The sequence below is a fragment of the Epinephelus lanceolatus genome, chromosome 5 (genome assembly GCF_041903045.1).
Source record: "Epinephelus lanceolatus isolate andai-2023 chromosome 5, ASM4190304v1, whole genome shotgun sequence".
In the NCBI taxonomy this organism is placed as follows: domain Eukaryota; kingdom Metazoa; phylum Chordata; class Actinopteri; order Perciformes; family Serranidae; genus Epinephelus; species Epinephelus lanceolatus.
Window position 1 is genome coordinate 43,888,155 of NC_135738.1, and position 132,035 is coordinate 44,020,189.

The 132,035-nt window shown below is 40.2% G+C and overlaps 6 protein-coding genes across 11 annotated transcripts in view; 3 read left to right on the forward strand and 3 right to left on the reverse strand.

Moving 5' to 3' along the window:
* The first annotated feature begins 6,031 nt into the window (after positions 1-6,031).
* cetp (cholesteryl ester transfer protein, plasma) lies at positions 6,032-21,796 on the forward strand. The gene is made up of 17 exons (XM_033634154.2): positions 6,032-6,346; positions 9,554-9,668; positions 9,753-9,884; positions 10,401-10,471; positions 11,139-11,226; positions 11,336-11,405; positions 11,549-11,609; positions 11,859-11,950; positions 13,554-13,653; positions 15,091-15,170; positions 15,421-15,471; positions 15,568-15,720; positions 16,880-16,947; positions 17,948-17,990; positions 18,780-18,852; positions 21,328-21,413; positions 21,518-21,796. The coding sequence occupies exons 1-17, from the start codon at positions 6,199-6,201 to the stop codon at positions 21,593-21,595; spliced, it is 1,509 nt and encodes a 502-aa protein (XP_033490045.2). The 5' UTR covers positions 6,032-6,198; the 3' UTR covers positions 21,596-21,796.
* Positions 21,797-32,052: 10,256 nt separating this feature from the next.
* LOC144463625 (E3 ISG15--protein ligase HERC5-like) lies at positions 32,053-32,877 on the forward strand. Its single transcript, XM_078168391.1, has 4 exons — positions 32,053-32,185; positions 32,336-32,505; positions 32,622-32,688; positions 32,817-32,877. The coding sequence occupies exons 1-3, from the start codon at positions 32,084-32,086 to the stop codon at positions 32,647-32,649; spliced, it is 300 nt and encodes a 99-aa protein (XP_078024517.1). The 5' UTR covers positions 32,053-32,083; the 3' UTR covers positions 32,650-32,688; positions 32,817-32,877.
* Positions 32,878-55,987: 23,110 nt separating this feature from the next.
* LOC117261923 (transmembrane protein 263-A) lies at positions 55,988-73,472 on the forward strand. 2 transcript variants are annotated; one of them, XM_078168259.1, is made up of 7 exons: positions 55,989-56,248; positions 56,383-56,500; positions 56,622-56,698; positions 58,689-59,207; positions 60,396-60,609; positions 64,931-65,057; positions 67,759-73,472. In XM_078168259.1, the coding sequence occupies exons 5-7, from the start codon at positions 60,604-60,606 to the stop codon at positions 68,037-68,039; spliced, it is 414 nt and encodes a 137-aa protein (XP_078024385.1). In that variant the 5' UTR covers positions 55,989-56,248; positions 56,383-56,500; positions 56,622-56,698; positions 58,689-59,207; positions 60,396-60,603; the 3' UTR covers positions 68,040-73,472. The 2 variants fall into 2 exon arrangements, with proteins under 2 accessions (XP_033490418.2, XP_078024385.1); XM_033634527.2 differs by lacking the exons at positions 60,396-60,609; positions 64,931-65,057; positions 67,759-73,472 and having other exon boundaries at positions 55,988-56,248; positions 58,689-60,374.
* Positions 73,473-80,285: 6,813 nt separating this feature from the next.
* LOC117261828 (carbohydrate sulfotransferase 1-like) lies at positions 80,286-99,743 on the reverse strand. 3 transcript variants are annotated; one of them, XM_078168260.1, is made up of 7 exons: positions 99,428-99,743; positions 97,434-97,502; positions 90,620-90,996; positions 87,349-87,562; positions 86,978-87,204; positions 83,534-83,751; positions 80,286-81,691 (listed from the first exon to the last, which is right to left on the reverse strand). In XM_078168260.1, exons 3-7 carry the CDS (start codon positions 90,956-90,958, stop codon positions 81,355-81,357), a joined length of 1,335 nt encoding a protein of 444 aa, XP_078024386.1. In that variant the 5' UTR covers positions 90,959-90,996; positions 97,434-97,502; positions 99,428-99,743; the 3' UTR covers positions 80,286-81,354. The 3 variants fall into 3 exon arrangements, with proteins under 3 accessions (XP_078024386.1, XP_033490245.1, XP_033490246.1); XM_033634354.2 differs by lacking the exon at positions 97,434-97,502; XM_033634355.2 differs by lacking the exon at positions 99,428-99,743 and having other exon boundaries at positions 97,434-99,402.
* A 4,137-nt stretch (positions 99,744-103,880) lies between these two features.
* On the reverse strand, positions 103,881-120,045 carry LOC117261753 (uncharacterized). 2 transcript variants are annotated; one of them, XM_033634223.2, is made up of 6 exons: positions 119,815-120,045; positions 114,476-114,921; positions 109,660-109,794; positions 109,488-109,567; positions 109,206-109,260; positions 108,046-109,107 (listed from the first exon to the last, which is right to left on the reverse strand). In XM_033634223.2, the coding sequence occupies exons 2-6, from the start codon at positions 114,917-114,919 to the stop codon at positions 108,205-108,207; spliced, it is 1,617 nt and encodes a 538-aa protein (XP_033490114.2). In that variant the 5' UTR covers positions 114,920-114,921; positions 119,815-120,045; the 3' UTR covers positions 108,046-108,204. The 2 variants fall into 2 exon arrangements, with proteins under 2 accessions (XP_033490116.2, XP_033490114.2); XM_033634225.2 differs by lacking the exons at positions 108,046-109,107; positions 109,206-109,260; positions 109,488-109,567; positions 109,660-109,794 and adding an exon at positions 103,881-105,798.
* Positions 120,046-130,953: 10,908 nt separating this feature from the next.
* Positions 130,954-132,035, reverse strand: part of gal (galanin/GMAP prepropeptide) — a 13,985-nt gene continuing 12,903 nt past the window's right edge. For both annotated transcript variants that reach the window (XM_033635667.2, XM_033635668.2), the window contains one exon: positions 130,954-131,384. In XM_033635667.2, the coding sequence (XP_033491558.1) occupies positions 131,323-131,384 (62 nt within the window). In that variant the 3' untranslated portion in view covers positions 130,954-131,322. The remainder of the gene's footprint in view (positions 131,385-132,035) is intronic.

Consider the following 132,035-nt stretch of genomic DNA (forward strand, 5'->3'; position numbering starts at 1 on the left):
GTGGCAGCTCTTTTTCTCTGCTCCTCTGGCAGCTCAACTCCTCTCCTCACTATGGATGCAAAGAGAACTGTGTAGCTGTTGCTGTGTCTCGTCTGTAACGAAGGATGGATGAGGAGAGACGCATTGTCCCCACAAGATTTTAAACTAATGAATAGGTGGAGAAAATACAGGTCTTTCAGTAAAAGTAGTGATAACTTTGCATGGTCATCTGTTAAGAGTTGCAGCACAACGCATGCAGTGTGTGCTAGGGGCAGCATTTGACGTGCATCAAATGACACTCCACACGGGGCGGTGCTGGTTTGTGTTCACCTTTAGGTAGCTACATGAGACATGGTGGCAAACACTGTTGCAATTTTCTGCAAAGTCCAATTAAATTGAACTTTGACCCCAAATATGCTGGCCTCAGCAACACACATCCTCAAACAAACATTGAAGACAAAATTTGTTATCCAAATGTATACAAGGTGGCCACAATGGGTAACTTCTACAAAAAAGTTTTTATTATGGTATTTGCTGAAACGATCACCATATCCTGACAGGAGGACATGAGACAGACAATCTGGGGGGAAAAGCCAGGTTCCTCTGGCTTCACCTGCTCCTAATGGAATTTCCAGAGAGTCCACTGTGCCTGAACCCAAACAACCAATCAGAGCCAGGAGTTTTTATCCTCTTGTCTCAACCAGTCAATCACTTCTCTGGCACATTCTGCGCAGCCCCCTTCCCCTCACATGCTCTCACTCAAGCCCCCTTTTACACTGCCTGTTCAAGGCAGGTACAATTGCAGAATAGGGTGAAAGAGTTGCCTCACCTTAAAGCCAGCAGCAGAGGTAGTAACAATGCCGAACTAATGTCTGTGTAAAAAAGACAGCCAGGATGATGGAGCCGTGGATGGAACAGGTGTGACTCCTGATGATGTGCCATGTGTGTGGTCCACTACCTGCAGATTTAAAAAGTAGCTGAAGAGCAGCAGCCAAAAATGTCCTCAAATTGGGAAAACAATGAGGTCCAAGAGCTCCTTACCCTCTGAGCAGAAGATGAGATCAGCCGCCATATAACAGAGACAGTAAATGATTGTAACTGCCATGTTATGCCATTGTTATTGTTTATAAAGTGCTGCCAACGGGTATCTTATATATTACACTACAGATTCATGCTGTTGTGTTACATGTTACACATCACACCACGTTTGCTGCCACAATGCCAGCATGCTATCTAAAATCACATACAGGAGCGGTATGATGCTGCTGTTTTTTGGTTCAGTGTAAAAATGTAAAGGAGGTATAAAGAAGGGACTTTGTAGCGGCTCTATAGCGTGATCTCTGTGTAAAATAAGCTTAAGCAAACAGCAGCGTACAAGGTTGAGACGAGTAAACAGAAGAAGACTGATGACTAAAAGCTGGCTTTCACTTTCTCAGAAGAGGACAAACAGGTTGGTCTTTCTCTGTTTGCTTTTCTTTGCCATGTTTGCTGATGTTGGCAAAGGAGGGATGTGCAGTTTTTTCATTGCTGGTGGTTGTTTCTCAGCCATCATGTTTGCAAAACTCCTCCTGAAGCCGTTTGCTGAAGATATTGAGCTTGACTGTGTGAGACCACAGTCCTCCTTGTTCCGATTGGTTGTTTTTGTTCAGATTCTTGCAAATTTCATTAGGAAAATTAGGAGGAGACAGAGAGGCATGATTTTGTCACAGATTATATGCCTCATATACTACTGGATATAGTGACAGCCTCAGCAAATATGACAAAATTATTATTATTATTATTATTATTATTATTATTATTATTATTACGTTATTATTATTAGAATTTATAAAAGTACCCACCGGAGCTTTAGAGCTTGCTCAGTCTCAAACTAATGGATGTTGGGACCAAGCAGCAGCTGCTGAGGCTGAAAAATCAAGCCAATACAGAAGTGTCCAAAACTGCAGTTCATCAAATGGCCACTTGAGGCTGGATCCAAAATGGAGTCAATCCCCACAGACCCCCATGTTAAAATGCCCAAATTAACAGCAGAAATAAATATGTTTACAGCCTGGTACGAAAAACAGTTTGGTCTCTGTAGCTAATTTCAACATTCATGACAACTGTACGGGAGGTGGATTTTTTTTTTTATAACTCAGCCATTTACATTTTATTGAGGCCAAAGGTTACGCACATTTAAGGGGAGAGGTGCACAGTCTGTGAGTCAGATCCACCCCTCACTCCTCCACAGCTTCACCCTTTCGTCCAAATATGGTCACTTCTGCCTCCAAAAACCAAGATGGGTGAAATGCCAAACTCGAGAATTCAAGACAGCAGTCCACAAACCAGTGGTTGACATCGTGGCAGCTACATCCATCATTTATACAGTCTATTATCCAGACTGACTTTTTATGGACAGTCAAGGACAAACACCTGTCCTTTTCAAGTTGCCATTAACTACAGTAAACACAGTGGGCTATACATGGCAGCTTCGTTAAATGACCAGAGACCCATAGAACAAACATTACTCTTGTACTGGCATAACACTACTTGGCCACAGGGTTTCCTTGTAAACATAACTTTATTTAGAATTGAGCACCATGTGAGAACAATAAACATGCACTGAAACTGGTACTTTTGACACTACTTCATCAACTTTCGAATTGTATGGGGGCCATGATGTTTTGGTTCAGGCCACTGATGTCTGTACCTTAGTTGGACTGGTTTAATATCTGTGTAGCAGCTCAGTCAACAGAGGGAAATGTTGGCATTATACTTTCAGCAAACTACTGATACATTACATTTGTACGTTTCATATGTATTGTGTCAACATTTCTAAAGGGAGGATTATGTCATTGGGCAGTGGAGGGGATGGTGAATGGAGTGACAGCTAGGCCAGACACCTGCCAAGCTGCAGACCACTGTTTGAGACCAACAAACAACAAAACCTGTTGTGATTTAGTGAGTCACTGCTATGTTTCCAGTGGCTTTTTAGGCAACAAATATGGGTGTTTGGCAGCAACCTGTCACTGTTTTTCCAGCGAGTATAGCGGCATTAAAAGCAGTTGGGTTTTTTTACGGAGACATTGCTGCTTTGTCATGTTTTGATATGTACCACACACACAGACACACACACACACAAAGACATACACAGACACAGACACACACATACACACACACACACACACACACACACACACACACACACAGAAACCTTAGAGCCCTTATCCCAATCAGTTATCCCCTTTGTTATTATCTTAGTCTGTCTTTGTGTCCTACTGTACCTCAGAATCACAATTAGAAACAGTTTTATTACCAAGTAGGTTTGCACATACAATACATTTGTCTTGGTGATTTGGTGCATAACAATAAACACAATGCAGAAGTCAATTCACGTGATATAAAAACAGACCGGTTGTATGCCACCGCAAACCCATGAAGTTGCAGGTACAGTTTACATCCATGTCTGTGAAAACATGGACACTTCACACACATCTTCCCCCCTGGCAGCACAGAAGATTTGTACAATCAACACAGTTTCAAGGTGGACACCCAAGATTAGTGTCACCAATTCAGTATCTGACCAAATATTTCCAATTCTGTTTTTGAAATATGATGTTGAGTAATGGCCAAAAAAGTGTTTTGCAGAACTTTAAGATGTCCCAGTGAAGTTGACTTTTGACCTTTTGGTTAAAAATGTCATCACTTCATTATTTTATTCTATTAGATATTTGTGTGAAGTTTTGTCATAATCAATTTATCAGTACTTGAGTTATGGCCAAAAAGACTTTGTGAGGACCTATGACTACCAAATTCTAATCAGTTCATTCTTGAGCTCAAGTGAACGTTTTTGCCAAAATTGAGGAAATTCCTTCAAGGCCTTCTTGAATTATCACGTTCACAAGAATGAGATGGACACAAGATCACAGTGACCTTTGACCTCTGACCACCAAATTGTAATCAGTTCATCCTTGAGTACAAATGCAAGTTTGTGCCAAATTAGAAGAAATCCTCTCAAGGTGTTCTTGAGATACTGCGTTCACAAGACTGTGACAGACAAGGTCACAGTGACCTTGACCTTTAACCTTTGACCATCAAATTCTAATCAGTTCATCATTGACTCATAGTGGACATTTGTGCTAAATTTTAAGAAATTCCCTCTCAGTGTTTTTAAGATATTGCGTTCACAAGAATGAGAGGGATACAACATCATGGTGACCTTGACCTTTGACCACAAAAATCATCCTTGACTTTCAGTGGATGTTTGTGCCAAATTCAAATATAATTTTTTTTCAGTGTTCTTGAAGTATTGATATAAAACCGTTAGGGAATTTGGACATTGTGCCAAATTCAAAGAAATTCCCTCAAGGCGTTTTTGAGATACCATGTTCACAAAGAATGGGGCGGACGGACACGCAAACCAAAAAAAATAACGCTTCTGACCACAGCTATTGCTACCAGGGAGGCATATAAATGTACAATAGAAAAAATAGTTAATTCATTTGTAAGAAATATACCTGTTTTTAAAGTGGAAGAGATGTTCAGTTTTTTTCCTCCCAGTTTTATTAGTTCAGGCCAAATCAAACTCTTTCAACTTGCAGGTTTGAAGGACAACAGAAAGACTCAATAGAATCTATGGGAATGAAGAGTTCACATTACGGAGTCAGCATCTGTACATGTATCTAGTTTCCCTGTGAGCCAGCACTGGTTGAAAGAGCCTTTGTTCAGTGAAGGCTGGACCTGAGGGTATCTGTGTTTTACTCTTGTTGAGAACAGGGAAAGTAGAATAAGTTTAGATGTGAAGAGAACAGACTTGGATTCATCACTCACACGTTTATGTCCGGCATGAAGAGTTTTTACTGTGAGGATTTAGTGTTTCTGGTTATTAAAGGCATCTTTGTGATGCTGCACTAACTATTGCCCTACAACAGCATCTATTCAGTGACGTTGTATCTCCCTGTCCTCCACTTGCTATTTTTATAATGTATTAATTTTCTTAAAGCCACAGTGTGTAGGAATTTCTCCCATCTAACGTTGAAATCATATATTGCATTCAAACACAGCGGCGCAGTGATGCGAGGAGAGGGATGAGGCTGTTAGCGGCCAGTCGCTAACAGCCTCAGCCAACAGCCAACAGCGGCGCTGGCCTGTGATTGCATTACCGTTCTCCCTCAGCAGCTCTCTCTACCTGGGAAAGGCTACCCTGATGTGGGCCTTCGTTTTTTTAATTCGCCGGTCACGCTGCCTTTTCTATTCCCTTTTGCGCTTTCTTGGCGACAAGGATTCCGTCTCCCATGATGCTGCATATGTATGATCCTGCATTATGCTCAAAGAGTGGGACTTTGTTTCAAATTTGCCAGGGTAGTAGCGAAGCGCCTCTTGCTCCTCTCCTTCAGCTCCTCAGTCACGCAGTGCTGGCCTGGCTCTCAACGAAAACGCCAAAGGCGGGGCTGTATGTCCCTTGCTGGCGGGTGTATTCTCAAGATGGCGAAACGTAATGGAACCCCACAGACGATTTACCCGCACAATGTACAAACAAATCCTAAATTCTCCTTTTACGAGAATAAGTCAGATTATTGGTGGAGGTAATAGTACACCAGTGATGACATATTTATGAATGCAGACATCAATTTTTGCCAATAAACAACTGAAAATGTTACACAATGTCCCTTTAATGCAAACCAAATATTAAAAAGTATATATATGATATGTCCTTGTTTTGACATCACATGTCTGTAGTCAGTATTTGATCTGTTAAAAGTTTTAGAGTTTGTGTAACTACCTGAGGTTTTGTAGAACTCACATCATAGAAAGAGTTGTACTTTGATCAGTTTACCTTGAGGGAACCCTGTGAAAAAGACAAACCTGCGTCACTGTTTGTCCATCAAGAGTAAATCACACAAGGTGTCTGTCTCTGATTGGATGAAGGATAAGGTCCGCAAGATAGTTGCAATACATAGACCCCTCCCCGCCAGTGGAAAGAACAAGGTTAGTAGGCTGTACAATTCTCTCAACAAAAACCAAGGAACACTTTGAAAATCATAATGAGAGCAGAGCTGCCATAGCACATGAGAGTCAGAGTATGAAAGGAATTTGAAAAAAAATGTCAAGCCTTTGGAGGTGAAGTGGGATTGGGTAAGATACTGCTCGGGAAAACAAACAAACATATCGAACTGCCAACAGTGCACAGGGTTAAAAACCTCAACCGACTGTCACAGAGGGGAAGTATCCACGTGCACAATGCCATGTCATGTATTCCCACTGCTGCTGCCCCTGCTGCTGTTCCTGTCTGTGTTTTGGACGTCCCATGGCTGTCTACAGGACCCTGCTTCAGCCTACAGATTTACCGGGGCTGTATGTCGCCTCACCTACCCTGCAGCTGTTGTGTGTGAGTAGAATTTTGACCCTTCTTTAGTATTTACCTTCAAATATTTGCTTCCTTCATCTTTTTAATCAAATTAAGCACTCATCCTTTTGTTATGCCACCAAATTTGCTGTGGATTCAATGATGGGTTTTACACCAGTGTAAGGCCCTATTGTAATTGAAGAAATTATTATTATGATTTTATTTTTAACATTTAAACACATTTTGGGGTGCTTGGGATACTCAAAAAGTCCTGAAACTTGGCACATGTGTTAGAACTTGTGAAAATTGCAATCTTATATGGGTCTACTGCTTGGGTATGGAAAATTGCATTACTTAACAGTTTTCAAAGTTCAAGGCCCCACCTTCAAATTTTCTCATAGATGAATGAAATTTGGTGGACATAATATGAAACATGCCCAGACTTACAAAAGAGTCTCTAAGAGCTATACCCTAAACCCAACAAGAAGTGAGCCATTGAAATGACATTTTCCAGGGGTCATATTTTATCGCCTCCTAGAGATTACATGCAAACAACTTCAAATTTTGTCTGTACCATCTAAAGACCTTCAACATCAACAGCTACTAAAAGCTTGAGTTTTTGTCAAATCGTGTGTCAAACTTCCATGTTTTGCCATAAAACAGGAAGTGGTCCTGCCCTGAACTCATGCCAATGCCAATAATTAGTTATATTTATAGCGCCATCTACTGACAACAGGAAATTACATGTTTTATACTTTGATATGCTTCTCCCCCAGGGTGATCAGATCCATCCCAAATTTGGTCAGCATAGTCACAAGGCCTTGATGATGCTTAGTTGTGAAGATTATGAGTTTACATTGAAGGACATTGCCATGGTGACACCTTATTCACCATGAAACAGGAGGTTGTTGTAACTTCCATGAACCTTGTCCAATCTGCCTGAAATTTCACTTGTTTTATAAGGCTCCAGGCCTGAAGCCATCAACATACAAATTAGGTGTCGTGGTGATTGTACCACCTGCTGGTAACAGGAATTCAACCCTGTCAGACAATTATATTTTGATTAACATGAAATTTACATGATGTGGTCTACAATTGATGTACTGCAAAATGACATATAAATAGTGTGTTCTCTCACACCACATAATGGACACAGGAAGTGGTACAAAAAGCTGCATCAGCTGGAGTCCTGCCAGTACCCCTGTTATGAGCAAAGGTGCAAAGGCCCGTTCATTGCTGCTTGCACATTTAAGCCTAAGCTGCCCGGACCCTATATTGTTTTGCTGCATGTTCTTCTTCTTCTTCTTCCGAGGAAATCCTACTTCCCATGCGCGAAAAATCACCAAACTTTGCACAAAGGTCCAGTCCCATGCCAGATTGCCTCAGCTGCAAAAACAGGCCAATAGTCCTGATGGTGGCGCTACAGCAAGCCTCTAAAGTTCAAAATTTTGAAAATTCACAACAAATCAACCATATGTGCTACAGATTTGCAATTTTCGCCAAAATGTAGCCCCAATACTGAAGAAACTTTTGTACATTTAAACCTATTGCAAATTATGAAGTTCATCACTCTGTTTTTTTCAAAAACTGTAAAATTTCTTAAACCTATCTCCTCCCACAATTTTTGCTCAACTGACACCAAACTTGCTACAGAGCATCTTCAGACTGTCCTACACAAACTATCCACACAGATTTTTGATTTATCGAAAATTGAGCCTACAGTGCATCAAAATGTTTGACTGTAAATGGTACTGTAAACATATACTTGCAAATTCTTGCTAAATACATTTTCAATGTTCATTAAAAAAATGACAAAATTTTGGAGTCATGGTAGATGATGTTTGGAAAATATCAGAATTTTATCTCAAAAATTGAATCTTTTACAGCATTTTGAATTTCGCTCTCATGCGAACAATTGGAGTCAATGCAAAAATGGCATTTTTAAACATCAGTTTTTCACTTACAGAGCCAATAAATCATTGTTACAAACAAATTACCAACATCTCCATGCTGTCTAGATGCAATTTGTGTATTTTCGGATTTTTGTCTTAATAACTGAATTTTTGACAGCTGTTTGAAATCTGCCTTTACACACTAACAGCTGCTGTCTTGCACACAGGTGACTGGCTTAGTCAATTTGTGAAGCTACATGTGACATTCCCATTTGCCAATTAGCTCAGTGAGATAGAGAATGGTTCTTGGTGTTGAAGATTGTGAGTTCAAGCCTCAGCTCCTGCAACATTTCCATATGAGAAATCTACCCAAACTTTTCGTAAAGGTCCAGTCCCATGCCAGATGTCCTCAACTGGAAACACAAGACAATAGTCCTGATGGTGGCGCTACAGCAAGCCTCTAAATTTCAAAACTTTGAAAATTCATAACAAATCAACCATATGTGCTACAGCTTTGGAACTTTCACTTTGAAATTTGCTTTTCCATGGCATGGATGGCTACTGTCTGGCACCCTGATGCTTGGCCTAGTCAATTTGTGAAGCCACACATGAACTGTCACTTGCCAGTTAGTTCAGTGAGATAGAAGACGGTCCTCAGTCTCAGAAGTTGTGAGTTCAAGCCTCAGCTAAGGCAGAACGGACATTCTAATGTGAAAGTCCTATGTTCAGGCATCATGCTATGTGGATTAGAGACTACTAAGGTTAAAATAATTATGATCCAGGCAGTTTTGCGGAGAAACAAATACTCTTTATCAATACTTTTCCCTGTTATCCCTTGTCTCTTTTCCCTGTTTATTTGGCTTAGCTATCAGTCAATATGCAGAGTCTATCCAATAGCTACTTTTACATTTTAAAAAATGTTTTCATCTTTGTCACCATGGATAATGTTTAGCTTTAAGCTAGATCAGGCCAGTTTGTTCATAATTGCTAGCAGTTAATGTTATTCTTACTTTCTTGTTCTTGAGTTTTTTCTTTCCTTTGTATATTATGAGTCTGATCACTTCAGCCACCCATCCACAATTTGAAGGGCATGCCATAATTATATGATTTAACTTCTATGTTGTGATATGCTTTGTTTTAGTGTGTGTGTTGCTCAGAATTGTCTAATTTTGCCTAAAATTGCCCGGCCCCAACCACTGCTGTGCAGCAGCTATAATTTAGTCTGTAATCTTGTTTCCTTTATTTCATTTTGGTTTCTTATTTGTATGTATAAGTTCCAATGAATACCCAGCTCCTTAGATGTGTGCTTCCCCACTTCCCCACTCTCTGACCATATGTGTTTGTGTGCTGCTGCCAGTGAATGAGAAAACCACTAAAGTGATTGAGGCAGCATTCCAACATGCCAGATACCCAAGTGTGAAGGGAGAGAAATCTCTGCTCTATATAGGCAGAGTCACATATGGCCTGGACAAGTAAGTGAACACACACAACCATACAGAGATGGATACATAGAATGGTCATGATATCATGTAATGTTTCTCCATTGACCCACCCAGTTTGGAGATTCACAACCTGTCGATTGGTCGGAGTGCATTTGAACTACATCCAGGTGAAGGCATTGCCTTGGAAATAAGCAATGTGTCCGCAGTCTTCAGAGGGAGCATCCAGTATGGATACGGCAGCTGGCTGTGAGTCTGAGTGTCTGTGATCAGCAACAATCCATGTATATTACTCAGCACTCGCAAAAAATCATACACAAAAAACATATTGCCTTGCCTGAGAAAAACAACACAAAAATAATCAAAAAATATAGGGTGCACTCTACACCAAGGGTGCACACAATATTGATGACTGAGTGTCAATTTAGGTAACCAGCACATGAGTTATGGGTTTTACAGGATTTTACAGGAAAAAATACACAGATAAATCAAAATAATTCCAAAACCAATACTTACCTTTTTAACTCTATGATTCCAGAACACTAAATCATCCTTTATTTTCCTCTCTGCTCATTTTTTGTCACTGTTTGTTGGCAAAAAGGCATCCCCCCCCCATCAAACAGCGTGAGCAACACTGTAATTCCTCTCTGTGGATTTCTGTTAATTAAACCTGGCTTTCTGGATGTTGCTCTTTCAGCTGTGGCATCACTTCCTTTGTACCAATAATGTGTATTTATGTGCCATTTGTATTTCTTTTTCATCTAGTGTCAACGTTGCACATTCAATTGACTTTGAAATTGAATCTCAGATTGATCTTGGAATCAACCCCAAACTTTGTAAGTACTTTATTTTGTACATGTAGTAGGCCTATACACAGTGCTTGAATTGGGCCAGTATACTCACTGGTACCTCCATGTCTGATCTTTGCTACGTGTTTCAATATTTTTTAGTGTGTACATGATGCTTAAACATGTCCTTTGTTAACCTTATCCAAAATTATGTTGTAGAATTGTCATTTTTTGCATTACCTCTGCTGCCTCATCAAGTGAGAATAAGTGACTTCTGATATGTTGCCATGGTATCGTTACTGTAAAGCTGCTTTCACATTGCCATGCGGTAACTACTCTGACAACCACCTGCCTGCGAGAGTCTTCCCCAAAAGGCAAAGTGTTTTAAAAAGCAGTGGCCATGGCTTCAGCCCACAACTGCGATGCCAGGTGGGTGCTTCAGGTGAACCCTAGCAGATGTGTAAGCTACCTTGTAGCTCCATACTGTAGCAAGATAATGGAATTCACTGAAATCACCAACGATTTGGTGATCTGGTGAAGTTTGGTGTCATGATTATTCAGCACCTGCAGTGCAGCTGCTGGTTCAGTATACTGAAACCTTTTTGTTCCAATTCAAGCACTGCGTGATAAAGAAAAAAAGACAAAACCTTCTGTCTTTAATCTCACTTTGTATGTCCTCACATCTGTTCTCTGTAATTTCTGTCTCCTCTGTCAGACTGTGGAGGAGGGAAGGTGGCAGCAGACACATCAGACTGTTACCTGCATTTTCACAAGCTCCGTCTGCATCTGCAGGGCGACAAAGAGTAAGTCACAAAACCGAACCATGATTGGCTGTCAACAGCAAAATACAGGAGGCATCTGCCTCACGTAATCAGTGTCTGACTGTGCTGTGTGTTTGCTGTTGTCGGTCAGACCAAACTGGCTGAAGAGGCTCTTCACTGACTTCATCACCTTCACTGTCAAACTGGTCATAAAGGGGCAGGTGAGGGCAAGAGACAGAGCTAACATTTCAGCCTGGCAGTGATGTTGACTAAATCACAACAGATTGATAATGTGTTCATATCTTCCTTTAGTTGATGGAACGGTAAGACTGTAGCAATGATTATAGTCTGTTCTCAAATGCAGATTTGTAAGGAGATCAACAAGGTGGCAAACATACTGGCTGACTTCATACAAGACACAGCAGGTGTGTGCACGTGTGTGTGTGTGTGTGTGTGTGTGTGAGAGAGAGAGAGAGAGAGAGAGAGAGAGAGACATGGAGTCTGGTTATATCTTTGAATAACACCTTGATTATCTGTGTATCCATATATTTGACCTTTTTTTAATTCATAATTTAAGTTAACATTAATTCAATATATCTTAAAAACAAAATCAAGACTGTCTCTAAACATTAGTCTGCGTGTGTGTGTGTACATGCTGGCATGTGTGTTAACAGAGCAGTTCCTCAGTGATGGAGACATCAGTATGAACATCGGTGTAACTGCTGCTCCTGTCATCACTGCTAACTACATAGAATCATACCATAAGGTAAATAACTCTTGTATGTACAGTCAAATACACACAACCATATCATCTTTAAATTATGTTTCAATAGCCTTACATTGCCTAAAAAGTTTCCTCTATCATCAGATTAGATAAGGCAAATAAAGCTACTTGTTTAAGGCATGGCAAGTTTATTTATATAGCACATTTCAGCAACAAAGCAATTCAAAGTGCTCTGCATAAAACTTCAAAAGCATCAACACAAGATGCAAAAGGAACACATTATTAAACACATTTAAAAACAATTCATTTAAGAACTAGAGAGTAGAAAATAAAAGGTTTAAATATACTAAGACGGGTATAAACTACAAGAATAAAAGTAACAGGGCAGTTAAAATCAATACAAGTGTTTGATTCGTAAAAATGACAGTGCAGTATAAGAAATAATAAATAATAAAATAATAAATATTTGATTTAATAGAAGGCAGTGGCAATCAGATAAGTCTTCAACACTGATTTAAAAGAAGTGAGAAACTAAAGGCTGCTTCTCCCTGTTTAGTCTGTACTCTAGGGACACAAAGCAGACCTTTCCCAGAAGACCTGAGGGGTCTGGGTGAGTCATAATGTAGCAGGAGGTCAGAAAAGTATTTGGGCCCTAAACCATTCAGTGCTTTGTAAACCAGCAGCAGTATTTTGAAGTCGATTCTCTGACAGACAGGAAGACCTCAGAACTGGAATGATGTGATCCACTTTCTTGCTTTTAGTAAGGACTCGAGCAGCAGCGTTCTGAATCAGTTGCCGCTGTCTGATTGTTTTTTTAGGGAGACATGTATAGACCCTGTTACAGTAGTCCAGTCTATTTAAGATAAATGCATGGACAGGTTTATCCAGATCCTGCAGAGACATCAGTCATTTTATCCTTGATATGTTCCTAAGATGATAGTAGGCTGACTTTGTAATTGTCTTAATGTGGCTGTTGAAGGTCAGATCTGAGTCCATGACTACACCAAGATTTCTGGCTTGGTTTGTGGTTTTTTACATTGCCAGTTGAAGCTGAGCACTGACTTTAAGAAAAAGCAAAGCTGTGGTCATGGGTAAAAAGAGAACATGTCAACTTTGTCAAACCTTGATAATACACAGTAGTTTATTGGAGACTCGGCTGTAATACATCATATCCAATGGAATTCAAACTGCTGGTCAGTGCCTTGGTGCTCAGAGTTTAACAATTCAGATTGAAGTGTACTTGTGAATAAGCATCTTTGTTTTGCAGAACTTGCACACTTAACACACAACTAGAGAGAGTTCTAGTTTGCGTTTTCATTAATATAGCACAATACACAGTGAACATATTTTTATTCTTAATATCTTAAGTACTACTGTTAAACATTGATGCATAATGCACAATTTTTATTTCTATTTTATTTTATTACTTTATATTTACATACTTCTAATTAATACTCTTATTCTTACTTATAATTCTCTATTCTTTACATCAGAGTGACTGTAAGGGATCATATTCCCCCCCTTGAGATTAATAAAATATTTCTGATTCTGATTTTAGGTGTGAAAGCTCATCTTGTTGTCTCTCTGTTTATCCTTTGACTTTCTTTTCTTTTCTTTTCTTTTCTTTTACTTTTTTTTCTTCCAGGGACTGACCAACTACAACAACACTTCTGCTGTCATTAATGAGTCTGTTTTCCACCCCAGTCAGCTAACTGAAAACAGGATGCTGTACTTTTGGCTCTCAGGTCAGCAGTTGACATTGTGTTGTCTTTTGAAATTTGGAAGTGCAGGTACATTAAAAAGAAAAGATACATGGAAGGAAGTATCCTATGATGTAACATGTCCCACAACCTTGTCTACTGTATTAATAGACAATACCAGACTGCTTTCTCATTTACTTTGTTGTGACAACGTAATTGCTGCCTGGATTATGTTCAGAGAAAACCCTTCTGTCAGGTATCAAAACACTGGGTTTTCAGTACTACAAAGCTGGTTCTCTTTTTGCCGGAGCAGGTTAACAGCAAGGTATCAGATCACAGCCTGTCAACAGCCCAACCTCTGACCAATCAGATCACTGAAGAAAAAAGTATACATGAATGAACGTTATGCAAGTTTACTTTAGTCCGCAGTGACAGTGCTGCTTCTTTTACACTCTGATTCCATCACTGCAGCTCAAAATGAGACACCTGTGTGATGAGAACTAGGATAAAACAGTTAATATTTTATTAATAAAATAATCCACACACTGTTAATTGGCTCCCACTATTATAATTGCCATGTTTCGGTCAGAACTACTTGTCCACCCTTAACTTCAGCCGCAGAAACTGTCTGGCATTAATTAAAGTGTTTTATGTGACATATTCAGAGTAGTATTATCATCATCCAACTAAACAGCAAAAAATACTCTATACTAATGTCACATAGGCCCATAGCTGCATATAATTTAAGTCTTGGCAGATGGGGAATTTTTGGATGGTGTTTTCAATGATTCTACATTATAAGATTACAGATTGTGGTTTACATCCCATGCCACTGACATTTTACTGTCTCGTAGTCCCAGACACTCATGCTACCGTTTCATCTCATATGATATGAAGCAGCCTACTTCATATATGGTTCTGATGATGGCCAGACGGACAATGTTAGGGTTAGTCAAACCAGATAACGAAAAGATATCCTGGGTAAGTTGAACTGGCTTTGTAGTACAGGCCTCTGAAAACCATAACATCATGTCCAGGCTCCTGTATTAACTTTAGGCAACCAAAGCACATTGGTTAAGGTTAGGAAAAAGGTAACAAAATGTAATACTGTCATCACTACAACTGGATAGTGTATTACAAAATTGCCTATTTTGGCAAAAAAACAACTAAAATACATCACCATCGGGGCGTTGGTGGCTTAGTGGATAGAGCAGGCGCCCCATATACAAGGCTGATGTCGCAGCGGTCGACACACTGGAGTCAGGTTTGACTCCAGTGTGTGTCTCCATGAAACCTAAAGAATAGATTTAAACATGTCTAACTTCACGTTCCTCCAGTATAATGGCCTCAGAGCAGCACCTCATTACCAGCAGAGTATGTCAGCTTTTCAGTTACCAAGACTCTCTTCTCTTTTTCTGCTTTAGAGGTAAATTTGTGGTTAAAATCTTGTGTGGTACAGCTTTAACTTGTGTTTAACTCCAGACCAGGTCTTTAACCCCATGATTGCTGCTGCCCACCAAGATGGTCGTTTCCTACTCAACATCTCTGGAGCAGAGCTCACTGTAAGCACATCTCGCCCTTCCCTCAGGCTGAATATACTCAGAGTTGATTGAGCTAATTCTGATCAGCTGTTCTTGAACTGAAAACTCAGTTTCCCAGCTCAGGCGCAATCAGCTCAGAGACTGGAATTAAGCTCAGAGTTTGTTGAGCCTGCTTTCTGAAATAGGGCCCTGGTCACTGATGTTTAAACCTGAATTGTTTGTCTGTAATCTCTTGTTGGGTCTTACATTATACTGATGAATGTGATTTCAGGAACTTTTCAAGACAGATCTCTCCAGGACTATGCCTGAGTTTATAAGGAAGGTAATATGGAGACCTCCTCATCCCTGCACACTCCCAAATACAAACATATGCACTTTTGTGAGGTAAGACATTATTTTTGCATTTGTGTGTGTTCAGTGTCTGCTGGAGTCAGATTCACCAGAACTAAGAGTGTGGAGTTCATCTGTTCCCTACCTCAACACCTCCACCTTGGGTACGACAGTGTGGGCAAAGGCCTCTGGGCAGCTCCGCTGTGGGAGTGAAGGCACACCGACACTCTTCTTTCAAACGGTATTTTGCCACTTATTTCCTGACAGAACATTTTTAGACATCTGGTAGCAAGTTAAAGAAAACAAATAGAAAACAGATAGTTTGATGGGCTGAGTGTTGAACTGTTTTGGAGTATTTGTGAAAGCCAAACAGGGCAACTTCTGGGCAACTCTGGATATTGCATTTGTAAGGAATGATAAAATTCAAGACCATGATTAAACTGAGTCATAATATAAGTGGTCACAATTTTCATTCATTCATTAAAGAGGGAATTGCTGTGATGAAGTGTGGGATCCTGTTCCAAAATTTAGTGTGAGTGTGACAAAATGATCTCTGACTGTAATTTTTTTGGTAAGGTAGTACAGGAATAAATGCATGCGAGACTGATCTAGTGACATGTTGCTGTTTTGTGTTGTGACTTGGAAGTAGTGCATTAAGTGTGGGATTGGAGTTGTTGTGCAGGATCTGAAAAATAGAGTTTATTGGCTAGATTATTGTGTAGTTTTGAAAAGTCAGGGCATTAGAATGGGAAAGTGTGATGCAGTGATTAGTCCAAAGAGGGAGGTTACCATGGATCTTGTAAACTCTGTTGTGTCTTCTTGCTATGGGTTCAGTGTTTTCCTTGGTGGTGAGGGATCATATGGGGAGACAGTAGGATATATTTGAGAGAATGACTGCATGCAGGTATGTGTCTGAAACAGCAGAGGTGAGATAGGGTCTGATCTTGTTATAGACGTACAGTTTCTGGTTGAGCTTTCATGTTAGGTTACACAAACTCTAATGTCTACATCTCTGCTTTAGAATTCTAAGGCAGATTGACATGCATATCTCATATTAAAACTAATGCAATAGCTCTCTGATGTGACGTAACAAAACCAAGCCTCGTTGTTGTGGTCACACAACATTCAGCAAAGTATAGGTACATCTTGGCAGATTGGTTTTGCTTTGAAAGGTTGATACTGTGTTGATTAGCCTACTTTAAGCATAACCTCGGCTGTACTTCGTGATTCACAAGTTGAAGGTGATGACTGATGCCTGAGGCTTTATTAAAAAGTTAAAATATTACCATCTGTGACTACATGGTCTTTGTTCAATTGTCAAGGTAATGTGAGGTCAGGGTATGTTGAAATTATTTTAGTGTGTGTGTGTGTGTGTGTGTGTGTTTGTTTTTGATGTGTAGGATGTGGCCATTGATGTCAGGGCTTCCTATGCTGACAAGAAAGTCTTCCTGCAGGGTAACTCTTCAGAGTAAGTACCTTTCTTATTGATTTTTAAAGACTTACTGAGCCTTGAACAACCTGCCTGCAGAGCTCAGGCTGCAACCTGTGCACAGTTATTTTTGTCCATCTGACATTAAATTTAACATACGAAAGGGACTAAGTTAAGCAACGCCAAAGCATATCATCCAACTACGCCTGAAAGCAAAAGGTTTATTCCAAAAGGCCACAGCCGAAGGTCAAGTGAAAGCCTGTGGTCATAGAAAGGGGCAAAATGCAGTAATCATACAGCTGGGTAAAATAGCAAAAATTTCTCCAAGGAGTTTGGAAGAGAAGTTCAAACACTATTTCTCACCTCCCTGTATCTGGCTCATCTCCGTGTTAAGTCGGCCTTACTGCTGGATAGCTGATTTAGGAAAATTACAGAAATTGTCTGCTGCAGCCTACCAGTTCTGAAGCAATTTCATATACCCACCACTATTTCCAACACATGCTCACCCCGACCTCGTCACATATCAGGGTTTGGTCATTTACTTTCCACGTCCAGATATGATGTGCAAAGTATCCTGGGTGCGCTGACTGTTGATGTTCTGGGTCAACTTCAGCCTGGTTTATGCATTGTCTTTTTTCAAAATACACTTCCATTTTCACAGGAAATGTACAGTTTGCATACAGTTTCTTTTAAAATAAATGCTTCACATTAGTACAAGAATACACAGAGAATTTAAGTTTTTTTCCTTCAACAACAAACACACATTGTTACATTTTGCATACACATAGGCAGCACAAGGACATGGTTGGGTTTAGGGAAATAAAAAGAGGTTTGGCTTTACAATCTTATGAGGGGTGAACACCGGCCTGAAAGTCGGTGGTTGTTGGACCCATCCACCATCCCTGCCCCCTGCCCCACTTGGAGTTCTGGAGTTCCGGATTTCAATGACTTCGGAGTGAGACCGGGTTGCTATATCAAGTTAAATTATTAATCCATGTCCTGTGTTTGGTGTGTGATGGTTATCATCCTTCCTCTCTAGGGTCTTTGTATCACAAGTGGAGGTGCCCTTACAAAATCAAATGGTAAGAACGTTTTTTCAGTTGATCTCACGGACAGTTTTTCTTGTTGTGGAAAACACTATATTTAAAGCCATAACAGTAACTTTAAAAAGAAAAAAGTTTTGACATTTGCTGAAACTGTCATTATATCCTGACAGTAGTACGTGAGACGGGTCATTTTTCCTAGTTTTCCTGATGGTATTTGCAAGAATCAGTCTTTGACAGATGACATAAAGCTAGCTCTGGCGACCTGTCCAGGGTGTACCCTGCCTCTCGCCCGATGTCAGCTGGGATAGGCTCCAGCCCCCCCGCGACCCTCAAGAGGATGAAGCGGTTAGAAGAAGATGTAGTGGAGTAGAAGTATAAAGTAGTATAAAATGGAAATACTCAGCTAAAGTACAAGGACATCAAAACTAAACTTAAGGACAGTAAAAGACTTGAACATCATCCTGGAACAATTTGTGTATTATGGTGAGAAGCATTTCATGTGTCCCACCAGAATAAGTAAGGCTTCCTGCCCAAATCTTTCAAAATAAAGTCACTATTCCCAAAAATGTTAACAGACCAGAAAATGTGGCACAAATGCACAAACTGACCTCACCCATAACACATTTAATGCATACCTCTATGTCTGTTGTGTAACCCCTGCAGTACAAAAAGACACATTCTATAATTTATCATTATTCTTCTGATACCAATTAGTGATCAGTCAGAAAACACAAATTATTTTCATCCATCATGCTTGTTTAAAAATGATGCTGTTGTTTGAATGTTTGATTGGACTTTTTAAATCACTTCTCCCTCTTTTTCCAGCTGCTAGATGAGGTACATGTGGAGTTCATAAGAGAAGCTGTGGAGAAGATAGGCATCCCCAAAGTCCTGTCTGGTAAGGGACAGAGAAATGTATAAAACCTGTCTTATACCTGAACCCACTGACCCCACCATCAGAGGCTGTTTCAGGGTCAGTGGAGATCTGAGGCTTAGCTACAACACCTTTGATTGAGTCTGGGGATGCATGATATTATCATTATTCATCTTTTTCTTTATAATAATAACAATAATTGTTATTATTATTATTATTATTATTATTATTATTATTATTATTTCAAACACACTCTTGCCTCCTTTAACACACACTTCCTGGCCACTTTTTTAGTACACCTACACAATTTAAAGAAATCCAATACAATAGATCAGCCACAAATTCAGTTTTTGTTGATGCTGTCATAGAGATGTTGATGCAGCTCTATGTTCATTAATAAGGTCATAGCAAGGGCATAGGGTTTGTTTCATTTGGGGAGACATATATTAATCACATATTGAGATTTTGATTGTCAAAGACTTAATTTCCTGCTTTTTGTGGAATTTTTGCAAAATGGAGCATTTCCACCTGCCTCAAGACAGCCACCATGGTCCCTGTGCTTAAAAAATCTGCAGTGTCTATTCCAAATGTGGAACTCACCCTCACATCAATACAACATCTCTGCCAACCTGGACCAGTTTGCATACAGAGCCAACAGATCCACACAGAATGCCATCTCCACTGCCCTCCACTCAGCCCTCACACATCTTGAAAATAACAACACATGCGTCAGAATGCTGTTGGCTGATTTTAGCCCAGTGTTCAGTACAATCTCCCCCAAAATACCGATGGACAAAGTCAGCACTCTGGGCCTAACACACTCCAACTAGATATTGGACTTATTCACAAACAGACAGTTTGGATTGGTGGCCAAATCTCTTCCACTATAGTGTTGAACACTGAAACTCCCCAGGGCTGTGTGCTCAGCCTCCTCCTGTTTTAAGCTGTACACCAACGACTGCAGTCCCTGATCTGAAGTTTGCGGACAACATCTCATCAAACAACTATGAGAATTCATATTTGGAGGAAATAACAAAATCTTGCAGGGTGGTACTCAGAGAACAGCCAGTAGGCTACTCAACATCAGCAAAACCAAAGAGCTAATCATAACTTTAAAAAAAAAAAAGGAGGCAGAGACACACACCCTTGTCTACATCAGTGGAGTTGAAGTGAAGCAGGTGAACAGTCTGAGGTTTCTAGGAATCAGCATCACAGAGAACATGATGACGGTCATCAAAAATCTCCATCCTGGTTAGAAAAAGCCCAGAAATATCTGTTTTTCTTAGGCCAACTTAAGAAACTAAACTCCCATGTTTTTGGTAACTTTTATAGAGGAGCAGAGGAAATCATCCTGGAAACACTACAAATTAACAGGAGGCCTCAGCAGTGGGTGATTAAAACCACTCAGAACATCACTGGCACCCATCTACTGAGCATCAGTGTTGGGGTAATGCATTACAAAAGCTTACATTAATATATTATGTTTTAGCAGTAACAAGGTAATATAACGTGTTACCAACAGGATTTCAGGTAATATTATTACATTTACAATGTCACGTAACACGTTACCACCTGAAATTAACTTTTTATTGTTTTCATTTTTTAAATTCATCCACACCGCTCCATCTTCGCCAGTGTGGTACCAGAAAAATTATCCCCCGAAGGTTGTTGTGTGTTGTCAAGTCATTACAGACTACATTATAGAAGGGTGCCAGTGATTGGCACATCTGAATCTGGATTTTTTTAATTAACTATAATAAACAGGAGCTTATGTGCTTTGATTACCTGCTGTGAAACAACATGACCCTCATCCATTTAAAATCAACAGTAGTTCTTCTGAGCTCATTTTGATCAAATTAACACAGATGTTGTGTAATAAGTAACTTATTACTCTACACAGAGGGTAATATTGTAAAGTAACTTGTAATGTGTCATATATTACATTTTGAGAGTAACTTGCCCAACACTGCTGAGCATCAGGGCTATCAGTGAGGTGAGGTGTCTGAGCAGAGCCCAAAGCATTTTGAAGGGCAATACCCACCCTAATAATTGCCTGTTCAAATTGCTGCTGTCTGGCAGAGCAGCAGCAAGCAGCTTTTTCCTCCAGCTATGAGTCCTCAACTCATCCTCCATTCTCCACCTTCTTCTCCAAGTTTTTTCCTGAAACATGAAGGGACTACAGTGCTATGTATTTATTTTCAATTGTTGGCTGTTGCAAATTCTGTAGTAAAATTGGGGTTATTGTTCTGTTTTTGCAATAGTGCATTCATAGTTTTGATAAGTCAAAGCAGTTGCATTACAAATCACAATTTACAGCTGACTCGGCTTGAAAATAACTGTAACTTGGAGTATCAACCTCTAACAGGGTCAAAATGTAGCTTAATGAAATTAAAGTGGAACCTGTAACGGCTGCATGTTGCATTATGTTTTGTTTAGTTCCAGTTGTAGAAAAGAGTTAAAGTGGTGTGTAATACTGTGGTTTTCTGGCATGTTTTCCAGTTCTGGAGATTGAACTAACCAGGCTGCTGGACAAACAGGGAACTAACCTATTTGACATCTTTAACCCAGAGGTGCTTTCCCGGGATGTGAGTGTTCTCTTGACTTTTTTACATCTTGTTAGGTGCCGTATTTGCGTTGTATTACTAAGTCACATTGCTCCTCTATCTCCATTTCTCTCTTTGTGCTGTAGGGTTATGTGGTGATTCAGATGGATTTTGGTTTCCCTCATCACCTCCTGGTTGAGTTCCTCAGGAAGACACTACAGTAACTGTGCAACCCTTAAGAAATTTGGGCCAGATTTGATTTTAGTGGCTAGCCTGAAATTGTTGCACACATATAAAATGTACCCTTCACAGTGATTATAGACATGAATAAGCAGCACAAAACGTGTTTCTGTTGTATGTACTACCCCATTTCCAAAAAAAGTTGGGATGCTGAGTCAAATGTAAATAAAACCACAATTCAGTTATTTGTAATCTTTTTGACTCATATTCAATTTAATACAGTACAAAGACAAGATATTTAACGTTCAAACTGATAAACTTGTTGTTATTTTGTAAATATGCACTCATTCTACATTTCAAAAAATTTGGGACAGAGGTAACAAAAGACTGGGAAAGTTGTGGAACATTCCACTAATAAACATGTTAAAGGCCATTCATTTTACTGACATTTAGGAGGCAGTAGCTCAGTCCATAGGGATTTGGATGGTCGCCTGTTCAAGCCCTCGTCCAGACCAAATACGGAGCGTGGACTGGTGGCTGGAGAGGTGCCAGTTCACCTCCTGGGCACTCCCGAGGTGCCCTTGAGCAAGCCAAGGCTGAACCCCTCCCCAGCCGCTTTGGGCGCCTGTCCATGGGCAGCCCCCTCACTCTGACATCTCTCCACTTCGTGCATGTATAGGTCCTTGTGCATGTGTGTGTATTTTGGACCTGTGTGTTAATGACAACAGAGTGATAAAATTGAATTTCCCCTCAGGTGGATTAATAAAGTATAAATAAAAAATTACAAATTTACTGAATTGAATGGAATTGAATTGACTTTGTAACAAATTATAGTATCATCAGTAGGATTGAAAGGGGCATCATCAAAAGGCTCAGTTGTTAACAAGCAAAGATGGTCACTTTGTGAAAAACTGCGTTAAAGGTAGGGTCTGGAGGATTTTCCAGTTGCTGTTTGTAAACACACATTCAAATTTGGCCCCTCCTATCAGGCTCAACTCTCCCGGGTGTACGGAGCCCGGAGGTATGGAAGAAGGCTTCACAGAAGAGGTTCAGGCAAGGCTCGCGCTGGTGCACGCTCAGACACGCTTGGGCACGGAACCTGCGCTCTCTCATTGGCTGGGGAAATCTCCGCCCAGAAGCGGTCCGAGCTCACAAAAACATCAAAATACAGTTAAAGGGCAGGAGCTCTGCAAACAGTCACCACCACACATGAGTAGAAGCCCATAGGTGATGATTAAGCAGGATTTCATTTGTATATGTCTATATTTTGTTTTGTTTGAAAATCCTCCGGATCCTACCTTTAAGAACACAAAGTTGCAAAGAACTTATGGATTTCACCATCTACAATCCACAATATCATTAAAATCCAGACAAATCTCTGCATGTCAGGGGCAAGGCTGAAAACCAACACTGAATGCCCATGACCTTCGACCCCTCAGGCTGCACTGCATTAAAAACCAACATGACTGTATAAACGATATTACTACATGGGCTCAGGCACACTTTGGAAAACCACTCTCAGTAAACACAGTTCATCGCTTCATCTACAAATGCAAGCTATGTCCTCCAGAAACACTACCATCCTTTCTGGGCCCGAGCTCACAAAGGACTGACACAAAGTGGAATAGTGAGCTGTGGTCTGATGAGTCTACAGTTCAGGTAGAGGTAGGTAAATCAAATGATATTTTAAATACAAGCATTGGTGCTAGTGGCTTAGGCAGGATTTTGTCTCAACATTATTATGATTAATAATTTAAATTTTGTAAATGTAAAATTTGTTAAGGTGCAAAGAAAGAGACAAAGTACTAATAATCCCATTTACATCAGTTATATCAGTCTGACTTTCAATCACTGACAAGCAAAATGAAGACATATAGTAAAGGCACAAACTTATCATTTCATTTATGATTATTAAGTTACTGATCATCCACCCAAATATTCACTGATTTCCAAATCTAGTCAGCAAGTTCCAAATTCAATATGCAGCTCTACATATTGATTTTGCTCTTTGGCAAGTCAGATCCAGAATCCAGAATACTGATTTGTGAGTCAATCAGAAATCTTAATCTCAAAATCTAGAGGTTGGATTTTTCAAAACCAGTCAATCAACTTTGAAATACAATGTGCCAGTTTCAGAGTCTATTCTCAGCGTTACCCATTCATTTTGGAAACTAGTGCTTTCCAGTATAAAACACAACAACATTCAGGGGTCACTGCATCAGTAATCAAAAGTCATCCATCCATCCATCCATTTTCATCTGCTTATCTGAGGCTGGGTTGCAGGGGCAGCAGGCTGACCAAAGCACCCCAGGCATCCCTCTCCCTGGCAACACTTTCCAGCTCCTCCTGGGGGACCCCAAGGCGTTCCCAGGCCAGACGAGATATGTAATCCCTCCAGTGTGTTCTCGGTCTACCCCGGGGCCTCCTACCAGTGGGACGTGCCCGGACCACCTCCAGTGTGAGGTGAGGCATCCTAGTCAGATGCCCAAACCACCTTAACTGACCCCTTTCAACGCGACGGAGCAGAGGCTCTACTCCGAGCTCCCTCCGGATGTCAGAGATCTTCACCCTATCTTTAAGGCTGAGCCCAGCCACCCCATGAAGGAAACTCATTTCCACCGCTTGTATCCGCGATCTCATTCTTTCAATCACTACCCAGAGTTCATGACCACATGTGAGTGTTGGGACATAGATGAACCAGTAAATCAAAAGCTTCGCTTTCTGGCTCAGCTCCCTCTTCACCACGACGGATCAACACAGCACGCACATCCCTACAGAAACTGCACCGACCCGCCAATCCATCTCACGCTCCATTCTACCCTCACTCGTGAACAAGACCATGAGATACTTGAACTCCCTCGCTTGAACCAGTAACTCTCTCCCAACCCGGAGAGGGCAATCCACAGAGAACCATGGCCTCAGACTTGGAGGTGCTGACTCTCATCCCAACTGCTTCACACTCGGCGTCAAAATGCCCCAGTGCATGCTGGAGGTCACAGTGTGATGGAGCCAACAGAGCCACATCATCTGCAAAAAGCAGAGATGCAATTCTGAGGTCCTCTCTACTTACTTAATACTTCTGATAATACTGAACTACTCTGTTGAAACTGTGAGGTTTAAGTATTCTAACCGAAGTCAATCTCCTAAATACTTCCTCTTCAGTCCTAAAAAGTGCTGAGAAGAAAAGACAGAATGTGTGCGGATGAATGCTCAAATGGTTTTTATCATTTCCTGTTAGTGCAGACCTGATGATTAATGTGCTCATATTTCATGCTGTTCTTGTCTCTGTGTCCATGAGACAAATGTCTGCATAAGTCTGACTGAGTAATGCTGTCAGCAGGACAGAGAGAGGACAGAGACAGATCCGGCCCTTGCTGCTGCTACAGGCGGTCCAGGCGAACACTCGGGGCGTCAGGATGCTGAAGGGCCACATGATGGAGAGAGTGAGAGGGAAAAAACAAAGCTCACAAAGCCGGTTCAGTTCTTATCGGGGTAGATCACCATGGTAACTTAATCTGAAACGGCTATCCTGCTCTGGAGCAGGGTAAGTTCAGGGTTGAATCTGATCCTATAAAAAGCACCACCCACTGGCCAATCGGCTGTTCGGAAAAAAATGACTCCGCTGACAGAAATGCAGCCCAGTCATGACGGGAAGTTTAATTCATTTGATTGATTTTGATTTGAAAGTTTATTTTGAACATTAAAAAAGAAAAGAAAGCAACAACAACAACAACAGACAATGAAAAGATTGTTCAAAAAGGATTGGAAAGAAGTCGAAATTTCATCCCACCCCTTCATAAGAAAGAAACTCATCATTTGCGGACACTTAATAGCACCATTAATTAGTGCCATCATTTTGTTTTGTTGGAGGAAATGATCCCTGTTAAAGATAATGGGCCTAATTGACAGCTTTGCTGCTGGAAATGTGGAAAGTAGCCTATCATGTCTACACTTCATGGTGTCTGAGGGATTTTCCTTTTTGTTTTTTAAAGAGGGAGACTAGGTATATTTCTGCGCAGCTGTTAATTTCTAACACAGCTCAATATCAGAATGATTTTATTCAGACTATCAATTTAATTTAATTGTGACGTCAGTTTTAAGCTTTATTGTAGCATATATAACGTTATGACAAAGAAGACCAATTCATCAGACGCAATGATGTTAGACGATAATTGTAATACACGCAATTCATCTGCGCAACATTGATTTCATGGGATTCAAGGGTGTGATCAGTGTCAGATGTACAGGTACAGGTACTGTAGCTACTTGAACCAGTGATGAGTAATTTAACCTACACATCATTTTATTTGCTACCTTGTTTTGTCTTGATTTTTCCCTCTCTCCTCCTCTATTTCTTCTTTCCTTACCTTTCTTTTTCTTCTCTATTATGTGATTTCATTGATGTTTTGACAGGGGAATTTCTTTGATAAGCTTTTAGTGGCTTCTAACCTCTCCGACACTTTTCTTTTTTTAATCTTGTAAATTTTATACTGTCTATTTTTAACATTATGTGCAAATAAACTAATCCAAACTAAAACTAAACATTATTCATCCCGTTATGCGTTGCCACGCATGTTTCCTCCTCCTGCAGCTGCCACGGTGTTGGCCTTTTCTCTAATGTTGCTTTTCTCCTCCTCATATTTTAGTAGAATTAATGTCTGATCCTCACGAGAAATACTTTTTTTCCCTCACATACGGCGCTCTGTGAGGACGCTCAGTGACGCTCAGTGACGCTGCGCTTCTCTCATGATTGTGATTGGTCCACTGCGTGCGCGTTCACGGCTCTTGATAAAGCAACCCTGGGTTGAGTTACCGAGTTGATATCCAGCATCGTGATACCGATTATCCTGATTGCCATTGTTAGGGTTAGTCAACCCAGGATAGGTCTGGGTAACCCAGGAAAGGTTGATCTCGCTTCGTGATACAGGCCCCAGATCTAGAGATGGTTAACTTCAGAGTATCGCATCACAACCTGTCAACATCCCAAAATCTGACCAATCAGATCACTGAAGAAAAAAGTATCCATGAATGAAAGTCCAGAGTGACAGGTTAAAAACAGGAGCCTATATGCTGTTATAGGTCAGTAGAATCATTTAGTATTTCCAGGGCTCTATTTCCACTGGTTTTAAAACAGAGCTTCTAACAAATGGAGGGATCATTTACAACACTAAACACTATTTGAAATTATTAAGTTTATTTTAGTCTGCAGTGATCGCTGACAGTGCTGCTACTTTTACACTCCATCACTGCAGCTCAAAATAACATGAAACATCTGAGTGATGAGAACTAGGATAAAACAGATAATATTTCATTAGTAAAATATTCCACACACTGTTAATAGGCTCCTGTTATTATAAATGCCACATTTCAATTAGATAGACCTCATTGGTCATTAACTACCTTTCAGCTCTTTACTTCAGCAGCAGAAACAGTCTCTATCTTAAAGTGTTTTATGTGACATGTTCAGAGTAGTATTATCATCATCCAACTAAACAGCCAATAATACTCTATACTAATGTCACATAGGCCCATAGCTCAGTGATACCTCCACGTAATTTAAATCTCGGGTGACGGTGAATTTTTGTATGGTGTTTTCAGTGTTGCCAGATTTTCCGTTTTAAGATTACAGTTTGTCATTTACATCCCGGGCCACTGACATTTTACTGTCTCATCACCACTGTCGCTACCGTTTCATCTCATATCATATGAAGCAGACTACTTTGTTCATGGTTCTGATGATGACGCTTGCAATTAATTCCTATTCCTATTATTTTACCTTCTTCTTACGCATTTCAGTCAGCATTGCAGTGTATTTCAGATTCAAACAATCTAAAATATTCCAAATCATTCATACATTAAGAGTACTATAAATCAAGCACTGCAGTGTAGTTACAGCTTTTTTTTCAAACAACCTTCAAATATTCCTCATCATTCATACATGGTATTATTTAACGTTTCAAGCGAGTATTACAGCTTAGCGTCAGTTATTCAGCTTGAACATTCACACCCGCAATTTCTTCAGAAATTGCATTTTCTAAGCAGGTCATTTCAAGCAATGTGACACATCAAGTTCAGATTGTTTGGTCAGTTTTAAGAACAACATAAAAACTGAAATTCACTGTAAAAAGGAGGGAATATTTATCAGCTTGATGCACATAGTGAATGAACTGATTCTCTAATTGACTGGTATTCTCCTGTAACTAATGCAAAAAGTAATGAAGCCTGTATTGACAGTGCATCTCGAAAAGGGCAGCAATTATTGAACTACATACAAAAAATAAAAGTTATAAACAAATAAACATTGGACAAAGCAAACTTGGCACCTATAACAAATATTTTCTACCTCAACCTACCCTGAAATTACATCCAATTACATCTACTCCATTCCCCATATCACACAACTCCCTCAGATGCCTCCATCTACAGGAAATCCTTCACATAATACTGGAGTAGAGCCACTTTTATGACCTAATTTCTGCAGATTTCCACATGTGGAAGTCATTTACAATTATTTGCAAAAGGGCTTTTAAATTCAATTGAGTACAGTCAGCATGTAGCTGAGTTTCAAATCTTAACTGGGCGTTAGAAGGTCTTTGAACACAGCTAGCTTCAATAGCACAAGACAATAATGCACTTGTACAAAAACCAAAAGTGAATCAATCATAACAGTGATGGATTTTCAGCAAGTTCAATCTCTTTGCTCGTTGAGGTTACCTTCCTCTCGACCCTCTAATATCCCTAACCATGATTTCCTGCATGAGTGTCTGTATTTGCATCCACCATTTATTTTTGAACCTGAAGACCAAACCTCAGATTTCAGTGTGCAAACTTCAACTCATGTTGCAGATACAATAGCACCCAGCAAAAAAAAATCTTTTGACTATAACTAATGAGTGGCTGTATTTAATGTTGTTGTAACAGAACCTTAAAGTGTTGCTTTGGATAATAGGTGCTAGTGATTTAAAGTGTGTTTGTTTTGGTAAATGGAACAAACATTAAAAAGCAAAACTAACAACATGACATGCTTGTTCCCCTTTTCCTGCATGAACTTAACAGAACTCTGGCCTGGAGCATTGCAGCTTTTGTGTAGTGTGCAGTTCTGGTGAGCAGAGACGGTGTTGGAGAAGGTGCCATTGGGACAGCTGTGGCATACTGTGTCCTCATCAGGTGTACCTGGAGGAGACATGCACATTAGTTTTTTGAAGGAGGAGAGTCACTTATGTCTTCTTGTCCAGGATGAGTCATGCTTTGACTGTCAGCACAGCAACAGATTTCACAGTCTTTACATGCAGCAAAAAACTGTGGAAGTATATATGTGAGAAATTGACATGTTGACTAAAAACAGACATAAAACAGCAGCAGTGTAATGCACATTACTTTCCTGCAATGCATCAAACATTAAAAACGTTGCTGGTGCATAAGTGGACTCCACAGATTGTCGTGGCTGTGTAATAAAAATATGAACTCCTGTGTAAAACACTGTAAATGTAATAAAAGCTATTTGCCTGTGGAGGGCAGTAAATTTCACTCTATAACATGTCAAAATTCAAATCTCTCATTCAGTCTTTTAAATCAAGTTTAAAGCCTGCTATACTGTGTGTGTGGTCACTTCCATTAAGATTAGGGACAACTTAACAACAATAATAATTTAATAATCAGAGGAGGTGGGTGGCTGGGGTGCACCCTAATCTTTTTTTTTTTTTTAACCTTCCCAAAGCTGCAATTTTTTTTTCCCTTGAGCCTCCTTGAGTGACTGGTGGAAAATTATTTTTTGATAGTATTTTCAACGTTGTTACACTGTCAGTTATAAGATCACAGAGTATATTTTACATTCCCCGGAAGCTGACAAACCTGATTTGCCGAATTAAGTGATTTTGATGAATTATCACTATTTTAAGTTCAGATTTTGTTATGTTTTTTTTTTGTTGTTGTTGTTGTTGTTTTTTCTGATGGAGGCATTCACCGCACATGATGTGTCCAAGGACTGTTGGAAATGTAAAAATCTGTCATAACCAAGAAACGCTATTAAGTTTATTTAATCAGTTTGTCTTGTGTCTATGTTGTCTCGTGATTTCCTGTTTTATTTTGAAAGTTAACTCTCCTCTCGTTTCAGGCAACTTGCTCCTTCCCCTGTGTGTTTTCCCGCTGCCCTGTTTGCCCTTACCCTGTGTGTATATATTGTCTGTGTCTCCGTTTGTCCTGTGCCAGTTCATCTTGTCTTTCATGTCAGAGAACCAGTGTCGTATCCATGCCATTTTTGCCATTGTCAGGTCCTGTTATTTTGATACTTTGTTCATGTTTATCTTTTGTTTGTTTTTTCATAGTGATAGTTCAGCCTCAGTAGAGTGATTTTCTGTTTGTTTCTCAGTCTAGCGTTTATTTCCTAGATCTCTTTTTGTTCTTAGCTTTAGTGTAGGTTTTTCCTCTTTCGAGAGTGATTTTCATCTTGTGTTAAATAAACTTTGATTTTGTACTTTGTCGAGTCGTGCATTTGGGTTCAGGTCCTTTGTTCGGTCGTGACAAAATCCACTTGGCTGTGATATATGGTGTTATTTTTGCCATTTTAAAGAAAACATTTGGAAGGTACGACTTCATTAAAAATTGGTGGTAAGATAAATACAAAGTAGGTACAGCCATTTAATAGGGGTGGGAATCACCAGCGGATCCATGATACGATACTATTACAATACTTCAGTCACAATACAATGTTATTGCGATTTTAAATATGTTGCAATATTGCGATAAAATATATTGAGATTTATTACCTTTTTTCAAGTGTAAATTATGTCCCCAAAGGACAGCTTTGAAAACTTTATCTTATTTGATAATACAGATGTTGACAGTCTATTCATCTCACTTCGTTGTGTTGAAACAGCAAAATGTATCCAGTAGACTGAAAAAGCAATTTGTTATATTAGCCTACTCTAGTAGGCTTCTTTACGTTTAATTTGTAGCCTATTTGTAATATTAATAATCTATGTAATGAAAAAAATGGATACCTGGTGCTGTGTGATGAGACCATATTGCCACACAAAAATATTGCAGTACTCTGCTGTATCTATTTTTCCCTTACCCCTACCATTTAAATTTGTATGACCCTCCCCAAAGACAACATAAAAATCATCAGTCCCTCCCCAGTGCTTAAAAAAGTATTTGACATGCCTCCCCGTTTTTTCCACCATCCCCTCCCCTCATAAGTAACGAACAGTCCCTTGGTACTCTTGTTTTTCTAGGTTATCAGGAATATAAATTATGCCAAGGTGTAGATTGCAGGGGAGGCGCAGGGGACACTCCCCCCTCAATATGTCAAACATATGCGTTGCCCCTTCAGTAACTACATGAAGTAGCAGAGGAGTTTTATTTTAAGACATTTACACCAGGAAAGGCACCAACTGGTGCAGCCTACCTTTGGTCAGCACCCCTTGTCCGTACGGACACTCGATGTGGTGGAGGCACATGTCCCACTTCTTGTAGTAGAATCCCGGTCTACATTCACACTGTTAGTATCAGTTATAAGATGTAATCTTACAGCATAATTCTAAATCAGTAATCCTTCTTTCGTGCTTTTTACTTTGATGAACGTTTCACCTAATAAATGAAAAACTTGTTTTAAAGGCCAACAGCAGGATTGCAGAACCTCAAAAAATGCCAGACAGTGATTTCTGTTTGTCTATTGAGAAAGACTTTCTTCAGGAGGATCTACGGCTTTGGCGTTTGCAGTCAAAAGGCGAGGTAAAAAAACAACAACACGTGGCTAAATAGTTTGTGAGCTAAAGTCCGTCTGTCTCCATCTTTGTCCGTGTCACTTTTCAGCCTCTGGCCAGTCATTAATCTGTAATCTTCAATGATTGTCGTTAACATGCTTGTTTTTTTTCCCCTGTAGAATGGGCATGCTGAGCCGCTTATCCTCTGTAGCTTTCCAACTGTGATGGATCTGGAGTCAAAGAAATTTGTTTTTGACTTGAATGTTAATTACACCAAGGTATGAAGCCCTGAACTGTGCCTCATGAGAGCAAGCCTCTACACACAATACTGTCTGGGTCGAGAAATCTTCAAGCAGCCATGTTGTGTTTTGTTACTTAGTGTTAATTGCAGTATAATAGATTACTTGTTCTCCCTGCAAGACTCAAAGTGAAGTTTGCTGTCAGTTACACAACAATAAAATGAAATGAAATCTCAAACTTCTTGATTGAGGCAAGGAAAAGCAAATTATTTGAATTGTTTCAGGAATTGGATTCCATTCGCCTGCTGCATCAGGACCTGTTCTTAAAACTGGATGTGAGATGAGCATCAGTTTTGGAGGACACCTTTAAACAACTAGCTGCTGTTCATCACAGTCACTACAAGTTTCCGCTTGTGGTAAAAATGTCGATTTGATGTGATTGCTAAAGTCACACTAAAAAACTGTGTTGCTGTGTTACTTTTGTGTAAGCTTCTTGACCAGCAGGAAAATGTTGTGCCCTTTCGTCTTCTAGGTTGATTGGGCTGAAAACTTTGATGATGATGATGATGATGATGATATACCACTCTACATGAAAGACTTTTTTTATGAAGTGTTTCACGAGATGGTGTCAGCTGACTCTGGGATGTTCATGTTCAACGACTCTAAAACGCTGGCATGGTTCCCCTCCAAAGTAAGACACAGGAAAACTTAATGGTTTTCCTTTTGATGGTAATACGTAATTATGAAATAATAATCAGTTCAGTTCTCAAGGTCCTACCTCAGAAGAAATGATCATCCTATTTTCTGTTTTTCTGATATTAATTGTCTCTTCCATCAACAGCAGCCAAAACAAGAGGACCAGCGATACTTCCAGTTTGGAGTTCTGTGTGGATTGGCTTTGTACAACAAGTGCATCATACACTTACCCTTCCCACTGGCTCTGTTCAAGAAACTGCTGGGTGTTAAGCCTTCACTGAGCGATATGATAGAGTTCAGCCCATCTGTTGGAGAGTAAGAGGAAATTGATGTGTAAAGGTTTTTTTATTGGTGCTGATTTCTCATAGCATACTTTAAAAACTGCAAAACATCTTCAAAGTTCAATATTTTTCCTTTTATTGTGTTTCAAGGAGTCTGCTGAACATCCTGGAAGACTAGGAAGATGATGTCATAGAAAACCTCTATGTGGATTTTTTTGTATGTGTTTTACAGATATTCAATAGTTTATCTCATTTATCCTTTTTCTGATATCCAGCTGACAATCTGTTATCATTTTCCAAAGCAGTGATGTCACAATCTTTTTCTTTCTCATACCTGATCAACAGATCCCCTGGGATGGGACAAAGGTTGCGCTTGATCCTGAAAATCCTGAGAAGCCAGTGACAGTTCAAAATAAGTAAGGACCATGTGTGTACTTTTTTTACTTTCTTTTGTGTTTTGTCATTTTACTATGACTTCAAGAAACCATTTAATAGGCTCATTTTATATGAGTACACTGTACACCATAAATAAACATGCACTTTTAATACATTACTGTATGTAACAGAAAATCTGGGGTCTTACATATATTTGTGACCATTTTTCTGAGGTTAGTTGACACCCAAAAAAATTAAAAAGCTAATACTATAGAGAAATATAAAAAAAACACTCAAATTACCTCACTGTGGTTGTATGCCTCCGCGCACCTGTCGAGTTTCTCTTACAGTTTACATCCATGTCTGTAAAAACTTGGATGCTTCACACACATCTTCCCCCCCCGGCAGCACAGGAAAGCTACAGTACACAGTCAGCACAGTTTTAAAGTGGACTCCCAGGATTAGACATCAAGAGAGATATCAAGAATGAGATGGATGCAAGGTCACATTCACACTGACCTTTGACTTATGACCACCAAAATCTAATCACTTCATCCTTGAGCTTTGGTAGATGTTTGTGCTAAATTTGGAGAAATTCCCTCAAGATGTTCTTTGATTTCACGTTCCCAAGAATTCAACAGATGCAAGGTCACAGTGACCTTGACCATCAAAATCTAATCAGTTCATTGTTGAGTCCAAGTGGATATTTGTGCCAAAGTTGACATTGCGTTCACAAGAATGGGACGCGTTCACATGAATGGGACGTACAGGCGTACCTACAACCGGAAAATATAACCCAGAGACATAATAATTTAGTCATTTAAAGCAACTTCAAGGAAGTTTCATTTTGTGTTGATTTTGTTGTGCCCTGTGGACAAAAGCAGTAGAGTTGACAAAAATAAAGACTGTGTTTTCTAAAGCAACACCACCTCATGTAGTAATGATTTTGACCTGGCTAGCGTGTGCATTTTGCTTTGAAAGCGAGTGAAAAAAAGACACAGCTTATTTGTGTGCATGTACCCCATGTTTTGAAAGGCTTAGGCCTAAGGTTCAGTTCTGACCCTTACTGTAAGCTGCATTTTCTCAGCTGTTCTTTTTAAAAAGCCCTCTTAAATAAAGGACATGAGAGACAGCAAAGTTAATGTACTTCTTAAGTGATAAAAACAAGACTGAATAACCCCTCTATAAAAAAAATCACTAATCACAGGTCTTTTACCTGTTAAGAAATGTGTGTTAAATCAAAGTATTTATTTCTTCCTTTGACCTGGAGAATGTTACTCATGCTGTTATTTCATTTCAGTTCATCTGTCTTTACTTTATTTTTTTATTTATTTACTTAAAAGGGACAATGCACATTAATGAACAACAGTAAAAACAGTGTAAATGTGCCGAAGTTAGCGCAACGCTAATTCACATTCGGAGTCCCTTGGCAGGTAACAAAAATACACAATTTAAGTAGGAAATAACAACAATAAAAAAACAGGGGATTTCACATTCAAACATAGCAGCTAATGGGTCTATGAAGTGCAAAGTGCCAATTTACAATATCAATTTATATAGTGCATGGTTGCCTATTTAAAGTGCATAATGTGAAGTAGCATACTATATAAATAAATCTGTTTGCCCAGTTGGGTCAGTCCATTCCTGCCGCCTGGAATAGGCCAAGCCACTGGGGTTCTGCTAATCAGTACTGCATAAGAAAACCAAACATACAATACAATCAAATTTGACAAGGCAGAAAACATTCAGGACACAAAATACAAAAGGGATGAGTGTATGATAATTGAAAAGAAAATGTGGTGCAGGTCTGCACTCATACAGACACGCACCACATAACTGTACAGATTAGTGATGATTACAATGTTGATTGGTTTTAAGCCAGTTTTTGAGATGAGTTTTGAACGTACCAAGTGTGGGGTATTCTCTTATTGTGAAAGGTATATCATTCCATATGTTAGTGCCTCTAACTGATAAAACAGTTTGGCCAAATGTTGTACATCTGAAAGGCACCTCACAATCTCCTCTGATTATGGCCCTGGTTGTAGTGCCATTAACAGGTTTTGGTTTAATAAATTCTTGTAGTGGTGGTGGTGCAAGTCCATGGAGTACTTTATAAATAGTGCAAGCATATTTGAAAATTTTGAAGTTTTCAAAGCTTAGGAAATTATGTTTCACCAGAATATGACAGTGATGATATGAGATTGGTTTTTTATCAAATATTTTTAAGGCTCTTTTGTATAGTGATTCTATTTGATCAAGTGTAGTTATACCTGTAAGGTCTATAATCTATAATCAGCACCTATTTAAAAAAAGTATTTTATCATCTGCAAACATTTTAATGCAGTCTTTTGCTGATTAAGCTGACAGTAAGGGATCCAAAACCTAATATCTTCAAAGCAATCCATTAGGGCAGCCAAACTGCTACTATAAGTAGAGTTTTTAGGACTGGAAGATAGGCTTGTGCCGGTTGGAAAATTTTCCAACCGGTTTGATTTAAAGCCAAATATCTAACCGAACCGATATATCGAATTATATACCTAATTTTACCACTGGGGGTCACATTTGAGCTATTTTTCCCAATAAAAGCCCATTATCGGTGTAATGTGCTTCCAATCCACTAGGTGGCGGTAATGCTGTATTAACCGCCAATACACACAAGGTTACACAAGAAGAAGAAGATGCAGAAGGACACCAAGAAACCTTCCTCCGACTCCGCTCTCTCAGTGGAGACACGGCGGTTGAGAGGGCCGAGCGAGAGGACATTCCTGTAGTAGTTCCAGCCCCCCAAATAGTACCAGGAGCTTCTTCAGCGGAAACGGGTTACTAGGGCAACAAACTGAATGACTGCTGACCCCCTCGCACTTTTCCCCGCCCCAGTGAAATTTGATCTCTCGCAGCACCAGCAGACAGAGGAGCTGGGAGTCCTTCTGAAGCCTCTGAGACAAACTAAACAAAAAACTTGTAGGCTCCTCCACTTCATTTATGAACAAACATAAACCTTATTAAGTTGTCATAATGCATGTTACAATGCAAGATAAGTTGAATATAGTCCCTTGACACGCCACCGATTTGAAAAGCTTTTTTTTTTTTTTTTTTTTTCCCTCCTCCGGTTTATGCGGTTGCCTTGAATTAAACCGGGTGGAGCTCTTAAACCGGACCGAACCAGTTAAACTGGAAATCGGCGCAAGCCTACTGGAAGAATTGTGTATCATCTGCATAGAAATGAAAAGCTATTATGTCTACTAATCATGTGTCCAAGGGGTGGCATGTAAAAGAGAAAGAAGAATCCCAGCTAGCCCTGGCTCTCCGTTTGGATTCAAACGGACAGCTGGGGCTAGCTGGGAGGCTAGCAGAGGCTAACTTGCTGTGCTTCCCTCCGGTCATGTGATCTCTCTCACCAACAAGCTCCGCCGCCGATTCAACATGCTCAATCGGCCGAAAAGCCGGCGACGCCAAAGTGCCGACAGACGCTCACTGACAGCCCGACTCTGGTCGAGGCCGACCATTGGCTTGGTGTGTTAGGGCCTTAAGACTAGATTTGCTATATAAGTACGAGCTGAATCAAGGGAAGGCAACTAATCAACCCAATCGCCGTTAAGAAATATTAGCATTGTACTTTTTCTCAAACCATGGATCTGTTACCTTTGTACGTTATTATGTGGTGAATATGGTAAAACTTTACATTTCAACAACGCTGTGGTTAAAGTGGTTAGGTTTAGGCACTAAAACCACTTGGTTATGGTTAGTAAAAGATCATGTTTGAGCTTAAAATACCTAGTTCTGGGGGCACTATCCTGTCTGGAAATGCAGGGATGACTAACTAAAACACAACCAGTTTTGTTGTTTGTTGGTCTCAAACTGTGGCTTCACAGGCGTCCCACCTGTTTGACACACCACCCATCTGTCTCCTCCACATAATAAAATCAGCTCATGTACTCATTACTTTAGACATGTTGATCTGATACATGTGAAACATAAAAAATTTACCACAATTCTGGTTTGCAGAAATGTACAATCCAAAAATGTTCTCCTGGCGACTGGGTGGAACTAATTAAAGGAATTTGATTATGTCCATTATTAATATTGTTTTGAGCTATTTCAGTCTTGATGGTTAATGAAAGGTTTTACACTTTATATCTTCGGCTTTTGAAGGAAAATGCGCTTGCACAGTAGATGATGTATTACCAATGTTGATGGTTGCTTGATGTCAATAAAACAGCTGTTCTTGTCATCATGAGCAGTGATAACATTTTGTCTGAATTTACACTCTGACCTCAAGGAAGGGCTGTCCAAAGCTCAACACCATAAAGAAATGAAAAGGCAAGAAACTCATTGATTACTACTTTTCCCTCCTCTAGAGTTTGTGACTGGTTTTGACAGGGTGCCTGTTCTTGACACGGAAAAGATCAAGATGACAATCAAAGTCAGCCCAGCCCAGGACCTCTCCTATGACCAGCAATACCCTGAAACACATACATGTTTCTCAATCCTGGAGCTGCCCTTATACTCAACCAAAGAGATCATGAAAACCATGCTGACAAAGGGCCTGAGCAAAAACAGAAGAATCTGTAAGTGATGGTGGGACTGTACTATGACTGTTGCTGTACTGAACAGAGGACTTAACATATAACACATCAGTGCCTGTGTATAAGCAAATACCAAGGGTTTTAAACTCTCTACAATAATCACGTGTTTGGGTGTAAATCAAATCAAGCTTAACTCTCACGTGACGTGAAGGTGAACGGCTAGAATGACTGAATGGACTGCAAAGAAGTAAAACTTGTAAATTGTGGGGTTTTTGCCAGTGTACGGACGACTACCTTACAGTAAATTAATGTTAAATGTAAAGTGCTCCTTATACTATAAAAAATCATCTCTGGGAGACCTCTGAAGGTGAAAACATAATGTTCTTTGAAAACGCTACTGACAAGGGCCTCAACAGGTGGCGTAGGCCTAACAACAAAGCGACACCTGGAGGATGTCAGGCCCAGGAGCGATAAGCAAAGCTACCAGACTACAAACCAAGAAAGATCACCATGCTCGATCCAACTCGGAAAAGAATTATGCTGAGGCTCTAGCAGCTCCCTCGCAGCGCAAGAAACAGAGTAAAGCTTTGACTGGAGTTTTTCTATATAACCGCTATGAGACGAGCGAGGAGGATGAAGTTGCCACATTCGTCAGAGACGGCAAAATTATCTGTAAGAAAGATGGTAAATACGTCACAATTGACAATCCGGATGACCTCTTTCTGATAAGGTATGTTAATGTGGACTGCAAAGACTTTGGAATTGACAAATCTGGAGTACAAAAAAGCCACTGTGATGACCTGCTGATTATCACCCTTAATGTAGCCTATGTGGCTTAAGAAGTAAAATAGAAGTCCCTGACTTCATTGAAATGTGTAGGAAATATGAAGTCTTATGCTTCTGTGAGACAAAAACAGATAATATGGATATACCGGATTTGACTGAAAAATTTAATCACATGGGCTTTCAAGTGTTCAAGAATCGACGTAATTTAACAAACTGGAGATCAGGGGGAGTCATGATTGCAGTGAAGAATGCTATTGGACATAAGTGTGTGCAGAGAGCAGTTCATAGTGATGCTTGTGTGTGTGTGTACAAATTAACAAAAATATGTTGAACTGTGAGAAAGACTTGCTCATTCTGGCAGCATATGTCCCACCGTACATGAGCAGATACTCCAATAGTGGTATCTTGGATGATCTGACACAAGTCATTATTGAACTTTCTGTGGATACCAACTATATTCTTGTTTGTGGAGACATGAATGCACACACTAATGAAAGAGAAGACTGGATTATTGATGAGGAAGAAATTGATGAGGAAGAGTATAATGAAGAAACTGTATGCACTGCAAAAATGCTGGAACTGGCTGACATACCATTGAGGAGAAAGTCAGTGGACATTTGTAAAGACTATGGTGGTAATGGTACTGTCCTTCTAGATATGTGTAAAAATCTTGTTCTTTGTATCATAAATGGTAGATGTGGGGAGGATAAATATGTAGGGAAAGCCACCTCAACTGATCACACTGTGACTGACTACATGATTGGTTCCCTCTCAACATTAAGCAGAATAAAACAATGTTATGTGCATGACTTTGATTGCCTGCTGTCAGACAAACATTGTGTGGTCGAACTGGTGTTGGGTGGGAACCACAAAGACCAGAAGGTAGAACCAGTAAGTTATAATGACATAAAGAGCTGTGTTATACAAGACGGGCCAAAAATAGGTAAATGGCACAAAGACAAGAAAAAGAGGTAAGTAATCTGGATATTTTTTTATATAACTGGGATGCACCAATCCAATGATGCACTGAAGGCATGATTCATGTAGGCATCCACACACTCCTTCCTGTTTAGCAAATTAAAGTTTTGAGTCAACAAAAAGGTCAGCAAAGTGAGATTCTGGGCCTCATTCTTTCTCTTTTGCATGCCACCCCTTGGACACATGATTAGTAGACATAATAGCTTTTCATTTCTATGCAGATGATACACAATTGTACCTTCCAGTCCTAAAAACTCTTCTTATAGTAGCAGTTTGGCTGCACTAATGCAGGGTCCGACATTAACGGTTGCCCGAATGCCCGGGGCAAGTAAAAATAGCCGGCGGGCAATCGTTTGCCCAATCGGAGCCGGCGGGCAATCGCTTGCCCAATCGGAGCCTGCGGGCAAGCAGCACTGACTCAGATTTTTTTATTTTTTATTTTCCTAATCACAGGGCAGGAATTATACCACGGCCAAACGGCCAGTGCCGCAATCCCCCTCTTACCCATACGGCCAGTGTAGCATGTCCTGTTTTTTGCTTAACATTAACATGACAAACAGCAAGGCTACAGCTAACAAGTTAATGTACTGACACTCCTCAGACAGACACACACACATACCGGACAGCCTCTCAGTCCTTGATTTTAAGTTCAGGGGTAATCCCTAGAAACTGGGTCACTGGTTTCATTGTCCCAATCTATGAGAAGAACAGGAATATTGAGGACTGTAACAACTACCGGGTATTACACTTTTGAGTTGTTTTGGCAAGCTTTTTAGTAATATACTTGATGCAAGGTTGTGCAAGTTTTGTGAAAATAATAATATCCTGAAGGAAAATCAGGCAGGTTTTCTAAATGTGTACTCCACAACTGACCATATTTTTGTCCTTAAACAAGCTGTAGACCTTTTTTGTTTTAAAAAAAAGGAATCTGTTTTGTTCATTTATTGACTACAACAAAGCATTTGATTTATGGTGAACTTGGAAGATACCCATTATTTGTTGATATCAAAAAAATAATTATTGGTTATTGGGGGAGTTTAGTGATGGGGAAGGAAACAAAGATTAGTAGGGTCATGTATGATTAAGCAATATTACACGAGAGGGAGTGATGTTGTACTGTATATCGTCACGACATGATGTTATGTAGCTCTGCGAAAAAAAACCCCAGTTCCCCCAGTCAGTTGCCAGGCAAGGCAGCACACACGCCAGGAACTCACAAGCTACTTTGTATTTACATTGATCTGCAACTGTGTAACTTCGTCTAGTTCAGCTGATGAAACGTTGGCAAACCTGGATGTTGGCACGGCCAGATTCAGCTTCCTCGTCCTCTCCTGATGACCACTCATAATTCAAATGTAATTTTGGGGAAAATATCCACCTTCTTCGTGTAGCGCTATAGTGTGCGTTTCAATGTAGTGAGTGTGACAGTTTGTTAATTAACGGTTGTATTTATAACACCTGTGAGCAGAGTGATTTTACTGTTACAAGTCCCAGTGATGTTATACTCTATATCAGCACTCACAGAATGCCTCTCGTCCAATCAGATTACTCGGTCGAAACTAACTGTTGTATAACTGTCTATTTAATTTATATATTAATGGACTATATGTATCACCGTGGATTTCTTTTGTTCAGCAAATATTAGATATTATATATATATATATATATATATATATATATATATATATATAATATTAGAATGCGTTTTTTCTTATGTTTGGTCAGACCAGAGATGTGATAACATTAAATGGTTGAAGATGGCAGTTGAGCAGAGGTTAAAGGATCAGTTTGTGCAGAAGTGGCGTTATGAACTCCAGAGCATGTCCTCATGTGATTTATATTGTGAATTCAACGAGGATTTTAAGTTTGAAAAATATTTACTCTGTGAAAACAAGAAGTATAGTCATGCCATCTGTAACTTTCGAATTTCTAATAATAGACTCCCTAAAATAACAGGTAGATACAAGGGTCTGGAAAGGAATGAAAGGTTTTGTAATTTGTGTAATGATGGCCACCTGGGAGATGAATATCATGTTTTGTTTGAATGTAAAAATATAACCATCTCTGAGAACATAAACAAGTACTTGCCTAATATTTTTTGAACCGCCCATCTATGTTCAAATGTATAGCTTTATTGCAGACTGATAATTCAAGAACTATATAAACTGGGTGCTTTTTTGAACAATGTTTGGCCACTTTTTAAATGAAATAATGTTGAGTGCAGGCTTGGTTGCCTTGGTTGTTTATTTTGATCTGTGATGACTCATTCTGACTGTTTACCATTTGTTTTGTTTTGGGGTTTTTTGGCTTGTTTGTACTCCATACCACAATTGTGGTGAAGAGTTAATAAATATAACTATGACTATGAATATTGTGTACACTTTTAAATAAAACTGCAAAAAGGGTTCCAAGTTCGAACCTGCCGCCATGTTCTCCCTGTGGCACGGTGGTCTTCTCTGGCTTCCTCACAGTCCACAGAAATGCAGGTTAGGTTAACTAGTGTCTCTAAATTGCTCCTAGGAGTGAATGTGAGCATGAATTGTTGTCTGTCTCTGCAGCCCTTTTACACTGAAATTGCACTACAAGTCCCATCTTTATGTCGCCTTTGCATTTTTGCACAGAATCAAACCATGGTGGCATCATGCTGCTCCACTGTGTGATTTTAGACAACATGCTGACATTGCCGAAGCAAAAGAGGCATGATGGGCGTGACATGTAACACAACAGTGTCAGCCTGTAGTGTACCATATTATAGGCACGTTTGCAGTACTTTATAAACAACAACAATGGCATTAACATGGCAATAACAGTCATTTACCATTCCTGTTATATGGCCGCTGATCTCGTCCTCTGCTTGGAGGGTAAGGAGCTCTTGGACCTCATTGTTTTTTTCAGGTGCTGTTGTTCTTCTTTTAGTTAGCTGCTAACTGCTATCAGCTGCTTTTTAACTCTCCGGTGATGGGTCGCACACAGAACATGTTGTCAAAACGTCACATCTGCACCACTAACGATCCTATCCTACTGGCTGTCCCATTTATACTGACTTCCTGTTGGCACTGTTACTACCTCTGGTGCCGGCTTAAAAGCGAGACAGCTCTGTCCCCCCAGTTCTGTGACTGTACCTCTTGTACAGAGCGGTGAGGTAGACTAATGGTGTGAAATTTCGGCCTCGAAGAGCCATTGTAAAAGAGGCTCATGTGTGACAGTCTGGTGATCTGTCCAGGTCGTATCCAGCCTCTTGCCCAGTGTCAGCTGGGACAGCATAACTTATTGATGGTTGTGTGTCAGTGAGGGATGCAGCTCTCAAATTCAGCTTCACACCACTGAAGTGTTACACACAGACACTGCCTGAAAATATGACCTTTTCTCAAAAGTTTTTTTTTTCATATTATTTATTTACAGTATTCAGTAGTTGGGGCGGCTGGTGGTATTGTGGGTAGTGTAGGCGCCCCATGTACAAGGCTGTGTCCTTGCTGCAGCAGCCGCAGATGTAATGCAGTTTTGCTGCGTGTCATCCCCACGCCCCAAAGCATCATATCTTGGGGGGGATATCTGACCTATCTATCCGAGCAATCAAAGGCAAAATGCCCACATAAATCATCAGATGACGGAGCATCTTCACCGACACATAAATCAAATTTAAAACAAACAAAAAAGACATCAGTAATTGGTGGACTCTGATTGAGTCGGTGCAGCAGGTGAGGCCAGCGACATGGAGGCTGTTTCTGGGGAAACCAGCGTGAAGGCAGGGCTGACCTCACACAGCTGTGGCAGGTGATGCACAGGCACATGTACAGTCGCTGCAGTCTGTGTGTTTGGCTGCTGCACCTGGACTGTCTGTGTGTGAGGAGCCTCGGGTACCAGGACTGTGTGCACGTCAAGAGGCCTCATCACAGCTGGTTGTGATGACCACAAAGTCTGCATCGGTGCTGTCTGCATTCACGTGACACAAGGCTTCTTGGCCTACTGTGTGCCCTCATCACGTTGAGATGCAGAAGCTGCAACGACACAAACAAACCAACTAATCAATCTTCTGTATCTTCAAAAAACTTAAAATTTTGAAAACAAGTTTCTGCTGATTGAATCTGCACAAGGAACATTTAAATACTGATATTAAATCAAACAAAATTTTATTTGATAGGGTCACAAATTCTATTGTAATTCTGTCAAGTGCTTAATTAACTTCTTTAAAAAGAACTGACATTAACAGTCGATGATGTAATGTAGTCAAATATAATCCAGTGTTGTCACATGTCACCGTTCACATAAGAACACACTGTCACAGTAAAGGTCTTACCTTCAGTCCTGGTGGGAGCCTGGTGGGAGCCTTGCTCCTCTATCTCTTCCTCTTTTTGCCCTACACAAAAACAAACACATTAGACTTTCCATCTGATATCAGCTGATAAAAAACTGTGTTTCATCACTTCTATTCAGTGTGTATTGATGTATGAGTTGTGTGCGAGCAGGTTGGACTTACAAAGTTGTCACTGGGGGACCATTCTGGGTGTCTCTGGGCGTGGAGCACTCTCTCCGTCTCAGCCTGACGGAAATATTTGGCCTGCTCCTCTTTGGTCAGTGCAGCAGGTGACGCCAGCGACATGGAGGCTGTTTCTGGGGAAACCAGCGTGAAGGCAGGGCTGACCTCACACAGCTGTGGCAGGTGATGCACAGGCACATGTACAGTCGCTGCAGTCTGTGTGTTTGGCTGCTGCACCTGGACTGTCTGTGTGTGAGGAGTCTCGGGTACCAGGACTGTGTGCACGTCAAGAGGCCTCGTCACAGCTGGTTGTGATGACCACAAAGTCTGCATCGGTGCTGTCTGCATTCACGTGACACAAGGCTTCTTGGGCCTACTGTGTGCCCTCATCACGTTGAGATGCAGAAGCTGCAACGACACAAACAAACCAACTAATCAATCTTCTGTATCTTCAAAAAACTTAAAATTTTGAAAACAAGTTTCTGCAGATTGAATCTGCACAAGGAACATTTAAATACTGATAGTAAATCAAACAAAATTTTATTTGATAGGGTCACAAATTCTATTGTAATTCTGTCAAGTGCTTAATTAACTTCTTTAAAAAGAACTGACATTAACAGTTGATGATGTAATGTAGTCAAATATAATCCAGTGTTGTCACATGTCACCGTTCACATAAAAACACACTGTCACAGTAAAGATCTTATCTTCAGTCCTGGTGGGAGCCTGGTGGGAGCCTGGTGGGAGCCTTGCTCCTCTATCTCTTCCTCTTTTTGCCCTACACAAAAACAAAGACATTAGACTTTCCATCTGATATCAGCTGATAAAAAACTGTGTTTCATCACTTCTATTCAGTGTGTATTGATGTATGAGTTGTGTGCGAGCAGGTTGGACTTACAAAGTTGTCACTGGGGGACCATTCTGGGTGTCTCTGGGCGTGGAGCACTCTCTCCGTCTCAGCCTGACGGAAATATTTGGCCTGCTCCTCTCTGGTCGGTGCAGCAGGTGACGCCAGCGACATGGAGGCTGTTTCTGGGGAAACCAGCGTGAAGGCAGGGCTGACCTCACACAGCTGTGGCAGGTGATGCACAGGCACATGTACAGTCGCTGCAGTCTGTGTGTTTGGCTGCTGCACCTGGACTGTCTGTGTGTGAGGAGCCTCGGGTACCAGGACTGTGTGCACGTCAAGAGGCCTCATCACAGCTGGTTGTGATGACCACAAAGTCTGCATCGGTGCTGTCTGCATTCACGTGACACAAGGCTTCTTGGCCTACTGTGTGCCCTCATCACGTTGAGATGCAGAAGCTGCAATGACACAAACAAACCAACTAATCAATCTTCTGTATCTTCAAAAAAACTTAAAATTTTGAAAACAAGTTTCTGCTGATTGAATCTGCACAAGGAACATTTAAATACTGATATTAAATCAAACAAAATTTATTTGATAGGGTCACAAATTCTATTGTAATTCTGTCAAGTGTTAATTAACTTATTTAAAAATAATTGACATTAACAGTCGATGATGTAATGTAGTCAAATATAATCCAGTGTTGTCACATGTCACCGTTCACATAAAAACACACTGTCACAGTAAAGGTCTTATCTTCAGTCCTGGTGGGAGCCTGGTGGGAGCCTGGTGGGAGCCTTGCTCCTCTATCTCTTCCTCTTTTTGCCCTACACAAAAACAAACACATTAGACTTTCCATCTGATATCAGCTGATAAAAAACTGTGTTTCATCACTTCTATTCAGTGTGTATTGATGTATGAGTTGTGTGCGAGCAGGTTGGACTTACAAAGTTGTCACTGGGGGACCATTCTGGGTGTCTCTGGGCGTAGAGCACTCTCTCCGTCTCAGCCTGACGGAAATATTTGGCCTGCTCCTCTTTGGTCAGTGAGTTCCACTGCGGACAGACGTCAACACACTCTTAGCACACGCACACACTAACACACAACTACGGTCTAGCTCAGGCGTGTACACAAATGCTAGCATAAAAGCATACAGAGAGATACAGTGCTCAAAATCCTTTATTGTTCGGTTTCTTCTCTGATCATAGTAAATGAGATAGTAAATGAAAAGCAGAAATCACTGTAAAGTTGACAAGATTTAAAGTTACACTGAGTGTCTCAAACATACAGAGCGAACACACTTACAATCTGTCCCAGGACTGTGTTTATGGCCGCACTTCCTCTGCCTTGAAGCACAGCGCCAACATTTGCTCTGTGCTCCTTCAGGAACAGCATGAAGGCATTTAGAGGCTTCTTCACGTACGGCCCCTCGTTTGACTGTTCTTTCTCGTGCTTTCTTTTTCTACAGGAAAAACAGAGAAGAGGTCATGTTACTGATGTTACTTTCGAGAGAAACATTAAGATAAGCAGAATAATACAAAAATTAATCCTGTCTGTGCTGTGTTGTTAATTTAAACTCATAAAAAGAGACCAATAATAATAATATTCATGTAGGCATTTTGGTGGACGCATTAAAGACATCTGAAATCAAACTACAGCTGCTAAATATTAAATATAAGATGACTGTGATCCGTTCATGAGTCTGGCGTATTCATAGCCTGTGGGGAGAAAACTGGAGGTGTTCAGTGGAGGAACAACAGGAACGGGAAGAGCAAAATGTCCCTCTGGCACCTTGTACAACACCCCTCCATTCCTACACAGATAAAGAGAGACAGATGAGCACATTAGATAACAGACAGAGTGTATGTGACAACACAAACAGAAGCTCAGTAACTGTGTACACTTGTGTTTGTTTGTTCTATTTATGTGTGTGGTACTTACAGCGCTCCAACGAAGCGCAGGCTCTGGCCGTCAGGGAGTCTAGGCACTGGCACACTGTTATACTGGAGAGTCAAACACACACACACAGTGCAGGTGATGAGACAAGCTGCAATAATGTCATCTGATCACCAGGTGTCAGGATTTACACTGCATTTAAATTATAAAAACTGTGAAGAATTCTGTGAAGTAAAATCACATCTAAAGAACCTATACCACATAGTTGCTGTTGAGGGTCACAGGGGTCAGGAGTGTATATTCATGGTTAGGTCAGGTGACCACATTTCAAAACACAAGGACCTAGTTAATGCTTTTATGCAAAACCATATCTTTGAGGCATTGAGAGGAAGTGGGAAACATACAGTAGGGAAGTAAAATTCTGCAACATGCTACAAGTGAACCTCATTCACAGTCACAGTGTGTGCGGTTAACCAGGGTCTGCTGTCAGGACATCATCAACAGGACACTGATACGGCAATTGATAATAATCCAGCATTGATAATATCCTTCTGCTACAAGGATGCTACTAAACCTGCTGCAACCAAACAGTGAAGATGTTCAGAGTGTGTGTGGTTAACCAGGTGTCTTACTGAGTGTGCAGTAGCAGTAGCAGGCTGACAGATAACTGGTGCTGTCTGTGGCAGAGGACCAGCTACTGCAGGCTGACTGACAACTGCCACGGCTGGGATGTTACCAAAAGGCCAATGATATGGCAGGTACTGTGGAGAGAGAGCCATAAAACACACACTCAATATAGCATTTCACAAACCAACAGTCAAAACACAATACTGGAGATCTGCTTTATCAGACTGTCCAATGAAAATCATATCAAGCACCACAGGAACATGTTACTGTGAGACTAGAGACATTCTGTTTGCTTGTGCGTATCATCCTTGAGTGTTCAAATCCTCATAAAATCACTTGCATGATAATGAGGAGACTGTATTAGCGATAAACATAATCAAGGATGGGAAAGTCACCATCACCATGTGGGTCATCTACATAAAACTTGTCTGGTTTCTTGCTTATAGAAAGAAACATTCAAATTTGCCTTTTTTCTTTCCTTGTTTTGGCATGAAGCATCAACTATTGACAAGTATCCGTATCAATATTGATCTAATCCTAATGAGTCCTGTCCCTGACCTCTACTTAGTATCTTACCTGACCATGCAGGTGGACTGGCTGCATGATCCCCCACTGAGGCAAAGGTCCAGTGTACATTGTGGGAGCAGCCATCCAAGAACTCTGCTGCTCAACCGTACGAGGAATTGCTCCCAGGGGCGTACAGTCACTGTGTCCTCCACAATGTCTCTCTGTCAGATGAGGCTGGGTGATGTTTTCAAGCCCAGCATAGACAGGAAGAGGAAGTGAAGGTGGAGGAGACGGAGGGTTGGGAGCATTGGCCCTGGCAAAGATGTTGTTTGCCGTCTCCATCAGAGTGGGCATTGGCTCTCCCCTCTCCATCTCCTCAATGACTTGCTCCAACTCTCCAATAACATCCACTTTGGTAGTGGAGATGTTTTGTGGAGGAGGAGCAGCAGCAGGGTGACCAACTGCTGCTGTGGTTGGGACGCCATTTACAGGCTGCAGATTTGGCAGGTGTTGTGGGGAAAGAGGAAGAGTTGATAAACACAGTCAATATACCATTTCATAAACAAACACTCATCTTTAAATGCACATAACAGCATAATCTTTACTGTGAACGGACACAGAACACATAACAACACAATACATCAGACTGTCCAATGAAAATCATACAGAGCACCACAGGAACATATTACTGTGAGTGTAGAGAAATTATGTTTGCTTATGTCTATCATCCTTGAGTATTCAAATCTTTACCAAATCTGCTCCCAGGGTGATGAAATCCCCATATTCTTCACCCTGTCTTTCAGCTGACTGAAGCTGGGTGTTGATTCCCAGCCCAGCAAAGACAGGGGGAGGGGATGAAGGTGGAGAAGGTGGAGGGTTGGGTTCGTTGACCCTGGCGAGTGTTTGGTCCACGGTCGCCATCAGAGAGGAATGTTGCTCTCCCTTCTCCATCTCCTCGATGATACGCTGCAGCTCTCTTATGACTTCCATTTTGGATGCAGGGAGGTTTGGCGTGACGCCTCTCCTCAGCTTGTCACTGGTCCTCGTTGATGGTCACAGGACTCCTGACACACTATTACAGAAAGCTGGTTCAGAGACAAAGAGCAGAAACATTACATATTATAGCCTGTATCGTATTATACTCTTTCAGGGATTTGTTTTATGTTTTAGTTCACTACATTAATGCGACAGTTTCTTTACAAATATGGATTTTACACACAAAATATATGATCTGTTAGGAAAGATTTAACTACTAACCAACATATAAAGTTGTTATAACTTCACCTGGAGTAACTACATCATTAAACTGCTCATTACATACAAATGCATCAGTAGCTATGTTTCCATCCAAAACGGATTTGAATAATTGGGAAATGTGCATTAAAAGAAATACGAATCCTGTGTGTTTCCATTAAATGTACGGACTTTGGTGAAAACTACGAACTCGTTCAACGGCGGTTGGCAACCAGCTTGTAAATGCATTACCGCCTTCCCGACCCGGAGTGTGTATCACCATGGAGGGAAGTGCGCAATGTCAGACTTCGAACATAACTGCTTCCATCCCCCATTTTGCGAATCAACATTTTTTTCGAATCAACCAAAACACGGCTAAAGCGAGCGTATTTTAGTTTGTGTGAATCAGGGGATTTTAATTTGAGTTTTGGCGTTTCCATCATAATTTTCCTATTTGATATTTTTAGATGCGCATCTAAACAGACTGATGGAAACATGGCTAATAATACTCCAATATTTTAATGTAGCCTAAACAATACAATGACTCCTCTGTATTTCAGTTCAGTAAGATCTGAAGGCAGCTGTAGCATTGCAAATAATTTAAGTGGAACATCTGAATACAAGTGGTGTACATTTATTCAAATGTTATTTTAAGCTACTGGAGGATTTCCATGTTTGCGCTACACTGGCTTATATTTAAATTTCAGCACATTTCAGAGGTAACTTAAATGTTGTTTCCCCCCAGACCCCCCTGAAGGGTCACGGAGGCTGGCCATAGAAAATGGCGCCCTAATGTTGATTACGGCCCTGAGCTGAATGATAACGTTACGTTTCTGTCGTGAGTAAAAACAACATTTTTAGCTAACGTTAGCTGTGTGTGTTAGCTAAAAGTTAAAAAATATCCCAGCTAGCCTTAACTTTGCGCACCCAATCTGTTACTGCAAGTTGACGTTAGTTAACGTTAGCTAAAACATAACGTTACTGTAACATTAGTCTACCAACTCACCTGTTGGCCGCTGCGTCACTGACGGTGCAGGTCGCTGGCTTGACTTTAAAATGGTATCAACAGTTGAATTTAAGGTCTGTGAAAATGTCTCCGTGGTTTACTCTGTGAAGGTCGGACTGGTTCTGATGAAATGATCAGATACTTGGGTATTTATACAGTTTCAGCGTTCTATACCAGAACCACCGTCTTTGGGGACAATTCCAAAGTTGCGTTCTCTGTTTTCATTCAAATGTTCTGATAACCAGTGGTGCCATGTAACTAAGTACATTTATTCAAGTACTATACTGAAGTAGCTACACTTTGAAGGTAGCCTACCTAACGTTACTTGTAGACTGAGTATTTCCATTTTATCCTACTTTATAGGCGACATCTGTTCATTTATGTCTGTTTTTATAATGTGTTACTAACGGATTATTTCCTTTAGACAAACTAATTAGTCAGTGTTTGATTAACAACAAGGAGGCTTACAAACATTATTTCTGTTAATATTTTTTAGTAAGTTAAAGGCTATTGTTATGTTTCCTCTCAAAAACACAATGAACACAATCATGCACTGTACACTTTACATTTTCTCCCCCTCAATCATTCCCCCATCCAGTTACTATTTCCAAATTCCCTCAAACCAAGGCAGGAATGATGATATGCTACATCTTATTGCCCAATTGTACATATTCGTATTCGCATATAGTTTTGATTTTTTTTAAATTCTCTCTGAACCCCAGACCCCCCGGCAGATTTGGTCACTAAATCCCTCGAACACAGAAGAATTTGGTGGATGAGGTGACATACATTTCTTCAGGATTCTCCTACCTGTCGAAAGGGTTGAGAAAGCAACTGTTTTTGTGTTTAAGCCTTTATTTAAAGTTTGATTTTTGTCACCCTGAACACCACAGATGCACCTCCAGGCACTGGGTTGAAGATTTAGATTAAAGGACTCTGATAAGACTTTGAATATTGTATAGGCCCTACCAGTAATATGTCAGTGATGGGCAGAACCAATATGTGTGTAATATCTGCTGAACTGTGACATCTGTTGCAGCTATCCACTTCATCTGAGTACATTTCTAAAAGACCTTTTGGTGAACTATATTAAATATTTATATATATATTTAATATATCATACAACAAATTCAGCTTGAACCTTACAGTCCTTACAGAGCCTTACCAGTCTAGTTTCCACTGAGCTAAACAGCAGAACTGTATAAAATCAGATGCACATCTGTTAACCTTATGTATTTATTTTTTAATCAATTTGATTTATTGACTTCCTTGTGGTCACTGACTGTGCACTGACTTTTCTTTGGTATTAAAACATTTGACACAAGAAAATTAATAATGCTTACCAGAACGCCATTGATTGAGCTGATGCTGATGAAATGATACAAAACCAAATCAAAGGTCTGAAAATATGTAACTATGTCCCTCACATGCAGGTGGGATCCTTTGCTGGCCACTGTTTTAGTAAAGCATCCCTTCTGGCTGTAAGGGGCAGCAGGGGCAGACAGTGGAGCTGCAGGTGTCTTCCAGAAATTGCAAATGAAATGTGGGTCTGGGATTTACTGACAGGTGGGTGCTGTAGGTACAGGTTCAGGCCCTCAGCAGTCTGCCAGAACCTGAAGGTGGAGGAGGCTGCATAAACACTATTGACTGTGATGCTGCCCATATGGAAAAGATATAGATAAATCTTATAAAGTTTGTATCTCTTTTGTCTGAAACTTGTATGTAATGCATACGACAGTGAAACCAGATATAAGGTCCTTATTAAATTTGTACAAAATGAAACTTGTATGATTTGGGTACTTATAAGAACATTATATGACAGTAATTCCACATACAATATCCTTAGTAGAAAAATGTAATATCAAACTTATATGAGTTGGACAATAATCAGTGAAACTAAACTCTTGACTGAAAGCAGGTTTTCAACATGTAATGACAAAGGACTGTTGTTAAAATGTTGCTAAGTTTAGCATTTTTGCAAAACCAGGCATCATATTCTTCTCTCTAAACTAATTAATGTTCCTTAAATTATTACATGGGTAATACTGTTTAACATTTTAGGAGCAATTATATCCAATAAGTTAGGAAAAATGATTAAATCAGCACAGCAAATATTCAAAATCCCTGTCGAATGTATTCAATGTAACGCAGAAATTGAAAAAGTCTATTCATCCCATTCTTGTAGAAATAGTTATATATATATATACTGTAGATGCAACTCTCAAGAGGTGGCAGGGACCCAACCCTCCAGCATTGGCATCACAATCAATGCCAAGATCACAGAGCTCCGTGCCAAAAGTAAAGCATCCCCTTAAATTGAGCTTTGTTGCTGTTTGTTGTTTGTTGTGTAATTTCAGTACTCAGATTGTTGAAAACAAACACACTGTTCCATGTGAAATGATTATTGTTCAGCAGTGGTAAATATTAGTCAATATAAGTGACTATGCCTAATTTGTTTTGTGAATAAAGTTCGTTGAATTAAAAATTTGCCTAACAGCCATTTTTTTCAATATTACAGGTACTGAAAGACAACATTTATAGACTGCATTTATGGAATTTGAATGGTAGAAAGTAGTTGTTCTGGGAGCTGACCAAGCAGTTAGTGCATTGCTAGTTTGTTACACAGTTTGATCCAATTGCAGTAGTAAAGGGACAAATTAAGTCTTGTCACTTTCATATGTGAGTCATGTGTTTCTTATGACACAAACTTATATGAAACTGACTGTGTAGATTCGTATATATAAAGTATGTATTTTTTATAATCTTATTTCAAATTTCATAGGCTGACGTTTAAGAATTCTTATAGAAAAAACATAAAGAAAACATAGTTTATCACGACATTATATCCCTTAACATACAAAAAAACTAAATGTAATGGTACATATTCATATATGTTTTTATAGCCTACTGGTTTTTATTAAATGACATATAATGAACTTATATAAAGCATGTACATAAAGCATAATTCCCCTGCAAAATATATTGACTTTACATACAGAAAACATATATATAATGGTATTTGTTCATATATGTAAAGCATATGTCTTTAAAACAGACATATAGGAAAAACTGCAAAAATTATATGTAACATGTATGGAAAACATACTTTGACATGTACGTTCCGTATATACCGCATACATAGATTTCACATGATTCTTATGTAATTCTTTTTATTTTCTTGTATGAAAAAAAATGTAAAGGTGGCCACTTTCAAGAGTAAATCATATAAGCCTTATATGATGCACAATACATAAAACATAAACTGAAGGTGATGGAACTTCTTATAAGTTTTTTCTATTTCTTTTCCATATTTCTTCCAGAAGGAGCTCTTCTTCCTCCCACTCGTCTGATCTCTGGGTGGATCAGGCTGGTGTACAGCAGTATGAGATATTTGTAGTGTCTCAGTGTCTGGCCATAAATGTGCAGTTAATCTGATGTTTGAATGCATGTTAGAAATGATCAGGCCTCATTGAGTGAGTACTTGGATGTTATATCTGTGTAACGCAACATCTTTGTGGTTTTCTCCAGGCTCTGTTGGACTTCACAGACTTCCAGAGGCACCAGGAGCTGATGAAGGGCCAGGAGGATAATTCCTTTTATAAGAGCTGTGTACCAACAATGCTTATTTCTCCTCTCCATGCAGAGACACTCCACCTGAGAATCTAGTGTCTTACATTTCCAACCATGCTCCCTTAAAAAGTCTGCCACTTATCTTGTTCTAGTACTTTGTACTTGTAAGCCACTTTTGCTCAGTAAAGTCTGTCAGTCTCTGCAGTCATTAGATCAGTCATTTGACTCCACAAGAATTAAACAGATACATAAAACAGATACATCCATATCTGTGATCCTGGTGAATTTGTGTAACTTTGAAAGCTTTTTTCTGTTCACACTTTTCTAAATCATTATCTTTTTATTTCAGTTTGCTAGCAGACATCTATACTCAGTTAGTCTCTGAAATGTCACCCTTTATGAAGGGTTTATATGAATTATTTGCTTGTGTGTCTCTTAATTTCTAATAAGTCATCCTGTCTGCAGTTAGAAATGTTAGTATGTTGATGAAGGATTGGCATACCAAAATATAGTATTATTAATGTCTTATGAATTATCTATAAGGAAAAAGTAAATGACCTTTTTACCAATACTAAAGCCATTAATTAATGTTTGAAACCCCTTTACAAATGCTGAGTCATCAGAAAGTGGGACAAAAAAATTAAGCTATTTAATTTGAGAGATGCCACATAGTATTAACCACTGTAGATGACAGAGGCCTGTTTGGGCAGAAACTGTTGAGGCTGATTCATTATTAATAAAAGGAATCCAGGAAAAACTGGTTTAGATTTTTGACCTCATGTTTCAGGATTGAAGGTACAAAATATTAGCTACATTATAAATGACCACACGGGGGAGCTGTTCCATCAAAAATAGTCTTCTTGTCTTTCACAATAAACAGGCATTTTACATGTTAATATTAAATCAATATTGAAGTTATCACGTTAATTTCACAATATTTTACTTTCTGTGTGAACAGCCACAGGGGTTTTTGGGTTTTACAAATGACCAATCAAGTTTCTCTTCCAGTTTACATCCATGTCTGTGCAAACATGAACCCTACACACACTTTAAGTTCTATACAATCAGCACAGTTTCAAAATTAGTGTCACCAATTCAGTATCTGACCAGATGTCTCTCCTTCAGTTCCTAAAATGTGATGTTGAGTAATGATCCACAGTGTTTTATGCAGAATATTATGATGTCACATTCAGGTTGACCTTTGACCTTTTGGATATAAAATGCCATCATCATAATTAGCGAAGGAATTATTGAGTTATATCCAAAAACATGTTTTGTGAGGTCACACTGACCTTGAACTTTGACCTTGTACCACCACATTCTAATCAGCTTATTCTTCAATCCAAGTGAAAGTCTGTATCAAATTTAAAGAAATTTCCATCAAGTTCGTCTTGAGATATCTTGTTCACTAGAATTCACAATGTGACCTTTGACCTCTGATCACCAAAATCTCATCAGTTCATTGCTGAGTCTAAGTGCCAGATTTGGGGAAATTCCCTCAAGGCATTTTTGAGAATGGGACGTATGAATGGACAGACGACTTGGAAACATAATGCCTCCAGCTATAGCTGTCGTCAGCACAGAGGCATAAAGATAGTGACATTTAATTTGGAGATGCCTCCAGATGTTGTCACTCAACCTCTGAACCTGTATGAGTATTATGTGATGTGCAGACTGAAAAGATTAACATAGCAACATACTGTAGCCTTTATGCTCTGTGGATCCCAATAGAGGATCACTCCTGATTGGTTTAAATCTCTCCTAACATGAAATACATTTAGCCTACAGGGACAAAACTGCTAAAAACAACAAACAGTAGGACAACCCAACAACCTTGGACGGGCACATCCATCAACATGTCTGCATTACATCACAGGCATGATGGAAATGTAAAGAACATGAAAGATATTTGAGTTGGTATAAATAAAGTCTGATTTAGTCTCATCTCTGCTTAAAACACACAAAACAGCACCACCCAGCGTTCTTTTGGACTGCTGAATAAACTGTGTTGAATATTCTAGTTGCCAGCCTGCAGATCACATCACACTAACTAACTATTTTGATTATTGTCAGAATGAGCTACCCTGATTTAAGCACATTCGGATGTCAGTTTTTGACAGGCTGTATTTCTCACTGAACAAAATGACGCAAAGTCTCTTCATCCTGACTGCCCTCCTCTGTGCGCACATGGGGGAAGTTTGCCCCTCTCTGAAGGAAATCTCTTCATTTTAACCCAAACCTCGACTCTTTCCTAAACTTAACAAACACAAACACCCATCTCTGATAGCAACTTCTCTAGGACAGTGTCTCAGTACCGCCCTCAGTGCTCTTTCTCTGCAAATGAAATGAAACTAGAAGAAAAGCAGATGACTGTCACTTTCTTTCACCAAAACATACAATCTGCACATTCAACCATATGCACCCATAACCACCTGTGACATCCACAGATGACGACTCTGATGTAGTGTGACACAAAAACACACTTTTATAAGTTTAATAAGCATCCATATTCTATAGCCATCTGCAGTTTCATTTGTCTTCATTAAAGGTACTAATTTATGACTAGGTGTGTCAGCGTGACTCTGCTTGTTGTCGTTTTTCATCATGCTGCTGTGTTCAGGTTTAATTTTCCATTCCTCCCAGCAGACTTTGTGTTCACTGTAAGTTTCGTTTCTGAGTCCTACAAATCAGCTGTCGGTGCTGCAGAGCACTGTGACAACATGTTTTCATGGGGAGAGGACAGTCAGCGGGGCTTTCGGTTAAAGGATGGCTCACATATAGACAGTAGGCCTACAACAGATGATGGGGTCCGTCATGTAAACCTCAGTTATCACATCACGGATCTGTCGGCAGGTCACAATGTGCTGGCTTTTGTCAAAAGTAATGGAAACTCCTTCATCATTCGCACAAATGACAGCAAAGATGGGAGAAGAGTCAGAGGAAAGCAGAGTGACTATCAGTCTTGATGATCTGTTATTGCATGTATTTATTCACATAAGTTAAAACTCTTGGAAAAGTTTCATTTGCAGTAATGATGACACATAAGCCGCTGCGTCACTTAATGTGTCCTGTGTTCTTTTCAGAGTTTGTGAAGTTTAAGGAGAAGATTGAGGCTGTGAGTTGTGGTGATGATCTGGTCACACTGCTGTCTGAGACAGGGAAAGTTCTCTGTGTGGACACAACTCGCACTTACATTCCTAGGTAAGGAGAAACTAAGATTTTGTAAAACATGACTCTTAAAAAAAACTTGACATGGATTCATGTTAATCAGCTCTGAGTTAAATATTTGTGCTCTTTTGTTTTCTGTCTCTGTTTCTCTCAGGCCTGTGGAAGCTCTGTGTAACATAGTGGTATCTCAGGTTGCTTGTGGGAGCCAGCATTCAGTCGCCCTGACCAAAGGTACAGTAAAGTGCATCGTAAACTGCTACTGATGTTCAAGATCTGGTATCCAGTCATGCAAATAGGTGTGGTTTTATGTGTCAAGGTTGGGAGATATTTATATCTGAGTGTTCTGTCTCCACCCAAAAACAATGGGGATGAATACAACTCTATGTATTAAAGGTCCAGTATGTATGATTTAGGCAACACATTCTCACTCCGACCTTGTCACATATTGACGTTCTGGTCATGGACTTTCCAAGTCCCCATACGACGTTCAAGGTACCCTGGGTGCATTAGTTGTTGACGTTCTTGGACACCGTGTCAAGTTCTGCCTGTTACATGCATTGTCTTCTTTCAAGATACACTTCTGTTTTCACAGGAAATTTAATGTTTACATACAGTCACTTTCAAAATAAACTCACTATGACGGTACAAATTGGCAATTCTTTTCCTTCAACAACAAACACATATGGTCGGGTTTGGGCAACAAAGACACATGGTTAGGTTTAGGAAAAACGAGCAGAGTTTGGCTTTTTATGGGACGTATTCCCTCCCTCATCCCTCCCTCCCACCCACCCCAATAGGACCTTCGTCACCTTAACTTTCCTCCTTGTCCTGCTGTGTTTCCCCCAAAGCTGCCTGGCACCATTAAACTATTACAGCAACTGTCTGCGTTTCATGCCGACGATAAAGGGCGCCCTGTTTTTTTTGGTATCTGACGCCGCGAGTTACTGCCCATGCGCCGACTCTGACAACTTCAGAGTGAGACCAGGCTCGATTTGGGTGGATATATTGGCGCAAATGGAATATCAAATTTACACCTATGATTTAATTAGTGTATAGACACCTGAAAAAAATGTGTAATTTCATTACCTTAAAATGAGACTTTTACATCTACACACAGAGGGGGTCCTCTTGTTGCATGTTGTTTCAACAGTAGCCCAGAACGGACAAACCAAACACTGGCTCTAGATAGGGCCATTCGCATTTTTGGCGTCAGCCACTCCTGTCCTACATGCTCACAGGGGAAGTTTCAGTTGGTTGCGATCTGCAACATCACCACTAGATGCCACTAAATTCTACACACTAGATCTTTAAACAGTTACAAATATGTGTGTGGATTTGGGGTTTTTTTGTTGTTTGTTAGATTTTTTCAGAAAAAGATGTTGCTAGATTTTATATAAAGCTGTTTTTTCTCACTTAAATAAGAAATGCTCAGTGCTTAGAGGTTTTTTTTTTAGTGTAACTTGGGTGTAGTGACCCTTTAAAGGTCCAGTGGTTATGATTGAGGGGGATGTATTGGTACAAATGGAATATAATGTTAATAGCTAGGTTTTCATAACTGTATAATATCCTGAAACTAAGAATTGTTGTGTTTCCCTTACCTTAGAATGAGGTGTTTATATTTTGTCAAAACTGACAAACCAAATTCTAGCTCCAGACAGGGTCATTCACATTTTCCCGTCGGCTCCTGTGTTCGTAGCCCCTCTGCAACAAGCAGAGTCTCAGAGTTTCACTGGTTTGTAACGTGAAGCTGCTTTTAAATCACTTGGTTTTGGAGAGTAAGAGACCTCTGCAGATAATTTGGCTCCCAAAAAAAACTCTCAAACAATTAACGCTGACTGATCTTCTAGCTGGAAGAAGTTTAGCTGGATACAATCTGCAAGTCACCACCAAACACCACCAAATCTTCCTAAATTTACACACTTCACCTTTAAGAGTTTATTAGGATCGTCATTGCTATCACAGGAGCAGCTCATTTGGCCCTTCACAGCCATAGGAAAAAAGCAAACAAATTTGATGTTTATACTATCAGCATCCAGTACATAGAATTGAATAAGTCAGTGTATTGACATATGACAAGATATTGTAAATTTTTAACTTTTGTGTAGAAGAAAATAAATTATGCACCAGCAGTGGCTGATGTCAGGAAAGTGTTTGACAAAGCAGATCACAGTTTTGTAGACTGCACTACTGAGCTAACAGAGTCATGGTGATTTCTCTGCAGATGGTCAGGTGTACACATGGGGCCAGGACTCCAGGGGCCAGCTGGGTCTGGGGAGGAGGAAGCTCGGCGCCAGTTCACCCCAACACCTTCGATCTCTGTCAGCGATACCCTTGGTCCAGATTGCTGCAGGGGGAGAGCAGAGCCTCGGGCGAAGCACAGAATGACTGACTCACGGCGTCTTCACCACCTGGTATTGTTCCACAGCTCCGTGAACGAGCCCGACAGACACGGCGCGCACTCGCGTGGGTAGGGGACAGCGAGAAGCCGATGATCGGTCCTTCTTGTCTGTCGAGGTCCGAAGCAGTTCGGCGACATCTGCAACAAGAGCGGCGGGCAGTGACAGCAGCACCACTGGGAGGAGGCGTCCCAACATCTGGAAGTAAAGAGGAAACAAGAAATGCCTGATGTTATACCAGAAGGTACAAGAAATCTAAGGAGATGCAGCGACAAGGAAACATGGAAACAACACAGAAATAAAAGGACAAACGCAAAAGAGAACTGGTGTCACACCTGGAGCAGGTTAGACAGCGCAATCCAAATGATCCATCTACTTTACCAAATTAATGAAAATGTTGGAAATGTCTGATTCCCCCAAATCAGATGAATGTATGAAAGTCTCTTAAAACAATAATAAAATAACCTATGATATACCCCACACATTGAAAAATACTTCGAGAAGTCAATATGTAAAAATAATTCCTGAGGAGTGAGAGGTGGCCCACAGGCATGTTTGCAGTGAGAAGTCTTGGCATGTCTGCGCCTCCAGCTGCACTCCATCTCTCATCGTAAACCTGTTGTGTTGCTGTTGCAGAGTGCAGCGGTCTGTCAGGAGGAGGGTGGTGCTCTCACTACCTCCACTGCTCTATTTATTAATCTGCATGACGTGTCTCTATTCACATTCATCAGTCAAGCTTTTTACATATTTGGGTGTGCCTGGCTTCATCATCTGTAAAGCGTCACCCATTATTGAGTGTAGACTTTAAAGTTACTCTACTTCCCAAAAGTACTTTAAAGGTTAGGCCATGGTTCATTACATCCACAAACCTCTAGTCGTACTTATTTCTCCCTCATAAGAATTATTAAGAAGTCAAATCTCCACGAAATAAACCTTTATGTATCTCAGTATTTTGAATAAAGATTTAAAAAATGTAAAATAATCAATCTTCTAATCAGCTGGATGGAGAGACTAATGTTCTGTGTTCAGCAATTTGGCTGTCTATATAACCCTGTATTAACAGTAGGCTATAATATTCAACAGTATTGGGAGGCTATCATTCAACTTTTCAATAATATTCATACTAAGCTCATTTCCAGCTTTCCATCTATTCCTGCTAATTCGCCTTCTTCTTACACGTTAAAGTCAGCACTGCAGTGTAGAGTCAGCCTTTCAAAAACTTTGAAATATCCCAGAGTATTGGTCTCATTTAACTATTCATTGACATTCACACACATTAGAGCCAGTATTGCAGTGCAGTGTCTGCTTTTCAAAACACCTTCAAATATCCCTCATCATTCATGCATGCATGGTAGGCTATTATTCAAGTGAGCATTGCAGTGTATTCAGTGCTGTTCAGCTTGATCATTGGCACCATTGCATTTTGTAATTTCATTGGAAATGAATTTCTTTAGCTTTGGGTGATATTGCATAATTTAAGAATTCTGTTTTTAATTTCACTACTTTTTATTGTATATGTTTTTTTCCACGAGGCAAATGTACAGAATAAGCCAGAGGATACAAGTTCAAGGATAAAAGAAATCAGCAGCGATGGTCGAAATGATGCTACAGCGCTGCTGCCCCTACCACCGCACAGTAAACAACACTACGTCACTTCCGCTTTCAGGTTGACAGCAAAACAACAGAAGCAGGACCGCTAAAAGCATAAACCGAGGAAACGTTTTGAAAGCAGCTAACGGGATGGAGGTGAGATATTCTTTGGTCTTGTTCTACTGCAGAGCCAAAACTGTAGTGTCAGTGGTGACGCTGATATCCAGTAACGTCACAGGCTGCCAATAGAGACAACAGTAAAGACAGCAGATATCCGTGTAGCGGTGTGTGTGTTGTATCGTTTTGTGTGTGTCGCTCAGAGCGAGCTAACATAAAGAGCACAGATAACTCACTGCGGTAAAATCAACTCATGTTTTAGGCTGCTGTAAAATAGGATTCAGCTGTGCAGACATTACCGCTACATGTTAACTGTCAACACAGCTAGTCCAGCAGCGGACGGTAACAGTTCATGTGGGTGACAAATAATGTGACAGTGAGCGAATGAATGAATTTGTCCTCTTGTTGTAATTATACCATTAAAAAGAAACATGCGAGATGGTGAATCAGTTTACCCGAGAGGCTGGAGTTCTTTTGAGGATTTACTGAAAATATATTTTCTACTTTATTCTAACACTCCACTACATTTTAAAGGGAAATAGTAGCCTACATTTTTTCATCACTAACGTTACATTACTCAGCCTTTAGTGGTTACTTTGCGTAATATGTGACATATATGGTAAGATAGAGGAAGATGCCCCACTCCCTTAATTCCCTTCTAACCAATATATATGGCTGTGCTCTAGTGAATGGTGACATTTCATCTGAATTGCCTTATTCTTGGGATTTATTCAACCAGTAAATTGACCTAATAAGCTATGTATATGTATTCAATTTGATTTAATATAACTTTATTTATCCAGAAGGAAATTCTTGTGCCAGAGAATGCTTCAGATTACAGAAACAACAAATAATGTTACCAGAACAGAAAAGAATAACCAGAACAACTAGTGGGGTCCTTGGGTCAGGGTCAAGTGTATTAAATATCTGGCAAAATATTCTAATATACAGGATAAGATGTGTTTTTAAAGAGCAAAAGCAAAACCCACTGCCTAATAGAGTAACAACAGAAGTAAGATAAGTACAAGAGTTACTAAAAATGAACTCAAATTGTGGAAAGAAGCACACTGCTCCCGATGATTTATGTGCTGATTTTGAGAAAATGATATTGCAGTACATTCACGTGATCACGATACTGAAAAGTAATAATGCACATGATGTTGAGAAAAATATGGTAAAAGATACTGAAAAGTAGTGACACTATCTTAAATGTAGTGCACCTAATGTAGGTGAATATTGTTGTCAGTTTCTTTTGTTTCAGCTTTTCTCCCTACAGAAGTGGAGGAGGAGTTATATTGCCTCTCCTCGGTGGTCTCAGTCTACGGCTGAATGTGCTCTGATATGATTTTAGAGTGGCATGCAGGGGGTGAGAGGTGCTGTCCAGAATACTGAGTAATTTTCTCAGCGTCCTTCTCTCTGATACCTCCACCAAAGACTCCAGTTCCACCCCCAGGACAGAACCAGCTTTCCTGCTGACCTTATTGAGTCTGTTAGCATCAGCTGCTTTTATTCTGCTGCCCCAGCACTCGACAGTGTAGAAGATGACTCTGCAACATGCTTCTGCAGACGTTGAAAGATCTGAGTCTCCTGAGAAAATACAGGGGGGTGTAAAGTATGAGATTTTCTAGTATATATTCATAGTCATATGTTCATTTGTATATCTACAACACCTGTTCAGTCTAAATTAGGTCTAAATAAGCATTTATCATTCTTTAAAATGTTTTACCAGAAGGTGGCTACTCTGCAGTGGCTATTTGTGATTATTTGGTAATTTAACTTTGTAGTGTTGGCGGAGAAAGCAAATAAATTAGTTTGCACACAATGAAATCCTCTGTTTTCCTCTATTTTCTTTGTGGATTTGGAATCCATAGCTTTCCTAGTGAGGGAGACTCAAGATAAGCTCCCACTTTTTTTTCCCTTGACTCTGAAAGATGGGTATTTGCTTTACGGACCTTTTGCAATATATCATTGTAGTGCTAAATAAGGAAATGATATATACACGTGAAAATTATGTAGGCTATAGTAATGAGCTAAATAGGAAGTTTCTTTTTTATAGTGTTTATTGTTTATTAGGATCCCCATTAATTACTTTGTTGTCAACAACTGCTCTTCCTGGGGTCCTTATTAAAATATACAATGTAAGCAACAGATATTTCCACATTATTTACAGTAAATAATAAATTTACAATGTCATCTTGACACTAGGGTTGCAGCAGTATTCTGTTTTCAAGGTATTAAATAAGGATGTACGATATTGTTTTTTTTGCCGATATGCCAATATGTAACATTTGATTATTATTTGATTATTATATCCATTTTTGTCCCCACCTAATTTTAGTGGTCTTCAAGTCTCTTCTGTAGTGGAATTAGCATCATATTATGCATGCATACTCTTATTGTGATGGTCCACCAGCAGATGGAGACATGAAACAGAATGCTTTACAATGTATGTAATATTCATTCACTGTGCAAAATAAGAAAAAGCATGTTGGCCTTTTCTGATAGTTCATTTTAGAGCCGATGCTGGCTGATAACAATGACGTACTAACATCATCAGCATGTTGGCCGATTAAGATTTTTCATTTTAAAACTGATATTGGTTAATACTGATGATGTGCTGATGTTTATGTGCCTCCAGTTATTATACAATTTACAATTGCTTATCTACAGTATTGGAAAAAAACACAACTAGATGGAGAATCTAACCTTTATTTTAGCTACTTTCAAAAAGGAGACTTTTTACACAAACTTCCAATTAAAAAATTGTTTCAAGTTTCAAATATAGTGATAAAATGTTTGTTAAACCAAAGTAAACCTTCTATTCTCATCCCTTTAAGGGACATTGTGAGTGATAATGATATTAATTCTGTAATACTATGATACTGCAAAACTGCGGTATTTGCTGAGGCGGTTACTGTTCAGTACTGTTCATACCGCTGCAACCCTACCTGACACCTAACCCAATAAAATACCTAAAAACACATAAACATGACATGCAACCATAATGATAAAATGCATTTGAACATTGATACTACAAGGAAAGATAAGAAATACTTTTTTAATTTATTGTTGTAGGCCTGTCTACAATAGTAACCTATTTATTTGTTATTTTAAAACCTTATACTGGATTATTGAATTATAAAGTATGGCAGACTATGCACATGTGCGCATGTCCCTGCCTCGTAAACATCCATTCTTTTCTTCATTTAATTGATTTTTGGTTGAGGTAACATACAGTAATGTTGGTACTTCTGTGGGCACTTCCAGAAATACATGGTCGGCATTATCTCCCTCTGGCATAAGCCTGGAGAGGGTCATGTGTTTAGTTGTGTGAGCATGTGTGAGTGTGTGTATCAGTCTGTCAGAAGCTCTGCCTAATATTTGATATGCACATTTATGACTATATGCTCAAGGACCTCTCATGATTGTAATAATTTACAATTGTTGAAAGTCTTGTTTTATTATGTCGTCATAGACTGCTCACTTCTTACTCCTCCTAACCGGCTGCTAGAAACCAAAACTCATTAACAAAATCATGTAGCAAAAGCACAGGACAAAAAGCGTTGTCTCAGCAAAAAACAAGATGCCTTACCTTATCTGGTGCAGGCCATATTTTGGCCTTTGTCATGGCTCAAAAAAAAAATCCATAGAAAAGTCAGGTCTCAGAGCATCTAGAAATTAATTCCGTATCTGTTTTGTTATAAACCACTAAAGTTAAGACAAAAAGTTAAGATGTAAAGTTAAGATGCATTAAAAACAATGTTTTCGTTCTTTGCTGTCAATTCCACTGGGCACAGCAGTGCCCAAAGTGGCCATGAGCAGCTCCAGCAGCCACAGCCTAAACGCAGCCACTTAGTGGAGATCTGTACTCTACTGAGTGCACTTTTCTAGTTATATGAGTGTTTTCCAAACTAGAAAAGTGCTGAGAGTCCAAAGAGCTGAGAGGGCACTCTAGACCATGGTAATTCCATAAGATCCACCACCTCTGTTTTTTCCAAAAACTTTAAAACTTATTAAACCTATCTCCTTCCACATTTTTTGCTCAATTGACAAAGCATCTTCAGATTGTCCACAAATGATCCAGCCAGGTTTTGGAAATAAAAAATCGATCCCACAGGGCATTAACATGTTTTAGTGTGACAGCTACTGGAAATTCTCACTAAATATATATCCAATGTTATATTTGTTTTGATGAATTCTGTTACCTGAGATAATAAAAAACAACATCATTTCAAGACACAACATCACTCAGGAATATCCACACACTTCATCGCGACTGTGCCTTCTTCACTAAATAGCTTTGCTTTTCAGTGCAGAACTTTACCACCCTGTAATATCGATGATTCATGCTGTGTTTCAGGTGCTGACTTCACAGCAGGAGGTGGAGGAGGTGAGCTCAATTCCTGTTGACTTCAACAACCACCAGAACTGTGAAGACAGAGAACAGGAGGAAGTCTCCCCCTGCCTTCAGGAGGAACACCCACATGGTGAGGAATTACATCCATACACTAGTTGTTAGGAAGAAGAGATCATCACAGGTCCAGTCAGTGCCTGCTATTCAAGACCCTTCCTGGGACTTAAGTCAGGCCGGGTCCAAACCCTTTTCCTGTTGCACACCAGATGGTCTCAGGCATGTGTGTCAATATGTCTAATACCAGAGTGGACCTAAGTGGACCCTCCATCAGCTTTGATCATGTGGGCCATTTGGCCCGTTTCCACTGAAGAAGTTCCTGGTACTATTTGGGGGGCAGGAACTTTACAGGAACGTCCTCTCACACGGCCCTCTCAACCGCCGTGTCTCCACTGAGAGGACGGAGTAGGAGGAAGGTTCCTGTAAAGTTACCAGGCTCTGGATGTGACGTAAGCGTTGCACGACCATGCTGAGTTTTAAAAATGCCGGCTATTTTGTTGCTTTCTGTTGACGTCACATCCCTCCTTGAGTATATCCAATCAGCACCAAGTAAACCCCAAGCCCCACCCAGGAGTTTTTCGGGGCCGTTCTGAGTACCTACCCCGAGGCAGGGACTTGTTTAGCCCCTGTAAAAGTTCCGGAACTCTGTCCTTCGGGAGTGGTTCCTGCGGTGGAGACACCAACGGCCCCGGCCCCGTAAAATTATCCTGAAGTTCCTGTGGTGGAAACGGGCCTATTGTCATTGTTGGAGCCATTTTTAGTTACTCATTTAAATATATTTAAATGAGTCATGTATACATGAGAAATGTCACCATCTGGTATTGACCAGTGGTATTAACGAAAGGCCTTTATAAACAGGTCACTAGCTGCATGCAGGTGTGCAACAAACAGTGAATGCTGAGAGAGCACACAGTCTTTTACTGCTCTGCTCTGCTCTGCTCTGCTCCGTTTTGTTTTGATACTCGACACTTACTGACACAATGAACGCTATTTTGTGGATATCAATCGATCGAGTGATAATAGCGTATGTTTGTTTATTTGTACTTTTTAGTTCATTCGATTTATTTGATTCATGTTAGAGCTCAGAGCCAACACATGCACACGCTCACACAATCCACACATAACCAACCGGACAGACTACAATCAACTTCAACAAACCAAGTAAGTGCAATAACAAACAAAACTCGAAGCATGTAAAGGAACTCTCGACGGCATAAAGGCTTTAGCTAAGCACCAAGTTAAAGAAAGCTATTGACCTAACAGTCATTATCACTAGAGACAAATGTGTTTTTATGCCTCCGCACCTGCAATAGCTGTGGCCGTAGGCATGATGTTTTTGGGTTCTGTCCGTCCCATCCTTGTGAACACCTCAAAGTAATTTCTTCAAATTTGGCACAAATGTCCACTTGGACTCAAGGCTGAACTGATTCGATTTTTGGTGGTCAAAGGTCAGGTCACATTCTCATTCTCGTGAATAAGTGAAGAACACCTTAAAGGGAAATTTCGGTTTATTTCAACCTGTCTTCTATCGTCCTAAATTTGTTTCAAGTGACTACTGACATAGAAATAATAGTTAGCATGTTAGCCGTTAGCCTAGATACAGCCGTAGCGTCAGACCCCTTAAAACGTAATTGAACGGGCATCCTTTCAAGTGCAAAGTTAGTCCACTAAACAAGCTTTTTCTCCACAAAGACCACCTCATATCGTTAGGATAAATGTCATACATATAGAAAACGACATGTAAAACGTGTTGTCTTACCTTACCGGTGTGCTGCCATGTTTGTTTACCATCTAGCTCTGCTTTCCAAGGCGCGGCTGAAATATATCTTGCCAGCTCTAGATAAAGCCCAGCTGGATACTACTCCAGGTGTCTCGTCCTCGGTCACATCCAGACCTTGAAAATAAGGCTGCCATTCCTTGCAGCCATTATTCTATAAATCTTTCATAAAATAAATGAATGAACTTTTCAGGCTACTGTCCGGTTCTGCCTTCCAGCTGTTGCTGCTTGTTCAGGCACGCTATGAGATCGCTGCTTGTTCTCGCGATATTTTGGCCGCGCTTTGGAAAGCAGAGCTAGAGGGATAAACAAACATGGCAGCACACCGGTAAGGTAAGACAACACGTTTACATGTTGTTTTCTATATGTTCTCTGACATTTATCCTAACGATATGAGGCGGTCTTTGTGGGAAAAAAGCTTGTTTAGTCGACTAACTTTGCACTTGAAGGGATGCCCGTTCACTTACGTTTTAACAGGTCTGTATCTAGGCTAACGGCTAACATGCTAACTATCATTTCTATGTCATTAGTCACTTAAAAAAAATTTAGGACGATAGGAGACGGGTTGAAATAAACTGAAATTTCCCTTTAAGGGAATGTCTTTAAATATGACACAAATGTCAAAGGGTCAAAGATCAGCTTTACTGTGACACCATGATGTTCAGCAAAAACACTCCTCTGGCCATTATTCAGTGTCATATCTCAGGAACAGAAGGGGAGACATTTGTATTTGTATTTTAAATTACAGTTACAGTTATTACAGTTAAATTCTGTCTCTCTTTGGTTGTCTGTCTGTTATCTCTTTGTGTGTGTGTGTGTGTGTGTGTGTGTGTGTGTGTGTGTGTGTGTGTGTGTGTCTCTCTCTCTCTCTCTCTCTCGCTCTCTCTCTCTCTCTGCCTTGTCTCTCTTTCTCCCTCTGTCTTTCTGTCTCTACCTGTGTGTCTCTCCTTTGCTTCTGTCTGACTGTGTCTGACTCTCTCTCTGTCTCTTTCTGTCTTAGACACAGATAAGGACCATCCCAGGCCAGAGGGAGGAGTCATGTGGAGAATGGGCGGTGGCCTCTTCAGCATGACACGAAATGTTGTCGGTGCCACACTGGGGGGCGTTGCATGGGTGGGAACTAAAAGTTTTGAGCTCACCAAGACAGCTGTGACCAGTGTGCCAGCAGCCAGTGCAGGACTGGTCAAAGGGAGTGTCTCCATGGTTACAGAGGGTGTCGGAGCAGTGGGATCTGCGGTGGCAAGTAAAGTCACGCCAAGAAAGAAGGACAAAGCTGACTGATGGACAGTGTGTGTTTGTGTGTGTATGTGTGTATGGGGCGTGGAAAGGGTCACAGAGGATAAGACACACCAACCCTGGTGTGATTATTTACTAAAAGTCCTACATGTGTGTATTCATGTGCGTCTGTGCGTAATAATTACAACTCAGACATGTAGACACACACATGTGTATGTATCATCATTATGCATGTGCACATGTACATGTGTGTGCAGCAGCTGCGCAACATCTAAAAGGGCTGGTTGAAGGTGAGTTGATCAGCTGGTGTGGTGATCTTTTAATACTCTCTCATCCAGTCACATCACTGGTGTCATAGCTCTAAAACAGCTCTGCCAATCACAGACGTGATGACGAGTTCAGCAAATGGAAAGCTTTAACTCAGGGACTGTCCGAATGGTTTAAAGCGTCATGACATCGACACACATCAGTACAAATCTAAACCCACTGACTGACTGAGGATGATTACTGTATAATAACACTAGAAATAAAAAAACGAAGAAATTGATTTGGTGAAACCGTTTATATGATCATAACAGACCAACAATATTTAAAAAATAATTCTAATGTATTTCACCTCATACATGGTCACAATTCAGTAATTAAAGTTACTCAGCAGGGTTTGCACTGCAGTGCGCTTCAGGGATAAAACAGATGCTACTTTTGCTTAAAAGAAAGTTTGAAAAGATTTTATGATGAGCCCTGGTAACCCGACATCTCCTTTATAAAAAGCAGAATATCAACTTCTAAATGATCGGTTTGATGTGTGTAGAGGTTTCTGTGGTTATACTGAAACAGCCTGGTGTCATTTTCAGTGAACGGCTGTGTGTAACGGCAGCGCGCTCCAGTGCAGTGCTTCTCAGAGGCTGTGGATCCATCAACATATGGGTCTTGCTGCCTTCAGATGTTGCAGAGTTCATAAACTGAAGGAGAAGTTTGTCATACAGTATAAAGCAGCTGTGGACAGCAGATAATGTGTCAGAGTGATTTACTAACTTTCCTGCTTTAATCACATTAAATGTTTTTTTCTGTGCTGATTTTGGTTGGACAGAGTCACATGCAAGCGCGTGTGCCTGTGCAGTCGCAGGATGCACACACCTAAATGTACAAACGCACGCCTGTATGATAGGAGTCCCGTGTGCGTCTGCATGGCTGAGTTGTACTTATCACACAGATGCACATTCATGCACAGACATGGCACTTACTTAAACAGTAAATAATCATGTGAGCATATGTTTGTGTGTCTCTGCCTCTGTTACCCTTTCCACCTCCATTTTGTGTGCGTGTGTGCGTGTGTGCGTGTGTGCGTGCGTGCGTGCGTGTGAGTGTATTGCAAACAAGAGCAAAATACCTCGAAAGCTTCGGATGGATTTTTATCACAGTTCTTCAGATTAAAGCGGTGTATTCACTCATACAGCTACAAAGATAGAAAAGCAACTACATGTCATTGTCAGTGGAAATCCGCTCCACAAGGAGGCACGGCTGTCAATGGTGCAAAGGTGCAACACACAAGCAACAGTGGGGAGTTGGGAAAAGTTTAGTTTTATATAAATGTCCTATATGGTGCATGGGAGCAACACGTCAGGTTGTCACAGAAAACGAACATGTCCCTGAAAACAGCTGTCCAGTCAGAACAGAATATGTAAATTGTAAAGTGTGCTGAAATGCAAACATGTTTGAAAACTACAGATTGACAACTACACGCTGTCTTTTTAAGAATACTAAAACTAAAGATAATCAATACTACATTTTGAAAAAAATGTGTTTGAGTTTGTTCAGATGATATGTCCCTAAATTGACTACAGATAGTTCCAATGGGAATATGGGAGTAAGGTGTTAACTAATCTGTCAACCATTACATTCCATGTCATTTTAATGTCAACAACTGTTCTTGTAACCTTTGTAAAAAAATGTCCCCCAAAAAGCAAAGAATGGAGGACGTGAGGTCCTTTTGAAAACAACTGTGATTTATACATGTGCATCAGCTCTATGCAGAGCCTATACGCTGTAGCCTACGCTCGTGGCCTACCCCTTGTGAGCATTTATACTTGTGGTTGGTGTGTCTGTGTCCCAAAACACATAAACTTGGCTTAATAGCTACAGTTTCAATTACAAGTACACACACACACCAGCCCTCAACATAACTCACAGCATTCACAGACAAAGCACTTGTCTTCTTCTGGAGACATTTTCCCCACAAATACAACATGCTGATGTTATTAGCACAAGCCAATAGCATTTTACATGGTATAAATTAGCCTAGTGGCTAGCGGAGAGTTACTCTACTCATATGAAGCCAGAATGAATCACACACAAGACTTAAAATGCTATTTTGTGGGGGCTTTATTGTCATAGTGTAGTGTGTAGGTTCTTTTTTGGGGAGGTGCACATCAGGCTTCGCCATATGTTACAGTCTAGGCTCTGTGTTGACGCAGAGGTAGGTAGCACATCAGTTTGATGCAGAGGTATAAATCCCGTCTAAGAAACTTTGTCCCTAATAAGATTGTTTTTATTTGATAATGAGCCAGAAATTTCCATCATCTTCCACCTGGGACATGTTCTGCCTTAGCCTAAACCAACACCATCACACACCCCCAGATTATTTGCAATAGACACAGTGGCTGCTTCAGATATGTCTCCTGACAGTACTTTTCTTACATATACTGTAATGTTGTTGTTGTTTTACAATTGTACTGTATTTTCATATTTAGTGTTGTGATTATGTACATTAAGTTAATATTATTATTATTATTACTTTATTATTGTTTTTTCCTTACAGTATTTTCTCTGATGTATGTGTACATTAGCAATGCATGTCTTTACCATTGTTCTCAGTACCAACATATAGGTTAACTGGAGCCCATTTCACAACATACATGTGTTCCTGTTCTTACATGTGAATCAAAACTTTGGTAGAATACCGTTTCTCAAATGGTACAATCACATTGGTATCATTGCACATCCATTGTACACATTTGTAAACCACAATTCTTTGTAAAATGTATCAAAAATTATAAGAGGATGTGAACACTGTTAAGTTTGTCGTCACCGTGAGAATGCTGGCTTTACTGCTGTTGGATCAGATGGTCAATGACTGTGAGTTTGGGTCTCCAGTTTAGCCTATAGCAGTCATGTAGTGGTAGTTGATGAGATGGGTGTATTACTAGGTAGATGGGTAGGTTACAGAGGAGGAAGTGGGTATACCCTGCCATATATCCCAGTAGCTCTTTGGCTGGTTGGTGGATATACTGTAAACAACCATAAAAAGAGGTGGGTATACCCTGTATACCTGCTTGTACCCTCTACTACACCACAGGCCTAAAGTTCCTATGATGTTCACCATGAAACCTTCAGGGACACCTGTTCAGAATTCATAAGATACAGTGGCATACAAAAGTTTGGGCACCCCTTGTCAAAATTCTGTTAACTGTGAATAGCTTAGCTAGTAAAAGATTTCCAAGAGGCAAAAAGTTCAAGTTGACACATTTCATCAATATTTTAAACAAGATTACATTTGTGGTCAGTACTTAGCAGTACGTAGTATCACAGCTTCTAAACACTTTGTGAAACCAGCTAAGAGTCTTTCAGTTCTTGTTTTGGGGGATATTCACCCATTCTTCCTGCAAAAGGCTTCTAGTTCTGTGAGATTTTTGGGCCGTCATGCATACACTGCTCTTTGAGGTCCATCGACAGACTTGTAATGATGTTTAGTTTAATGATGTTTTCATGCCTTTCTAACAATCATATGCCTTTCTAACAATCATACGAGCTGCTCTCTCAGAACATTTTCTTGGTCTTTTTTACATTGTCTTAATTACATTATGAACTGAGGAAACAGCTACCTGAAAACACTTTGCTATCTTCTTATAACCTTCTCCTGCTTTGTGGGCATCAGTTATTTTAGTTTTCAGAGTGCTAGGCAGCTGTTTAGATGAGCCCGTGGCTGCTGAATGTTGGGACAAGGTTTCAGGGGTCAGAGTCTTTATAAAGCTGTGAAATTTGCATCACCTGGCCTTTTCTAATGATGACTGTGAACAAGCCAGAGCCCTAACAAGCCAATTAAGGTCCGAGACCCTGGTAAAAGTTGTCTGAGAGCTCAAATGTCTTGGGGTGCCCAAACTTTTGCATGGTTAAAATGGTGAAAAGCATGTTTCATCTTTAACTTCATGCTTTTTGGAGATCAGTTAGTCTTACACTCACTTAAATATTCACAGCATAAGAAATTTTGACTGCAGGTGCCCAAACCTATGCATGCCACTGTAAGATCATCTTTTTTGCTGCCCAGATAGGATTGTGGTCAATGTTTTTATTATGCTGAATGTGCTCAACTTTACAGCAATAACACAGTTTAAAGTCAATGTAACATGTAAATGTACCAATGGAATAGGTTACTGTTAGACTGTCAATAGCAGACCTTAACACTAGATATATTTCTTTGGCATTTGTGAACCAAACCAGAGCAATAATGCTTTATTTTATGGGTCCATAATTCCATGATTTTCTGTAATAATTTTAATGGAAAGAACTATGGTATTAATAATAGGAAAAACAAAGACAGTGTTCATTTTATACAACTCCAATTAATTACTAAATTCCAAGTACTTGTTTGTGTAACCTACTGTAGTCTTTGAAGTCAGTACACAGTGGGTAATCCAAACATTCAAAACTGAAATAGGTCAATTTGCAAGCAAGCAGAATTACTTGTATGGAGAAATGGGTTTTCAGTTGTAAGTAATAGCAAACATGTATTTGGAGTTAAATGAAGCATTTCTTAGAAGAAAGTTCCTATTTCCCCTATAATTAATATGAGAATTAAGAGAGTTCTTTCAAAAAAAAATCACAGGAAACCACAGTTGCTGGAGTGTTTCTAGAGCTAAAGACAATTGAACTTATTATTTGTTGCTGATGTTGTTCTGTGTCCGCTGGGTGTTTGTTAACACAAGAGCCACAACAACTTGATAAGCTTACAGAATATCAGCTTTAATTCTGAAACTATTGGTGCTTCTCAAAGTCAAGGAAGGATCCTTAAATTTCAAGGCGGCTACATCATCAAATATCAATGTCAAGGATCCTTTAAATTTTACCGAGGACAGAGTCCTTCCTTAAGAGAATTTTCAAAGATGCATGTGTGTATCCTCAGCAGGTATGAACTACCCACAATTCCTTGCGGATAATTTGCCAGAATTGATGGCAGGGCCTCTTCAAGGATGCACATCTGGGCACTCAATAGCCTGTTCCAATGTGTGTTCTTGCCTAGCCTCTACCAAGGAAGCATCCTTGGTGTTGAGAAGCATCATTTGTTTTGGAGTCTCTCTGCCCCCTGTTGGTTAACAGAAAGAAAAAAATTATGAAGAAAGACGTAATACAACTGCAAAATGGTCTGTGACACGAGGAAGAACTTTACGCCCATGTAGGTGACTAATCTGTCCTTTATGATGTGATGGTATGAAGACTCTGTTTGCATTTGTATGAATTTTGTAATTAGCCTGTTGATGTGAACCTACATTTTTATAAGTAAGAACAAAATCCTATATTTGCTGCATGCCTCAGAGTGGTGTTTCACACACACAGTAGGGTTTCATGTTGCTTTTAGCCAGAATTCCTTGTCTCCCGCCCCCGCCCCCCCCCCCCCCCCCCCCCCCCCCCCCCCCCCCCCCCCTCTGGCTCTTTGTGATAGTTTTAAACCTGAAGACTCTGACACTTTTCAGATGAAGCAATTTTGTGTATTATAGAATTATTTTTGCAAACGGGATGAGGCTGTGTATTCTGTGAAATAAAAACAGCTGTGTTTTCTGTCAAGTCAGTTTTATTTGTGCAGCCCATATCAAGAGATACTAACTTATAGGGGTGGGAATCGCCAGAGGATCCATGATTCGATATTATCATGATACTTAAGTGACGATATAGTATTTTTGCGATTTTAAATGTGTTGCAATATGCCGAGTATTGCGATAAAATATATTGGGATTTATTACCTTTTTTCAACTGTAAATTATGTCCCCAGAGGAAAACTCTGTCAACATCTGTTTTCAGATGAGGAAATCTTTCCCCCCAGAAACCCTTTAACAGGGAACAGCAGTGCAATATCTGGATCCCTTATCCAGATTGGCATGCAATATGTGTATGCAGATTAGACGGATAGCAGAATTACAGTATGGGAAATCAGGATAACAAATCATAGATATTTAACCCTACGTTCTTGTTTTTTAGTGTTCCAGAGTCTTATTGGCTTGTGGGTAATAATAATAATAATAATAATAATTATAATTTTATCTTGTTTTTTCTCACCAAAATACGGCAAGACAACATTCATCCAGCTCCTCTCTTTAGTCAACTATAGCACATTACCCTAAGTCTGTTACACTAACTCCTATCCCCCATGAAACACTGTCAGATTGGAGTTAAAGTTATTCTCACTTGAGGCTTAAGGGACATTGTTAAGTCATGAGTTAATTGACTCTTTTTTTTCTTTTTTTTCATGCTGTTGTTGTGTTTAGACTAAATTAACTGGCTTTGATTAGGAGGATCAGCTGTGCAGGTGTGCACCTTTGTCTGCATAGAGTGGCCTGCAGAGAGAGACAAGCCAGGGAAATGGTTGATGCATCAATGCTTAGAAGACCACGGAGACGCTAATGTTATGTATACTTTTGATTGAATTATTTGATCTGCACAAGTAAAATATATGTTTGTGAGATGTGATGGTTATTAGGGAAAGTGAGCAATCCATTAATAGTTTCACTCATTCATTCATTGTGGTGCAGGTTGTTTTTGGGGGTTTGTGTGATGGCGTTTCATCAGGTTAAAAATATTTGTTCACCTTATTTAGCCTAGCATTTCATGTGTTTTGGTGTACGTCTGAGCTGTGTATGGTGGCTGAAGATAGTTTAGTTTGTTTATTCTGTTGATGGGTTAAATTTGATTAGCTTGATAGCAGAATCTATAGTTCAGTGGTGTGTATATATACATTTAAAAGTTTAACTTGATATGATTCAATAATGAGTTTGTTTGCTGGATGGAATTTGATTAAATTTAGTGATCAGTAATAAATAAGTAATTGAAGTAATAAAAGAGAATTTCCATATTCTAGAAAATCGTGATTAAAAGATTAAAGGAGCATAAATATTTGCAGTAGTATTGTTAAAAAATAGTATAAACATCATTGACAATCTTAGTGAATATATTTAATATATATTTGGTATAACATGAAATTGATTGTTAAAATTAATTAATGATGTTTAATCAGATTATTGGGTATATTTTGTTAACAGATAATGTCTGATTGATTGTGATTAACAGTTTAACTTTTACTTTTTTCTTTCTCTGGAAACCAACTGCTTCATTAACAAAAGGAAAAATGAATGGAGTTGTTCTCTGTCGTCCTCTATGCCGGGTCGAGTTTAGGCAGGCATTGAGGCTGAAGACCAAAATAACTCGACAGACATAAAATAGAAACTTAATAATGTTGATGGGCTAATGTAGACTTAATAGGTTGTTACCCTCATTGTAAGGCTCAAAAATGTTTAGTAGCTCCACACAGATTTTTTTTATCTATTTTTGGTCACAAAGGGCTCTTCTGATAGTAAAGTTTGCTGACCCTTGTTTAAAGTGGAGGTTTTCTGGCACTTGTGATACTTCAGGTTTCACTTAGTTTGTGTGTGGACCTACTCACTGAAGCTGTAACACCCTTGACATGATTCTATTACATGGGCTAGTGGTTTATGAACTGACCATCTCTCCTGTGACACTTGTTATGTCAGAACGTGCCAGGACAGGGCAGCAACAGGTTGTGTTTGAAACTGTACCAGTGACTTAAAAACAGCCCTTTCTAGTCTCCTGGATTCAGTTGCACCTTTGTTAACCATGATGGGACAGTCAAAATGGTCAAATGTTGTGATATGGAGAAAGAAAAAATAACTATGTTACATCTAACATAGCTAAATTTCTGTCTTTTCTGTCCATATCTGATGTAGAGACCCTAATTCTTTCAATCAGACTGACTGATTCTTCTCTAGTTTTGTGTTCTGCTAGTTCTGCTAGTCCTTGTCACTACTGGTAGCATGAGGCGGTACCTGCAGCCAAATCAGGTTACACAGGTAGTCCAGCTCCTCCATGATGGCACGTGCATATGCGTAGTGGCAAGAAGGTTTGCTGTGTGTAGCCACACAGTCTCAAGAGCATGGAGGAGACACCAGGAGACTGACCATTACATAAGGAGAGCTCCAATTATGCACAATCAATTATTTTATTTATATATTTTCATGTGTACCTTTAATTAAAGCCTGTCTAAACCAGTCAAGATGAGCCTTGATGATAATCTCATCATTGTGCCATGCTGCTCCCTGGTGGATCTTCAGAGTAAATGGTTTTTATCTTTGGGTTTGCACTAAATCTTTAATGGTAAATCAGCAGCCATTACTGGACATGCCTACTACGTAAATGCAAGTGCAGTGTAGAGCTTCTATCAGTGAGATGTAGGTGTTACCTAAAGGCAAAAACAGGAAATATTTTGTTCACAGATGTTGGTTTTACCTGCACCTGAGCTGGTTGATACATGCCTTTAACAATTCATCAGAGCAGCACGTAACAATGCAGCAAAAAAAGAATGTAGAGCTTTAATAAGTTGGGAAAAGTAGAGGCTAACAGTGCACACAGTCGCAGTCTGGTGGGGAAAAGACACCGCATTTTAAAACATCCCTTTTGTTATTTCACAAACCTTTCTTGTTATTACACAGAGAGGTCAAGTTTACATGGTTTGATTTGATTTGATTAGGTTTGATTTCCTGTTTTAGAGACTTTTCAAAAGTTTTTAAAGATTTAAAGGCTGTGTAAGAATATGAATAAAGACAATGTAGTGCTGATAATAGGGACAATAGTCACCCTTGACAATAGGTACAATGGGCAGTTTTTAAAATGTATTTTCTTCACATGTGGATGGAAAAACAAAATGATTAAAAAAAATCAGTAAATCAATATAAACTAAACACAAAAAGTAAGGAAATTTGTGTTTGGTAGAATATTTCTTTGTAACAATGCTTCTTGGCAATAAATCTTATACTGTTGGAAAGCCTGTTTAGTTTTTTTGTTTCAGCAGAGCTGAGTATGTGGGTTGCGCCTATGAAATATTTTTCATTCATTCATTCATTCATTCAACCTTTATCTAATCTTGAGAAATCATTGAGGGACCGCCCTCATTTACAGTGATGTCGAGAGTACAGTTACAACAGAATACATATGATAACAAAACAAAGCAAGAGCAAACATATACATATATATATACACATGCAAATACATATACACATAAACATAGGTAGACACAGGCTTGTCATCACTGGAGGCAATCTCAATGCAGAGAGATACGGAGATGAAATTCTGCAACCAGTGGCAATCCCATATCTCCACAGTCTGGGACCAAACTCTATCCTCAAAGATGACAACGCTCGCCGCCCTCAGAGCGGGGATTATCAGAGACTACCTCTAGAATTTGGGAGTGGAGAGGATGGAATGGCCTGCAAGCAGTCCTGACCTCAACCCCATTGAACACTTGTGGGATTGGCTTGGGTGTGCTGTTCATGCCAGAGTGACCAACACAACCACGTTGGCTGACTTGCGACAAATGCTGGTTGAAGAATGAGATGCCATCCCACAGCAGTGTGTGACCAGGCTGGTGACCAGCATGAGGAGGAGGTGCCAGGCTGTTGTGGCTGTGTATGGTTCTTCCACATGCTACTGAGGCTCCTGTTTGTTTAATGAATAAATTGTTAGATTGCCACTTTCTTCAGACTTCAATCATCCAATCCACCAAAAAACACCAAGAGTTAACAGCAAAAACAAAGCTGTTTGGCATTAGCAGAGAAGAGTTGGCAAATTTTTCATGGGCGCAACCCACATACTCACCCCGCTGCTCATCCCACAAATGCATGTTCCTCACAAATGTGGCACCATTTAAAAGGGAAATAAACAGGCTTTCCAAGGGTATAAGATTTATTGCCAAGAACCATTGTTACAACAAAGAATAATCTACCAAACACAAATTTCCTTACTTTTTGTGCTTAGTTTATTTGTCAGTATTGTGGTCTTGCCTGGTCCTGGATTAATGTACATATACAGTCCCTGACAAAAGTCTTGTCGCTTATCCAAGTTGTAGGAACAACAAATAATAACTTGACTTGTAGTTGATCAATTGGAATCAGAAATGGCTTATATGAAAGGCAAAGGCCTCTAGATTATGCTTATTATACCAAAATAAAGTTGTGCATCATTCACTGAATTTTATCATTTAATTAGGACAGAAAGGTCAGATCTTGCTTGGACAAAAGTCTTGTCGCATACAAAAATAATGTACTGTAGAAATGATACTTTCTGTTGAATACACAAACATGCTCCAATAACATCAGAACATAAAGTCATGGTGCCTTAGGAAAAAGAATTAATATCGTGTATGACTCCCATGAGCTTGGAGGACTGCATCCATACGTCTCGGCAATGACTCAAACAACTTATTGATGAAGTCATCTGGAATGGAAAAGAAAGCAGTCTTGCAGGACTCCCAGAGTTCATCAAGATTCTTTGGTTTCATCTTCCAAGCCTCCTCCTTCATCTTACCCCAGACATGCTCAATAATGTTCATGTCTGGTGATTGGGCTGGCCAATCCTGGAGCACCTTGACCTTCTTCACTTTCAGGAACTTTGATGTGGAGGCTGAAGTATGAGAAGGAGCACCATCCTGCTGAAGAATTTGCCCTCTCTTGTGGTTTGGAATGTGATGGGCAGCGAGAACCTCTTGATACTTCAGGCTGTTGATGTTGCCATCCACTCTGCAGGTCTCTCGCACACCCCCATACTGGATGTAACCCCAAACCATGATTTTTCCTCCACCAAACTTGACTGTTTTCTGGGTGAATCTTGGGTCCATGCGGGTTCCAACAGGTCTTCTGCAGTATTTGCGGCGATTGGGATGCAGTTCAATGGATGATTCATCAGAAAAATCAACCTTCTGCCACTTTTCCACTGTCCATCCTTTCTGCAAGCTGTGGGCCTTGGCAAATGCAGCACAATTCTTTTGTTGTCTTCTGTTTAATGCTGGTTTGTGAGCAGTAATTCGGCCATGGAGACCATTGCGTGAGAGAATTCGACAAACTGTTCTGGTAGATACAGGGGTTTCTGGTGACCAGTTCTGATGTAGCTCTGCTGCAGTTGAAAAAGGGCTGGCCCTGGACTGCCGAAGCAACAAACGGTCCTCTCTAACAGTTGTGTTACGGGGTCTGCCTGACCTGGGCTTGTCATGAATGTCACCAGTTTCTTCAAATCTTTTTTTTATCCTCTCCACTTGACGTTTGGATACACTGAAGATGTCTGCCACCTCAGCAGCAGACTTGGTCTTCAGGCTCTTGATGATCAGCACTTTGGTCTGTGGTTGAATCTTTGGCATGTTGTCAGCGGTCAGGTTGCACTTCACATGAAGGTCTGGTGTGCTGGGGTTCTTTTTATACACACCTGGGAATGTGTTAATTACAGTTTTTGTCACAGGTGGAGCTCTAATCTGTGATTGGTTGAATCGTTTAAAGACACGACAAGACTTTTGTCCAAGCAAGATCTGACCTTTCTGTCCTAATTAAATGATAAAACTCAATGAATGATACACAACTTTATTTTGGTATAATAAGCATAATCTAAAGGCCTTTGCCTTTCATATAAGCTATTTCTGATCCCAATTGATCAACTACAAGTCAGGTTATTATTTGTTGTTCCTACAACTAGGATGAGCAACAAGACTTTTGTCAGGGACTGTAGTACAGTAGTTGTTTGAGACTCACTGCTGAGGGTTATATTCTGTGGATGAGGCTGCTCTGTGATCAGGGAAAGCTAAACAGGTTTAATTTAACACTGACTTTACATAAATTCAAGGCCATTTAAACTAGTTGTTTCTGACTGGTCCACCCACAGGGTCCAGATTTCTCCTTATTCATTAGTTCAAGGTCTGTGCAGTTTAATATATTTCGCTTCATTCATGTGTTTGGTCATGTCATCAAGCTACTTTGGCATCTCTGTTAAATAGCTGTCAGTTAGTCACTCACTCTACAGCAGGAAACAGCACCTCTGTGCCAGAAATTTGCTGTACTTCAAAATAAAGGTGTTTTTTTTACAAACTTGACACGTTTGCGTGTCACTTGCAGCCCGTTCAGAATGGACCCAAGACCCATCGGTTGGAAACCACTGAATTAAACAATGATCAAATGACTCACTGAAACAGTATTTTGGTCTGTGTTGATGGTGGGCCAGTTTATTGAGTCCACATCCTGGCACATCAAATTTTATTTTTTCTGTTAACCACATCATCATATTAAAACTAACAATAACGTTGGTGCAATGATTTTGATTCTGTGCAATAACGAGGAAGCTAAGAACAAGATAGAATGATAGGTTGTTACAATGACAGAAGTTGCTTATTATAGCAGAATAATTTGTCATGTATTATTAACAAGAAAATGTGTCATTATTACTAGGGATGCACAATATATATCAGGCCGATTGATTATGGGAGATTTATATTATTATTCATTATTCTGATAATAAAATCATAGCCGATAAGCAGCTGATATTACAAAGCCAAATTGCTTTCATCGACTTAATTGACGCAGTACATTGCCAATAAACACGGAGAAGAAGAAGAAGAAGAGCAGCATGCTAACTAAAGAGGCAAACATGTTGTCAGCAGTATGGACATTTCTCACAGTTACAGAGGAAGCACGATTGTGCCGGGGGCCATGAGGAGTAGGTTATTATCGGTTATTGGCTGAAAAAAAATCCATATCGTACATCCCTAATTATTACATGAAAATATCTTGTTGACACATGAACATTACGTTATGAGAATTTGTCTTGTTATAAACAGAAACTATTGTTTTTTTCATGGTGGCAGCAATACACTATTACACATGTCTTTCAAAACTCCACATAGTCAAACATGGTGCTATAGTAAATGATCAAACTGGAATGTAAATCTACATACTGTAGCTTAAACATGAGTAAGTGTTAAGTTTGATTTTTTTCTACATAGTCAACCCGTTAAATGATCAAGGTGTACTGCACTTACTATGATATTGTGGCTTAATTATGTCAAAAGGTACCTCAGGGGGAAAAGAGCCAGAACTGAGGTAGTTGATTGCAGAGGGGAGGGTGCTCAGTACATTGGTAGGTAGGGAGGTACAGTTGGTATGAGATTTGCTTTGACTACATAATCTCTCTGCTCCATGAACTACAGTACTGTCCTTACTTGCTGGTCTTTTAAACTCATACTGGACATATGTAAGTCATCAGATGTTTAAAAAAATGGGAGGAACGTCCTGTCCTCCACCAAAGAGTGTGAGAAGTTTCTCAGTTCTCTGGGGTGAAATACTGTCTTGTATCCGAGGAGATTAAGAAGCGGTTGGCAGGCAGTCTGTGTGTAAGCCACCATGTCAAAGGACAACTTCACCCTCCAGTTCTCTGCATTAGCTGCTGAGTCACGAACGGTGGTGAACTTCTGCCGGGATGACAGATCGCTGGTACCCCGGGTGTTGTTAATGATCCAGTCCTCCACATTGTGGTCCAGAACTAGACCAAGGAAGCTGTAGAGCTCCCTGGTCTTCTGGAGAGGAAACCTGGCCAAATCTTCATACCTAACCAAGGACAGGAAAAGGAGATGTCTGTAACAACATGGATGCTTCACACACATCTTTAACCCAGCACAGAAGCTCTATACAACCAGCACAGTTTCAAGGTGGGCACCCAAGATTAGTGCCACCAATTCAGTATCTGACCAGTATCTGTTTCTGAGTTATGACATTGAGTAATGGCCAGAAAAGTGTTTTATGCAGAACATTACAATGTCACAGTGAAGATGACGTTTGACTTTTTGGATATAAAATGTCGTCACTTCATTACTTTATCCTGTCAGACATGTGAATTAAGTTTTGTCATTTTGTTGAATTATGGCCAAAAATATATCTTGTGAGGTCACATTGACCTTGACCTTTGATCTTTGACCACAAAATTCAAATCAGTTTATTCTACAGTCCAAGTGGCATTTGTGTCAAATTTAAAGAGGTTCCCTTACCGTGTTCTTGACATATCATGTGAATGAGACAGATGCAAGATCATGCTGACCTTGACCTTTGACCACCAAAATCCAATCAGTTCATTGTCAAGTCCAAGTGCACATTTGCGCCAGATTTAAGGACATTCCATCTTGGTGCTCTTGAGATATTGCGTTTACAAGAATGAGATGGATGCAAGGTCACAGCAACCTTGACCTTTGACCCTTGACCACAAAAATCTTATCAGTTCATTCTCGAGTTCAAGTGGACATTTGTGCTAAATTTGAAGAAACTTCCTTCAAGGAGTTCTTGAGATATCACATGCACCAGAATGAGACAGACAGGGTCACAGTGACCTTGACCTTTGACCTATTACCACCAAAATGAATCAGTACACTGTTGAGTCCAAGTGGACATTTGTGCCAAATTTGAAGAAATTCCCTTGGGGTGTTCTTGAGATATCATGTTCACAAGGATGAGATGGTACAGACAGATGGACAACCCAAAAACATAATGCCCCGGCCATGACTATCGCCAGCACAGAGGCATAACAATGTGGGAGATCAAAAATGACTAAGATCATTTTTAGGGCTAATCAAAATGTAACATATCAACTCTCTCCAGAATATCTTTTAAAACTAGAATTACCACCTTATGGTTGTACGCCTCTGTGAATCAGTCAAGTTGCACTTACAGTTTACATCCATGTATCTCCACATCATGACAGTTGACAGTGCTTTGAATATACAAATACTGATATACAATGATTAATAAAGATAAATAACAGCAATAGTTACAGTTATCCCACTTCATATTTAAGGTTCTGCCTGCTATATTTTATAATTCATAATCAGTTTTTATTCTTTCAGCATTTCAACCTTCCTGTACAGTAACAAAAACATTTGTCATAATTAGCACATGAATTCTTGAGTTATGGCCACATTTTTTTGTTTTTTTGTTTTAGGTCACAGGGACCTTTGACCACCCCAAATCTAATTAGTTCATTCTTGAACCCAAGTGGACATTGGTGCCAAAATTAAAGAAATTCCATCAAGGCATTCTTGAGATATCTGGGACAGAAGGACATATGTGCGAATAGACAACCTGAAAACATAATGCCTCAGGCCACTGCTATCGCTGGCACAACGGCATAAAAAGACAAAAAAAGCGTTCATCCAAAAAAATGGCCTCCATGTCTCCTGGTTCAGATGTTTTGAGTCAAAACATATAGGAATGTATGAACCCCATGTGACACTGTCTAAACCAGAAACTGACCACCTGTAACCAAACTTGTTGTCATCTGACAGACAAACAGCCCCCCTGGTGAAGGTGAATTCATCTGGGTAGTTCCTCACAACTGAGCACTGAGGTTTTCACAATGAACACAGACGGCTTGTCCATTAATATTCTCCCTATCCTTCTCACCTGAGCAGCATGTATCTCCCTCTGAGCCAGGCGGGTCTGGACAGGCCTGTGGACACAGACCTGAGGAAGTCCTCACACACAGTGTTGATCTGTCCCAGGTTCAGGTTGTGGGGTCTACGTCCAGTCGCTCTCCACAGACGCCACAAACGGTAAGTGTCTCGAAATGTCTCAATACGAGATGCCAGGATGCCGCGTGGATCTCGAACAAGCTGGACAACCTGATGATAATGATCATGATGATGAATAATGAAACATATTCACCAAGAATACACTTAGGTTAGCAGCATGTGTTGAAAGGTTTCTGGGCGAGCTCAAAGGAACAACAATAATCTACAAGTGCAACAGTACTACTCATGGTCACAGTGGAAGACGGTAGTAACCTCATTTGAGATGAGCCAGGCCTGCACAGAATCAATCACCAGCTCACTTGCGATCACTGCACAATGCATTCTGGTTTGATCTGTATCCAACTTGATCTCAACTTGCTCTGATGTCATGCACACGTTGGCAGCAATAACATTACAATATCGAGGCAGCCGCAGTTTTTAGAGCTGAGCACCGCATCTGGTCTCCACCATGTGCAACACCCAGGGGATGATGGGAAATGCCTATCAAAGAGCTCAATGGCTGATAGAGTGATAGTTTTTCTGTTCATGTTATTGTTAATATTTTAATTGTCACAATGATGAGGGTGAATGTATGTCAATTTCATGGTAATTTAATCCATTTGGCCAATATATTAGTAAATTAATTATTTTAAAAAATGTTAATTAAATCTCTTTTTCATGAATGTGGTTTTATAGACTCTGCATGTACTTAAAAGGTATGTTTGCATTTTCTAAGTCAGTTCGGCCTTCCTCATTTGTGCGTACGCATGGTCTGAGGCAGTTCTAAATTTGTTCGCAGAGTAAGAACAAATTCGGGTAAGAAAATATTGATGAATCCCGGATTTGTGCGTCAAACGATCGTACGCACAGTTTAAGCACAGATTTGTGCGTACGCACTGTTTGTGAATGAGGCCCATTGTCTTTTTACAGACAAGTTCAATATGGTATTTCCAAGTTAGTTTTTCTTGTCTACTATGACCCAGAAAGACCCAGAAATTTAATATAAGGAACCTGACTTATTTCTATTTTGTCTGTGAATGTTTAGCTTCATTTTGTTATATTCTACATTTTTGTTACAAAATATCATGAAGTACAACTTTTCTATATTGAGAGAGAGTTTGCTCATCTGACACAACATTTAGAATGTTTCTAAATGGTTTCAGATGAGCCTGGTCCCTTTTACTAACCTGGTGTAGCTACACATACACATACACAAATAAAGGTCTGTCTCAGTTGGAGGCCTGGTCTGGTTGCCAAGCAGTTCATTTTTTTATAGACATTCTTTAGATTGACTTAGACTTGTATAAAAGATGTATAAAAGCGGGTTGTTGGCTAACTCAAATTAAGTCCATTACCCTGTAAGTTATTCATATTCCTTTCGTCTGTGAGGGTCCTCAGATCAAAAGAATCAAAATGGTTTTTCATAAAAATTAATCCAAGTTGTGAGTATTTTTTAACAGGATAAAGTAGTGTTGTGCCTTAATCCTTGAGTGCCGTAACTCACTCACTCTCTGATATGCTGTCTGTTGGAGCTAGATCAAATGAATGATTCATAATTCATATGTTATCTGAATTTGATTTTATTTCCTGATCTTTGCTGAACAGTCTTGTGTGAAAGGAATTAAAGGCCTGTCCCAAATATAAACCTGTTGATTTCAGTGATTTAAGCAAATAATAGCCTGGGCTATTAATTCAAGCTTTAAAGTAGATTATAGCTCTTCATTTGCCTCTCCAATAAGTGTGCTAAAATTTTCATGTGAAGATGCCAGACATGTATCATCAGCAAATAAAAATGCAGTACATGTTTGCAGACCCTAGGTAGATCATTTATATAAATCAAAAACAAAAGAGGTCCAAGAATGAAGCCCTGAGGTGCTCCACAAAGTAGCTTATCTCTATCTGAATCATACCTATTAATAGAGACATACTGCTCTCTGTCCATTAAATAGTCAAGCAGCAATTCCAAAGCAATGAAAGCCATATTTATCTAATTTTGCAAATGAGACGTTGTGAAGAAAATGGCAAGTGTAATTTCCTTGTTGTCAAACGCTGTACTGATTTCGTTAGCAAGCTGCAAAAGAGCCACTTCTGTTGACATTTTTTCTCTCCAAAAACCATATGATGGCTATTCAGTATGTTGCTCCCATTCATATACTTTTTTTCATTCTGGAATAAACTAGTTTTCAGAACATTAGAAAAACATTGTAAAACAGATATAGGATAATTGTTAAATAAGCTGGCATCACCTGATTTGCTAAGCTACTTTCAGGTCACTTGCTAAAACACCTGTTCTGAGTGATAAAGTTAAGACATGCATGAGAGGCTCATTGATAGACAAAACTGCTTTCTTTATAAGGCTAGATTTTTTGTGACCGTGAAATAAGATCACAAACACCACATTTTGTAGAAAATTGTAATTTTTTCTGTGCAATTACAAAATGTATGATGCCCAGCCAGCCAGGCCAATGCAGACACAGTCATTTTATAATACTGCCTATCACATCAGAGTGAGCACAACAAAGGCTACTGGCACAGCACCACCACTGTTCCGTGAGCCTGTGATGGGTCCATGTGTCTGTACATGTGTTTGGAGCATCACTGAGGACTGCAGTCATTTTCAATACATGTTCAGTCAATACTGTACCATTTTAGAACTGCATTGATTGGTCATCTAACCTTTCATAACCCTGTCAGCTAGTGAAGCTGGTGAAGTGCTGTTAAATGCAGCAGATAGGTTACAGTGGGTGAGTAAAATCATACAGGAAAATATTACTTACATGTTCTAAAATGTGAACATAGAAGAGCAGAGCTCTTATTTTGTTTTTAAGCAGGTTAGGCGGTTTTAATTGGTAGTTTTATCATTGAGAAAAAATCCCCTAATAACCACTGAGCATATTTTAATTTAAGTGGTCTGGGAGAAAACTTCTGCACCTTCTTTTGGCTCTGTTTTCAGGCTTTAGATAATCTAGCCAGTGATGGGAGAGTCTGGCCAGAGGGCATTCCTATTGGCTGTTCTACAAATCTAGATTCATATGTATGTCCCAAATGGTGAAAGCCAGATTCAGTGGCTGAGGATTCTGTAGAAAAAGTGTCTGTTACAGCATTGGCAAATACTGCCTACACTGCAAAGCAACCCAAAAAAGGAAGACGAACTGGTCAAAAAAAGAATCTGAAAGAGAGTCTGACAATAAACCAAATAAACCGTGTCAATATTGATGAAGCGTTTTGGCAGCAGCTTCCCACTCTTTTCCGGGCAAAGCAGTAATAATGATAATAATAATAATAATAATAATAATAATAATAATAATAATAGTAATTGTTGTAATTATTTATCTACCTTCAAATTGAGTTTGGGGTCCTCAATCAACGCTCTTAGGTCACTGATTTGGGGAATCCGGACCGTCTTGATGGCTGCATGGCGCTTTGCTCTACAGGCATCAGCAGCCAACAACACATTGAGTGGTCCACACTTCCTCACACACTCCCCTTCATCAGTCAGCACCAGGCTCTGCTCCTCTGGGCCCAGAGAAGCCTCACATACAGGGCGGGTGCACAGAGACTGACCTAAAGAGAGGACACATACAATAAAAGAAACCATAACACGACATTGCAAAATCAGCTACATACATCAAATATTACTGTAGTATCAATACTGTTATGTCAAAGAAAGCAGGACAAGAGGACAGAGTCCTGACACGTGTCCCTTACTAGCTCCTCGTCTGAACAGCTTATCAGTGGAGTGGTTGGCAGGACGGGGCCGTATGTAACCCTCCAGACTTTTGAGGTGACAGTTGTACAAAGACCTCAGCAGGTCTCTGGCTGCTCCCAGCATCACCCTCCTTTCAGCCAAGTTTCGACTCTGCGACAGCCGGGGAAGCAGCGCCAACTGGACGTGGTACAGAGGCTCAAACAGGTAGAAGACCTGGGATATGAAAAAATATCAGACAATATGAAAGTTACAGTGAACCTCCACACACACAAACTGTGTAACAGACTGTCGTTCCCAGGTGTACTCAATAGAGACAACCAGATAGCTGCCTAATTTTTGCTAGATGACAAAATTCTACCCTGGTGATGTCACAAGCTCATTCAGGAGTGTTGCAATTTTCTCTAGGAAGAAGGCTGAAACCCTTTTTTCCACTGACTGATCCCTTTCTCCACCACAGTATGTTTTGTGGCAAATGGTTTGGAGATTGGTAGGGCATTCAGTGAACTGACTCGGTCTGGTGCTAAGTGCTAGGCCAAGCTTACTGTGGGCTGTAATGGGCCTAAGTTTATATGTATGTATATATACATATATCCCCCATGGAGGTGGTGGTGTGTCTTCCTCAAACTTGGGTCCTCTACCAGAGGCCTGGGAGTTTGAGGGTTCTGCGCAGTATCTTAGCTGTGCTTAGGAATGCACTTTTCTGGACAGAGACCTCAGATATTGTACCTGGAATCTAGCTCCTCTTTCAGCCCTACGTATATATATACATATATGCATATATATATATATACATATATACATATATATATATATATACAGTACAGGCCAAAAGTTTGGACACACCTTCTCATTCAATGCGTTTTCTTTATTTTCATGACTATTTACATTGTAGATTCTCACTGAAGGCATCAAAACTATGAATGAACACATGTGGAGTTATGTACTTAACAAAAAAAGGTGAAATAACTGAAAACATGTTTTATATTCTAGTTTCTTCAAAATAGCCACCCTTTGCTTTGATTACTGCTTTGCACACTCTTGGCATTCTCTCCATGAGCTTCAAGAGGTAGTCACCTGAAATGGTTTTCCAACAGTCTTGAAGGAGTTCCCAGAGGTGTTTAGCACTTGTTGGCCCCTTTGCCTTCACTCTGCGGTCCAGCTCACCCCAAACCATCTCGATTGGGTTCAGGTCCGGTGACTGTGGAGGCCAGGTCATCTGCCGCAGCACTCCATCACTCTCCTTCTTGGTCAAATAGCCCTTACACAGCCTGGAGGTGTGTTTGGGGTCATTGTCCTGTTGAAAAATAAATGACCGTCCAACTAAACGCAAACCGGATGGGATGGCATGTCGCTGCAGGATGCTGTGGTAGCCATGCTGGTTCAGTGTGCCTTCAATTTTGAATAAATCCCCAACAGTGTCACCAGCAAAACACCCCCACACCATCACACCTCCTCCTCCATGCTTCACAGTGGGAACCAGGCATGTGGAATCCATCCGTTCACCTTTTCTGCGTCTCACAAAGACACGGCGGTTGGAACCAAAGATCTCAAATTTGGACTCATCAGACCAAAGCACAGATTTCCACTGGTCTAATGTCCATTCCTTGTGTTTCTTGGCCCAAACAAATCTCTTCTGCTTGTTGCCTCTCCTTAGCAGTGGTTTCCTAGCAGCTATTTGACCATGAAGGCCTGATTGGCGCAGTCTCCTCTTAACAGTTGTTCTAGAGATGGGTCTGCTGCTAGAACTCTGTGTGGCATTCATCTGGTCTCTGATCTGAGCTGCTGTTAACTTGCGATTTCTGAGGCTGGTGACTCGGATGAACTTATCCTCAGAAGCAGAGGTGACTCTTGGTCTTCCTTTCCTGGGTCGGTCCTCATGTGTGCCAGTTTCGTTGTAGCGCTTGATGGTTTTTGCGACTCCACTTGGGGACACATTTAAAGTTTTTGCAATTTTCCGGACTGACTGACCTTCATTTCTTAAAGTAATGATGGCCACTCGTTTTTCTTTAGTTAGCTGATTGGTTCTTGCCATAATATGAATTTTAACAGTTGTCCAATAGGGCTGTCGGCTGTGTATTAACCTGACTTCTGCACAACACAACTGATGGTCCCAACCCCATTGATAAAGCAAGAAATTCCACTAATTAACCCTGATAAGGCACACCTGTGAAGTAGAAACCATTTCAGGTGACTACCTCTTGAAGCTCATGGAGAGAATGCCAAGAGTGTGCAAAGCAGTAATCAGAGCAAAGGGTGGCTATTTTGAAGAAACTAGAATATAAAACGTGTTTTCAGTTATTTCACCTTTTTTTGTTAAGTACATAACTCCACATGTGTTCATTCATAGTTTTGATGCCTTCAGTGAGAATCTACAATGTAAATAGTCATGAAAATAAAGAAAACGCATTGAATGAGAAGGTGTGTCCAAACTTTTGGCCTGTACTGTATATATATATATATATATATATATATATATATGATATACATAATGTAGCAGCTCATGCAGAAGCAGCAGCAGAAAAAAAAACAGGTCTTAGAACATTTGGAACATTTATGTGCGACAGTTACCCTTACTTAAGTACTGCATTAAAGTAAATTATAGCCAGTGACCTCAGTGTATTAAGAACTAAATCAATGGTTAGCATCCATTGCTTAAAAAACAGCTAAATAAGAATCTGTATTGTCGTGATGGCCTAGTGGTTTCAGGCAGATGTCCTGTCACTGCAAGGTCACAGCTTTGGATCCAGCTGGCGTGTGCATGCTCCTGTTTCTCTCCACTGTTGTGAATGCTGTTTGCACACATTGACATTTGTGCTTTGAAAGTTGTTTAATGCATATATGTCATAACAATGTGCTCAGACCCCCTTTACTGCTGCTTGCAGCTTTATTTGTTTGGAACTATGCCCCACTAAAGCAAATAATCTTCTGAAATAATAAGGGCATTACTACATGTGTTGCACCCCACAGGTTATTTTAGCCTAGGGTATTAATCTAATTATGTCAGTCAGTGGCCATTGTACAGCTTGACTTTAGCTCTGACCTACACCTCAACAGACATTTCTGGATTATTTCCAGTGAACTGCATAAAATAATAACGTTTTAGACACTTGTGAAAGATGATCGAAAGGAACAAGATAATGGTTCTTAATACATTTTCCAACACTGACCTAACACTGAAGTAAAAAGTAAATTACAGGTGTTTTTTAAAAACAGTATTCTTTGATGACAATTTGATATGAAATGGGTAATGCGTATCCATGACATTCTAACCTCTGGATGCTGGTTGAACAGCTGACCCACAAATGAGGATCCGCTCCGCGTGGTGGCCAGAATGAGGATGTGGGTTCTCTTGCTGTTATTTTCGGAGGTTAAGGACAAGGACGGGGTGTGGGAGAGGATTTCACTGCAGCCTCGGTCCGTGCCCTCAGCTGTCTCCCGGCCCAGTCGTGTCAGATCTTTTAGGCTGCAGTTGACAGCACCGTCTGTGGGTGCCAGGCCCACAGAGCTCAGCAGGCTCAAGGGCTTGGCGGAGAACGTGCGGATGGCCGTGTACTGGATGGCTATGGAGGCTAATGCTAGCAGCACCATGGACTTCCAAGAACACTGCATGGTGGCTGGACAAATGCATCAGGAGGCCACAGCACTGTCTGCCAGGAAAGGGGATGGAAACATAAGGAGGACAGGAGACAAAGAGATATAAATATCATTCTTTTTTTTTTCTTTTTTTTTTTTTTGCTGTTTTGATTCCCTCTCACCATTTCATACCTCTGATAAAGCCACTGTACACTACTTGCCAAGCACCAAACAGCAGGCAAACTCAGTTAGCAGCTACTGTTGCTGGTGAACATAATGTCGCATTTAGCAGCTAATGAGCCTGGTATGTTTCTCAGGGGTTGGTTGAGATCAAACCAGAGCTAAAAGGGGAGTGTATATTGGACTGAAATCAATTAGGTGGACAAAAACACAACTCCAAATGAATGCTAATGTTTCTGTGTCTGCCGAAACTGCTGTTAAAACTGACACAAGGTTTGTGTACTTTTTATGATAGACCCAATTCTGTTTTTTCAGCTTGTTTTGTCTGCCCTCAAGTAATCAACATAATCAGTACTGCAGGTTTAAAGGGATTCACTGTAAACCCCAATCCATCCATGACACAAAGTTTTAATGTCTACACAAATGCCCCCAATTGTCAAAATGACATCAGAACGAACTTAAGTTCACTTGTCACAAATACTCATCCCTTGTGAGCTTGACTTAATTATTTCATGTTAAAACAACCATTTTTGAGTTAATTTGTCTAAAATCTGTAACGCTGATTTCACTTAATTAGTTTAAGGCCAGTAAACAACACTACCACTGTACGCTTAACATACTGTGGCATGTTGGGGCTTCCCAAATTTCCCAGCATGCTGTGAGGCAATGCGTTTCAAGGCCACAAGCCAAAAACAACTGTTTAAACGTGCTCTTACTCACTCATGTTACCCACTACGCAGTGATTAATGTTCATGTATTTCACAATGGTTCTAATGGGTTACTGTTAATGTTGTGGTAAAAGACATTTTGTACCATGAGTTAAGTCGTACACACTGTTAGTGACCTCAGCAACAATGTTATGCTTAAGGTGAAACAAAGAGAACTTCTTAGAGCAGAATTAATCTGTTAGCCTTATTTGTGTGAAACCTAAGCTCACCACAATACTCTCAGTATAGCACTTAAGCTGTTATTAATTGTTTTAGGTGGATAAAATACAATTTCTTGCTGACCCCTCCACAGCAGTACATTGCTTAGCTTCTGTGCCAGACTCCAGTCTGCCTCTCCGAACTGGGGGTGTGCCGATTGACATTTGCTGTATGTAATATATTGTCTATGGATAAGTAATTCTTACAACCCCACTTACAAAAAAACTGAACTATCCCTTTCAGTCCATTTTTCTACTAATAAGAATACTGTTAACGATGTACAGTATGAACAGTAATATAATACATTTATTATCTAAATTTGCACCCACAAACCATTCACTATTATTACTATTATTAAATGTTTCTGTTTTACTCTCTTAGCCCTAAAATTGTTTTTTGTTTTATTTTGAGAAAAAAACAAAAACAAAAACAAACAAAAAAATCCAGATCTGACCTTCAGTGACCCAAGGTGTATTCACCTTAATATGGCAAAACTGTTTTTGCATGTGCTATGAATGTATGTTGAAAGTTAAATTTTGAATTTTAAATTTGTGAGCTGCGCTGACCTTTGTGGCCACAGCCAATTGCTGTTGTCCACTATTTGGACTGATTAAAATGGATTAAAAGCAAATTACTACCGAAATTATAAAATTATACAATGACAAATTAGCCCCATAACAAGACTACAGAAAAAAAGATATTTGCTTGGTGAAATATCAGCATGCAAATACAGCTACTAGATTTACTAGGTAACAGATTGCGTTTCTCAAATGTAGCAATTTACTACCAGCACAAGAGTAATGAAACTTCAGACTTTTTTTGAAATTTTGTAGTTTTTTTCTTCTTGTCAACAAACCCGATGAGCAGACCGAAAGCATCCATCAACTGATCCAATTAACAAGTACTGTCAGTGTATTAAAGCCTGCACTTTAGAAACCACTGCACTATCATTTTAAATGTGTGTAAATCCACTGCTGAAAATAGACCCCAACATATGCATTTCTTTTTGTTTGATTTTCTTTTAGTAAAATTACTAATTGGTTTTCAAAAATTAAACTATCTGGTAGCTATTTTATAAGATTTACATCTTAAGTTGGTTTTTGACCGTGTCTCAAATTAATCCCATGTTCACTCAAGCACTTTTTCCTACAAAGCACTGGTCAGCGTACTCTGCATTGTAACAAATACATTTTTGCCACTTTTTAATTCACTTCGCTTCAGTACTAACAGGTATGTTGGTGTATGTAATTTTTTTATACTCATGACTTCAGTACTTCTAAAATCCTGGCCTACAGCCCTGATTGTATTTTTAGTAGGGATGCACAATATTGGATTTTTTGCTGATATGTAACAACTCATTTGACCGATAACCAATAACAATATCGATATATCCACTTTTTTCCCCCACCTAATTTTAGTGATCATCAAGTCTCTTCTGTAGTGGACTTAACATCATATTATTCATGCATACTCTTATATACTCTTTATAGGAAAAACCATGCTGGCCCATTCCAATAGTTCATTTTAAAGCCAATACTGGCTGATACCAGTGATGTGCCGATATTACCCTGCATCCCTAATTTTTAGCAAAGCAGCATACATGCTATGGTCAGAATCTTTTTATTACATTAAGGGAATTTTTGAGTACAATAATATTGTATGTTCTATAAGCAAAGTACTGTTGAAATAATACTTTTCAGTCATTGCTTAATTTGAATTGAATATTTCATTTTATATAATTGATCTGCACCAATTTAATTGATTTTTCACTCTTGTCGTGCATGCTAGTTAGTTGGTGCAATTGGTTTACTTTTGACCACAATTTAAATGAGACTCGGGGTAAAGTGATTTTGATGAAATATCACTATTCTAAGCTCAGATTTGGTCATGTTTTTTTCCTGATAGAAGTGTTGGTTTCACATGCTGTGTCCAAGAACCATTGGAAATTTAAAAACCCAACATAATTTCTGTTTACAGTTTCTGGCTATGATAAATTTCTGGCTATGATAAATGATAAATTTCTTAAAAAATCTGTGGTAAAATAACTTCACTTTAAACCCCAATTTGCTCACTCAACTGTTTTTTAGAAACAGCTTGCACTCAAACCTTTTAGTTTAGTACAATACAGTAACATGTCGGTGAAGATTCTCAGTCATCCAGGTCATGGTGTTCATAAGTGCTATACTGTAGGCAACATGGACTGTTTGCCAAGTTGCAAGTCCAGTTGCCTATGATATGGCACTTATGATTACAGTAACATAAAAGTTTTGAGTACACCAGACACAAAATAAATGTGTCACATGACCCTTGTTTGACAGGAATTATATGTCACTTTAACATAATTGTTGTTATTTGAGCCTTTAATTCTATGTCATATGAACATAAAAACATTGAGTACACATTTTTTTTTAAAAAAGCAAGCTTAGGTTTGTCAATTGCTAGAATGTGGCAAACAAATAAATTCTGAACCAGGAAGTGCACTTTCTGTCATCTCAGGACAACTTTATGTTGCGTCTCTCACATCCACACAAGTGGGAGCTCACTAACTGTGTATTGTAACCATCTAAAAAAAGATGTCAGTTTAAGTTTGTGCTTAAGCGCTGTTCTGAAAGTATCATGGTGATTTTAGGTTTCTCAACTGCACTAACAAGGTTGAAGGGACATTGTCTAACATTTTCAGTTGTTTATTGGCAAAAATCGATGTCTGCATTCATAAATATGTCATCATTGGTGTACTATTACCTCCACCAATAATCTGACTTATTCTCGTAAAAGGAGAATTTCGGATTTGTTTGTACATTGTGTGGGTAGGCCGTCTGGGGGGGGGGGGCGTCGAAGAGGTGTGTCTCGGCTACCCAGAGGGAAGAGGAGGAGGAGAGGGCGGCTTTCCATTCAAGTGAATGAACTTAATTTCATAAAGCGCCTTTCTACAAAGACATTTACGTTAATGGCTCTCGTTTATTCATTCACACACACACTAATATACTTGGGAAACAGTTAGGCACCAAAAATAATGTATTTGATCTTCTCAGATGGCTAAGATAAGAACTTTATTGATCCCACACAGGAGTAATTCACGTTACATCAGCTATAGAGAACAAGGTAGTGCCGAAAAACAATACACTATATATATATATATATATATATATATATATATATATACATACACTGAACAAAAATATAAACGCAACACTTTGTTTTTGGTCCCATTTTTGTGAACTGGACTCAAAGATCTAAAACTTTTTCTACATACACAAAAGACCATTTCCCTCAAATATTGTTCACGAATCTGTCTAAATCTGTGTTAGTGAGCACTTCTCCTTTGCCGAGATAATCCATCCCACCTCACAGGTGTGGCATATCAAGATGCTGATTAGACAGCATGATTATTGTTCAGGTGTGCCTTAGGCTGGCCACAATAAAAGGCCACTCTGAAATGTTCAGTTTTGCTTTACTTGGGGGGGTCTGGGGGGGTCAGGAAACCAGTCAGTATCTGGTGTGACCACCATTTGCCTCACGCAGTGCAACACATGTCCTTTGCATAGAGTTGATCAGGTTGTTGATTGTGGCCTGTGGAATGTTGGTCCACTCCTCTTCAATGGCTGTGCGAAGTTGCTGGATATTGGCAGGAACTGGAACACACTGTCACGTATGCCGATCCAGAGCATCCCAAACATGCTCAGTGGGTGACATGTCCGGTGAGTATGCTGGCCATGCAAGAACTGGGATGTTTTCAGCTTCCAGGAATTGTGTACAGATCCTTGCAACATGGGGCTGTGCATTATCATGCTGCAACATGAGGTGATGGTCGTGGATGAATGGCACAACAATGGGCCTCAGGATCTCGTCACGGTATCTCTGTGCATTCAAAATGCCATCAATAAAATGCACCTGTGTTCGTTGTCCATAACATACACCTGCCCATACCATAACCCCACCGCCACCATGGGCCACTTGATCCACAACGTTGACATCAGCAAACCGCTCACCCACACGACGCCACACATGCTGTCTGCCATCTGCCCTGAACAGTGAAAACAGGGATTTATCCGTGAAGAGAACATCTCTCCAGCATGCCAGACGCCATCGAATGTGAGCATTTGCCTGCTCAAGTCGGTTACAACAACGAACTGCAGTCAGGTCGAGACCCCGATGAGGATGACGAGCATGCAGATGAGCTTCCCTGAGACGGTTTCTGACAGTTTGTGCAGAAATTCTTTGGTTATGCAAACCGATTGTCGCAGCAGCTGTCCGGGTGGCTGGTCTCAGACGATCTTGGAGGTGAACATGCTGGATGTGGAGGTCCTGGGCTGGTGTGGTTACACGTGGTCTGCGGTTGTGAGGCCGGTTGGATGTACTGCCAAATTGTCTGAAACGCCTTTGGAGACGGCTTATGGTAAAGAAATGAACATTCAATTCATGGGCAACAGACATTCCTACAGTCAGCATGCCAATTGCACGGTCCCTCAAAACTTGTGACATCTGTGGCATTGTGCTGTGTGATAAAACTGAACATTTTAGAGTGGCCTTTTATTGTGGCCAGCCTAAGGCACACCTGTGCAATAATCATGCTGTCTAATCAGCATCTTGATATGCCACACCTGTGAGGTGGGATGGATTATCTCAGCAAAGGAGAAGTGCTCACTAACACAGATTTAGACAGATTCGTGAACAATATTTGAGGGAAATGGTCTTTTGTATATGTAGAAAAAGTTTTAGATCTTTGAGTCCAGCTCACAAAAATGAGAGCAAAAACAAAAGTGTTGCGTTTATATTTTTGTTCAGTGTACATATATATATATATGTGTGTGTGTATTGTAGCGACCCTTCAGTAAATGTTCTGTTAAAATCTCAATGTTCTGTGAGTTAATGGCATGTTTGGGATTGAATGAATATAGGTAGGGGGGCAGGGTGCAAGTGTGACGGGGATGAGGGCTGCTGCATGCTGGTATGTGTAGGAACGAGCTGGAGGAGAGAGCAAGAGTGCACAGTTGGAGTTACAGCTACGTTCTTGTTTGTGGGTTGTTTTGGCGTGGTTACGGCCAATTACTGTTCAGTAGTAAACGGTGGTTTGCCGAATAACTGCGTCATCCTTTCTACACGTCCTGGCGGACGCTACAGTATATATATATATATATATATATATATATATATATATATATATATAAATATATATGAATATAGCCTATTGTGTATTGTTTTTTCTATGCAGAAAGGCACTTTATGTAATTAAGTCCATTTACAGCTCAGCGCTCGATGCGATGTCTGCTTATGTCTACGATAACGTTAGCCAAGGCTAGGATAACGTTAGCACGTAAACGTAGCTGTCACTCGAACTTAGACGAGAGGGAAAAGTAGTTGCAAACATGAAGCCAAAATGATTTTAAAATATCAGATTGAATTACCTGTCTAGCAGAAAGTAGGCAACCTCTGCATCCCTTGTGAAATCCTTCTCCTTCAGGATTTCTTTCCACCTGGAATAAGCAACGCCGATATTCACTCGCGTTTTGTCCCGTCCTCGCTTATCTGATCTTTTTCTTTTATTTGGTGGCGTGGTTTCCCTCTTATTGGGCAAGACATATGTGTGGTCCTCCATTTATAGTGCGACAGAATCATAAAAGCAGGTTCACGCAGAAGCGCCCCGGATTGATCTTCACTTTAACCGTCTCCAGTGACGGCAAGTTCTAGGTAAACACGAAAGGCGAAGCGCGTATATCCCTTTCGGCCACTGTATTCAAATATGGCGACGCAAGAAAGCAGCCTTCAGCAGACCGCGCCCTGCCTGTGTATATATAGAGAAATCATTCTAAGCCTATGAGAAAGCTTCCATTTGTATGTGAATTGCATTACACTTTATTAAATATATATTTATGAAAGCAATAGTTGATATTTGCTAATAAACAACCACGTAAATTACACATTGTGACTTTAAAACACATTAGCCCCTTTTACACTACCAGATTTTCCGCGAATGTTGGGCCGTTTTGCAGGCAAGCTGTGAGCGTTTAGACACACAGAGCCAGATTGGCGAGTTGATTCGAGGTGCCCAATTTTCCGCTGCATAGGGGTAGTCATATTGGCGGAACCCTTTTGGTTTAAAAAGAATGAGGTGCCCTTCCCCATGGGAGGAGCTGTTGATGACTTGTGGGAGGAGCTGTTGATGACGCTGCACGTGCAACCCACTGGTGGTGGACTAACAGGAAACAGCTGATAGCAGGAATGAGCAGCTAGTAGCAAGAGGGAAACGCAAACCTGAAAGACACTGTATAGATGATTAACTGGGACGACATGGAATTGCACGCCCTCCTTGCCCTCGCAAACAAAGAGGCCATTAACCCTCAAGTGACTGGAACACTGAAGGATGAGCCAACTTATGATAGAACTGCTGAAGGACTGACTAGCTGCAGCTTCCCTCGGAGTTCGTCACTGTTTACGTCACACGCTGAGCCACATGTTTTGTTACTTACTCATGCCCCCCTTGCCCCGAAAAAGGCACATTCTGTACGAACTTAAGTAGGCAGGCGGCATGTTTTTGAACGTTGAGTTCTTGTGTCAAGTGAACATAACATTTTTATGTCATTTTGACAATTTGGGCCATTTGTATAGACTTTACATTTAAATTTTGTGTCATGGATGGATCGAGGTTTACAGCGTACAAAATCCAACCATTTAAATTTGTATGCCCCTCCCCTAAGGCAAAGTAAAAAAACATATGTCGCTCCCCAGTGCTTAAAAAATTATTTGACATACCTTCCCCATTTTGCACCACCCCCTCCCCACTTAAAAGTAACCAACGGTCCCTAAGAAGCGCTTTCAATTCAGTTTGCCTGGAGATTTCCAAATCTTTACTTTACTTTTCTGTTTATTCAATTACATGGAGTGTGATGATCCTGATTCAGGGACAGCCTTAATACGTGGTAGAATAAAATGAAAATAGGCCAATCAAGTGAAGCACAATGACCTTAAAGCTGCTGTAGCCAGACTGAGATGAAATGAGAAAAATCTGGAAGCACGCGCGCGCACACACACACACACACACACACACACACACACACACACACACTTTCCTATGGCATATGAAGCGAATGGGTTAATTATAGCCTAATAGCTACACTGCCTGTCTGCTTGCCTGTCAATATCTATCTATCTATCTATCTATCTATCTATCTACACACAGTGATCCTGTGACAACACCAAATAGCACAACACAGCACGAACTAACCCAGTCGGTCTCTATCAGACACCTTCCTGCTCGCTGTAACGTTTTCTTTCCTCATAATGCCGCTTACTATCAGCTAAGGCTGGCACATCGCGTTATTTCCAACCCCCACAGACCCGCTTCATCCCGAGCAGCAGACACACCGACGCTTCCCCCGGGCCCGACGGTACCCTCAGTTACCTTTCATGTGTGTTTGTGGCGTCAGCAGGAGGCGGCGGGCCGGCTGTGGCGGAGACATGATCCTGCTGCTGTGTGGTTCCGCCGATGGGGCAAACACCATCCTGCGTCTGTCTGTGAGCCACACAGAGAGGATGAGGACATGATGCCGCGGACAGGAGACAATCCAGATCCTAATATGACCTACACGGATGTTTCAGAAACCGTGACGACCGGCAGTCACATGCACATAAACGGGCTGGTGGACTGGTACATGACATAACGTGTAGCCTAGGGTACAGGTCGCTATCTCTGCATCAGCTCCCCCTCATCACTCTCCCCAGTCCCCTCCACCTCCCCCCTTCCTCCCTCTTTATCCTTCACGTTTTAAAGTGTAATCAAAACATTATTTAGCCTACGTTCCTCTGTGTAGGCTACAGTTTAAGATTTATGAGTTGATCTAGCCTAATTATTCCTCATACATGGCGGTCACGCATAAGAGATGCCGGACAAGAAAATCCACAGTCCACAACGTCTGAGCAGACTGAATGAGGCAAAACGAGTTTGTCTTTTTAGTAAATTTCCTTTCATTTTCCTGACGGTGTTTCCGTGCTTCTGTGGAGGGAAAGTTAAAGAGAAATTTGGTCCTCTAACTTTTAAATGTAGCCTAGGTACAGCCTATTTACTTTTGGGATGCTGACAGTGGTGCCCCCAGAATTTTTTTTTCACAGGGGTGGCCAAATGGGGCCATTAAACATCTTGGGGTGGTAGCCTACACTAAGATCCTGGCTATACCTGTCCAGATATTTTTGTAAACAGATATTTTTCCTCTCCATTTAACAACCTCATTTTGCAAAATATCTCTGTCACCATTGTAACGCTAAAACAACTCCAAACACCCACGCGCACACTGCGCAGTGTTCACACAGACAGCTGCAGGACTGCCTGCTGCTGTAATCTACAACTGAAATATTACTCAGCATTAATAGAAGAAAATAAGAACAACCCCAGGTTTCTTTTCAGCACTGTAGCCAGGCTGACTGAGAGTCACAGCTCTATTGAGCCTTGTATTCCTTTAGCCCTCAGCAGTAATGATTTTATGAGCTTTTTTAATGACAAAATTCTAACTATGAGAGGCAAAATTCATGACCTATCACCGCATGACGTGAGCACAGGTTGGATTGTTGGTTTTGGAATGTTAAAGAATTGTTGGATGCAGTTGCAACAAAACAACTCGGTTGGGTTCAGAAAAAAGATCATGGTTTGGGTCAAAACTGGTATGTCTGTTACTAATGTAACATAAAGTGATGAATGCCTTAGTTAAAAATAACTCAACTTTGGTATTTGGTCTCCTGGGTCAAATTCCTGTGTTTGACCAATCCATCCACCCTGACCTCCTCCCTTCATGGACTTTGTTGCTCTTCTCTGGTCGTTATTATTATGGCCACTAGAGGTTGCTGCCTATCAATAAATAAAAATATAAGCCGTAATAAGTTTCTACAAATCACCTATGTTGTATTTTGTAGGACAGTCTCAGTGATAAAAGTGTGTGTGTGTGTGTGTGTGTGTGTGAAAATGAGAATGCATATTCCTCACCGATGTCCTCAGTTTGCTGCTGTGAATAAGTCAGCTGAGCAGACCTGTCTCCGTCACACAGTGTCCAAAATTAACTTTTTGACGCACCAGCAAGGTGGCTGGTAGATGAAAAAATACAAATATATACACATTTGTATTCAACAAACCTTATTATCTCAATGAAATGTACTGAAACAAACTAAAAGAAGAGGCCAGAGCAAAATCTGTAGCAAAATTATTTAAATGTATTCAACAACTCATCAGGAGCATTGTAGTCAGGGGAAAGTGGGACTGTGGGACCCCAAAAGGAGGGATGCCCTCAAAAAGCCTGGTATGAATAGTTTGGTTGTGCTTGCAGTTTTTTATTTCTAAGTAATTAGTGCCATAGCAACATTAATATTGGCTGACTAATTGGTAATTTCAGACCGTGCATACAGGCTATAGAGTGCTGCAAGGGTGATATTTTTCTGTAGGCCAGCTGGTTCCCTCGTCAAAAAACCTATGGGATTTTTCCATTCGATTTCAGTTTATTACAGAAAATAAGCCCTGTTGCAAACCAATGTGTATGATACTTGCATGTTTTGTTCATCAAATAAAGACAATTTTTTAAAGCCTGAATATGCAATCGCCAGAGGTAAAAAGCTATTGTTAGGATATAAACTAACTATTCTACGGTCGCATGACTTAACATCTCTAACACAATGAGGCTGTAAAGGCGTGTTCGGTGTGATGGTGTACTGTAGTCTCAATTAACCCTTTTTTAAGTGTGCAGAAATTATTTGTAGTTGTAGAAAAAAAATGTCTTAACATTTTATACAAGCTGTCACCTTGATTCTTATTTTTGATACATGAATTAGCCTCACTGGATTAGTTTGAAGATAAAAAAAAATCATATAGAAAACATGACTTAAAAGTGGGATGAATATTTGGCGACTAAATCTATGAAGGATAAAAGTGACTAAAATGTGACTAAAACGAAGCATTTTCATCTCAACGCTAAGATTAAATCTAAAATAGCTGTCAAGATTAACACTGACATGAATAACCTGCATTCTATCTTAAGTATGTACTGTGTCCTGTTTGGAGGCACAGAATGCCTTTCTATGACTTATTCCTTATTTGCATCTGTATTTATTGATATTGTAATTGTGAATTCATTATTCAACAGCCCAAAATATGATTATGTTGTCTTTTGAATGATGAACATTATTTCTTTGGCAAAATGTTTTTAGGGAAAATTGAAATTCTGTAACTCATCAACCCAACACTCAGGAATGATCAGCCTCATGGTGTGACTGAATGGAAATGGCTGTGTATCCCAGATCCAGTTAAGAAGATCTTAGCACTAAGAGCTTCTTAAGAACACTCTTAAGCCTCCCGAAAAACGCGTTTCCCAGATTCGCACTTAGCTTAAGAAGATCTTTCACTAAGGAGGAGTTGTATGGTTGAGCTGACCCACTCTTAACAGTCTTCTTTGCGACCAAACGCTCACAGATCAGCCCCGTCAGGCAAATTAATATTACACTAAGCAAGATGTTAAAACAGTGCGCACCGTATATATTTTGATCTATTTATTGCTTAGCATTAATTAGTGACAGCGAAGAACAAATTTCATTCTGCAGGGAAACACGTCTTTACTGTGCATATGACAATAAACACTTTGAATCTTGAATCTATATGTTTTATGAAGACCCTATGTGCACTCAAAGCTGTGGCACAAGTTACACACCGAAATCTGGCAGAAGAAAAGTAATAAGAAAAATAAGTAGGAGGAATAACAAGTGTGTTCCTGTATGTGCTGTGCACATCAGGCACACAAATATGAAATGAATCATCATGACTATCATTTATCATGATTTGTCTGCACATATCCCACATCTGCATGTGAGATAGTTTACTGCACCCAAAAAAAATGCGTCAGGGCACAACAGAAACACATCCACCCTCCAAACCTGCGACATTTCACAGATATCAGGCAACTGACAGGTGTAATTGAGCTCAGCTGGAACCTCATCAAGGGACACTCTACCCGCTACTCTACATAAAGGCGTCGTCAGTTTATACCTGGCATTTCGTCTGATTCTCAGTGTAGATTGATATAGTCCATAAATCTGTCAATTTTTTCCTTCCATGAACCGGTCACGTTAAAATGATCATTAGCAGAGCTAAAGTAAGAGCTTTGGTACTAGGGCTGCCACGATTAGTCAACTAATCGATGACTAATCGACTATTATAATAATCGGTGACTATTTTAGTAGTCGACTAATTGGAGTCATTTTTCATAGAAAAGTACTATAAAAGTACCCCAAAATACTCCTATTACAGCTTCTTACGTTCAAATATTGGCAGCTTTACACACTCTCCCATGACGGTGAACTAAAACCCTTAGGTGTGAGTACGAAACAAGACATAAGATGACATCATTTTGGGGTTTGGGAAGCACGACATTTTTCAACATTTTAACAAATTTTCAATAAAATGATTAGTTGACTAATCCAAGAAATAATCAACAGATTAGTCGACAATGAAAATAATCATTAGTTGCAGCCCTGTTTGGTACTGAGTCAAAGAAATGGCGTCTTCTGGTTCAAGTGATGATCAAGTAGCAAGGAAATAACAAATAAGAAATTTGGGATGTACCTCATGTTTCAAACAACCCCTTGTTCCTTTTGAATGCTTAATCAGCCATGCTGCTGCCCTGACGATAAGAAACTGCTACCGTCTGGGGCCTGGAGGTAGTGATCCTTCAAAAATGCCTTTCTTTGGTTTCAAGAGGACAAACTGTACAACAAAACAAGAGCAAGACTTTAATATAAGAAAATACAAGAAAGAGCCAAATATACATGAGCAAGCAAAATATCAGACTACAAGAAAGCAGAGGTCCAGAATATATATATTTTTTTAAGTTTTTATTTCACAGTGATGGAAAAATCTTAAGGCAGCCAGTCATTTTGACAGATCTACAGTAATTTACGTAATTTAAGTAATTCACATCCCTGTCCAGTTGATGGCATGCGCATATTAATTAGCTAACATCTAATCTTGTGTTAGATCTCATGTACATGACCCCATTGGCTAGCTGAGTTTGTCCGCAGAGGTGAACTCTTGGTACATTGGTAGATACCACTGCAAAATGTCACAGCAGCTGAGTGTTGGAAGTTTATTTAAAAAGCCCAATACTTTATAGCCTCGATAAACAAGGTGAATAAATAAGTCTGTCTGGTTAGCGCGTGCTAATACAGCAACAGCGAATGTCAGGCACTGAGCAGTCAAATGGTCTCAACAAACTCACACTGACACCAAAATGACTTAACTCTGTCATTAAATCTGTTAACCATTTGGTAATGTTAGCCAGTTAGTCCCGTCACCATGTGTGGGCCAAGTGTCCCTGTCTCGTGATTAACAGAGCAAGAGCAGGTTTAGGATGGGCCAAGCGAATCAATATGCTGCGGGCAGCTTTACAATGAAATAAGATTTTACCCACTTTAAGTTCAGCAACACCTCAGTGGCCAAAAGGCTGAGCATTTGCTGTTGATTACTAACGTTACCGAAACTTTGGAGACCAAAAAAAACAGAAAAAAGAGGAATTGATGTGTTGGAATGACAAGCAGAAAATACTGACAACATTTACTAGCCAGCAGCAGCTGAAATTAAATTGCAGGATTATGAACAACAGGGAATAAAGTCTAATGTAATGCGAGATTAGTATCAAACTATAATACACACTGATCTAGAGCAGCACAATTATCAAAAATGATAATGACGATTATTTTTATCAATATTGAGATCGCATTTATATATCATGATTATCTTTTGTTTTTAGGGACAAAATATTTTTATTGTACTTTCACATTTAAATTAACAGAGGACTGCTTTCACCTCGCACCTAAATCTGAAATACTTCCAAACAATGGATAATGATGACTGATGACGGATTTATTTAGTTTAGCTCGTCTGCTGTTGCAAAGCTCAGGATAGTCTCTCACAGACTGCTGCTGCAGGATGAACGCGCTGCAGGCACTTGATTTAATATGCAGCAGTTTTCTATGTGCAGACCACACACATTAAACATCAATATCCCAGTCGATCATTTAATTATGGGAAGCCGAAGTGTGCATGATTAATATTCAATTAAGTGTGCAGCCCTTCACTGATCTTCATACTATATACACACCTCTCCTAAACTACTTTTTCTCCTCCACCTTCTTCTGCTTATTAAGCTCTTTTGCCTTCTTCTCTATGAGATACTGCTCCCTCCTTTTCTGTCTCCGTTTCTCCTGCACATCTGGTTTTTGATGGTACCGCCTCCATCTTTTTTTAAGGTTTGCCTTGATAAAGTCTTTTGTGGAGACCCCACCACGAATCTCTGTGAGCCACTCCTCTACTGTCCTGCCCAAAGGGTCAGTGGCCTGGCAGAAGGACTGACGTGTGGCCTTGTGCACGCTGTGACCGGCGTCCCTCGTCATCCTCTTTTTGCACATGCTGCAGGTATGGTGCTTTTTTGGGGTTAGTATAACCCCGGCCATGATGGCCTCCTCCTGGACCTTCCACCTCCACCTGGTGGTTCTAGGCACATTTTTCTGTATCCACTCCTCCAGGGTGACCCCTTCAGATGTGGACTGGCAGAAAATCTTTTTTTTGTGCACAAAGTGGCCGAGGACCGACGTGGCTTTGCCACAAGCAGCGCACATACGGGGTGCTTTGCAGCTCCTTGAAGTCCCTGGCCGTGCATCCAAACTGACAGGAGCGGGATTAACTGTGGTGTTTGAGGTGTTGGAGGTCCCAAGGTCCATCCTGGTGCCCAGACTGTGTGGGTCAATCTTCACAGAGAAAAAGCACACAGGTTAATTAAAGTACAAAGAGACCAGTGTCTCCATACAAGAGTAACCATGTATGAAACAACAGCAAATGGAACATATGTATTATTACTACATTTATGCTCTGATTTTTGGATCGTTTTGTACTAACACAGTAATAAAGTGCCACAATGTAATTTTTGAGTGCTCGTGTTGTTGTGATGTGTTTTAAAAACTAGTTTGAACTTTTTTCCTTTCTTTCCAGATTCCACCATTTACTTTATCTAACAGTGGTAATGTTCCTCTTTGGATTTCTCATTCAATTTAATTCTTGTCTATCAGCGATTTTCATTGATTGGTTTCACTTTTGTTTTTACGTTCTATTTCAGTAAGTTAAAGTTGATTGCCTCTTGTTGGGGACACACTGAAGGTATCTACAGTTATTCAAAGTAATTCACATTCCCGTTCAGTTGCCAAACTGTCATTTCACCCACGTCTGGCTAGTTTTCTAGCCAGCTACTAATTCCATCACGCTTTTATGTGGTAGTTTTACAGTGGTGACATAAAATTAGCCGAACAAACATGTCACTCATCTGAAGACAACAATGTGCTTTCCTACACTATGACACGAGTGTGTTAGTGAAGTATTAAGTTGTGAAATATCAATCATGTAGCTTGCTAACTCCCCTATGCTATCATGCTACACAGGCTAGAGAAAATGATTAATACTGTCAGTCTGTCAGCCTCTATTCATTTATTTATTTATTTTTTAAAACAGCAATGGCCAATGGGGAAGCACCAAAACTCACGTCATCACTCACTCTGAACAATGGTGTAACTTCATCACTCACTTACTCATAGTCAGACTTTGGCGTTTACAGGGCTGGCTTCGACCCTGCAGTCCAGCCAAAAATCTAAGTAAAAATGTGAAGTAAAGTAACTACTTTGATTACCTCATCAGAATTATGCAACTTTAAAGTTATGTAACTTTATTTACATTTTGATTACTTTTCTAACAAATGTTTGCTGGATGGTAAAGAAAGCCTATTCACAGACAGTAAATGTCTGGAAATAGGCTATGGCAAAGAAGGCATTCCTGCATGGCAAGAAGATGGAAAGCAACAGAGTCAATGTTTTATTCTACTGTTTTTACTGAAAAGAAGTTATCCAGATGCAACCCTTTCGTTATCACCAACATTTTGATTAATTTGATTACATATCTTTTATTTTCTTATCAGTGACTGTAACTGATTCTGACAACATTATTCTGTAATTTAATTACATGATTAATTACAACGCGTTGTTGTTCACAAGTGCTGACTGAAAGATCAAAGATCAAAGGCATCAATATTGGTTTTCAGTTTTGTCCCTTATAATATTTTGATGATATTATGGATCATAGATGGTGAAATCTCGAACTGTTTCCAACTGGCACTGAGAAATGTTTTTAAATAGTTGGACCATTTGCCTATGCAGTTTTTTAAAAAGTGGTAAACCTCACACTGTTGTTACTTACAAATAACTGAGCCTTTGGAGGACGCCCCTTTCATACCCAATAATGATCCTACCTAGGGCTGCAGCTATTGATTCTTTTAGTAATCGAGTATTCTATCAATAGGCTCTGTGCATAAGCCTTGTGACGCACTTCTGATTTTCGCCAGTGAACGGCTATGGAGTTTCCGGTTCACTTCCCACTCCAGTCAACACAGTGGTAAAAATCAATCAACATAAACACGAGAGCTGTAACTGTACAGAAAAAGAAGAAATATAATGTCAGGGATGCTTTTAAAGATATTTTTTGGGGCATTTTTTGCCTTTAATGGACAGGACAGGTAAGTGTGAAAGGGGGAGAGAGAGGGGGGATGACATGCAGCAAAGGGCTGCAGGCTGGACTCAAACCCCGGGCGCTGCGGCAACAGCCTTGTACATGGGGCGCCTGCTCTACCACTAAGCCACCGACGCCCCATGCCAGGCGCTTTGTACCGGTTCAAGTCGCTATAGCGGTGAACTCAGCTTCCACTGCTTCCCAGAAGACACCGGACTTCATGCGCAGTGGCTGCACAAGATTCACAGGACGGGATTTTCGGTAACTCGGCATACGAAGGTATGCAGCCAACATTTCGAAAAAGTCCAAATTCATATTATTGCTAAGCGTAGACGGGTTTTAGCTGCTAACAGCAAGACACGGGCCAGTGTTTGGGAGCGCCGGACTTAACCGACATCAAGTCCGTATCCAGGCCCAGTGGAGACATGAGGAGGAGATACACACACTTTTGCTTCAGTTTTGATTTTAATAAAACAGTCATCTGATTCCATAAATGCGCCGCTATGTTAACACACTTTATTACACATTCAGCGTTACATCATAAATTTATACAAGTTCAAAATAAAACATATTTACATTAAACATAGTGACTGGATTTGAACACATTACATGCATTTCTGCATGTAGACATGGAAATAAAACCTGTCCACTTTCTCTTTGATGACATCTAACATGTCACTGTCCTTGTAAATTCTTTGAATTAGTATGTCTTCCTCAGTTGAGACAACAAAATCACACCAACTCATTCCTGTTATAAGCATCTGCCCTTGTACTTGTGAGTAATAAGCATGCGTTTGTTTGAGCTCCAATTTGCCTGAACTCATTTTGAGATACGGGCAGTCAGTGTAGCTTTTCACATCCGGACACTTTATTTCAATCAAACCAAACTGATATGGCTCTGAAGGGTCAAAAATTAACCCATCTGGAGATGCCCCCAACCAAGGGGCGTTAGGGTGGATTACAAATCCACAGGGGTAGTGGTTGACCCTCTTCATCTGGCAATACTCCCAGATGGCATCTGCCTCCATTTCAAGCCCCCTCTTCATAGCTGCAGTCTGATGGGTCCCCTGCAGTATCCGGGCAGCCAGACTGTCTTCAGAGCTCTCTCTGACCTGACAGATCTCCCTGAACCATGAGGCAGTCAGTCTAGGCCTCTTTAACTGATGCCGTTCACCACATAAACTTTGTGCTCTGGTAGCACACTCAAATTTGTGCGCCATGTCCCAAGTGACCTCAAGACTTTTAAGATGTAGCTGTTGTGGTTCACTACAGACAAACATGCAACTGGATGGCTGCAGGCTGTAATTCCGAAGAGGCATAGATGGAGGTGGTGGGGCAGCATGGAAGGACAGGTCTCTCTTCGCTGTTGCTGGTTGCTGGTAGGACAATGGACTTCCGGCTTGAACCAGGCCAAGGGCAGAGTCAGCCAGAGGAATTTCACAACTGATGCCCATGCTGCAGATCATCGGCGCCTCAGCTGCGGAGAAGTCCTTATACACCTCTGTCACCTAGGGATAAACAAATCATAATTACCTCACCATAAACATTCCCCATACTTTCAATGAGCAACATGTGGGCGTGTTGATATTGTTATATCCCTACTCACCTGAAGGACGGAGCGATCAGGTAAATCCCCACTGAGGCCTTTGTAGAGTATGCTCCTGTGTGAAGCATAAAACATACATAAGTTTCATACACATATTTTCTTTTTTTAAAGATTATTTTTTGGGCTTTTTGCCTTTAATTGACAGGACAGTGTGAAATGTGGAGAGAGTGAGTGGGGGGATGACATGCAGCAAAGGGTTGCAAGCCGGAATCGAACCTGCGACCGCTTCATTCAAACAATCATGTAGAATATTGTAATAAATCTACAATATTCAGCTTTTACCTTACACCCTCTGTTGTTGCTCCACACTTTGGTTTAGCAGACAGTACAGCCATCCTGTCCACAGGGCCTGGCTTTATACCCTATCAAGTTAGGCAGGATATAGTTTAGAAAATATCCCCAACCCGTGTGTAATGACAGGCAACAGGTAAATATGCCTTGTTTCTTGATTTACCAAAGTTCTGTGCTTGTGCCATTGTTGTTCTCCCTCGGTACAGCTTAGCATACAGTGGTTACATAAAGGTACTCCAGCCACACATGTGCAGCTGTGATGAATCAGCTCCATGGGACTGGAATCTTTCAGTACTACCTGCAAAAGTAAAATGTCATAGTTAATACTTATTAATCTTGATTTGTTTCATTGTTTAGTCATTCTTTTAGGTCACAATCTGGGTTTTTAAATATTTTTTATATCTAATAGCCACTGAGCATGTATGTTAGAGTATTTTGTATAACATTTGAACTGCACTAGATCAATATCCCTAATCAATTTCATTTGATTCATGATAGCCTAATACCTACAACACCAGCTTGCACCTCATTCATTTACATCAAACATGAATGACTTTAGCTAAGTCCCCAGGAACATCAGGAACTGGGTTATAATAAAGTACCAGTAACAACATCATAACATGAAAAAAATGCATGCAGTAACCCAGTGGGTAACAGCAAGGAGAACCTACCTGTTATTTTAACCACTCTTCATTATGTGCAGATTTAAGAGTTAACATTGCATTAAACATGTATGACCTTAGCTAAGTCCCCAGGAACACTGGGAACACTGGGTTATTGAAGCAACAGGCGTATAACTGTTCTGTCTTATCGATCCTAGCTTCACTAATCACCATACACTCAAACTGTGAGGCTTCTCAGCTTTCTTCATGGATCTAGAATGCCCAGAGAACAACTTCACCTGTGCCCTGATCTTTGTCTGACACTGAGAGGGACAGAAAGTTAATACAGTTAGCACAATAACTAACAATTAAGAAAATACGAAAACAAACGCAAAGCTAAAAAATTAGCACATTGCTAACGTTAGCTGGTTGGCTAACATCACCATATAATCTACTTACCCTCATACTGGTGCAAGTAACTGGATATATACAGACGAAAACCCTTTTCCCGCTTGCTCTTGTGAGCAGGGGAGTTGGCATCCACCATACGATGCACATAATTTAGTAATATTTTTTGGAAGATTTTGAAGACATCTTGTGAAATTCATGGTGACGCGGTGAAGCTCGAAGTTAACCAGAAACTCCTTTGCCGCTCACTGGCAAAAATCAGAAGTACGTCACAAGTTTGTGCACTGAGCCTATAGTAATATATGAAAGAGAAAATAAGAAAAGTCTCTGAAATGAGAGAAATCAGCAACAACCTTTTTTGAAAGTCAGAGCATTTTACTATGCCGCAATCAGCATGAGATTCAGGCAAATGACTGGTTCCACACACACACACACTCTAGCTACACCACTATTTCTCATGCTGTAAAGCATAACCAGTGTTGGGCAATAGCGTCACTACAAGTAGCAATGTTACAAATTTAACAGCATTCTCAGTCGCATGGTGGTAACGTCACTACTTTCTGAGTCAAATAGCTTTTTAGTAATGAAGTCGATTAATTGACCGAGTAGCACAGTAGTGCCCATAAAAGTGCAACAGACTCTTTTTCTGCTGAGGTCTGGCTAAAACTAAGGTTAGTAAAACTGAGGTAATGTGATTGACGCTAGCACCACACTGAGGCACGTAGATGATAGAATTGCCACCTGTCCCATATAATACAGGATTGTTCCATATTGAAAAAAAAAAATTGTACTGTCCCATACCAATTCAATAAGGGATGCAGTTTATTGCATATTCCTGTGCACACAATGCCTAAACTATGTTCTTCCATAAATGGGTAAAGATAGCATGCACATTCCAAAAGACTTAATGCTGGGTGCTGGACCAAAAAGTGAGAATGACATAAAAGATAGAGTCCACACACCAGAAGCTGCTCCTTGAAGAATTTATTTGAAGTTCAAATAAATTCAAGGAGCAGCTTCTGGTGTGTGGACTCTATCTTTTATGTCATTCTAAACTATGTTCTTGACATGCTGGGAATGAACGATTAAACCAAAAGAGTTTCACAAGACATAGCAGAGAAATATTGAATCAGAATTTGTGGAGGAGAATATCAAATAATGGCATGTCTGTCATTCAGCATCATCGTTGCTGTGGTTACAAAGACTTCACTCAGGACCACTTTACGTCAGCTCAATGACCCGCTGGCTGCTTGATTAAGTTGTTTGTAGGTCCCTTTTACTCCAGGATGTTAAACTTATGGAGCTTATGGAGTTACAAAGCCTCAAGTGCACTTGTATCTCTTTCATTGTGGCGCTGGACGTGCATGCACAAGCTTTGTTTACACACCCACAGTCAGACAAATTGATGCAGAAACACCCTTCAATCGGTTTGCATAGCAATATCTGTGATATATTTGCCTCCAGGCAAATATTTTGCCTCGAGGCTTAATAGTAAGCCAAATATTCGAGTAACTCAGGGAATCATTTCAGCCCTATCCTATCCTATCATCTGTTACCCTGTTTACTTGTGAATTGTTACAAACATGTTTTTTTGAGCATTCCACAGCTTTCCCAGTCATTTATTGTCCCTGTCCTATATTTTTTTAGAATGTGTTGCATGCATCAAATTCAGAGTGAGTGTACATAAACAAAAAACAATGATGTTTATCAGTTTTAACATGAAGTATCTTGTCTTGTTTTGTATTGTATTCAACTGAATGTAAGTGAAAGGATATGCAAATCTTTTTTTTTATTTTCCCACCCATTTTTTTGTTTTTCTGGGTGGTATATCAGTTCGTACCGAAAGCCGGTATTTATTTTTGTTTTGATATGAATTCATGTAGCCTCCCGCAATACCGGTGAATAGCCCAAACAACATCCGGAACGCACGAGGCGCGAAAGTGTTTCAGCAGGGACCCATTTCACCACTGTACACCACAGGCGCGCTAGAGCCGGCGAGAGTCAGAGCATAGAGAAAAGTTTAGAGACGAGAATGGCTGCCGGAGAGAGTCCTGAAAGCGAAGCAACTGTACACGATGACTCAGAAGAACTCATACCAAAAAGAGCAGTGTTTCCCCTATATGCAACTACACACACACAGTTGATGGCAGTACTGTGTAGCAGGGCTTTAATTAGATATGACTTCAGTTTTATGTAGCTCTCTCAGAGCCTGATGTCTCACATACTACCATGAAGTCTCAATGTGAACAGGTGCACAGTTATTTAAGCATTTAACACATTCACTTCAGAGTAGGGACACATGCACGCACGCCTCGGGCTGCATTTTCCTGACCGAAGCCGACCCGTCCCGAGTCTGAGACAATTATAACTGAGCACGGCACTAATGGAGCGGAGCCTGTGTTGCTTTCAGGTGTTGTCACGTAAATAACAAATTATAGGCCATTACACAACACAGCAGCATGTCAGGTGGGCCGAACCCGTGCAAAATACCGTCAAATACCGTGAATTTTTTTAAAAAACGTGATGTGAAAATTTTGTCATACCACCCAGCCCTATTATCAGGGTTGTACTGTATACATGGTGGCAGCATGCAAAAGTTTGGGCATCCCTGGTCAAAATGTCCTTACTATAAATAGTTAAGTGAGTGTAAGATGAACTGCTCTCCAGAGGCAAGAGGTTAAAGATGAGACATGCTTTTTCAACACTTTCAGCAATATTACCGTATTCATTTTGGTTAGAAAAAAAGAAATGAGCACCCCATGATATTTGCGCTCTCAGACAACTGAGAGGCCGTTTACATGTACACGGTGATTTTGATAAACGGAGACATCTTCCTTCCTTTGTGCCCTTCGTTTACACGCAAACGGAGATTTCTCCTCTGAAAACGAGTCTTTCTAAAAACTCCGGCCAGAGTGGAGATTTTGGAAAACTCTGGTTGCGCGTTTGCATGTAAACTGAGATAAATGGAGTTATAGGCAGTCAACGTCACAGTATGCGCCGGAACTTGCGCCTGTGTCAAAAGTGCGACCTATGTTGCTATGGTGACAATGGATACATGGAAGGCTTGAGCTTCTCGTTACACTGCCACCTACAGGTTTGGCATGCTCTTGTGTATATATACATGGGTAAGTGTAAACGAAGATCTTTTTGAAGACGGAGACGGTGAAATGTCCGTTTATGAAAATAGCTGGCAACGTGTAAACGGCCTCTTAGGGTCTCGGACCTTAATTAGCTTGTTAGGACCATGGCTTGTTCACAGTCATCATTAGGAAAGGCCAGGTGATGCACATTTCAAAGCTTTATAAATACTCTGACTCCTGAAATCTTGTCCTAACAATCAGCAGCCATGGGCTCCTCTAAACAGCTGCCTAGTACTCTGAAAACTAAAATAACTGATGCCCACAAAGCAAGAGAAGGTTACAAGAAGGTGGTAAAATGTGTTCATCATGTAACTAAAAAATGGCCATTAACAGGAACTGTGGAGGTCAAGCTGAGGTCTGGAAAACTTTCAGAGAGCTGCTTGTAGGATTGTTAGAAAGGCAGATCAGAACCCCCATTTGCCTGCAAAAGACCCGCAGGAAGACTTATCAGACTCTGGAGTGGTGGTGCACTGTTCTACTGTGCAGGGACACCTGTACAAATACGACCTTCATGAAGAGTCATCAGGAGAAAACCTTTCCTGTGTCCTCACCACAAAAGCGTGAGAAGTTTGCAAAGGAACATCTAAACAAGAAACAAGTCCTGTGGACTGATTAAGTTAAAATATAACTTTTTGGATGCAATGAGCAAAATTAAGTTTGGAGAAAAAAGGGTGCAAAATTTCACAGAACACCTGTCCATCTGTAAAACACGGGGGTGGATCTATCATGCTTTGGGCTTGTGTTGCAGCCAGTGGCACGGGGAACATTTCACGGGTAGAGGGATGACATGATAGCTGAATTTATTGATGATAAACGATAAATAAAATACCATTTCCTCTGTTATTTCCTGTTTTCTGGAGGTGAGGCCAAAGGGTTTTGACGACCACAACTGGCACGGGGGGCTGTAGGATCTCTGGGTCACTGTCCACTCCTCTTCTTCCTCTTTGATGTGCAGATCCTCTGTGACATGCAGCTCCTCTTTAACTTGCAGCTCATCTGTGACTTGCAGCTCCTCTTTGACTTGCAGCTCATCTGTAACTTGCAGCACTTCTTTAACTTGCAGCTCATCTGTGACTTGCAGCTCCTCTTTAACTTGCAGCTCCTCTGGGACTTGCAGCTCCTCTTTGATTTGCAGCTCCTCTTTAACTTGTAGCTCATCTGTGACTTGCAGCTCCTCTTTAACTTGCAGCTCATCTGTGACTTGCAGCTCCTCTTTAACTTGCAGCTCCTCTTTGATTTGCAGCTCTATCATGGCCTTGTCTTCGTCCATCATGTCTGAATGAGGACAAAAAAGAAAGAGATTAATGCAATGCAAATGCAAAAACACTAAGATGTTGCAGCAGCATAGTCAAACAGCAGTTGTGAGAACCGAAATGTTTCTACAGCATTTCTACACCTCTCTGATCATCTTGTGTCGTCCAATTAGATCTGAATTGTGTGTGTGTGTCTGCTGTTCTTGTTCCATCTTTAGTACATGTACATGCATGATCTCATTTGAAAGGCAGCACTCTGAAGTTTATTCCCCAGCAGTCAGAATCACTGTCATTGGTTATATAAACTTCCAAATGCTGATATTTTTTTTGCTTTTGAATCTTTGCCTGAATTTCTTAAAGCCATAGTGTGTAGGAATTTCTTCCATCTAACGTTGAAATCATATATTGCATTCAAACGGATAGTGGATTCACCTTCAGCAGCTCTTTCCACCTGGGAAAGGCTACCCCAATGTTGACCTTTGGTTTTTAAATTCGCTGGTCACATTGCTAGTCAGCTGCAATTATGGCTTGACTCTAAAAAATTCTAACAAAGGGTTTTTCAGTGGTTTATTGTAGTATTGGGTGTACTTAATAACATACTAAAAGCCTACTAAAGTCTGACCACTAGAAATGACCATTGCTCCTTACTATTTATCAGAGACAAGCAATTTTGGTGCCAAACCCCATGTTTTGGTGATAAAGGCATCCAATTAGAATATTTAAATTATCGTGAAGTTATAATAAGTACAAACTTAAAATAAATCAATTGGTTATGAACATATTTATGTTAAAAGTGAATAAAATTTACAATGTAATCGGACATTGCTCCTTTCTCCATTTTTTATTATATTTACATATTGTATTTTAGTTTTGTGAATCAGGGGATTTTAATTCGAATTTTGGCGTTAGATGCGCATCTAAACATGCTGATGGAAACATGGCTAATGTTTCCATCAGTATGTTTAGATGCACGTAGCACACCTCTCTCCATGGTGATATCCACACTCCGGGTCGGGAAGGCAGTAATGCATTTACAAGCTGGTTGCCAACCGCCAGAAAATGTAGAAGAAGAAGAATGCGAGACTTGGGCTGCGGTCGGAAAGTCTCTCCTATCATCTATTCCTAATCACTATTCCTTGACCTTGGTGGGAAACGTCACGAGGTCAAGGAAAGATGAGTAGGAGAATTCATAAGGACTTAGGAAAAGAGAACCGCAGAGCTGAGAAAATCCGACCTCACTTATGCTGGGCTACGTCATCATGCGACGGCAGATGTTATTGATGTGGGTCTGCTGTGGTGAAACTACAATGTTCTGAAGATGGACTACAAAATGCACACGATGAGAACATATGGGGCATACGTTCTCATCATGTTGTTTCATGCAGGATATATAAACGTGGACAACACGGTGAAAGATAGTTTAATTACTAAGGTTGGAATTGAATTAAAAAAAGGAATATAGGCTGCCAGCCACAAACTGAAATGAAATTGTCACATTGAGAATGTTTGCTCACACTCACCCATCTGAATCCCAAGTAGTAAAATGAATTAATGATATTACTAAAGGCTGGCAATACAACAACACTCAAATGAATAAATGACTGATGCAAACTGAGCATATGTTACGGTGCGTGTCCCCTCCGTCCACAGCTGTGTTCAACTTGTTTGTTTTATAACAGGATAAACAAATATTAAATGCATTATTTTGTTTTTCCATGTGAATAAAAAGAGAATGGAAATCCATGTGCTTTTTCCATTTTCTTCTTCAAATGGGCAATTGGAGTAGAAATTAGACCACAACCAGTAATTAACTTGTGTTTGGCCTTTATTAAATCAATATTATGTGCTCTTACTGCATAGATAGACAGATAAATAATAATAATAATAATAATAATAATAATAATAATAATAATAATAATAATAATAATAATAAAAGGGACGCTGCTGTGCCTCGTGCGTAAATGCGCACAGCGTCTCTATCTATCTATCTATCTATCTATCTAGGCCATAAGCATAGCCGATGCCAATGTTTTGAGATACAGTAGGGGCAGATAATATAGATTTAACAATAAAGGCGAAAAACAGGTAGGTTTCTGGTTTTGGTTTAATTTCTATATCAATTAGCCATTTGAAGACGAAAATGGGAAAAGCGCATGGATTTCCGTTTTTTCTCATTCACACGAAAATTGGAAAATTAAAATGATGCATTGTATATTTGCATTTTTGTTTATCCTGTTATACAACAAGTTAAACAAAGCTGTGGACGGAGGGTAGCCTACACCAATAGTAGCGAAACGTTCATAGTTCGCATCTAAATTTAACATAATGTTGAAAGTTGACAACATATAGCATATGAACAAGTTATGGCATGAGATGTATAATGCTTCATAAACAGCGGTAACTTAGATGGTGATCTCCTTCCTTTCTCGGTCATGTTGATCTTTTTCTTTCCTAATCATTTGAGTTTGTGAATGGTGCGTAAATATTGCCGCCGCAATGACTTGTGGGATGGAATTATCTGCTTTCCTATTGCTTAGGAAGGTCCGATGTATCCTGTGCTAAAGGAGATCTGAAAGGAAGCACTGAACCTCCTTTCCTTAGTGTTAAGAGAATTCGAACAGCTCTTATCATGGCTGCCACTATAATACTTCCGGGTCATTTCCAAGGCTATTCAAGACAAGGCTATTCAAGAGAAGGCTGAGACACGGGGTCAAACATGGGGGGATTGCACATGCGCAGTGTAACTTGAGCTGCGATGCTGGAGGGTGACAGCAGGGGCGCTGGATAAAAAGCACAGGATCCACTCAGGCGATCAAAGAGTGCGCTTGGTGCGGTCTGCTTGGACTTTTGGACGGCGACTGCCTGAAGTTGTCGGAATTGCATCTCTGTCATTCTCACCCACAACGCAGGCCACCAGTGACAGTCCAGTAATAAGCTGTGAAAATGACATGCATGCACATCCCCTTTATTCCGCGGTCTCACGCCATCTACTGAGCCTTTGAGGAAGTGCAGACCAGATTTTACTGCGCATGTGCAATCCCCCAGTGTTTGTGTCTCAGCAGAGATATTGGATGAAGCAAGATACCCCACTCAGCTCACTTCCTGATTCAGTGACGTCAGCGCCACGCCCCCGTAGGAGACTTGCGGCAGCTCTGAATGTATTGTCGTCAATGAGAAAAATGAACGTGATCACAATTTATGGTCAATTCTTTCGCCTTATTGTCACTAAAGTAAATATTGGGTTAATTTTCCACAAGCACATCTTACTAAAATTCTGACACTAAAGCTCCATTTTTCATCCGCACAGATCAAGAGAAAGTTAACTTTGTTTGAGCCCTGTCCATCTCAGAAAACAAGTTCTCGCGAGATCTCATGATCTTGATAAACAGGTGGTAAAATCACAGTTAGCTTGCAAACAGTTATTTACTGCTAGTAATAAATAAAAAATGCCCAAGCTTTGTGCAGCAATAGGCTGCAATAATAGGAAGAATGTATTTTCATTCCACCTGCTTCTCGATCCGCATACACAGACATCCACAGAACCTCTGTTCAACATGGTGTGTGTGTGTGTGTGTGGGGGGGGGGGGGAGAACAGGCTCTGATTGGAGGGAGAGCTAACCACGCCCACTTGGATAAGCCTACGGTGGGGTATCTCGCTTCATCCAATATCTGTGGTCTCAGCCTTCTCTTGAATCAAGGCTATTCAACCGCACCAAGCGCACTCCTTGATCGCCTGAGCGGATCCTGCGCTTTTTTATCCAGCGCCCCTGCTGTCACCCTCCAGCATCGCAGCTCAAGTTACACTGCGCATGTGCAGTCCCCCCATGTTTGACCCCGTGTCTCAGCCTTCTCTTGAAAAGCCTTGGTCATTTCACTCAGCTAGGAACCTTCCTAAGCAAAAAAGACTTTTCGACCGCAGCCTTGTTTTGTTTGCGGTTCTGCGGAAAACTCGCGCGAGTTCGTAGTTTTCACCAAAGTTTGTACATTCAGTGGAAACACACAGGATTCGTATTTCTTTTAATGCGCATTTCCCAATGATTCGAATCACTACTGGATGAAAACATAGGTTCTGTAAGGTATTAGGCCCTATCCATCTCCAGCAGGCGCCCCAAAAATCCATTAGGATGCGGGGGATCAGGATCGCATCGTCCAAATCAGTTGACAAAACAAAAATCTTATGTGTCGGCTTAACGAAATTATGGTCGGCCCCGCTGAATCTCACTCTAAGTTTTTTTTGTTGTTGTTGCTGTTGGCAACCCTGTATTAAGCAGTGTTTAATGTGTGCTTTTAATCAACAACAGAAACCCCACCACTAACTGTTGTTTTGGAGGTGAAACTGGAGAGCGAAACAGAGACACCACCGCAAAGCTATTGTTGGTTGGTTTGTATTCTGACACAATGTCCTGACAGTGAATACCACAAACACACACGACGCCCAAACAAAACGTGTTTCTAGTTTTCCCGGTGTTAACCGTCCCTGCTTCCGCTCTCCGACCGTGGTCATGAAGCACAGGGGAGATTTGTTTACCCCCTGGGCAGAAGTAACCTCGGTGTTAACCCCCACTCGCTTTTGCCAGCAGCTGGAAAGCAACACACATAATACTGTGACTTACATTTCACATTTACTGCTAACCTGACCACTTTATTGTGAGCTGTGTCCCCACGTTTTCCCGCACTCAGCTCTGCTGCTTACACAGTCATCCGAATCACCCGCTCGCTCTCTCACTCCTCCATACACTCCATGAGCACACACTGCCCTGCCTCCTGAGAGCCACGCTACTCTTGTAACACTGGTCGCCCCTGCTACTCAACCTCGTGACTGTTCCTGGTGTCATTTCCTCAAGACACAGGCGGAGAATCTGCACCCCACAGCACGTGCACTACTCATGTGGTCACACGAAATATTTACACTTACTGAAGTTGAGCTCCAACTGGACCGTAGTTCAAAACGAGACCGCTTATCCTCGGAATCTTCACAATGCCGTGTCCTTGCACTGACCAACAGTATCACAGTCCTCGCATCTGATGAGCTGGCCAAATTGTCGCCGGTGTCCTGAAACGTGGTCCCTGCACACCGCTTCACCGGCTTCCCTGAGTTATCTTGCAACCTGCAGCCCATCTGATCATGTAGGCCTACGCTGTGGGCGTTCTCACCGCACTACCCCGACAGGGAAACCAATCGACACCGAGAGCGCGAGAGCCATCGTCTGCTCATTACCATGTGAATGGTGGGGGGTGGATACTCAGGGCTCCATGTATTGTGTGTCTGAGTAATATTAAACGTTTTATGTTTTGTCTAAATCACGTTATTTTCAAACCATCTCATAAACATAAAAACATGTAAACGATTAGGTTTCTGTCAATATTTTTGTCATGCTTGTATACTAAAAACGAAAGATAAACGAAAAGATAATCTAAATACATGGCATGTTTATCATAATGCCCAGAGGGTGAAAACCCCTTTAACTCTTGTAAAAGTCACCGAAATTCACCTACACAAGGCAGACCCAAGGTAAATCGAAAGCTGTTCTTGTTCCATTTTTAGTACCTGTACATGCATGGTCTCATTGGAAAGGCAGCACTCTGAATTCTTTCCCTATTAGTCAGAATCACTGCAAGTGCCTCTGTCATTGGCTTACATAAGTTTCAACACACTGAAATAAAAGGAGTTTTTTGATCCTCTGAATATGTTTTATTAAGGCTTTGTCCAGGTGTTTTTCCAATAAAAGAGGATAATGTACTGAATGTGTGAATATGAGTTAAACACTAATCAGCAAAGACAGAAATGTCTCTTTAGGAGTTTATTGTGTATAAAACACTTATTGTGTGTAAAAACACTTCTGGAAAACCTACATTGATGAGAAATTGGTCAGTATTGGTTCAAATGAAGTGTCAGTAAAAAGGCCAGGGGTTTACCTCCACCATGGTCACCTGCAGTCTGGTTTCTTAGTAGGTGGAATGAAAGAAATTACCAAGATGTAGAGAAATAGAGTGTGCCAGGAATGTGTCCTAAAACCCTGAAACGGCTTAGTGTTTAACCACCCAACGTTCCCTGATCTCAATGTCAGTGGATTTTTTTGAATGGGTTTTTGGTTATATGCCTGAAATTAGGTCTGTGGTTTACACACACTTATAGGAATTTCACAGTTGGCTCTACAGTATAAAATACGACCGTCTTTATGATTCATAAAGGGCATAACAATTGTCTTATCCCCTTATCCCTAATTTTGTTATTCCTGGAGCACTATATATGAAACAATGTAATGGCAGTTTGTGGATATGGATGTAATAATGGGTTTGGACAAATATTTCACTGGATTTAGATCATGTGGACCTCAGAGAGTGCATGAGATGAGGTGAACGCTGTGGAAGCTGTGGTTCAGTCTGGAAAATCTGATCTATGGGTTCTGATAAGGCTTTTTATGTGAGTTAAGACTGTTTATTTGTTTGTTTGTTTTTTCTCTGACAGAAGTGTTTATTGAACCTGCTGTGGTGGTTGTAACTCCAAGTGGTCAATATAAATGGAACTACAAGGAGTGTGTGGCTGAACAATAGGTCATATGACTAAACAACTACCACTACTACAGTAGTTGTTTTACATATCATAATCATTGAAAATCATCTAAGGAGGACCTGCAGGTGGGTCATCGAATTTCCAACAGTTTTTAAATAGATTACGACACAGGTGTGCTTTGGGCTGGTCGTAATGAAAGGACATTCTAAAATGTGCAGTTTGATCTTAAAAGAAGACATGTATCAGGATTTCATGAGTAGTGCCACAGAAATGCATTTTCTGGTCACAGATACCCCAAAGAATCAGTATCTGGTGTGACACCATTTTGCTTCATGCAATGCGATTGCAGGTGAAAAAGCCGGATATGGAGGCCCTTACCTGGTGTGGTTACACATGGTCTGTGGTTGAGAGGGCAGCTGGGTGTACTGCCAAATTCACAGAAACGATATTGGAGACAGCTCATGAGCATTCAGTTCAAGAGCATCAGCTCTGGTGGACATTCCTGCAATGGCGCACTCCTTCAGAACTTGGGTTACTGTGGCATTTTGTTATGTGATCAAACTGCACATTATAGACTGACCTGTTACTGTGACTATCCCAAGACACACCTGTGTAGTAATGATGCTGAGAAGTGCTCACCAACATAGATATCAAAAATTTGCAACCAAAATATGAGAAAAAATCTATTGAAGGAATTTTGAAAAAAGAGGGAGGAAAAAGTGTTGCTTTTACATTTTTGTTCACTGTACATTAACTATTTATTACATGCTCTGGTGTTGTTGTAAAATGTGAGCAAATCTAAGCAGTATCTTCAGAGTCACGTGACTTTTTGACTTCAGCACAAGTTCAGCTACAATAATATCTATGTAGTATGTATTTCATGATTATACTTGAAAAAATAACAACAGGTAAATTAAATATTTGTAAAAATAAGTTTTAGAACTGTGTTAGAGTGTGTAAAAACATGATCTTACCCTAAGTGATGGATTTTTTAGGAGACTTGAGGTGATTTTGACAAGTCCTAGGAATGTATGAAGCACTGACACTTTGATCTGCTCCATTGATTTGGAGCATGAAATGGCTATCCAAAAAAAGTATGTCCTATTGTTTTGGGACAAAGAGTTGGCAGTGGTGTTATCAAATTTCCACTGAATATGCAAAACGTGCTGTTCACAGGTTAGGTCAGGTAAAGCCTCCACGCATACACTCTCACAGAGACACCCTCTCTAATCCCTTTACAGAGTGTAAAGTCCTTTTGTGGCACTGATTTAAATCACCACACCCTTTACAGCGTATACACAGACACACATAGAATCACACTGTGATTCCGAAGTGTTGAATATTTTATATGTGTATAACCACACACTGAGCTACAATGTGTGCGTTTTGCTTGTTTGCTTTGTTTTCTTTTTTTTAATGAATATGCAACATTTCCTCAATACTTTTCTATTTTCATTATATGTACACCAGCAGGGGTCACTGTGCACAGGCAGCCCAACCAGCCCAGCCAGCTCATACACACCCATGTGGCCCCTCCGAATACACAGTTTCATCCTGGACGACCAGCTGGGGTCTAACCGAGTCCATCAGATACCCACACTTAACTTGTTCAAATTGTTTTTCACTGAGGACACTGTCAGGACAGTGTGTGAGAACACAAACAGACAGGCACTTACTCAGACCTCCCTCATCTGTAGATAACACTAGTTGCACTATTGAAGCTGAGTGTGTGTTGGTACATATATAAAATATGGAACACTTTGAAATCATGGCCTGATTCTGCATGTGTCTGTGTATGTACTGTACATAGCGTGGTGGTTTAAATCAATGCCACAAAAGAACGTTACCTGGCCTCACCTGCGAACACCTTTTGCATATTCAGAAAGGATCATTGCCAACTCTTTATCCCAAAACAATAGGACATACATTTTTAGATAGACATTTAATTGTCCAAATTAATGGAGTGATGAATATGTTTGAGCTTCATACATTCCAAAGATTTAACAGAATCACCTCAAGTCACCTAAAAATTCACTACAATGACTACGGTCATGTTTTTTTTTACACATTCTAACACAGTTCTAAAACTACTTTTTACAAATGTTTCATTTAGCCTACTGTACCTGCCTTGCCTTTGTAGGATTCTTCTTTGGAAAGACCTGTCCTACCAAGAAAAGATCCTTGAAAATCACCAACTGACTACAAAAGCCATAAGCTATCAGGCTAATCACTGTCTGTTGATTGGCTCTGTAAACTAGGAAGTAAGGCAGGCCCCTCCTTTCAACACAGGCTCTCTTTGGCAAGCCTATGAGGAGAGCATGGCTATAGGCTATACTAGAGTAAACCCAGCATTTGGACAGTGATGAGTAAGCATATTTACATGCAAATGGGAGTTATCACGTACAATAAGAAGAGAGGGAGATTCTGAACATTTGAAATGATACAATGTGTTTGGACTAAATATTTTGCTGGATTTGGATCCTCTTGACCTTTAGGAGTTGTTGGAATATAATCTATTTGTGAATTATGACAAGGCATAATTGATTGATTCACCCCTGGTCCCACCTGACCCTAACGACTCACACTGTGACCTTAACGACTCTGAAACTAAGAGCTCACGTCACCCCTATGACTCTGCAAGGGTTCCTACCCACACAGGGTTTAAAGCCTGCAACATTGTACCAGTCATTTAGAACTGAAGAAGCTTCTTGGATGAGAGGTGAAACGTCTTCAAGAAACACAAGCAAGTCCAGTGGCCTACGATATAGCATTATTACATGAACTTTGTAATGCGTAAGAAACATGAAATGACATGATGACAGTATTTAAAAAAGAACTGCAGATAATATAGTCAAACATGCAATCATTGGCACAATCATGCGTCAAATGCATGACATAATAATGCAGTCTAGGGAGAAATAATGCTACGACATGTATACAGTCACTGTTAACTGTCAAGACAACAAACAAAATAGACTGGCATAAATAAAAAACTGTTTAAATGGGTCAAATGTTTGTAGTATTTCACATGAATTTAAACACAAAATTTAGAATAAGAGGGAAACTCATTATATCTTCACTGTTACAGCAGGTTCTGCCACTAGATGTCACTATTGACCTTTGAGTTGACAAGGCGAGTTTGCACAGTCTCTGAAATATTTGCCTGTTGAGAATACAAGCCAAAGTTCAGCACCCTCTTTGAGACTATGCACCACAGAAATAACAAGCTCTGCCACTTTAGAGGTTATAGCTGCTTCACCACATGTCTGCAGACCCCTGTAGAGAATCAGCTATGTAGCTTACCCAGTTTACACTGATTAATATAGAAAGTGAATGAGTATGTATGCAGCTGCTAGGTGTATATAGTATAAATATTTAGACACCTCATACATAAGCTGGACAGACATTTCCCTGCTCATTTCTGTGGGCTTCAAGATTCCCCCTGGTGCTGGTAGACAGAAACCTCCCAGCAAGGTGCACTTTGCATATGCAAAATACTTTTTTTTTTCTTTTTTTTGAACCAGCACTTTATGTGCGCAAAAATAAAAATAAAATGTCCAAGGGATGCCCTTTTGTTCCACTTGAGCACCTGCCCAGCGAAATATCTGCGCACAGCACTGTCCTGGAGGGACTACTATACACTGTTGTATTTATTTAAGAAGTGAGAAGGTTTTGTCTGGATCCCTGTTTTTGTATTTGTGTTTGTGTTATATTTAAGTTTCCTGTGCTTTGCTCTGTATGTTCCTTATGTGTTCCTATAGCCCTGCCTAGCATGTCTTTCCTTGTACACCTGTCTTGCTTCTTGCCTCGTCAGCCTTTGTGTTGCCAGTCGTCGTTGTTTTGTTACCCAGTCATAATGTTTCCCTTATTTCAGCTTCCTGCCCACTCCAGCTTGTTTTTGTCTTCTGATTTGCTCCTTGCAGAGGTGTTGAGTTGAGTCACATGACTTGGACTCGAGTCAGACCTTTAGTCACAAATTTGATGACTTCAGACGTGACTTGACAAGATGTAATGATTTGAGACTTTCCCCCAAACCCAAATATTATAAAGTTATATTATCTATTATTTAGAATATTATTTCAAACATTATGTTACTCAGTGTCAGTAGAAAAAAATGGTACAACAGATAATTTTGTTTGTGTACAAAAACTACACGGTCGTCATCAAAAAACAAAAACTATGCAAAAAGTGCAGGTTGAAAATTACAGGCGGAGAAGCAACAACTTACAACTCTGACATTTACTGATTAGTGATCATTCTCTTTTGGTGCTGTCTGTGTCCATTCCTGACAAGCTAACCAAAACTTAGAGATGGAGGCTTAACCCTACACTTAAAACAACCCAAATTGTGTACTTTCATCAGAGAACAGATTGACCTTTTCACTTTAACAAATAGATTATCAGCTCCTAATATTTTCAGTTTTTGGGACACATTAAAAGCCTTTCTAAGGGGCCAAATTATAGCTCATACAAAAAGGTTCAAAAAGAAACACAGCGCTGAGCTTAATACTCTGGAACTACAAACTGATGCACTTGAGAAAACATACCAAAATACCCCAGCTAAGGACATATGCAGAGAATTGGTGAATCTGAAATTAAAATACAACACTATGAATACATATCAAGCAGAAAGGGCATAACTAGGTCAAAATAACAATTCTGTGAACTTAGGGAGAAAGCACATAAAGTGCTAGCATGGCAACTTAAAACTGAGGAAAGCAAACAAACAATTAATGCTGAAAGACCGTCCAAAGTTACAATTTGTAACCCCACTGAGATTAATGAGGCCTTTAAAAAGTATTAAATGGACGTTTATACATCACAGTCTCATGGAGATTGATCTAAAATGGAGTCTTTCTTATCCTCTGTTGACTTGCCATGTTTTTTAGAGGGAGACAGGGAGAGTCTGGAGAAGCCCTTTTCTAGTACTGAATTGTTGGACACTATCACTCCCTGTAAATAAATCACCTGGGGATCATGGCTTTCCATATGAATTTTATAAAAAAATTCAGTAACCTTAAAAATCTCTACAAGCTCAATTTAGTTAGTTTGCTTCAGAAGGTGGGAGAAGATTTGAAAAGAAATGGGAGAAAAATCTACCTCCCACGTCTCCAGTTGAGTATCTGTGTCATGCTGGCCAACCATTATTTAGAACTATCTCAAGGGTGTATACAGCTCTTATGTGGACTTAATCAATACCAGATATGGATAGATCAAGGCTTAAATGGGAAACAGACCCAGGAATAAGTATTGAGGAGCAGTAATGGAGGGACTTGTGCAGAGATGGGGTCACCAAATTCAAATTTCTGCATCAGCTGTATATTACCCCACATAAATTACACAATATATCACCTCTTTGTTTTAGATGTGGCACAGAAGAAGGAACATTCCTTCATTCTACCTGGCAGTGTTCTAAACTTCAGGGGTTTTGGCAGGGGGTATGTGAAACTCTATCAAACATCCATGGGGTTACGTTTCCACTGGAACCTGAAATTTGTTTAATAGGGAACTTTACTAATTCCAATCTTGAGACAAATAATGCTAAGAAACTTACAGAATCCTTTTGACAATTACTAAGAAGTGTATTGCGATAAAGTGGAAATCAGACGCCCCCCTTCCAAAAAAACCAAACTAAAAATGGCTGTTCAGCAGTCCACTAAAACCCTATCAAGCAGTCCGGTTCCATTCAGCAACTCTCTCCATGTCAGTGTCCTCCCTTTGAGCATCACGTGAACTGCAGCCTTATACAACTTCCACACCGACCCCAAAGTGCTGCAAATGGCGGATCTGAGGAGCAGAGCAACCTGACGAGTAGTATGGCCCCAATGCTACCCGAGATTCAGTAGTGTGTCTCCTGGCCTGCCTCACAGTGACCACTTCTCTCTCAGCTGCTTTGGTTTAGTGTCTGCTGCAACCCATGTGCTCTCTTCCTGCTTCACCCTACCTCAATAAGTGCATCATGACTTGTTTGGGACTCGAAAAAGTTAAGAACTTGGGAATTGACTTTGGACTTGTCAGTCTTGACTTGGGACTTGAGTGAAAAGACTTGAGACTTATTTGTAACTTGCAAAACAATGACTTGGTCCATCCTCTGGCTCTACTCTGTTAGTTCTTTGGCAGTGTGTTGTCATCATTCCCAGTGTTGAAGCCTCGTCTTGTGGTCACAGGCTCACTGGCTCAGGCCTTTATAAGACCACGCACAAGGTCGTGGCCAGTGATGGTTGCTACGGGCATGGAATACCTGGAGTGTCGAAGCTGCGAGAGGAAGCTGCTCCTCCTGCTTCTGAGATATCTTCCAGCATCCTAGTGGTAGGGTAAACACATACATATATATGTATATGTGTGTGTGTATATATATATATATATATATATATATATATGTGTGTGTATATGTATTCTTACACACACACACACACACACACACTAAGCCTGATCAATACTGGAAAACAATGGTATTCAGTGCTCAGTGTGCATACAGGACCAGAGGCTAGTGGTGCTAGTGTATACAGGAAACCAATAAATGAGATTAAATGCCCCTCAAAGAGTAAACATGGAAAACAGTTTTTAAAGGATAACTTTGGTATTTTTCAACCTGGGCCCTATCTCCCCATGTGACATGTGTGCGTATGATTCATTGGTATAACTCATTTTAAAACTGGTTCAGTATTGAGGGAGGCGGATGCAACGGTAATGGGGGCAAATGCTTCCCGTATAAGTTTGCGCGAGAGCTTTGCTTGTTGCCGGAAGAAAACAGAGGAGACACGCTGAGCGCCGCTCAGAGCGGCGCTGGTTGTCCCGGAGTACAGCTGAGAGTTTTACTGCATCGACTTAAAACAATGGTTCGTGTTTGTGCTTATCCGAATTGCAAGAACAGGATGTCGCGCAACACCCTGTACAGCTTTCACAGGCTGCCTTTGTCGGATGGCGAGATGCTGAAGTTGTGGCTAGTTGTGCTACAAATGGATGCTAACACTCCTGTCCAGACACTGCGCCTTGCAGACCATCGGGTCTGCAGTGCTCACTTCTCCCAAGATGACTACTGCCAGAGAAGACGTCCAATCCCGAAACACCTCTTCCTCAAGAAAACGGCTGTCCCACGAGTAGAGAGAGCTACAGACACAGTGGAGCAAAGCTCCTGACATCACACAGCCCAGAGGTAAGGGAAAGGCTAGTATGCTATTTACAGAGATAGCACTGGCGATCTGAACCGGTCAGTGGCAAAAAAAAGCACTTTAAATGCGCAAACTTATACGGGACGCATTTGCCCCCATTACCGTTTTAGCTCGTTTCGCGGCTCCGGTTGCATCCGCCTCCCTCAATACTGAACCAATTTTAGAACGAGTTGTACCTATGAATCATACGCACACATGTCACATGCGGAAATAGGGCCCAGGTTGAAAAATACCAAAGTTATCCTTTAAGCCCTTTTCTGCCAAGCGCATGTATGCAGGTTTTTTAAACATGGAAAAAACCTGCTTTACATAGGCTATATACTTCTTTACCATTGCCAGGAGACCAGCGCTGTGTACACTAGGGGTGGGCGGATCGACACTAAAATATCAATACTACAGATACTGCCTTTTTGTTTTGAAGATCGATTCTTGGGTCAATAGGATTGATACCAAAAGAGGGATAAGTTTCATTCCTCTGTGTTATATCCAATGGTATGTCAGGAGTAAAACTGCCTGCGCAAACAACATTCTGTTGTTGCGAACACATCTGTGTGCACAACAACATACGTGCTGCACATACGCAGTGCACCACAGCACGCACCCTGACTAGTTTAACTGTAAAAATTTTAATCTAAATCATAATTGAAATGATGGCTGAACAAAAGAGTAAAAAACAGAGAAAGAGAACTTGGAGCTGCAACAGAAAAGAAGGGAGGAGAAGAGAAATGCGTCAACATCCAGACCTCTGACACAGAGAGAATATTCGGGTATACAGTAGTGAAATTTATATTTTAGATCAGATCTTCAGCATTGGTAATGTTACATTTTAAAACTGTAATCAGTCATCATCAGCTGTTACTTTAGCAGACTGATTAATCACCTCATAAATCATGACACACTGCTTTCCCCTACATGAAAGAACATAAGCTGCTTTTAATGATAAAATGTATTTTACTGGTATCAATATGGTGACTGTGGCCCTGGATTACTTGGAACTGGATTAAAACCACATTTTGTGATATCATCCACTCCTAGTGTACACGGCACTGCAGCAGGCCTTTCTGTTTTTTGTTTTGTTTGTTTCCGTTACTGTTGTGCCATGTTCAGCATCACCGACAGGCTGGAAGACAGTAGTAAACAGTAGAAAGCACCATGGAGGCCTGTAAAAACTTTCCAATGGTTACTTTTTTTTATAAATCTCTAACTTATTAAGTCTTTCTTTCAAACTCAGTGCAGACTAATTTGGAATGATGATTGAGCGCTGCTTCGGCAGAGATGGACGGTATTGTGGTGACACTAATTGCATCTCGCTGGTTAAGGGGGTAAAATTAGTGCGTTCACCTGGGTGTTGTATTTCCGTCACTGCCGATCAGAGCCAATAAATGCCGTGCCTACTGCAGAGTCATTTGACTGATATAAAGTATGAATGCAGATTGTAACCTTTCCCATTGCATACAAAGATGTTAGTGGGTTTTTTGTGCAGTGGGAAAGGGGCTTTTCGACGAAGCAAAAAATGTTTTACAGTCATAAGATGATGTAGTCATGATTGATGATCATTAGCTGTTTTGGTGCATCCTCCAGCACTTGATGCCCTGTGCACTGTGCCTGATGTGTTTAAGTGAATGTGGCCAGACCTGTTCTTTCTCTATTAACCCTTTAAAACCTGGAGCAACATCGCCTTGCTGGTGCTGCTTTCAGACGCCTTTATTTAAATTTTTGAACCCTGAGCAAACTGGTGTGATTTCTTTCAAAAACATGGGAAAAAAGGCAATGAGCAACTTAGTAAGAAATGTCCCACCAATTTCCCCAAAAAACAACCAAACAAACAAACAAACAAAAAACAAGTAGATTTAGAAAATTGTTTTCAAAAATATAGGGAAAAGTTTGAAAAATATGTTACAGAATTATTATGATTTTTAAGCATTCTTTCCAGGTCATTTGCGCCTTTATTTTTAACTTTCTTTCTTTCTTTTTTCTTTAAATTAATTTTTTCTTGTTTTTAATTTCCTTTTTTTTTTTTTTTTTTTTTTTACCAATTTCTTGCTAATTTTTTTTAGGTCATTTCTCCTTTGTTGCTCATTGCTTTCTTCCCATGTTTTCAAAAGAAATCAAGCCAATTTGCTCAGATTGAAAAGAGTTAATACGGGCGCAGAGATAATCCAGAACAGTTCTGTTATTGTTGGTGCTCTATCTCATAAGAAACCAGTAAAGTCATTGTTGACTTCAGACATTTTACAGAATAATAAATAGGCTCAAGCATGTGCTATTTGTTTGTTTGTTTGTTTTTTACTTAATTGCATCTGAAATTTGAGATATAATTATTGTGTTTGTGACTGATGCAAAGAGAGAAATTCAGATTGCTCATTGAGTCCAGTGCCATTTGTTTATTTATTTCACTCCATCCTCTGAAATCAGATAATAGTATATTAAGATGATAATACAGTGTTGGTTTCTGAACAGAGGTCCCTGTTACCAACATCCAACTACAGTCTGCAGACACTCACTGACCTTTGGTGGATATAAAGTTTTTATTTACACAGGAGCAGAAAGATCTGATGTTTGTATCGGGGAACAATTGATCTCAAAGAGTTAAAGGATCAGATCTTTGGTACCAGGACAAATCCAGTGTCAGAGTGTGAATGGAACTACAGTAAGGTAACATTTAAGGTAAAGGGAGGTCCAGACAGCAGAAACATAGACTTGGGTAGATGGAGATGAACTGCAGAGACGCAGATGCATTAAGGATTGGCCAGTTCGTCTGATGTCACAGAAGAAGGCAGGTTGTCCAAGGCTCCCATCTCTGTAGGCACACACACATATGGATATCTTAGTGTTCAGAGATCATTACTATATACATATGTGTCAGACAAGAGATTTGTCAGTTCAACCAATCAAAACTTTCTACTTGTGCACAATATATCTCCTATTCTAACAAGCAGAATGGCATGTAGTTTTTTGAGCCCAATCATGCAAAGATGTTGTTCTCTCTTATTTATTTTGTTTTTTCTGTGTATATGTTCATGTTTTTGTTTTTGTGTTGCAAAATCCTCAGTATTTTATTCCATCTAACACTTTTGTATTGTGGGACATAATAGACATTGTAATGCTGGGTTCACACTACACAACATTTTTGTCTGTTCCAACAGTCACTATGTCAGATTAGGCACAGTGGAGTCTTGGCCGACAGACATGAAAGACTACATGCTGGTCCACAACCTATCATCCCTGGTCGTTTTTCTCACTGTGTGTGTTGTCTTTGTGTTTTTCTTTTCCTATTTTACTATTATTATCATTATTATTATTTTTTCAGTCACTATGGCTGTTCATGTCCCAGCCGGAATGAGGAAATAACATTCTTTGCTAGCTTGATGCTAATGGCAGTATTTACAGTTGTACTGAAGTGCCTGTGCTCAGTGATACTGTTGCTCTCTTATGAAAACTCTCTTTGGTC

Excerpts from the sequence above, each read along its gene's own strand:
- cetp (XM_033634154.2), top strand. The coding sequence starts at position 6,199 with ATGCCATGTCATGTATTCCCACTGCTGCTGCCCCTGCTGCTGTTCCTG. Across the intron at positions 15,472-15,567 it reads TGCCTGAGTTTATAAGGAAG|TGTCTGCTGGAGTCAGATTC; the intron begins GTAATATGGAGA and ends GTGTGTGTTCAG. Across the intron at positions 17,991-18,779 it reads TGCCCTTACAAAATCAAATG|CTGCTAGATGAGGTACATGT; the intron begins GTAAGAACGTTT and ends CTCTTTTTCCAG.
- LOC117261753 (XM_033634223.2), bottom strand. The coding sequence starts at position 114,919 with ATGATGGACGAAGACAAGGCCATGATAGAGCTGCAAATCAAAGAGGAG. Across the intron at positions 109,568-109,659 it reads GGCACAAGCACAGAACTTTG|GGTATAAAGCCAGGCCCTGT; the intron begins GTAAATCAAGAA and ends CTAACTTGATAG. Across the intron at positions 109,108-109,205 it reads CTGATCGCTCCGTCCTTCAG|GTGACAGAGGTGTATAAGGA; the intron begins GTGAGTAGGGAT and ends GTTTATCCCTAG.
- LOC117261923 (XM_033634527.2), top strand. The coding sequence starts at position 56,020 with ATGTTTTCATGGGGAGAGGACAGTCAGCGGGGCTTTCGGTTAAAGGAT. Across the intron at positions 56,501-56,621 it reads ACTCGCACTTACATTCCTAG|GCCTGTGGAAGCTCTGTGTA; the intron begins GTAAGGAGAAAC and ends TGTTTCTCTCAG. Across the intron at positions 56,699-58,688 it reads TTCAGTCGCCCTGACCAAAG|ATGGTCAGGTGTACACATGG; the intron begins GTACAGTAAAGT and ends ATTTCTCTGCAG.
- LOC117261828 (XM_033634354.2), bottom strand. The coding sequence starts at position 90,958 with ATGCAGTGTTCTTGGAAGTCCATGGTGCTGCTAGCATTAGCCTCCATA. Across the intron at positions 83,752-86,977 it reads ACCCCAAACTCAATTTGAAG|GTTGTCCAGCTTGTTCGAGA; the intron begins GTAGATAAATAA and ends CATTATCATCAG. Across the intron at positions 81,692-83,533 it reads GGGAGATACATGCTGCTCAG|GTATGAAGATTTGGCCAGGT; the intron begins GTGAGAAGGATA and ends GTCCTTGGTTAG.
- LOC144463625 (XM_078168391.1), top strand. The coding sequence starts at position 32,084 with ATGAAAGACTTTTTTTATGAAGTGTTTCACGAGATGGTGTCAGCTGAC. Across the intron at positions 32,186-32,335 it reads TGGCATGGTTCCCCTCCAAA|CAGCCAAAACAAGAGGACCA; the intron begins GTAAGACACAGG and ends TTCCATCAACAG. Across the intron at positions 32,506-32,621 it reads TTCAGCCCATCTGTTGGAGA|GAGTCTGCTGAACATCCTGG; the intron begins GTAAGAGGAAAT and ends TTGTGTTTCAAG.